Source organism: Eptesicus fuscus, chromosome 3, assembly GCF_027574615.1.
Source record: "Eptesicus fuscus isolate TK198812 chromosome 3, DD_ASM_mEF_20220401, whole genome shotgun sequence".
In the NCBI taxonomy this organism is placed as follows: domain Eukaryota; kingdom Metazoa; phylum Chordata; class Mammalia; order Chiroptera; family Vespertilionidae; genus Eptesicus; species Eptesicus fuscus.
The window spans coordinates 45501387-45645565 of NC_072475.1; the positions used below are offsets into that span (position 1 = coordinate 45501387).

The 144179-nt window shown below is 44.1% G+C and overlaps 2 protein-coding genes across 2 annotated transcripts; one reads left to right on the plus strand and one right to left on the minus strand.

Moving 5' to 3' along the window:
• Positions 1 to 664: 664 nt before the first annotated feature.
• Positions 665 to 3158, plus strand: RTP1 (receptor transporter protein 1). Its single transcript, XM_008151573.3, has 2 exons — positions 665 to 936; positions 2639 to 3158. The coding sequence occupies exons 1-2, from the start codon at positions 665 to 667 to the stop codon at positions 3156 to 3158; spliced, it is 792 nt and encodes a 263-aa protein (XP_008149795.1).
• Positions 3159 to 17568: 14410 nt separating this feature from the next.
• MASP1 (MBL associated serine protease 1) lies at positions 17569 to 69067 on the minus strand. Its single transcript, XM_008151575.3, has 15 exons — positions 68825 to 69067; positions 51602 to 51779; positions 50058 to 50189; positions 47738 to 47934; positions 46292 to 46439; positions 45078 to 45196; positions 43976 to 44054; positions 37724 to 37861; positions 36810 to 36884; positions 27354 to 27491; positions 24132 to 24245; positions 23096 to 23281; positions 21014 to 21081; positions 18217 to 18316; positions 17569 to 17759 (listed from the first exon to the last, which is right to left on the minus strand). Exons 1-15 carry the CDS (start codon positions 69065 to 69067, stop codon positions 17569 to 17571), a joined length of 2106 nt encoding a protein of 701 aa, XP_008149797.2.
• Positions 69068 to 144179: the final 75112 nt, after the last annotated feature.

The window sequence follows — 144179 nt, forward strand, 5'->3', positions numbered from 1 at the left end:
TGCATTCTGGTTAGTGGGTACATACTCAGTTACAGCCACCTGGAAGAGAGCCTGCCACATGGGTATGTTTGAAACGAATAAATTAATAAATTTGTAGGGGCTTAATTACTTGGATTTGGATAGGAGCTCTAACATGTATAAGCTAGGTAAGTCCCAGGCTCCCAATCTGTACAGCAGCAATAAAAACTGTGGGTCAAGATACCTCCACTAGTTTTTGTAAATGTCAAAGTCTTGGTCACAGGATGGGTGGAGGTACAGAGAGAGTTTATTATTATTGCTGCATCTATTAACAGGTTTAATCTTCTCATCCCTTATTTCTCTTAGGCTCCCTAAGGCATCATGGTTACCATAGCAGCCAGATGCTGATGATGTCTCCAGGGACAGCAAGGTGAAGCTGAGCTAGCTCACAGGTCCTCATCTCCGCATGCCCTTTGCAGGCCAGAGTGAGATGCTCTGAAGCTCAGCCTCCTTTCAGGACCCCCATTCTATCTTGGGTGACCTAGACACACAAACCCTGCATTCGCAGCCTCAGGGCCCTGAAACATCCTTCCAGAGACTTCCTTCTCCCCAAGCTCTATCTCTGGGGCCCTGCCGGGTTGCCTTGGAAACAGGTTCCATTGCGGACAAAGGAGGGAGCCAGGTCCTGCTTCCTCTGGTCCTGTAGATGAGGATTTTTAGACCGTGGAGACTGCGCTGCCCTACCCTGCACCTGCCCTCACTCTCCGTGTTCTCACTCAGGTGCAGCTTGCCCTCTCTCACCACTGACGAGACCATGTGTAAAAGCGTGACCACAGGTGAATGGAAGAAAGCCTTCTATGAGAAGATGGAGGTGGCAAAGCCGGCTGACAGCTGGGACCTCATTATAGACCCCAACCTCAAGCACAATGTGCTGGCCCCTGGCTGGAAGCAGTACCTGGAATTGCATGCCTCCGGCAGGTGAGTAGTCTCATAAGGGTCCTGCAGGTAGCCACTGGGGCACCTCCCAGTAGAGACAGAGACATGGAGAAGCCAGGCACTAAGTAAGAGTCAGTCGCACTCTTGGGTCCATGTAGACTGGAGGCAGAGAAAGAGTCCTTAACTGGGAGTTGAGATACCTGAATTTGTTTCCCACTCTTCCACTGAGCACCTGTGTAACCTTTCTCCTCCAAGCCCAAGTTTCCCCTTCTAGAAAAGAGGTGGAATATATTCATTAGTTCTAAACTCTGGGGTCTTGGGACAGTTCCATTTCACTCTCTTTAATTCAGCTTGACTTAATATAAAATACTGAACACAAGAAGTGTGTAGAAACTGGGTCTACTCTTAGCTCTGTGGCCCTTGAGCAACTCAATTTCCATCTTGGACCTCCCTTTCCCATTTGCAAAAGGAGAGGTTAGCCTAGATCCTTGTCTTGTGCTTCCTGGACCAGCAGCATCAAAATCACATGGAACCTGTTAAAGATGAAGAACTTGAACCCCATTCTAGACCTACTGAATCAGAATCTTCATTTTGATAAAGGCCCCTAGGTATGTGCAATAATATCTGAGATCACTTTCCATCACTCTTGTCCATGGGTCTATTATATAAAAACTTATCTTTGGGACATAAAATAGGGAGACTAAGTGGGCAGTCTGAGGGTCAGAAGCAAGGCCTTCCTTCCTGGCCTGGTTCAGTCTATTTAACTCAATTCAAGAAACTTCCACTGGGCACTTGCCATGTGCAGGGTACTGGCTCTGTGTCTAACTAGCTACATGTATGTGGATTGCTTTCTTATTCTCTCTGCCTCAGAATAAAACAAAGAGTTAATTGGATGATTTCTAAGGTTTTAACATTTTCTAATTCAAGTTTTGTAGTCTAGTCTGAGAGAGGGGAAAGAGTCCTCAAAGATATGAGTAAAAGAGAAGAGATGAGAATGAAAATGTGAAGGCTCCTCAATTGGCTGATGGAAGGGGTGCAAACAGCTGGGTATTTGCTGAGGGCACAAGAGGCTGGACACTTCCTGGCAGAGCCCAGGAGCTTCTCCAAAGACTTGGAAGGCTTGTGGGGCTAAATGGAGAGGGCTGTGGCTCCTCCAGACAGTTTGGTGACCTGTGATCCCAGCTGGCCCCAGTGTGCTCATTCTGGGCCTGGATTGCCTGCACTTCCAGGCCTTGGGATGCATTAATCCTGTCTCATGCTGGAGCCTGATAAGTGATAATAGTATTATTTTCTCCTGACTTAGGTCTAGCCTTTTCACAGTCAATGTTGACAGGTAAGAATGTGTGGATAGATCATGTGATTCATATATCATGCAGTGTGCCTCCGATCATCTAGTGCCCTTGCATGTTTTACAGAGGAGGAAAGATGCCAGAGCCAAGGCCCAAGGGCAAGGCCTGAGGGTATTGGGATGGAGGGAGCTGAGGCCTCCACAAAGCACCGCGGAGGTGGGCCTGAGTGACTGGCAGAGCGTTGCTGGATGCCAGGTGCATCCAAGGAGTGTGCTCTGGGCCTAGCAGCACACACAAAGGGGCAGGCTGGGCAGCCACCTGGGGAAAGCTAATGACCCAAAGGATCACAAACACACCGTCTCCATGCTCTGCCTACTGACCCTCATTGACTTCCTGCAGCTGTTTCCCCTGTTTCCATTCCTTTCTTTCCTCCTACCTCTCTCCCATCCTCGCAGGTTCCACTGCTCCTGGTGCTGGCACACCTGGCAGTCGCCCCACGTGGTCATCCTCTTCCACATGTACCTGGACCGGGCCCAGCGCGCGGGCTCGGTGCGCATGCGCGTCTTCAAGCAGCTGTGCTACGAGTGTGGCACGGCTCACCTGGACGAGTCCAGCATGCTGGAGGAGAACATCGAGAGCCTGGTGGACAACCTCATCACCAGCCTGCGCGAGCAGTGCTATGGCGAGCGCGGTGGCCACTACCGCATCCACGTGGCCAGCCGCCAAGACAACAGGAGGCACCGCAGTGAGTTCTGCGAGGCCTGCCAGGAGGGCATCGTGCACTGGAAGCCCAGCCAGAAGCTGCTGGAGGAGGAGGCGGCCATCTACACTTTCAAGCCGGCACCTAGCCCCTCCAAACCGCAAGCTGAGACGGGTTCTGGCTCCAATTTCTGCTCTATCCCCTGGTGCTTGTTTTGGGCCACGGTCCTGCTGCTGATCATCTACCTGCAGTTCTCCTTCCGCAGCTCAGTCTAAGATTCCCTTGGTGGGCCCCAGGGAACTCTAGGGACCCAAGGCTAGGGGGCTAGTGGGAGGGATGCAGAGAGACCTGGGTTGGGAGTGGGCTTAAGATCTAGCACTGGTGCTGCCACGGATTCAGCGGGTTCCCTGGACAGCTCACCCAGCTTTTCCATGTATAATATCATGGGTTTGGACTAGATCGTTGGTTTTTCAAAATGAAACCCACAGGGCCCCAAATTTCGGCATAGGTGACTTTTGGATTTGGAAGGTAGATTGTATGTCTGGGTTATCCTGGTCAAACCATGCATCCTCCTCCTCCTCCTGTTGCTTTAATCAGAACAGTTCCATCTTGGAGTTCCATTAAAAAATTTGTATATAAAAAAGGCCAACTGCTTTAAAAAAAAAGTTTGAAAACTACAGGATTAAGTGATCTCCAAAGGCCTTTCCTCAGTGATAAGTGCATCTCTGTTTTCTTATAACCCTCCCCCCCCCCCATATCTCCCACATCTGGAGCTGCAGCCTTAAATTAGCCTCTGCCTAGTGTCTGAGCCTCAACCATAGCTCTGCCTCCATGCACACAGCAGAGGTTCCTTTAGAAGAGAGTGAGTTGGGCACTGGGTTGTCCTTTTGCTGCTGGGTCCACAGGGTCCCTTGCTTCTCTTCTTCAGGCTCCCAGCTCCCCTCCACTCAGGGCGAATTCTGGGGTCTACCTGGCTCAGAGGTATTGCTTGGGGTGGAGTCCCATAGAGCGGGGCATCTGACCCAGTGTATTTGAACTGGCAGAGAGTTTAGGGGAGGTTTAGAAAGTAGAGTGTTAGAAGCAAGCATAAAATCCCTGAGAAACAAATATAATGAATTTCCATTATAACAAAGGGTCTTCAGAGGGGACCAAGTCTGACTGATTCTCAGAAGTTCTGATGGTTGGAACATAGGAACAGGAGCCTGGTCTCCTTGGGCTCTTTGCTGAAATCTTCGTTGAGAAGTTTCACATTGGCCAAACATGGGCCCTCTCCCCCAAAATCAACTACCTACCTAGAACCACAGGGATGGGGGTCATTAGTAAGAGAGGAAGCATCAAAGATGTGCCCATACACAAGTGCATAGATATGTGGATCTTACATCTCTTTAAAATGGGATGCACTATAGTTTGGAATGAGAGGAGAGAAGACTTCTGATAACAAGGCTATGGAGTGGGGTGGGCGGGAGAGGCAGAAAGGAGAGGTGGGATGCCACCCTGCACTTTTGAGTTTCCTTGTTCAGCTCACCTCTCTTAATAACTTGACTCCATTATCCCCTCCCCCATTGCTCCCCTTTATAATGGAAAATAATCACCATCTATAGTGGTGGAGGGAAGAGGTCCACTTATATAAAGATGGGATACATTAATAAAGATGGGTATCTTCAATCAGGCTTAGTAGTCATTAATGTGTGCTTCAGATTCACTGTACAGTCCCTGATCTGTAATGGGCTGTTGTATATCTTCCATCCACTCTCTCTCTTTTCTGGGGTCTCCACATAAGGCTTTATTTCCCTCCAGCTTCAAGGTTTGGGCCAATTGTGTCCATAGTCAAGAGGGATGCAGGAAGTCCTTGGTCAGGGAACCAGTATAAGGTCAGTCCTATTTCTGCCCTTGCTCTAGTTCTAGTAACTGGCTGGTGACTTTGCTTCAGTCACACAGCATTCATCCCTTTGTTTAGGCCACATATCCTGAGCACCTTCTATCTGGCAAGCCCTGAGTTGGGGGCTGGGATCCAATGGGCACTAAGGGGCAGGCCCTGTCTCTCAGAGATATTTGCTTACTACAAAAGTTCTCAGCCTTGTCTACACTTGAGAACTCCTGGGGAGCTTTTAAAGACATAACAGTGCCCAGCCTCCTCCTCAGACCATTAGAATCAGAATTTCTGGGCATGAGTCCTGAACATTTGGATTAGAATAAGACTCCCAGGTAACTCACCTGTGCTGTCTGGTACAATGCTTTCTGAGGAACAGGCTTTTGTTGGCACCTGGTCTTGTAATAATGAGCCCTGAGATTTCCTTAATGACCTGCCTTGGATTCTCTAGGACTAGGGCTAAGCTTTTTACTCCAACTCCCTATCCTGGGGACTTGATCTTTCCAGCTCCTGCCTTCAACCTTGGCTTTATCTTTCTCTGAAATTCTACATTATTTAACCGACCATCCTTGCCAAATGCTTATCAAATTTTGTTATAATTACTTGTCTATGACTATACTCCCTGCTAGAATGTGACTCCAATGTGGAAGTGATGTCCTTAGATCCCACTGCCAGATAGTGTCAGAGCGAGGATTCCAACCCTGACTTAGTTTTACTTTTAGTCCAAAACTCTTTCCTAAAGCATTAAGTCGTCCTGCTCCATAGGAAGATGTCTACAACCTATGGAGGCCCTTCTGTTTCCCTTATACTTGCTATAGATGGGGGTTCTAGGCTTGTTCACCAGCTTAGCCCTGTCTTGGCAAAGACTTCTCTGGGACAGTTCTTTCTTTGCACACATTGCCACTTGCTGCATAATGAACTTGTTAGAATGTACCCTAGGTGTTACAAATGAACTCCTCAGGGATATTCCAGGATCCCAAACCTCTCCCAGTGGAGTTTCTGTGCACTGGACTTGATGTTTCAGTTGGGAGGAGACCTACAGGCACTGAATTGTGGTTCTGGAGGCTGAAATACTCAGTGTGGGATCAGCAAGAAGTGTTGCCTTGATCTACTTCCCTCAAACTCATAGGGACTGGGGACCAGCCCAGTGGAGGAACTCTTCCTGGGGGTCAGGAACATTGAGAACCAAAAAAATCACTAAATAAGGTCAATCCCCAACAGATTAAGTCCATAGACCATCAGAGCTGTAAGACATATTAGAGATACTTGATATTGGGCCCCAATGTCATGGATAGGGAACTGAAGCCTAGAGAAAGTAAGGAACTTGAATGTCATGGTACAGCATGAAGTAAGGGAAGATCCTGAAATTCGGGGTTAAGAAACACTTGATCCCTGGCTCTCCTGCTTACCAGTGGTATGGCCTTAGGCAAGTTACTTAAGCTCTTCAGCCTCATTTTTTCCCTCATCAAAATGGGAACAATACTATCTGCCTTGGATGGCAATGGTAAGAAATAAATAATGCATTATCTGTGGTATTACCTGATAAAGAGCACATGCTCCTCCTCTCCTTCCCCTTTCCCTTTCAATTGACAGCCCCTCCCCATTTTGAGTCCTGAAAGGCTTTCTCTTTGTGAGTTTAAGCTCTTTTGGTAAATGCTTTAGGAAAAACTGAAAGGCAAGGGTTAATTACCCAGCACAAGGCTGAGACCTGGTCTATTTTAATATATGTAGAATCCCTTATTTTCTTTTCCTCAATACATTTCAAAGCAAATACTTTATTTTCTAGCAGCATTGTAGTCCCTCTTCATTCTTTAAAGATAGATATTTTAAAAATCTCCCCAAACAGAAAACAGCAGTGATTTCTGGGCTTCACTCCACTGGCTGAAATACCCCAGAAGGAATTTAGTTCTTTTCCAAGTTCCATTCTGTTTCTCAGTAGGACTCCCAGCTAAGGAATTTCCTTTGGAGTCATTTTTGGCATTGTGTGGGTACTGCCACATGCAGAAGGGAAATGAAATCCTCCTGTTGTATGGCCATTTGGTCACTGGACCTTCTTGGGAGGGTGAGTATGGCTAGTATAGGAGCTGGGCAACTTGGATTTCAGCCCTGGTTTAGCCATTATGAAGATATCTAGGCTGCTGACCTTGGGTGACTTAGTTCTTTCCCTCCTGAGTCTCAGTTTCCTCATTTGTAAAGCAAAGAGGGAAGGTGATCTGAAGGATCCCTGCTAGCTCTTACCTTGTCACAGATTGCTGCTTATTCCTATTTGTCCTTGAGCATTTAGGGTGGTGCCTTGACCCTGACTCCTCTAGTAGGTCATCTAGTTGTTACCCCAGGATTTTAGTTTGCTTAGGTTGGTTTGGAATTTGACCCTCTTAACTAAATAGCCACAACACCTTTCTTTCCTTTCCATCCTGGAAGCAAACTTTTATAAATCTTACTCTGACTAGACTTCTATAAAGATATTCATATTTTGAAAGGCAGTTACCTCAAGGTAACTGCCTTATACAAGGACTTGGGTAGTAGTGATAGAATTTCAGTCTTAATCTCCTCATTTCTAAAATAAGCCCAACATTTTCACTTCTGTCTTAATAGGGTCATAGTGATATTATGAGGACATAATATATTACCTATTTTCAATATTAACTTATAATAAATGTTTATTGAGTACATATTATGTGTCAGGCATTGTTCTAGACTCTGGGATTATAGTGAAATGCAAAATGACTAAATCACTGACCTGATGGCTGGTAGAGGAGCTAGACAATAAACAATATAAGTAAGATGTGTGGTGTATTAGTGTTAAGTAGTAAGGAGAAAAATAAAGTAGGCAGAGGGGATAGGAAGAGCGGGGAATAGAATTAGAATTTTAGATTGGGAAAGTAGGGAAGGTCTCATCAAGAAAGTGACATTTGAAAGAAGATGAAAGAACTGAGTAAGGGGAATGACATGTGCAAAGACCCTGAAGCAGGAGCAGATAGAATTTTCAACTGTGAGGAGGCCAATGTGGCTGGAGTGCGGTTCAGGCTTAATAGTCATGACTACTGTATGTAGTAATGGGGGTCAGAGTGGTAATGGGGGTTGGAGCATTGGTTTTTAATGAATGAGACAAGAAGCCACAGGAGGGTTTCAACCATGGAATAATGAAAGAAGTGCATTCCAGGGTGGTGGCCTGTACTAGGGTGATAGCAACTAGAATTGAGTCAAGATCTATTTTAAAGATAAGCTGAGAGGATATGCTGATGACTCAGACATGGGGTCTGAGAGATAGAGAAATCAAAGAGGCCCCAAGTTTTTGGCCTGGGCAACTGGAAGAATAAATATAGTTACCACTTCCTGCGATGAGGAAGTCTGTGTAGGAAAATATTTGGGAGCACTATGAGGAGATTGGTTTTGGACATGTGAAGTTTGAGATGTGTTTTAGGCATTCTGTTAGACATTAAAGGTGAGAAATACCAAGGTGGCAGTTGACTATTCACATTTGCAGTTCAGAGGAGAGGCCCAAACTAGAGATAAATTTGGAGTTATCAACATTTAGATGATAGTAAATGTCATGAGATTAGGTAGGGCTATTTATACAGAGCGCTGGGGCTCTCTATGAAGAGAGGTTGGAAAGAGGGAGAAACCCATAGAGAAACTGGAAACTTAGGCACAGAGAGCACGATTCACTTGAGCTTTCAGAGCCATTAGGCAGCTGAGCTTGGACTGGAGCCCAGGTCTTCAAAGTTGAGGTTCTGGGCTCTTTCCACTGGCCCAAAGCACCTTCTCTCTCATGGAACCAACTTACTCTTTGGACTAGAATTCTGTCCATGTCCCTTGCCTGGGACATGTGCTTTCATCAAGTCTGAGCAGGACATGGATTTTTGTCTCTGTTTTTCTCAGTGTGTTTGAAGTATTTAATAATTTTTAAACGCATTAAAATTAAAAGACTTAGTGGGAGGTCTAGACTTCCAACATGGATTTAGGCATTGGACATGCAAACTTAAGACCAAAGGAAGATGTTGTCAGTCTTGTTTAAAGGAAAGATTCTGTTGTCTTGGATCCCGGTGACAGGCCTGGGGCACGTGTGAGTGTTTAATGAGTGGGATTAAATAAGCCAGAAAGTCCCAGGAGATGGGTGAGATGGGCAAGATGGAATAATGTCACAGGATAAACAGCTCAAGGGGAGATGAGAGTCCTCACTTTCAAAGTAGGTCAGCATCTTCTGAGACTTGGGCCTGGACTGCATCGACACATACCCGTCAGGTCTCTGGAGCTTGCTCTGGTTAGTGCTGGCCTGTTGGTATGGACTGGGGATCACAACCTGTGACGTTGTGGAGGCCTCCACTGGGACTGGCAGATGTTGGTGGGGGAGATATGTTCCCACCCACATCGATCTGTTCATTAGTCAACATGCTCGCCTTGGGCACGATCCAGACTTGACATACCTTCTGGTCATAACACAATCTTGTCTTAATGCCCCATTCCTCAGAGGGAACTCCCTTGGAGCCTTGTGATCTGCCTCAGTGTTAAAAGGATCTTGGCTCTTTTTCCTGTGATCAGAAGCTCAATGCTGGGAACTGAGCCTGTGTTTTTGCATTTAAATGACATTTTTCTTATCTTCTTGGAAAAAAGGCCAACACATACCAGATGCAGGAGATGGTTACAAAGGCCTTGTTTGTTTTTTGTCAAGTTCAGAGAACCCAGTTCCTTTCTTTCTGGAGACAAGCATGGATGGCAGCAGCCACAGAAAAGAGCAGGGGCCTGAAAACCATTACCAGCTTTGGGTTTGGGTCCCTGCCCTGTTTCCTCTCTACTTCTCTACTAATTCATCCTGAAGTGTTAGCAGAGGTTGGGAAACTGTTAAAACTGGCTTTTTAAAGATTCAGCCCTAGGTTCTCAGAGCCACAGGAAGCAGATTCCTGTTCTCTTTCCACAGGCCTAACCTAGTTCAGGGCCAGCGGAGTCCCTTGCCTGATGTTCACAGGCCATCTTACATTTCCCTACCTTGCGCCTCTTCTCCTTCAGCTTACTCTGCACTAATGCTTCACTTGATCATGTCTCTCCTTGGTCCCCAAACTTCAAATGTCTCCCCATTTCCAAAACCAAGCTGTGCATCCCAGGCTGAGACTTCAGATCTTCCCCAGGGTGTGCTTTTTCTCTCCCAATTTGTCTGGCTCTCCAGGGACACCAAGTCACTGTTTCCCCCAAACACTATTGTCTTTTTACCTCTCTTCTTTCACAAGTGCAATGCCCCATGCCTGGAATGCCTTCCCCTTCTTCAGGTTACACTGCGGAGTAAAAGCGACTTCTTTCCAGGAAAACAATGCAGACATTTCTGAGCGTGGGTGTAGCTGAGAGTCACATGGAAGTTCTGGATCATGGCTGAGAGCAGCAGGCGCCCACACCGTTGCTGCCTCTTACTAGCTGTGTGACTTAAATCAAAGACCTGAGCTTGGGTAATGGAGGCTGCCAACATTCTTTAGGGGTTACACACCAGCAGGGTCACCTAGAAATGTGGTTCTCAAAATGAATGCAACTTAGAATTATCTGGGGAACTTTAATCCTCCAACCCCAATGCTGACTGATTATATTTGAATCTCTGGGGACGGGACCCAGACATCAGTGTTTTTTGAAACTTCCCAGGTGACTCCTTGTGCAGCCCACTTTGAGAACCCTTGGTGCAGAACCAGTGCAGGAAGAGCTTGGGCTCCAGAGTCCATCAGAACTGGTTTCAAATCCTGGTCCCTCCATCTCCTAACAGCGAGATCTTGGGTCACACCTTTAAAAAAAACACTTTTAATTTTAGAATTGTTTTGATTAACAGAAAAATTGTAAAGATGGTACATAAAGTTCCCATATAACCTGCATCCAGTCTCCCCTATTGTTAACATCTTTCATTAGTTTGGTACATTTATCACAGTTAATAAACCAATCTATAATAATAAAAGGGTAATATGCTAATTATACTGGATGAAACCGGGGCCAGAGGGAAGCCAGATGGGGCTCTGGGTGCCTGCTGGCGGCTGGAGGAGGGAAGCCTGGGTCCCAGGTACCGCAGGGAAGCCGGTGCCGGCAGCCAGGGGAAGGAAGGCCTACTTTGGCATGAATTTTCGTGCATCGGGCCTCTAGTACTCATATCTTGTTCTTAACTGAAGTCCATACTTCCTTCTGATTTTCTTTGTTTTTACCTATGTCCTTTTTCTGTTCCAGGAGGCCATCTAGGGTATCACATCATATTTAGTCATCATGCCTCCTTAGCCTTTGCTTCAGTTTCCTAAGGCCGCCATAACAAAGCACCCCATACTGAATGGCTTAAAACAACAGAAATGCCTTATCTCACAATCTGGAGACTAGAGGTTTGAAATCAAAGTGCTGGCAGAGTCAGGCTCCCTCTGAAACCTGTAGGAAATAATCTTCCTTGCCTGACCCTAGTGTCTGGTGGTTGTCATCAGTTTCTTGGCATTCCTTGGTTTATAGCTACAGGACTTCAATCTCTCCCTCGTTGTCACACAGTGCTCCCTCTTGTGTCTGCTTCTTGTGTCTCCTCTTCTTATGGGGACATTGGTCATATTGGATTAATATGAACCAGATCATACTGCAGTATGATCTTGCCTTAACAAATTATATCTGCAAGGAACCCATTTCCTAATAAGGTCACATTTGGATACATTGAAGATTAGGACTTCAACATATCTTTTGGGGCGATACAATTCAACCCCATTACAGGTTCCTCTTGGTTGTGTCAGCTTCTCCACTTTCCCTATTATTGATGCCCTGAACAATTTTGAGGAACATTGGTCAAGTATTTTTAGAATATCCCTCAAATGGGATTTTTCTGATATGTTTCTCATGACTAGACTGGGGTTATGAGATTTGGAGAGGAAGGAAAAAGCACAAAGATGCAGTGCCACTTTCACCACAGCCTTTCAAGGCCACATACTATCAACAGGACTCATCTCTGTTGATATTAACTGTGGACACCTGGCTAAAGTAGTGTTCAGTCAGGTTTCTCCACTATAAGGTTATTCTTCCCCCTCCCCCATTTGCATATTGGACCCTTTGAAAGGAAGTCACTATATGCAGCCCACACTTAAGGGATGGAAAGTTATTCCAGCTCCTTTAGAGCAAATAATTTACATAAATTATTTGGCATTCTCCATGGGAGAGCCATCTATTCTCCCCATTTATTTATGTATTCAGAATTTATTCATATAAGTATGTACTCATGGATATTTACTTTATATATTGGGTTATATATATATATATATATGTATATATATATATATATATCATGGATATTTACTTTATATATTGGGTTATAATACAATATAATTTTATTTGTTTGGTTGCTCACATTATTCCAGCTTTGGCCATTGGAGCTCTTCCAATAGGCTCCTGCATCCCTTTGTCATCCCTCCATCATTGCACTTCCTTAAGTTCTAATCCAAGATGTTTTAGGCTCATCTTGTACCAGAAAAATACCCATACTAGAGCAGGGAACATTTCTTGCTCTAGTCCTGGATCAGCCATTTCTTCAAGGAGTTTCTTTTATTGGAGAAGAGTATTAGAAACCAAAATTTGAACACTATGTGTGTTTGTTGCTATGGAGTGTTGCTCTTTCTAGGCTGGGCCATATTTTCAGCCTTGCTATGCTCCAGTTTGCTCACCTGTAAAGTGGGGATAATAACAGTACTAGTATATTCATCACAGGTTATTGGGAGGATTAAATTAGGGAATTGTGTAAGAGCTTAATGTAGTCTCTATCAGATAGTAAGTGATCAAAAATGTTAGTGATTATTTCCCATACAATTTTTTACATGTGAGCTAAGTTTAGTTGCCAAAGTTCTTTTCTATCTGCTCATTTTTCTGAACAACTCTCAGAGAAGGTTTTTCTGCTAGTAGTTTATAGATGGAGAAATTAAGTGGATAAGGGAGTCAACTTATGCTGCATTAGAACCTAAGTGTCTTAGTTTCAAGACCTATTCTAGACCCAGATGGGCCACCATCTCTGCCATCTGAGGGGTATGGATTTTACATCCTTGATTCTTGCCTACCTTTGTTTGAAGTACTTCTTGATGGTATTGATTCTTAGATATCTGTCACCAGAAAATATTAACTCATGGCAGAAAGGAAGTACTGTACTCCAATCTATAACAGGCCACTCATAGACACAGTACCATATTTTCTGAACCAAACAATTGAACACATGATCTGGAAATTGTTTTTTTTTCTATTCTGGGTATGGATGAAATCAAGATATGTAATTTGACGCTGAAAAATTGGCATCTTGAGATATACTGATAATTTACAGGAACAGTAGGACAAGGTATTTAATTAGAACTGACCGGCAAAACTTAAGACATGCTACTATATTGATAATACTAGAGGCCCAGTGCATGAAATTCGTGCACGGAGGGGAGTTGTCCCTCAGCCCAGCCTGTACCCTCGCCAATATGGGACCCCTCAATGGATGTCCGACTGCCCGTTTAGGCCCGATCCCGGTCGGACATCCCTCTCACAATCCAGGACTGCTGGCTCCCAACTGCTTGCCTGCCTGCCTTCCTGATTGCCCCTAACCGCTTCTGCCTGCCAGCCTGATCACCCCCTAACCACTCCGCTGCCAGCCTGTTTGCCAACAACTTCCCTCCTGTGCCGGCCTGGTCACCTCCAACTGCCCTCCCTTGCAAGCCTGGTCCCTCTCAACTGCCCTCCCTTGCAGGCCGGGTGCCTCCCAACTGCCCTCTCCTGCTGGCCATCTTGTAGTGGCCATCTTGTGTCCACATGGGGGCAGGATCTTTGACCACATGGGTGCAGCTATATTGTGTGTTGCAGTGATGATCAATCTGTATATTACTCTTTTATTAGATAAGATAGAGGCCTGGTGCATGGGTGGGGGCCAGCTGGTTTGCCCTGAAGGGTGTCCCAGATCAGGGTGGGGTTCCCTTGGGGCGTGGGGCGGCCTGAGAGAGGGGCCTGTGGTGGTTTGCAGGCCGGCCATGCCCCCTGGCAACCCAAGCGGAGGCCCTGGTATTTGGAATTTATTTTCCTTCTACAATTGAAACATTGTAGCCTGGAGTGGAGCCAAGCCTGCTGCTCCCTCCGGGGGTGGAAGCCATTTCTGTGGCAGTTAATTCACCTTCTACAATTGAAACTTTGTAGCCTTAAGCGGGTGAGCCCGGCCAGGGTGTGCGGAAAGCTTTGCTTCCCCTGTTGCCGCTGGCAACCCTGGCCTGCTCTCTCAAGCTCCATTCTGCCGCCATTTGTTTGAATTTGTTTACCTTCTATAATTGAAACTTTGTAGCTTGAATGGAGGGTTAGGCCTGCAACGGCTATGGAAAGCTTGGCTTGCTCTGTTACCTGGGAAACCTTGCTCTCTGTGGCTGTAGCCATCTTGGATGGGGCTAATTTGCATGCTTGCCCTGATTGGCTGGTGGGCGTGGCTTGGCTTGGCTGGTGGGCGTGGCTTATGTAGCAGAGTGGTGGTTAATTTGCATATTACCATTTTATTAGAGAGGATGATCTTATCATAGTCTCTCTTTTCATGGTACAGTGATCCTAATCAGACCCAGACAAATGTTAGATGAAATGTCAGTGCATGACAACATACAAGCCAAATAGGATGCTTTGACTCAAGGCAGATGTTTATTGGAACAAATGTGTAGTCACCTACAAGAACAACAGCTTCTGTTGCTAATGAAATTGGCATGGTGCTTACTGAAAATAACAACCTTCATGGTATGAAATCAGAGCTTTAGCTATAAAAAACTGTCTTCTAGGGAGGTGGGTTTTAGTTGCATAGAAGAGATGTTTGTGTTCATTTTGAAGTTGGAATGGGCTGCATTTGGAGGTAGTGAGTTTCCCATCTCCAGAAATGTTTAAGAAAGGGTCATGAAATTAGACAAGATGGTCCTTACAGACACTTTAATCCTCTGCCTCTGACTCTGTGAGAGATTTCAGGTTCATGGATCTTGGCAGTAGTGCAGGGGCTGATACAGCCTTACGCAGCACAGTCAGACATCTGCTCACAATTAAGGGTGAAGTTGCAATTGGGAGAACAAATGGGATAAACTATGCCCAGCCATAAGTCAGTACAGATATCCCCACTTTTTGAAAGTTTGCTTTACCACACTTCGTTTTCACAAAAGATGTACATTACCACCTGCTTCATAGAGAATTTTCACTTTTAAGAAAAAAGGGTGAAAAGCGAAATTAGCATTCAGCATTTGTTTTGCAGCAGCTGCTATAGAAGTAGCGAGAGTGGTCCCGCTAAGCTTCTTCTGGGAATCACACACAGCACCTCAGCATCTGGGCACCACAGCTCTGCACTGTGTCTGTGAGCATCCGTTACTTTACCTCCATTTATTTTATGCATCTGTTAGCAATATGTGTCCTAAGGCAATGGTTTCTTCACTTTACACTATTTTGACTTCTGAGGGTTTCATAGGAATGCTCTCCTTTTGATTAGTGGAGGGAAACCAGTATTTGTATACAAATCCTAAGGCCAAGTCCCATTGTTGTCTCACTTTAAAGAGAAAGTCTCTTTAATTGTTGGTATGCTTCCAGAATCAGAACATTGGTCTACCAGACATGCCATTTTTGTGAAAGAAGATAGTGTAATCTGAGGAAAGACTGAGGGGACATTTATTCTGTTCTCCTTCCACCTGGAAGGCCTCCCTGTCTCACCTGTGGAAGTGCCCACCTTCCTCCAGGTTCAGCTCCAGCACCATATCCTCTGGGATGCCTTCCTGATGCTTCCCCCTCCAATGTCTCCATGCTGCTCCCACACATCGCAGTGGGTGGGGTTCATTCTGATCATGGTGGTCACCTGTGTATGCCAGTTCCCTCTGTTGGAGCTCCTGGAAGGTAGGAGGCATATTTCCCTCATCTCAGTAGTCTCTGGGGCAGTCAGCACAGTCTGGTACATGGGGACTGCCAGGCAGTACTGCGAGTCAGAGAAGTATGGAGTTTTGGAATGACTTAGGGCAATTCCAAACTTTGCATCGCACTTCTTTTTTGGTGTATGAAATAGAGCTCCAGCTTGCTTGACAAATGTCTGCTGGAGTTGGGTACTACTGTGACCTTCCCTTTATAGAATAAACTACAGGGCACAGGGAGGTAGGAAGACCAGCACACAGAACCAGAAGTAGCTCAGCTGGCATGGTTCAGTGGTCAAGTGTTGACCTATGAACCAGGAGGTCATGGTTCAATTCCTGGTCAGGGCACATGCCCTGGTTGTGTGCTCGATCCCCAGTGTGGGGTGTGCAGAAGGCAGCTGATCAATGATTCTCTCTCATCACTGATCTATCTCTCTTTCCCTCTCCCTTCCTCTCTGAAATCAATAAAAATATATATATTTTTAAAAAAACAGAAGCAGGCTGTGAACTGCTGCTCCTGAGCATTCAGCATAGGACATAGTGTCCATAAGTCTCATTCCTTGTATCTTCTTTCAGCAAGAGACTCTGAATTACTTTAGCAGCTGCAGAGCAGGTCAAGAACTGAAATCTCCCATGAAGACCAAAATTGATAGGACCAAACAGGGACTTGGGGCTTCTGATCCCCTGAAAGGCTTAAATCTCAGGTTCTGGAGGGGATGAGGTCTCTGGGAGCTTCCTGAGAGAGGAGTTGGCTCTCCAAGAGTATTCTGTGTGGGAAACACTTATGACCATGTGGGGCTAGGGTGTACAGGGTAAGGAACAGGGGTGAGGAATCAGAAGAAGGGCTGCATGGGGTAAGCTGTGGACATAGGGAGGGAGGGTTCAGGGGCCTGAGTCTAGTCTCTCAGGGATGACCTTGTGCAGCTCAGGTTCTCAGGAAGGAAAGGAGGTTGGGGCCTAGAGCAGATGCTCTGCTTAGTAATAAGGGAAGATCCCTTGACTAACATTTTGGCTGAGCTATGTCTTTGGGAACCAGGGTTTGGTATTGCTGCAGCAGCAGTATTTTCTATCAAAACTCTATTGAACCTTAAGGTAATTTTGGCCTTTTGCTTACTTTGGCTTTAACTCATCAAGAAAAAAATGGCTCCACTGGATCCTGGATTGTCAGAGCTGGGAGGGTCCTTTGGGATGAGGGGAAGGGAATTCCTTAGAGCCACACAGAGAGCTAAGGGCAGAGCTGGTTCTAGAACCTGGCGTCTGGCTTCTCTGTCAACCATTCCCAGTCGCCCTCCTTGCCCTGCTTCGCACAGGCACTCTCACAATTTGGTGTCTAGCTCATGCATTGCTGTGGGACATGCTATAGGACTAAGAACCTCTCTCTTTTACATTTTTAGTGGGGGACAGGGATTGCGGCTTGGAAAGGTGCATGGTAGCAAGGAAGCATAGGGCATTTGGGGGCAGATGAAAGAGATAGTTAAGATTGAGAGAAAGGGTACACACTAATCAGACCTAAGCCCCAGCCAGGATTTGTAAGAGAATTTTGCCTGCCTGGTAGACATACTCATATTCTGCTAAGTCATATTTACTGAACACTTACTTTATGCCTGCACTGTGCTAAGTGGTATGTATATATTAATTAATTAGATTCTCATCAAACTTTTATGAGGTAGGTAAGGTATGCCATTTCCAGAATATGGACAAAGAAACTGAGGTTAAAAGGGGTGAAGTCACCTGTCCATTGTTGTAAAACTTGTAAGTGATGGAGGCTGGATTCAGCCCTGTGTTCTGATCACTCAGCTACTCTGCTTCTTAAAAGAGAGTGAAAAGGGAGCTGAGATGTCTTCATTATTGGCTAGGAATGGATGGGCTGAATGAGGCAGGTGAAGGGTGAAGGTGTCTTGCGTCAAGAAATTATCCTCTTCCGCTGACTGACCATGGACAGGTGGTGGAAAACTGAATTCAATTCTTCATACTGGTGACTCTCTGGATCCAGTCCTTGTTGCTGTAGACGTAGGAATATACTCCGTAGAAGTCCTTCTTTCCACAGTCCTTGCCCCAGGACACTGTGCCCACCAGGTACCACTGGCCTGTCTCTTTATCCAGGGTCACCATGGGACCTCCTGAGTCACCCGCACAGGCATCCTTCCCCCCTAAATATAAAAAAAGAGACGCAAGTCAAAATAACCTGTCCCCTTCCCTAGCCCCAAATCCAAAGGAGCCTCTTTCTTCCCACCGCTAACTTGTAGTTCAGAGAATTGGACACGAGGGGGTGCAAGCAGATCATTTGACTCAAACATGGGCTCTGAGCAGTTCCAGGTGAGGCCGCCTCAGAGCTCAGAGATTTTAGAAAGTGCCAGTTAAGGATTCTTGTGTTTCATAGGTGAAAAGGTGAACTTGGAGAAGGGAGTAATGGAAATTTCTTAGCATTCTTCTCTCTGACATCATTTCTCTGGCAGAACCCTCCCTCTCATGAACTTCCTCCCCACCACCCCTTTCCTATTTAGCCTACCAGACTCCCAGGTGTTCTGCCCTTCCATTCCTGGGCTCTGCACCACTTCAATGCATGAGCTAGACACCAAATTATTATATACCAGTCTCTTGATTTACCTTCCTTGAACCCAGCACAGATCATGTCTCTGGTCACTTTCTTCTTCAGTGGGGCATAGGCCTCCTGGCAGGTGCGGTGATCAACAATTGGGATTTCAATCTGAAATACAAGGCCATCATTGGTCCCCACTCCTGGCTGAGGAATCCTTGCTATTCTGACACCCCCTACAGCTGGCTGCTCCCCAGCTAGATGAGCTTGGAACTACCTTAGACCTGGTCTCAGAAATTGCCCTATGGTGCAGGTGAAGAAATACTCATTGGAGAATCAGCAGATCCATGATCAGGTATAGTCTCAGTCATAAACTTGCTGTGTGACCTTGGGAAAGTCATTTGTCCTCTTTGAGTTTCAGTTTTCTCATCTATAAACTGGTGATCATACTTGCCCAGCACATGCATTATTTCAAATATGGCACTGTATGCAAAATCTATGGTCAGTCTTCTTTCCCCCATTCCTACCATTACTGGCTGTGGGGCCTAAGGCATGTGGCTTAATCACAGACCTCTGGACTCTGTTTCCTCATCTGAACAATGGAAGTCACAATATTTGACATACTAACCACACAGACTGTGGTGGAAAACTGAATTCAGTTCAAAGAGGAGATGAATGAGCAGATAGATGATGCTCTGAAAACTATGAATGCTGTATAAATATTAGTACTGTAGGGTTACTGATGCTCACCTTGCAGAAAGCATTTACTTACATTCTCCCTCACTACAGTATGAGCTTCTAGACACTAGGTCTGTATCTTGTCCATTTCTATCTTATGTAACTTGGAGCATAGTCAGTGTGTGTGTGTGTGTGTGTGTGTGTGTGTATTTATTTATATATATATTAGAGGGCCGATGCATGAAATTTGTGCAAGAGTAGGCCTTCTTCCCCCTGGCTGCCAGCACCAGCTTCCCTCCGGCACCCGGGATTCAGGCTTTCCTTGGGCCACCGGCAGGTAGCCGGAACTTGGGCTTCCCTCGCAGCCCCAGCTTCGTCTGGAAGGTTGTCCGGTCTAATTAGCATATTATGCTTTTATTATTATAGATTTTGCATTGAGGTGATAAATTGATACCTGAAAGTAAGGTGTTGTTATTATCATTGCCCTTGATTCAGGTTGGAGCTAAATGTTAGCATAGATGTGTGGACTAAAACAAGGAAACCTATGAGTTTAGTTCAGCCAAACCAATAACTGAATGGGTCATATGGCCCCAAAATACAGCTTCTGCTGGCCTTTGCTGGGAAGGGACCAGAGGACATTCAGGTCGCTCTTGGGCCACGGCCTTCCCGGATAAGTGGGGAGAGGAAATCAGGGCAGGGCGGTTGTGAGTACATATCCTCAGAAAACTGTTAAGTGCCTGACTGGCCTTTATTTATTGTTTAGATGTTACTGCCTCTGGGAAGTCCTCCTGAGCCCCTAAGACAAGGTCATATCCCCCATTATACATTCAGGAGCATTCCACATTTCTCCATCATCACATTTATCACATTGGTAACTACTGTCTGTATTTCCCACTTGACTATCAGCCCAAGGAGTCCTGGAACCAGATCTGTCCTTTTATCCCTCAGCATACCTAGTAGCTAGTACAATGTCTAGTATGTGGGAGGCACCAAATGATCACCTGGGATTTAATGAACGAAGAGTGAATGGTTGTTGCAAATTTGAAAATTTAAAGTACTTAAAATAACATGTGTTGAAGTATTTAGAAACTAGCTGTGGCAGTCATTGAACCTGGTAATATCAGAGCCAGGCAGCTTTTGGAGGACATCAAGTGTTGTCCCTGACTTTGCAGCTTGAGATACTAAACTATAGTCTACAGAGGCAAATTACTTGTTTAAGATCACCCAGAAAGTTAGCAGGAGTTAAGACTAGGAGCCATGGTTCCTTACTTGTAGTTCAGTGTTCTTTTATGTAATGACTAGAGGCCCAGTGCATGAAATTTGTGCACAGGGGAGAGGGGGTTCCTCAGCCCAGCCTGCACACTCTCACAATCTGGGACCACTGGCTCCTAACCACTCGCCTGCCTGCCTGCCTGATGACCCTTAACCACTCTGCCTGCCTGCCTCATCGCCCCTAACCACTTACCTGCCTGCCTGCCTGATCACCCCTAGCCACTCTGCCTGCCTGCCTCATCTCCCCTAACCACTCGCCTGCCTGCCTGATCGCCCTTAACCCCTCTGCCTGCCTGCCTGATCACCCCAAACCACTCTGCCTGCCTGCCTGATCACCCCAAACCACTCTGCCTGCCTGCCTGATTGCCCCTAACCACCTCTGCCTTGGCCCCCGCTGCAGTGGCTTCATCCAGAAGGACATCTGGAATGAGCTCTGGAAGGTTTTTCAGCTGTTGGGTCTAATTAGCATATTACACTTTTATTATTATAGATGTGAATGCGAAATTCTAATTGCAACAGTTAAGTTTGTTATTGCAAGGACTGCAACTCTCAAGAGCCTATTCTTTGGCTCATTCTTGTTTAATCTGCTATGTGAGTCTTTATTCTGTACAGATGGACCATCCTTTCGGGTGTCCAAGCCTGCTATTATCTGCAAGAATTTCCATGAGCTGAGCCTTTAATAAGCTACAGAAACAGTCAACAATGTTTAGAGACTAGAGACCCATGACATGCATAACAAACAGATCAAGCTTGAGGGGATTCAAAGTGTCAGTGAGCTTTGACATGTGTGCTCGTCTCTGTTGTCTTTCTCAACCACTCCCTGCTCCAGCCTCCAAGTCTCTAAGGGGAAACATGGAGCAGGAAGGTCTCATGCGGGGCAGGGGTGTCACTCTCTGTAGGGCATAAGTTAAACTTTACCTCCATCAGAGTCTCTGGGAATCTTTGCAAGAACTGCTTCCCCCAGCCACTGACGATGACCATAGTCCCTGGAGGAGAGAATACACAGTGGGAGAAGAGAGGCTGTTTGTGGGCTTTTCAGAAGGTTGCATCTTGTAGTCCATCATCCTCTGCTTGAGGAGGAAGGGTTGAATTTGCCCCCTCAGAGAAAGCCAGCTTGGTGAGGAGGAAGACTGCTGGGTTAGAGGTAACCTGCAACAGAGGTCTAGGCATTTGTTTCTATGAATCATTAGCTGATTTGTTTAGTTATCTATTCTCTCCCACTCCCAACTAGCATGGAACCTAGGCTCCATGACAGCAGTCATCTCATCTATCTTGTTCACTTGCTGTATCCCTATGCCTGCAACAGTACTGGCACATAGTAGGTGCTCAATCAGTAATTGTGGAAAAAATAAAAAGTCCAGCTTAGCCCTAACCAGTTTGGCTCAGTGGATAGAGTGTCGGCCTGCGGATTGAAGGGTCCCAGGTTTGATTCCGGTCAAGGGCATGTACCTTGGTTGCGGGCACATCCCCAGTAGGGAGTGTGCAGGAGGCAGCTGATTGATGTTTCTCTCTCACCAATGTTTCTAACTCTCTATCCGTCTCCCTTCCTCTCTGTAAAAAATCAATAAAATATATATTTTTTAAAAGTCCAGCTTAGTCCACAATATGCACGCTGCTGCCTTTAGCAAGCCCTCACTCCTCCCTCCCATTATGAGCCTCAATTTCTTTATCCATAAAATGAAGAGGCTGGGCTTGATATTCTCTAACTCCTCCCCACCCCCCCGACCCAACTCTGTTATTCTAGAAGTCTATGAAGTCGGCAAATCTCAGAGTGATGTGAAAGTGAGTTAAACACTCATAGAGCACTTTTTCCTTATTTGAAGAAAAGCCTGGATCCTGAATACAGCACTGGGCTTTACATTTAAAAACCTGGATTCTAGGCCCCAGATCTGCTTCTTACAAGCTGGATCTTGAGTAAGTCACTTCACCTGGCTGACCCTCAGTTTTCTCATCTGGAAAATGGGACTATAATACCACCTCACAAGACTTTTATAAGTGGTAAATAAGTTAATGAATGTAAAGCAACTATATATGGTAGGCATGCCTTTCCCATTGGCTTACCCTACCTAATATTTCTCAAATTCCATTCAGCCATTTTTTATAACTTCTTTGAACTGAAGGAGTTTAGCTGTAACATGGCACCCCTGAACTTCTAACAGAATAAAAGGGAAGCTAACTGCCCTGGTGGGACTCTCACTGTGTTGGATACATTTGAATATAGTATTTCATTTAAATATAATGACCACCCCATGGGGTATTATCCTCAGTGTAGAGGCAAGGGACTTGAGGTTCAGCAACTTCCTCAAGGTCAACCAGTTAAGAAATGTAGCATGGGGAGTGAGTCTATGCTGTGATAAATCTATTGTCCCTCAGTTCCAAAATTACCCTTCTATACTCTGTTTTGTAACCCTACAGATGAATTGGCACTTCTGCTTTTTCAGGGGGATCTTGAAAATAGGGGGCACTTTCAGGAAGACTTGCTGTTACTGTTGACATCACCCCCCACCTGGGGTAAGTGGTTTCTTACCCCAGCAGTGGTGCTTGGTCCCAGCTGTTTCCCTAATGGCGCCTCTTCCACAGGAGTCAGAGTTCTTGCTCCACAGGGTCCCTGTCCAGGCTTCTAGGTTCTATAACTCCAACCTCTTCCCTTTGTCCCTCCAGCCCCAGGAGTAGTAGTTTCTTCCTGCAAGTACTATATTATCTCAGCATTTCCACGTTACTTCTCCAGTTCTCCAGCACCTTATGTTAGATTCTCTCTGTAACAATAACTACTCTAGTTTCTGTTTCCCTATCTGGACTCTGGCTGATATAGTACTTCCTATTAACTATGTGCCACCTAGGAATCAGCCTGACAGTTGTTTTAGGGAAGGCAGCTGAGGAATCATGCATACATTGTCAGGTGGCTTCGTTGGCACCAGAGCTTCACCAATGCTGGAGAAGAAGTTTCTTTGGAGGCACCTGCTGTTCTGCAGAGGTGGGGCCAGGGGTGGGGAGAGGTACCTTCCTCCGGGGTACTCTCTGGGAGACAGATAGGCATCACAAAGTCATTCAGCACCGGGCCCTTTGACAGCTCCACCAGAGCCACGTCATTCTCAAATGTGTTGGGGTCATACTGGGGGTGGAGAAAGATGTGTTTGACCCCAAGATGCTGTTCAGTCTCGTCTGACCGGTGTCTCCAATGTTTACCTGGGCAAAAAGAAGGCACATGAGGCATGGAGGCACAAAATATAAGGTCACACTTTACTCCCTGTCAGCCCTCTGTCTCATCCAGTCCACATTTCCAGCCTTAACTCTTTTATTCACCTTTTCCCAGCAATCCTGTCCTACCTGCTCTTCCCCATGTATTCTCATGGGCTTCCACTTCTGTCTTTCTTCATGGGCTGATCTCATTGCTTTATAATACTCATTCCAAAGTTCATCACCACATGTTCAAATCATATAAGCACCCTTCTGGATCATGTGCTGCCTCCTCCATGAAGCCTCTCCAATTCTTGAGTTTGATTTTTTTTTAGTTAGAAGTCTTTTCCCTATGAACTCCCATGACATTTTAACTGTTTTTCTCCTATAGAACTTATAGCTTTTTCTCTTATGCTAGAAGTCTCCATGCTTATATTTTATTCCTTTATTAGACTGTAAGCTCCTTATGGGCAGGAACTAGGTCTTAATTATGCTGTGTCCTTAGATCCTGGTATAGTGTCAGCAGGGAACTAAATTGAATCAGCTGGTGGTATTGGGGATGGAATTGTATGTGTATGACTCACTTGAAAGCATGGATTCATAGAAGCCCGAAGTATCTTTAGAATTTATCTAGATGGGTTCTTTATTTCCCCATTATAAAACTGAAGCCTAGACTTCAATGACTTGCTCATGGTCCCTGCACCTAAAAATCATTGCCTTGAGCTTAGACTCAAGTCCCTGGACTCCAGTCCCAGCTGGTTCTTCATCCCAGGGGTCCTGCCCTGATGAATGATTGAGTGGACACACCCCATTCCCAGAACCACAACTGGCTTCAGGAATCACCTTGCTCCTCACTCACCCATGATGATTTTGAAGTCAGAAGGGCTGAGCAGGTAAAAGTCGTGGAGGATTGGGTCCTCTGGATCGAGCGAATGGTGGAGGCAGTGAGCCGCCGTCAAAATCCAGTTGGAGCCTGACAACAGAATTGTGTACACACACTGCCCTGGACTGCCCCGACCTGTCTCGAGCTGAGGCCTTCAGATTACTCTAGGGCACTCTTTGCCATTGCATTTCAAAGCCTCAAGTCAGACACTAATGTGAAGATGAGGAGTTGAATCTGCAGTTTTATCTGCCTATTCCAATCAAAGCTAAGGCTGAACATCTTTAACAGGGTTTCAGCGCCCCCTTAAACCCATAGGGTTGGTGAGCTCCAGACAGGCCAAAGTGGGTCCACAAAAAACCTTGTGCTCACTGGCTACTCCTCTGACCTTGTGGTCCCTGGCCCAGCATCAACAGCCCCATCTGGAAATGGCTTATAAATGCAGATTCTCAGGCCACCACCTCAGACCTATTGAAGCAGAATCTGCCTTCAGTAGGGAAATCTGGGAATGTTAACAAGATCTTCAAGTAATTCCTAGGCACACTGAGGCACTGAGGTTGTAAAAGCACTGACATATCATGCTGCTCCCCAACTGTGGATGCGCATTAGAACCACCTGGGGAATTAAAAAAAAAAAAAAAAAAAAAAAAAAAAAAGTACCTGGGCCTGAAGCCAGACCAGCTAAATTATGGGAGTGTGGCCCAGGCACAAATATGTTTTAAAGTTCTTCAGATGATTCTACTGCCACCACTGCTCTGATCCTAACCTCTCATTTTATATATATGGATCCTGAGGCTTGGAGGAAAGTAGGGATCTATAGGGTCACTCAGAAAGTTAGTAACAGGCCAGGGTCAGACCTTGGGTCTCCTGACCATCAGCTTAAAGCATGTCTTCTATTTCAGCTGTCTTTTCCCCCTCAGTGGACCGGTTCCTGCCCTTTGTTTAATATAGGGTCAGGCTTTGGCTCATTCTTTAGGTGAAGCAGATGATAAACTCATAAGTAACTAAAACTAGAGGCATAACCAGAATGAGCCAAACAGAAAGAAAAAGCACCAGCATTTTGGGGTGTGGATATCAGGTCAGAGTTCAGAGTTCCAGGCAGAGGTACCTTTTTGGAGCAGGTTCCAGGTTCTGCTTGGCCCTCTCAGGAGCAGCTATGTGCTCTGGCTGCTGGGTTCTAAATAGAGCTCGATGCAGGCCACTCTCTTTGATTGGAGGAATTTTTGAGCTCTGTCCACCTCCAGGGACTGTTGACCAAATTTCCCATGTGGATAAAATGAGATGAGAGAGCCATCTCAGAGCAAGACTCTGGAGAATTTAAACGAACCCAGTGGTGTGCAATGGGAAGTCCAGAGATGTGGCGTTGCCTCCCAGCTCTGCAAATACTCTTGGAGTCCCTGAGCCATCGAAGTGGTGGTGCTTTCCTTCCTTCCTCTGTCCCTCAGCCCCTTTCGTGCATTCCCTCCCACCCTGCACTCCCTCTACAGAACTGAATACCAGGAGGAGGAGAGATATTCTAGATTAGGAGAGCTGTGCAGGGTGGAGCATGGGAGAACTCTAACATCGTGGTTGAGGATAGAGAAGCAGACTTCTAACATCTTCAAAACATAATATGGAATAAACATGCAGTAGATACAAATAAGCATTGGACATAATTGAACTTAAAATCTCCAGGCTCAAGAAAATGAATTTAATTTTTAAAACTGTGGGCACATAACCCATCTCTCACTCACATTCTAACAAAACCAGCAATGTCTGATGAAGTGGTCTCGTGCCTCCAGTCTCCCCACTGCTCCTCACCATTGCTCTGCTTCTTTTTTGACCCTTCCTTTACTTCTTGTTCCTCTCTGCTTTTCTGTCTTTCTTGATTTCTCCTCTCTCTGGGCTATCTCGTGCGCTACCAGCCTCTCTTCCTCTTGTCATATTTGTTTACTTTTATTTTCTCCTTTATCTGTCTCCAGTTCCCGCTCTCTTATTTTCCGGGTCTCTCTCATGTTCTCTATCTTTCTGTCCTCTCTTTGTCCTCTAGCTCTGTCTCTCTGTCCCTCTCCCTCCTTCTATCCCTTGGTCCTCTCCCCTGTCCATTCCTCACAGGGCTGCCCCTGTCACCTGTAGTCACTCTCTGTGCCTCTTTCGGAGGCTTAATAGGGTGAGAACACTCACCTTTGTGTTTGTGGGAATGTAAGGATCAATTTATTGTAGAGGAGGGATAATGCCTGGTTGCCATTTCACATATCCCAGGGTGTCTGACTGCAGCCCTGGTCCAGGCCTGGTACCTGGGGGGATCCCTGGTGGGGAGCTGTCCTCACCTGACTGAACCCTGGAGGAGGTGGGTCAGTAAGAGGTGAGGCCAGCAGCCCCAGGAGCTGTGTAGACAGATGTGAACCCATCCAGACCTTCTTCCTCTGTGATGGGATCAAGCCAGGCATTGGCTGCAGACTCCAGAGTGCTATTACTTTTTCTTAGGATGTCAGAGCTGGAATGGACCTTAGGTCATCTGGACCCAATTGCGGCAGGAAGGTCTATCAGCCTTTCCTGTCCTGCTCTTGCTCCCACTCCCACCACATTTAATCCATTACAAAAGCCTGATGATTCTATTTCCCAATGCTTTTGAATCTGCCTCATTGCCATCCTCCTTCCTCTGCATCCCCTGTCCTCATTCTGAAGCTAATGACTTCCCTCTTGACTACTGCAATAGCTACCTCACTGAACCCTGACCTCCTGAGTCACCCTCCTTTTCAATCCACATAGCCTCTGGAGAACTTTCCAGAACATGCTTATAAGTCTGCAATAGTGTTCAGGATAAAATATAAATTCCTAAGTAGGGCAATCAAGGCCTTCGTAAGAAAGTTCCCTCACTTCTCCAGGGTGAATTTCCTGGTTTTCCCTGCTTCCATAGCCTTGGCACACCCCGCCTTTGAGCCATGTCTTGTAATTCATGTTTGAGGGGCTGACCCTCTGATCCTTCCAAGTGCCAGAGACTGACCAGGACTCAGTAGGTGTTTGCTGACTAAAGGAACCAGTTAGAACAGGAACACATATCTCTTGGCCCCAGCTAAGGGCCCTTTCTACAACACTATAATTTTTGGCCTGGCTGCTGGTGTACACAGTGGTTCTCAATGAAGAAATGTTGATCAATCTACCTTTGCTCCCACACTGGTTCCTAACGCTGGGTTTCCCACCCCTTCCACCTTCTCCTTACCTATAAGGGAGCCTCCACAGAAGGGCTGCCCATTCGGGTGTGACAGCATGGCAATCCAGGGGGTGGTTCCCTTGTCGGCCGGGCGCCCATTGATGATCCTGGCTATCAGATTCCTGGAGAACTTGGGGAGCCCACACACTGCGGCAGCCAGGGGAGAGGGAACATGTCACACTCTTGGCTCCATCCTGCCCTTTGCCAGAGCTACCAGCTCATTACTCTCTGTTAGGAACACCTGTTAATTTTTTTTATCTCCAAGCATCCATGGCCCCATTCAGTGACAGCATGCCAATTTTCCTCTGGGATCCACTCTTCCCCTATTCCCAGTCCACATATCCTGAGTTGGAATGATTTTATCTCTGGTTTTAGAGGTAGGAATGTGACCCAGACCTGACTAATTCATGCCTCTCATTCTCTGGTCACAGCAATTGCTCTGAGGTGGGAATATAACCTTGGCCTGGCCAATGAAAGCCTGACTTGGAGGCTAAGGGGGGAGAGAGAGAAAGAGAGAGAGAGAGAGAGAGAGAGAGAGAGAGAGAGAGAGAGAGAGAGAGAGAGAGATCTTTCTCTGTTGGGGTTGCTAAACTACTGGCTATAAGCCCAGATCTGCCAAAGATCACTTCATGGAGAGTCTGCTGAGAATAATGTTACTAGTAGAGAAAAGTGGAACTAGAAGATGAGAAGTGAAGCAAGGGAGAGATTGTATCCTGATATTTGAAACCCTTGATCTAACCATACCTGAAGCCTTTTGGTATATACTTCAATTATTTGAGTCTATATTTCTCTTTCTCACTAAGCTAACCTCCTCTCCCTATTCCCAGAAGATACTCAAAGCCCACTGGGTGGGAAGTACCCCAACCATCCTTCACTCCATCTGCTTCCTCTGTAAACTTTCTTGTCTCCAGAATTAATTCTGGGCTTTGGATTTCCTCATTTCCAAACTCTTGAGGACCTGGCTTTATGGATTCTTATCCCCTTTCTGTATTTCACAGCTCTCCTTTATCTATGCCTCCAAAACAGGGTCAGGCCTTCTCATCCTAAAATCAAATTTCTACTTTCCCTGCATCCCACTCATTTCAAAGTTTCTCCTATCCCTCCCTTCCATAGCCAAGCTTCTGGGGAGAAGAGGTGACAGTTTCTACATCCTTCCTTCTCCTTTGAGGTGAATTTGGAAGAAGCACCATGTCACAGTGTGCTCTCCACATAACCTTCATGACCCCTCAGTGTCTCAATATGTCACAACACACAGAGTCCAAATATCTAGAGCAGTGGTTCTCAACCTTTCTAATGCCGCGGCCCTTTAATACAGTTCCTCATGTTGCGGTGACCCCCAACCATAAAGTTATTTTCGTTGCTACTTCATAACTAATTTTGCTACTGTTAATGAATTATAATGTAAATATCTGTGTTTTCCGATGGTCTTAGGCGACCCTGCTGGCAGTTCTCAACCTGTGGGTTGCGACCCACAGGTTAAGAACTGCTGCTGTAGAGCCTAAGACCATCGGAAAACAGATATTTAAATTACGATTCATTAACAGTAGCAAAATTACAGTTATGAAGTAGCAACGAAAATAATTTTATGGTTGGGGGTCTCCACCACATGAGAAACTGTATTAAAGTGTCGCGGCATTAGAAAGGTTGAGAACCACTGATCTAGAGGAAAGTAAAAATCTGAAAGGTAATAGAACACATGACATGATAATCCTTGAAACCAGCTACATATAAAGTTTTACACATAGTTTAGGATTGTTTCAGTTTCCAATGGTGTAGAAAGCATGACATTGTCATTATAATACAAATTCCAAATCAAGGCACAGCATGAGTGCATCCCATGGCCAGCCCTCACTAACAGGCTAGCTTGTGCTACCCCCACACCCACATCTGCACTATTTCTATGCCTAGACACCAAGCCCTGCTGAACACACTGCTTAAACGTTTTAAAACTCCCCGCCCACACATCTGTGTTATCATAGCCCTAGGTTTGGTAGCTTTTCACCATTTCCCTCCAGAATGATTGCAGTAGCTTCCCAACCTGTTTCTGTAGCTCAGCAACCCCCTCCCCCTTCACAAGCCACTTTCCACACTATACTGCCCACCTTCAGACTTGCTGATTCAGAATTTCCCAGGGGGGGGGGGACCCAGGAATCTGAATTTCTAACAAGCATCTCAGGTGATCATGATGTACCCCAAAGTACAGAGTCACTAGTTTCAGGACAGAGTACAAACATAGAATGGCTTCCAAGACTCTTTCCACTCTCCCTTAATCCCCACTGCTCTCAATCTATTCATGCACACTTTCCTGCGTGATCTTTGTCCATTCTGTCCATGCTTTCATCTCCCAGAACAACCTCTCTGCAAAGGTCCCCCAGACCCCCTACATCTGTATGGATTTCTTGCTCTTTTTAAGTTCCCATAATACTGCAATCTACACTTCTCTTATGACACGTAACTCCTCTTGCCTGTGTGAGACCTAGAAGCACAGGACCTTGCCCTGCATGCTAGTTTGAGCTCTTTGAAGTCAAGGACTTAAAATAGTAGGCAATGCATTGAAGGAATGTGCAGCCTCTGAGAGGACCCATGTCAATAACCAGCCCCACTCCTCATCACATTTCCTTAGATGATATCTAGGTGATAAACATTGTACCTTTTCTGTAATGGAAGAGATTTTGGCTTTATGAGGGGCAAGTTTCTTTTTAAAGAGTCACAAACAAACAAATAACAATAATCAAACCCCCAAATGAAGGCTATTGATTATCCACAGAGATTTTATTTCCACTTTAGATCCCTGACAGGAGACACAGAGTGCAGAGGCACCTTACAGAGTGGTGATCTTGTGATATAAGATATACAATATATAGTATTCTCTACATGTAGCGTTCATAGGCACAGGAGTGTGGTTTCATGAACCCATTAGAAAAGTGGACACTTCCCAACTGTTCTCTTGGGAGTCCCTCTCAGGGGCTTCGCTGGCCACCTGTCTCTGGTGGAAAAATCCCAGGAGGACTGTCAGTCCTGTGAAGGCCATGGAGAGGCTGCTGTCAATTGGAAGCACTGAGTGCTGGAGCTAGAAGGACCCTGAGGGAGACCCAATGCCTTCCTTTTACAGGTGGGGAAAATGAGCCCAAAAAGGGAAAGTGATTTGTCAAAACTTGTACAGCCAGTGGGGGACAGAGCTGGGGCTGGAGCTTTGGACTCTTGGATCTCCGTCTCATTTCACTGCCTTTCACAGGTAAGTCTCTGCTGCTCTTTACTCTGGCTCCTGGAAACTGGAGGAGTACATGCCTCTGAGCATCCATGCTGGTGGATTCTCTGCAGAGCTCACATCATGGGCATGCTGGGCAACCTGATAGGATGAGGTCACTCCTAATGTCCTTAGCCCACACTTCTTCTGTTTTCCTGCTCAGAAGCACAGCGGGGCACAGCATGGGCCTTCTTTTCTTCCAAGCAATCTAGATGAGTCTCCATGCCTAGGGCTGGGGCTCAGGCAACCTTTTCAGATGATACATTCCAAGGCTGGCAGGTTGCTTCATGCTTGTCTGGAGTACCCCATGTAGTCACCTGGTATTTAAGAGTAGACATGTGGTCCAAAATGGCATGTTCTGAGTTGACAATAGGAATTTAAGAGGATTGGGGAGCCTCCCACTGCTTTTCTCCTCCCCAAGTCATCCAGACATCCCCAGCTTTCTCTTTGTCCCTTGAAGTCCCTTTAACAGATACCATAAAGACTAAGGCTTGGATTACAAGAAGCTTTGGGAGAGAAATCCCGGGATAAGAGTACTGCAGGGATTTCATTAGGAGAGCAGGGCCTTAGGGTATAATATCCATCTCCCCAAACCTGAATGGGTTTCTCCTAGAGGAGGAACTAGACTTGTCTGTGCCCAGAGGATAGAGCTAGGAAATATATGGACTTGGAGTTCAGTTCAATGTAAGGAAACATTTTCTAACAATCAGGTCCAGTTATAGCAACCATGGATTTGATAAGTGAATAGGAGTGAATAAGGCCACTGGGATAAAGCAGTCCTGGAGAGTAGTACTAGGACTGGCCCAGACTTCGAGCTTTTTTGTATTGCTGAGAACAGTGAGGCCTGGAGAGGGGAAGGGACTTGCCCAGGGCCATGGGCCCAGGTCTTTTGTGTAGAGACTCTCCTCTATACCACTCTGCTGCCTCTTAGGGTCCTGGGGTTGTCCCCAGAGGATGGGAGCAGCATGTTCCATTCCATTTGGTCTAGTGAGTAACATGGAGTATGCTGTCAGAAGTGTGGGGTCAGCCTTGCTTGGGCTGAGGCAGGGCAGGCAGGCCCTGAGGAGGCCTGTCAGCTCACCGTTCCACCTGGAGCTCCCCCAGACCTTGAGGAGAGCCCATCTGTTTCCACACCCAGTCCACATAGTTGGAGACCTTTGTGTAGACCCCATAGACCTGCTTGCTGCCACATTCTTCAGGGCCTCCCCAGGACACTAGGCCTTGGGCCACCCAAGTCTGGCTGAAGTCATCAAGGATGACAAAGGCCCCGCCACTATCTCCAAGGCATGTGTCCTTGCCACCCTCATAGTAGCCGGCACAGAACATGTTCTCTGTGACGCTGTAGTTGCCCAAGCGGGACTCATAGCTGGTTTTGCACTCTGCGTGTGGCACCACGGGTAACTTGACATACTGCAAGACATCTGACAAGGTCCGAGTGCCACTGCTGATGATCTCATCCACTGTCACATTAGGATTGGAGATGCCCCAGCCCGCCACCAGGCCTAGCATGTGGGGCGCTGGGCCTTTGGGTTCGGGTCTTGGTAGGCAGATGGGCATGACGTGGGGTCCCAGTGGCACAGGTTCCTGCAGTTGTACCAGAGCTATGTCGTGGTTGTAGTTCTGGATGTTGAAGTCTGGGTGGAGCACCACTCGGGCAGCTGAGCTGTTGACAGCCCCTGATTTGTCCCTCATGTCATGCAGGCCCAGGTAGACAGTGATGTGCTCCTTGGAGACTGGTGTCACTGTGTTGTCTCTGCGTTGGGAGCGCAGCACATGGGCTGCTGTGAGGATCCAGGACTCAGAGAGCAGGGCCCCACTCCCAAACCACTTGTCATTTGGCACTCTCGAGGTGTCCTCCACCACTATCAGGGCCTGCCATGGGAAAAGACCGGGCTCAGCATTCCGGCCCCCGATGATCCGCTTGACCAGGTTTGGCAGGGTGCGGGAGGGCTGACCACACACTGTAAGAAGAAGGAGGGAGTGGGGACAAGAGACACACTGTGAAAAGGTCATCATGTGAAAAGAGCCACTAAGAGAAATTCACATCTCACCCACTGTAGATTTTGCCACCACGGGACCCTACTCTACATCATGGGCCACACTAGCCTAGAAGATCTCTGTGCTGGGTCATGTTTGGCCTAAGTTTTTCTAGCCTGGCTGAGCTATAGTCTGGACCTTTTGTAATCAGGGCCATCTATGGATCAGACCATTTCATGCATGAACCATCATCATCTTGAACCATTTCTAGCCAGGATCACTTTTGGGCTGGACCATCTTGAGCCTGGCCAGTCTCCAAAATGATCACCACTCTCTTTTTTTTTTTTCTCTAGAAAGGCATCTCATATTCCAGAAGTAGTCCATACTGTGGGCACTTATAAAACTTCTGAAAACCACAGGTCATGGGCTTTGAGATATGAAAGAAACTAAAAGATGGAATAGTAAGTCACACGAAACACTGGACTGGGAGCCAAGACACCTGAGGCCTTGACCTGGCTTTTCTCTCCTATGTCCTGTATGACTTTGGCTCAGTAAATTGCCCTCTCTAGATTTTAATTTTTGACCTGCTAAATGAGGCAGTTTAAGATGATCTCCAAGGATCTTTCAAATCCCAAATTCCTTTAATTTTTATTTTATTTGCCCTGGTCACCCCCATTTTATAGGTAAGCAAAACTCTCCAGAGGTTAAGTGACTATCCAAGGTCACATGGCTATTAAGATAAGTAGCAGGGGCTTAACTAGATTCTACAATCAATGTCTTGTCCTGTATTCCACAATGCCTCATTACATGTAAAGATCATGTGATGGGCCCTCTAACCTTTTCTTCTCTAGCATAAAGGACTCAATCTGAGAATGGATGCCCAGGGCATCTAAGGATAGAGAAAGGTGGCATAATCTACAAGCAATGATGCATGGGCCCTGTTCTGAGCCACCCATCATTGCGCCCAGGAACCCTGTATACCTTCAGGGGAAGAAGAAAGGTCTGATCAAACTTCGTTCCTCTGAGTTGTACCCCGAGCATGCACATGCACCACCAGCCTCCTGCAGCCAAACACCTTTGGCTCATGAGCAGAGGGTCTTCAGGATCATGCCCCGCTGGCTAAGAACAAGTTCACATGAACCCTTCCCAGCATGGTTCTTAGGCCTGGGAGGTAAGCCTGGTGGGAGCATGGGCCTCTTCTTGGTTGCAAATGACCAGGCTACACTCCTTGGCCCTAGAAACTAGCAACAAAGACTAAAGAGCATTTGAGTGTTCTTGGCACCTTTGGGAAGTCAGGCATTTAGAAACCTAATGCTTTTCAGATGCGCTTCTTCCTGATGCCAAATGCTCCTTATTTGTTCTTGAGTTACCCTGTTGTTCACCCCAGGCCAGATATGAGCTGGCCTTTGCTAACTCTCTGTGGTCTGGCCTTTCACAGTTGAAGGCCAGATTCTCAATTACAAGCAGCAGCCTACAAGGTGACAGCTCAAGGCAGGTCTGTGATGAGCCCTGCATAATGACTCAACTAGTGCCGAAAGGCCCTCATCTGGTAAAAGACATGCCTGTGGCTTAATCCAGGATCACAACAAAACCAGTGCTGAAATGGCGCTTTTTTCCAACCAAGGTGTCAATGGCATAACTCTAAAATGTCAGAGTTGGGGTAGCTTGGAAAACAGCTAATTTACAGATGGAGAAACCAAGGTTCAGAAAAGGCAAGTGACATACTCAGTCAGTAGTGCCAGAGCCAGAAGTAGAGCCCATTTCTTATGACTCTAACTTCATTTTTTCCACAAAGACTGTTTTTCTTCTTGTTATGTTTTTCTGCTTTTAAGAGCTGGATAATGCAACAAGCCATTGATAAGGCTCATGGAAATAGGGTCATTCTTTCAACTGACACCATTCTATATCTAGTCCTTCCTGGGAGAAAGGAATCTTTTTGAAATATTATAGCCTTGCCTTAGCTGGTTTGGCTCAGGGGATAGAGTGTTGGCCTGTGGACTGAAGGGTTCCAGGTTCTATTCTGGTCAAGGGCACATGCGTAGGTTGTGGACTCAATCCCCAGGAGATATGCAGAAGGCAGCCGATCAATGATTCTCTCTCATCATTGATGATTCTCTCTCCCTTCCTCTCTGAAATCAATAAAAATATATAAAAAAAAGAGAAAAGAAATACTATAGCCTCAGCTATACTGCAGCCAGACTTGAGCCTTAGAAGACTGGAGGAACTAAGGGAGTGCTTTCAAAACAAAAATGTAATATTGGGTTCATGAGGATGGCATAAAATATAATCAGAATCAAGAAGTAGTCAGAATGCTGTGTTGACATCAAAAGTTTTGGGTTCACCTTCCAGCTCTGCCCCTAACTTTCTGTGGGTAGTTTTGTATAAATCATACTGCACTGATTCTTAGTTTTCTCATGTGCAAAATAAGGGGAAAATAATATTTGCTTAGCAGTTTTTGTGAAAAGGTGGATATTATGACACTTGGTGAAATTGTTTTTCTTTATTCTGTCTTGCTTCTGGGTTCAATCTCAGTGTTTTAGGAGGAGAGAATTTATAAATCTCTAGTCTGGTCCAATGATATACCATGATTCTGCCCAACATCAAGTGTTAAAATAATTTTATGACTCATTGTATCCAACGCTTTGTATAAATATAGAGGTTGATGACCATAAAAGTTATAGAATGTCATGGATCACATGGGTTTGCTCCCTCACTTCTGAGGTATGGAATCCTAGTCCCAGGGATGTTACTTACCAAAGATCACAATTAGGAAATGACAATACCAGAACTAGGATTCAAGCCCCTCACTCCCAGCTCAGGGCCTCTTCTCCTTCCAGAGGTCATAACATGGATGCCCAGGATGGAATCCATCTGCAGTGCTGTTTTCTTTGGCCCACATAGTATTTTAGCAAAGTAGAGATTTGAACTTCCAGTTTGTCACAGCTCTACCATTTCCCATCTTCTCTGAGACTTCACCAACAGTGTAAAGTTGTGGGTGTCTTTCTGACTAAGCCTAAGCAAGTTTATGGGGGTTAGTAGAGTGTAAATGGGTTGAACTTTCCCCTTTTTCACTTCCTCAAGAATCCTTTCTAAGCATAAAGCCCTCCTAAGTGAAGTCTTCCTGACCAACCCTCACCCCTCTACTCCCAGACAACCACAGGCACTGACTTCCTCCTTCTCTGGGATCTCATAGCTCCTCAGGGTTGGCCAAAACTGATTCCCAAATGCTGACACTTTCTTCAGTTCTTAAGGCTAATGGTAAACAACTCTGTAGCTTTTCTATTTTAATGTCTATTCTAACATCTAGAAGCCTACTGAGTGATATTGAGGGTTACTAAAGTGTAAATAACACTATCTCCATCAGATAATAACACTACCTCCATCTCCCTAACATTCTGGTTCAGTAAAATACAGATGCTACACAACACTTCACCACACTCTGAAACTCTTACTGCTGGAGGAATGTTCAGACAGAATCAGGACTGCTTCTCAGTGCTGTCTTGAATGGTTTTGTCTTTCAATTACTGCTATTCTTGCCTTTTTTTTTTAAGCATAAATTTCTGTTGTGAATATTAAATATAATTTTGTGGGTTATTTGTTTAACCCTACATTTAGGGCTATAATTTTCTACTAAATTGATTGCAATATACTAGTATACATATGTGCAACATGGTTGTGACGCAAATCATCTATACTTTTAATGCTAACACAAGTATCCACAAAATATACCCTAGATCCATTGCTGCATATTGACTCCCTGCTACTACAGTCTTTTTTCATTTTAAAATGGGTCAGTAGGTGAGTTACAGGGAAGCAGCAGTCAGCAAGACTTGAACACATTGGTCTTTGAAATAACTTACTCTATCCTATAGTTACTTGTCTGATATTGTTTGTTTCCTCTACAGCATAGTGAGTGATTGAGGATGGGGTGTCCACTTTCTTGATTTTCCTGACACATACACACTGCATAGGCTAAAAAACCTGGTGTGAAGGGAGCAAAACAGAGAAAAGAGACAGAAAGGCTCCTGGGCTGATAGAACATGTGAATTTAGAAATATAGAGGCTAGTTAGTTTGAGAAGGTGTGAGGCTGGGTTTATCTGACCTTTGAACCTCTGAAGGTATCTTAAAAAGCAATGAAAGCATCATGCCCTCAACTTCCCCCTCCATTAACAGCCAGAATTCCTGTGGCCATAAGGCCTTGAATAGGAGACCTTGAAGCAAAGGACTTAGGGTGAGGTACCTGGCAGGCAAGTGGGCTGGCTTCTCCCCAGTACTTCATTCATCCAGACTCCTTGGGCAGAACAGGTATATATACCTGGGAGAGTGAGGAAAGATTGAAGAAAGGGGAGAAAATGGTCAATTTAAAGCACATGGAAAATGGATCTTGGTTCTTAATTCCTCTACTGTGGATCATTTTGAGTCTTCCAAATTGTCTTTCTAATGCCATTCTTTTCTGCAACCTGAAGGCTCTTTCTAAAATGAGGATCTCACCATGTCCCTCCTCTGCTCAGTATCACCAATAGCTCCTCATTGCCCTCAAAAACAAATACCACACGCTTCAGCATGGTGTCTAAGGCTCTGTGCAATCTGACTCCTGCCTGCCTGGGGGCTGCTCCCTCCCCGCCCAGCCCTGCCTAGCTCCTGGCAGGCACTTATCATTAGTCACACAGGCCTTGGTTCACACAGTGCTCTTTGGCACACTTCCCCTTCCCTTCCTTCTCCACTTAACAAACCCTTTAATGAATCACACTTATGTCTACCATCTCATCTGCATCTTACAGTAGCTCTGTGAGCTCCATCACTGCTCCCTTTTTAAAGTGAGAACTTGGGAGGCTCTAAGAAATTAGGAGAATTTTCTTAGTGCTAACCCTAACCCTAACCCCAAGTTTGGCAGAGGCAGAAATGATCAGCCCCATGTCCCTGAGGGTTTTTTCTCTGTGGGAGGCTGTGAATGTGGATGTGTGGATTACCATGTGGCCTAACTCTTGGCATGCAGGCCTGAGCCAGGAAGAGGCAAGGCATGTCTCCAAATGTTTTTCATTCCCAATCCTGCCAAACTGTGGCCAACTGATTGACTGTTTCAGCCCCCAACCTAACCCTGAAACCTGAGTGTGTGTGAGGTGGGAGGGGGCTGGTTTAGCAAGCAGGGCTCACCTGTGATATTGTTATACATCTTATAGTAGGGCTGCTGGCAGGAGTATCTGATCTCAGATTTGTATGTGGTCAGGTTGTTCCTTGTGGAGAAGGTAACCAGCCCATGTTCCAGCTCTGCTGGGGCACCACAGTCTGCAACTGAGAAAGAAGAGAGTAATATCCCTCAGTTATCTGTCGCTCTTCTTCTTGGGGCCATCTGGCATGTTGTGCACTGCACATAGCTTCGGTAAGTCATGTTATAGTCTGAGAATGATACCCCAGGAGATTGTGGAGGGCACGACCTATGAAATCACCAGTGGCCTTGCTTTTGGGGTCTCTCCCATCTATTGTGTGGTCAACTCACCTAGCCTAATCTCAATTTCAGGGCAAGGGCAGGTCTGCTAAGATTTAAGCAGACCCATCTCTTTCCTACCAGGGCTCTTTCCTTGACTTCCAGATCTATTGTACAATCCTCTTAGCCTCTCCTGCCCAAGCTTGAAGTCTGTGGCTCAGCAAGAAATCCTGGCTGAGAAGAACCAAAGGCTATTCAATACTTCCAGACCCAACCACACGCTAAGAGCCATTAATGTGCTCATATTGGAGCTCAGCAAATAAATAAATAAATAAATAAATAAATAAATAAATAAATAAATAAGGAAAACAGAAAGAAATGCAATAAAGCCCCACCCTACTGGCACTCTGTAGACACAAAAGTCAGGAGGTGGCGGTCAGGGTAGACCAACTTTTAGTCTTCACCTGCTTATTTTTTCCAATTATTGGTGGCTGGACATTGAGGTTGGCTATAGGATAAGACCAAAGATGCCTGCTCCTCAGGGGAGATTTCCAGTCCAACAAGGTCTCAGGCAAGTTTCCAGCAGGGATAGAGTCCATTATGAGTCTGCCAGGAGCCAGGTCAGAGGCTGAGGACCCAAATTGTCAATGTTTCTTCATGGGCTTCCATTAGGGAATGGTGCTCATTCCTAAGGAAATCCTAATCTTAGGTCTAACAACCTCTACCAGAGTTAAAGAATCATAGAGGAATCACAGACGTTCACAGTTGCAAAGGACTGCTAAGGCAGGTGTCAAGAAGGACAACTTTACAGATGAGCTCAGAGAAGAGACTTAACTGGTCTAAGGTCACACAGCGAGTTATGATCAGGGAACTAGACCTGACCTTAACTCAGTTTTTCTTAACTAAACCAAGCTGACAGTTCTGAAGGATCTGTTTGCTAGTTGAAACTGCCTATAATCAGTATTAGCTGGGTAATGATGGATATTGATTGTCAACCTTCTGATAATTTCAGAGGACTGCATTCCAAGGCCCTGGTAGAATTTCCAGAGTATTTCTCTTTCTGAATTTTACCTGCTCCCCTTGGGAAACAGAAAGGGGACAATTTACCCCTGAGATGTTACTCAGATATTGTGACTTTTAAGTTTAGGACTCCAAATTCATCGGTTTGATTGAACTAACTCCAATACCCTCCGGGATGGAGCAGGGGATGAAGAATGGGAATAAATGTAGGTCCCTTCTACCCACAGGATGGCAAAAACCAGGAGAACTGGTTAGTGTTTTGTTCTGGCATCTGCCCCTCCACCCCCATCACGGACAAATCATTCCCATTTGTCTTGATCACTCAAAGTAGACGTACTCATCTACTCTGTGAGGAGAGCATATGAAGATCAGCACTAGGATGACAAGAGGTGATAATATTTATTATTGAAAGCTATCAACAGTTTTCAATGCATTTTCCTGCTGAGTCTCAAAGCACATCACATTTTTCTTACTTTTTTAGGAAATGCCATTGATTGGTGCCTGGATCTTGGTATGACTCTTGTCTCCCTTAATTTCAATCTAGCAGTTTCTTTTACCTAAGGTATCTTCAAGACCTGATACCTAATTCCAGGTGGAGGAATTCTAGGGTTGGTCTTAGACATGGTGAGATAGTCAAGCTATGTGACATAGCTAGAACTGGTGAGAAGTTGTCTGGGTGGAGGGCCTGCTTTCACATCACTCTAGAGAAGTAACTTTGCCCACTTGCTGAAGATGGTCCTACAACCATATAGAGGAGGTGGTACATAGTGGAAAGTGGAAATCACTTCATCTTGAGTAGAGTGAGCAGGAAAGGGATATGCCTTCTCCCCAAGGCTATGGTGGCCTGGAGACGACTTCCCTTTTTGAGATGCCTTGCCTGGTACCATCAAAGATGCTGTATCTAGACTGTGCTTCCTTAACTAGTCTGTCTTCTTTGCTTTAGGAAGAGTTTCATCCTTTTCTCTAAAGATTCCTCTAGCCACTTCTACACTCTTCTTCATTCCCTTGACCTCCCTTTCTCATTCTCTGGAATGGGATGTACCACCCCATGTCTTTCTTGACATGCCATCTTGAGCATACTTTGCCACAATTTTGGGGCTTCTTAGAGATCTCAGAGTTGGCTCAACCCAGGGATGGCCCCCTCCCACTCAGACTCACCTCCATCCTTCCCCTCCATGGACTTATGCTCCAGCATCACAGACCCCTTCCTGTGCCTCTTTCTCCCCTGCTATTTTCCCCACATGGGAAACCCTGTGTATTCATGCCCTGGCCACCTCAAGGCCTTAAATGTGGCTTTTTCTTGAAAAACTTTTCTTATTCTTCTAACCAGATAGGGCTGATTCCATATTTCTCTTGCAGAGCCTTTATTTATTGACCTCTCTCTGATGTATGTATCTTATGTTGCCTGTTATTACAATTATTTGGGCCCATTTCAAACCTTCTGCCTAAATTATAATTTCCTCTATCACACCAAGTACCATATCTATTATACTTTTTGGGCTTAAAAATATTGATTCAATTGTATTTAGTGACCATTCAATGTCCTGCCTTAGGGGCCCCCCTGCCCTAGGCTGGCACTGAAGCCTCCAGACAGCTCCTTGTCCACCCTTGCAGGATTCTGCCCTCCTCCAGAGGCCATTTCCTCACCACACTGACTAGTAGTCACAATGCAATGCAAAGCTTCTCTGATATGTGTGTCCAGATTTTGTTCAGGCTGAAGCAGAGATTTCCAGTATGCTGGCTGCACTCCACAGCCCTTATCACTACTTACAATTGACCCTGGATTTCCCAGGGCACCCGAGCTGAGGGCTGCTGCTTTCAATGTGATCCCTATCTTTTGCAAAACTCTAATGAGTGAATTTTCAGAAATTCAAAACGTGTAAGCCCCAGAAGAAAGAACTCTGGATGATGGAATCTTAGCCCTGTGTTAGGTATAGGTGGAAGGGAAGCTTTTAGGCATGAAGATATATCTAGATTCCCTAAAAATCCAGGCCATATGAGTTATTCCTAGTTCCACCTACTCATGTTAAGAAAATAGCAACAAGTAAAAATATTAAAGTCATAAAGTCACAGGCATTTTGACCCATTTAAATTTGAAGTGTAGAGTGGTTTGGAAACCAGGGCCCACTTTGACCTGGTCAACCTAAGGCCATGGGATTGTATATTACTAAATCTTGTGTCTCTAGGACCAAAGTCATTTTTCCTTTGAGAAGAATATGGTCCACTTAGAGGTGATAAATCTCCCATTGTCTTTTTTATTATTTTCTAGAGTAATGTTTGAATAATGGGTGAACCCTCAAAATGAAAATTGTTTTCATACAGGCAGGAGTTTCAGTTCTTTGAGACTGTGTTGCCTTGTTTAGCATCTTTTCTGATCCGCAATGAAATGGGGAATGGAGTGTTGGCAGGTTGGGGAGGGGTGGAGTAGCTCTGGGACCCGGGGTCTTGTGAGTGATCCATTCCTGGATGTCTGCAATGTGTGGGGTCCCGTCATTCACTGGGTCACTTGCTCTGACTTGAGTTCACTCTCCACATCCATTTCAGTTTCTGTCACCATGGTGAGGATCAAAGAGGGATCAGTGGGTCCAGAGAAAGGAAGCAGGGAGAGGAACGGAGAGAGAGAAAGAAGAGAAAGAGAAAAATTAGCAAGCAAAGCAGAAGCAGTTCATGCTGGAAATACAGAAATCACTGCACCAGAATTGATTAAGAATGCACAGTTTTGGTACAGTCAGTGTGAAAGACAGTTTGGGATTGTGGAATTTGTACCATTCAGAGAATTTGCACAGTCATAAATGCTGGCTCATGAAGAGTATAATATTCTGCACCGGAGTGAACTTTGCATTCACCTGACCTGGACCCTCATTTGACAGATGGCATTCAGAGTGGAAGAGAACTTGTCAGGGGTTGCTACAGCAAGGTGGTGGCAAGTCCTATAATTTTCACTTCCTGTTCTGGTGCAGGTTTCTTCACTGCACACACACTTCCTGTCAGTTCCCAACCCCTTTCCTCACAATCTCTGGGGACTCTCAACTTCTCAGTCTTGTTCAATTTTGTGTCTCCCCTAGGACCTGGCACATACCTGGGACAGAGAGATGTTCAATAAATACCTACTCATGAATGAGCAGGGATATCCCAAGTGTTTAAACAGGGATTCTAATAGCCCCAAACCAGGCTGTGCTGGGAGAGCCAGGTCACATTAGGGAGACAAAAAATTCCTCTTTTCTGTGGCACAAAACGACAGGCATTCTTTTGTATACCAACAAAAGTCACATAAAAGAGTACCATCAAATATAATAGTGCCTAACTCTACCAACACTTGTGTTACAATAAGAAGTGTGTGTTTCATCAGGGAAGAAAATTATTATCAAATTTTCCTACAAGTGTAAATGAGAGAAACCAAAACTTTTCCTAGTGAGGGAGTTGGGTAGGGGAAGAAATAATCTTTTATTGAGCTTTTTCTTATTCCTGGTGCTCCCCAGGTATGATATGTACATTAACACAGCTAGTCCTCAGAACAATCAAGAATGTAGGAAACTGAGGCAAAAAGAGTCTGAGTAAATTGCTTAGGGACCTGCAACTGCTTGAATCTGGATTTGAATCTAGAACTTTCTGACTCCAAAGCCACATTCCATCCTCTACACCCACATCCTCCTTCTCAACAGCCTTGTGCTTGGGTAGAACTCAGCCACAGCACCACACATGAGCCACATGCGGGAGGAGGCAGCAGCTGTGTCTGCTGGCATTGAAGTTCCTCCATGTCTGGCTCTTGTCTTTTCCATCTGAGTTCCCTGTAGACCTCTGCCCAGGCATCCAGGAAATGTTGGTTGAAGCCATAAAAATCACCCCCTGCCCACACCCCCTCCACCCCCTGCCCCCCCCCCCACATACATACTGGGCTCTGATCCAGCCATATCATCCTATAAAGAAAGGAAAATTTACAACAAGCACACACTGCTCCAAAGTTCTGCCTGGGATTTGCCTCAAGGGAGTCCCAGCCTGACAGTGTCCCGTTGGGGCAGTGGGAATGGATCTGCAAGCCCAATGGATCTGAGCCATTTAGGAGATGGTGGGACAAGGACACCACTCCAAGTTTACATGAAGTCATGAACTAGGGGCAGGTGAGACTAATCCTAATTCTTGACTTCTCACCTCTCTGTTCTAAAGCAAATCCTCCTTCCTTTCCTTCCTGTCTCTTTTTCCTCCCTTTTCTGTCACTATAGATAAATGTCCTAAAATTGTGGTCTTTATAAGTCTTGCATTGAAGTCACATGGGTAAGGCGAGAGGAGGGAGTGGCTGACACTTTGAATTTTTGCAAAGCTTACTAGGTTATTTATATGGAATAAATTATGTTAGAACCACCAGGATATATTCTAGAATATTAAAATAGCTCAAAGTCTCTATTTTACAGTTGAGGAGGATCCTGTCCATGGTCATAGGGTGGGTTAGGAGCAGAGACAAGGCAAGAACTCTGGGTCCCAAGGTCATGCAGAACTGTGTCCCCTGCTTCACACACATCCACTGTGTTGACCCCACAGTCCTAAAGTGTAAGGTGTCCCAGAAGACTTAGTGGATATGGCTGACAGCCACATGGACTGGCAAGGTCACTTGGCTCTGGGCACTGGGGCCAAAATAGTTTCCTGAATTAGCTATTTGAAACAGAGCTAGTTTTGAACCTGGAGACATGCTATTCCTGTAGCAAGTTTGGCAACCTGTCTGCAGGCAGAGGTAAAATCCATATTTAGAAAGCAAAGACCCACAAAAAGTTTCTTTTGGAATCCTATTGTTTTATTGCTAAAAGATACATACTTCTTTTGTGCAACTCTCAGGTGTCTGCTGACTTCCTGCCCCCTTTCTTTTAAAGGGCACCTGCCAAGCGGTCCCCGCTGTGTGGTCTCTGCTCGAATCCCACTAGTGCTGGGGAGCTCATGGTCTTTATAATAAACGGATTTTGTTTTCTTACTTTTACAAATGGGAATTTCGTTACTCCACGAGCCGTCCTTCAGGCACTCTATCTGGAATGTGTCCATCTCCACATTATCCTAGGAAGAAACATGAAGAAGATGTGGGGAGAAGGAAAACAGGTGGGGTTGGTGGTGGTTTTTCAGCACAAGCAGCTCAAACTACAAATCTGGGTGTCCTAACCTGAGGTTTTCCAAACATAAGCCTTCAAGAGCAAGCTTAAAGATGAGGAAAAAGGTCGATGCTGAGTTCATATTCTCCATTCCTGCACTGGAGAGAGTCCTAGCGGTACTTATCTGCCACCTCTAAAAAGGGTGTGAGAAGGGGTTTGGGCAACTATCTCTGAAGGGAGATCTATACTTTTCACTCCTTTTTCAGAGCAGTGGCTTTCAAACCTGAGCAAGCATCAGCATCCTGAAGGCACTTGCACAGATTGCGGGGCCCTGCCCCTGGAGATTCTGATTCAGTGGCTCTGACCTAGGGACCACGCCTTTGCATTTATAACAAGTGAGTTGATGCTGCAGTGGGGACCCCACTTTGAGAACCATTCCTTCAGAGCACTGGTCCACTAGCTTGGCTCACATCAGACTCACCTGGGCAACGTAACAGAAAACCAGTCACTGGGTACTGCCCTAGAGATTCTGCTTTCATTGAGCTCAGGTGGGCCTAGGAGGGGACTTGGTTTTTTAAGTTAAGCAGGTGATTCCTAGGACAATCTTGGTTTCAGAGGGTGGGCGAGTTAGCGATACCTACTTGCCGCCTCTACAATCCCTGTTTTCCATCCCCATTTCCCCCAATAAGCCTCAAATTTGTTAAGGTTGTTTGTCCTGATTATAGGGATGAGTAGAACTAGATTTTTGAAATTCAAACCAGCCCACACTCTGGTAAAAGACTTTTGTGCCACTTCTAGAAGTGAGAGTCTGGGAGACATGCTTTAAATTTTGAGAAGACTGAGACTTCTGGAGTGCTTTGGAGATTTATGGGGAATCTAGAAAATACTATGGTGGGGCCATCACAAGCTCTGGAAGCCCATCTATTCGGGGAAGCTCTCAAGAGAATTTCTCTAGCTTGGTGGTTCCCACTCCCCAGGCAGGACCCTGTACCTTCAGCACTTTGTAGCCTGTGTCACAGCTGATGAGCACCTGGTCTTTGAAGAAATACTTGGCTTGCAAGGGCTCAATTTTCCCTTGGACAGGAGGTTGTAGACCTGCACACTCCTTCCCTGGTGAAGGAATGGAAAAATAGGTGAGAAAACAAGGAAAAGTATGGCAGCCAGAGGCCAGTCCCTAGACTGCCAGGCATGATGGAGGTGGAGAAGACACAGGACTGGGTGTTAGGGGCCTGGACCTAATAAAACCTGAAGAAGACTTACTGGAACCTGAGCAGGTCCTTGGACCTCTCTTTTCTCATTTATAAAATGAAGTGGTTAGCCAGATGATTTAATCAAAACTCAGGATTGGATAGCATATTAAGTGCCATTGAGTGCAAGCCTAGTCTGATGCTTTCTTACTTTTTAATAACATCTTCCATAGTAGACATCAAACATCTATTTACATTTCTACAGTGACAGGGGAGCTCCATACTTCCCAAAGCTTCACCTTTCATACTGAATTCATCTGATTAAAGAAATAGTAGTTTCATACGCAACTGAAATTTATACCATTCTAATATTTACTCATCAGGTGTAGTTTGCCCTCTTGGGGAACTCAGGATGACACCAATGGCTCTTTCTTCCCAAAACCATGCCTCAAAGTATTGGTCTGTGATCATATGCTTCTGAGCTCTCTTTTCAAAAGGCAATATCAGACAGGATTCCCAGGCCTAGGGCTATCCCTGAAAATGTTTCCTGGACAAACTCTCTTTTGTTAACATTTGCTTCACTTTTCTCTGCAGAACCGGGCATTAATTTGATAGTGCAGTCCAGGCCAGGATATTGGAGTCTATGAATTGAATTAGTCATGCCCAGCTGTGGTCTTGTCGCTGATGTCCACCCTCTTCTTTTTCAAGTTATTGCATACACCTTTGGTCAAATGGCTCTATCAATATTTGGGCCGGGACTGGCTGCCTTGGGGTATTGGGAAATGAAACCCGTTGGCTTTGCCAGTCTAGGGGGAACATAAAGAGCCAAACTGCCATAATGGAACATTTTGAGCACCCCATTTTATAGAAGAGAAACTGAGTCAGAAGAGAAAATGTGCCTTGGTGTACTCAGTGGCAGAGCTGGTAATCCCACCACCATCTCTGAGGAGTCCCAGCCTGGAGCCTCCTCATCCCTCAGCCACTGCTCCATGAGGGCTGAGCACAATGACCAAGTTACCTGCTGCCTTGTATGAGAGCTTCCAGCCCCGGTTCTCGCCTGAATTGTCACTGCGGAATCGGATTGAGACATTGTGGGTCTGGGTATTGATAGGTTCTGGGGATTTCTCTCCACAGAAGGGTCCCAAGACTTTTGGCCCAGCTTCAATCTGTGAGGGACAAGACAAAGAAAAAGGAGGTTCACATCAGAATAGCAGTGGCTGCTTCAGGGGCCACCTTTACACTGAGCCTGGGGTTTTCTGGAAACCTTCATGTGAGACCTATTATTCACTCACGTTTCTAGTGGGCGTTACCATTCACCAGATATTTCCATCTCCAGTCCCACAATTTACAATTTATAATAGCCTTGACAGTGGACTAGGCAGGCTAATAATCCTCTGCTCAAAGATGAACATATTATGCCTCAGAGTGGGACAGACCTTGTCCTATGCAAAGCATAGAAAAGGCGTCTGCTCTCAAAAAACTTGCAGTCTAGTTGGGGGAGGATAATAAGTATGTGCTTTTTGTTCCTAACTTATGTAATAAAATCTATGTAACCTATAGAATTCATCATTAATATGATAGATAATAACTCTAAATAGGTGGCCAGGGAAGGCCTCCTTGAGTAGGTGATACTGGATTTGAGACATATAGGATGAATAGGAGCTTTTCATTGGAGGAGGAGGGTAGAATACTTTCCAGGTAGAGAACACAGTATATGTGAAGTTCAAGTCCAACAGAGGGAGTGCCATGGCATGAAATTGAAAAGGCAGGCAAGGGCCACATTGTGCTGAGGAATTTATGTTTACTTCCAAGTGCAACCTTGATCTAATCTGACTTTTATAAAGATCAGCCTGGATGCTATGGGAGAACAGTCTGTGTATGGCAAGGGTGGAAGCTTTGCAGTTGACCAGGAGATAATGGGGTTTGGACTAGGATAGGAGGGTGGGATGGAGGAAAGGGAATAGGTACTATTCACTTTCCTATGCATTTAACTCTCTTCCTTCCATCTCTGAGTATGAGAACTCCTTAAGCCTCATTTAGTGACATCTACAATCCTGGGTGATATCTTCATCTTGTCAGCCTTACTGTGGAGAGGGGGGAAAAGTAAAGCCCCAAGTGATTAAGTACCTGGATAAGGCTCATGGCAGAGCTCCTAGAAGCTATGTGTGGTAGGCAGAATTCTAAGGCGGTCCTCATGACCTTCACTCCAGGTGTTACTTCATGATGATGTTATGCTACATGGCAAAAGGGATTTTGTAGGTAGCCAAGTGGCTAGTTTTGGATCAAGGAAGATCCCTAGACTGGATCTGATTAAACTGGTAGATGTTACTTTAAATAGTTATTTTTCTAGAAGACAGCTGTTTGGCCTCCTATCTTGGGAGAAGGTAGAGGGCAAGATTATCAATTTCCCCAATTCAGCAAGATTTTTCAGCATCACCAGAAGGAAGGTCCATTGCAGGCTTACCTTGATATAGTCATAGGGGCAAGACACCTCTGGATGGTCCTCAATGTCGAAAATGTCTTCAAACTGCAGGCTGATCATGAAACCTTCCTCCAGTCTGATCGCATAGAAGCATTCGGAGCTCTTAGGGTAAGGGTTGGGGAAGTCAGGGCTGGTGATCACGCCAGTCCTCTGGGTGAAGAGGTTGTCACTGCACTCCACTATGGGAAACATATCAGAGCAAAGTGACCCACCACACATGGCCACAGAAACTCCTTTCTTATCTGTTACTGTATGGTTCCACAGTGGTCCCGAGAGGCTAGCGGGAAAGGAATGCTTATCCCCCATCACAGATGGGGAAACTGAATTTCAGTGAGGGGAAAGTGATTTATCCAAGGTCACATACTAGTAATTTGCAGGGTCAAGACTCAAAGTCAATGAGTGTTATAAGCCTTCTCATCAGATTCTGTGGCATTGGGGGGAAGGACGGAAGGACAGGGTTTAAGATGGAAAGGTTTTGAGATGGAATGGTTGAGATGGTGGTGTCTGGACTGCTTTTGTCCTGCTCTCCCCTCAGCCCAGAACTCCATTAGGTCTCTGCTCAAAGCCTGTTTTGATCCCTCATACACCCCCTCACCTCTGGCGCCTGGCTTTGCTTTGTTTCCCTTTATGCTGCTGACCACTACTTGCCACTATGTGATAGATTTGTTTGTGGATTCTCTTGCCCCCACTAGACTGTAAGTACCCTGAACTCAGGGATTCTTTGTCTCCACTTCATCTGCTGCACCAAGGACGCAACACCTGGTTGTGGCTTAGCTCTTCTGAGGTCCTTTTATTTGCTATTGGACCTTTGTCCTTGGATTGACCTATCCTAGATGTAGGATGTCAATTCTTTCTAAGCACTAGCTCATCCTGCTCATTTGCATAAGAGTAAACTGTGTCCCAGAAAAGGGGGCATGACTAACTTGAAAGTCTACAACTCAGAGCTGTAGAGCAAGGTTTAGGTCGAGGTTACTTGAATTCCCATCTGTTTTCATTTTCTGTATCACACATTCTCATGGCAATGATATTGCCCCAAAGGGGGTTAAAATTAGTTCTTGGTTGGGAGAAGTCTTACCCTTTTTATGAATGATACATAGTTAGGCATACAGTACATAAATAATATATACAGTGTATCTGTGGTATTAAAATTTCATGGGTAGGGGCAGATATTAAGAAGATTAGGAAGATAATGTTTTTAAAAAGTTCCTGGAGGCACAGGTAAAAGTGAAAAAGAGATAAAGAAATCTTGCTCATTCTTAGCCTCCACTGAACTCAGGATATAGTAGATATTCAATAAAAACTTACTGAATGGAAACCATAGAAAATATAACCCTCGAGATGAAATGCCTGTATGTGCCTTTTCTCTACTGATGAATCATACAGGGGCTTTATTCAGAAGCAAATAGAAGCTTTTGAAGGATAAAGAAAAAGAATTCTCATTTCCAGATTTGTCGTCCTCCAATGATCTCTCACCCAGCTTCCAAGGGATTTTTCTGAACCTCAGCTCCTTACCCTGCAGTCATACTAATCTATTGGTAATTCCCCAAACCATGCAAATTCTATTGGGCTTAGGCAGGTTTGCAGAAGCTGTTCTCTGCCTTTTCCTTATTCTTCTATGTCTGTCAGGGCCACCATTTCTGGAACATGTTTGCCCACACCCCAGGCAGACTCAGGTCTGATTGTGCTGTGGCCACACTACTTGTACAGCATTTACTACTTTCCACCATTTGCTTTGTGGCTGTTTCCCATTATCCAGATGGTCCTCATGGAAAGTAGCTGACCCTTCTGCTTGTCCACCTCTGCCCAGCCCAGAGACTATGGCAGAATAGGCATGCTGATAAAAGATTAAAACAGAGAGAGCAAGAATGAGATGTTTTCTTGCTGTCTCTGTCTTTGCCTCTCTCCTCCCTCTTCTTTCCTTTGGACCAAGGTTCTCTTTATCACAGAGGAACTTAGGGGCTATGGAAGAGAACAAAAGGAATTTCTGGAGGAGGCCTAGTTCATGGCTCAGAGAGAGGGGACTGGGAAAGTTTTTTTTTTTTTTTTTTTTTAGCAGACCAATTACCTGTAGAGGGAGAGGAGATAAGGAGAAAAGGGTAGATATTCCTGCTGCCCAGGAAGAAAGATGGTCTATAGGCTAGGGCTGCTGGGCATTTCAACAGCATCAAACACATGGTACCTAGAGGCACAGATCTCTGACTTCATTTTTAATTGTTCCTACCATCCTTCTTCTAAGCCTCACTCATCTGATTGGAAAATGTGGCACACAATGGTGATGAATAGTATCATCCCTAGGCCTCACCTCTGCAGGTCCTGTTGTCCGTGTGGAGGATGTAGCCAAAGCGGCAGGAGCAGTAGTAGCCACCAATGTAGTTATGGCAGTAATGGTCGCAGGACAGCTCCTCGTCCTCCTGCTCTGTGCACTCGTCCACATCTGTGGGGGCAGGCACAGCCTCTCAGTCAGTCAATCCATGTGGGATGATGAAGACAACAGCTAACATTTATAGATCACTTAGTGTAGGCCAGGGGTCCTCAAACTTTTTAAACAGGGGGCCAGTTCACTGTCCCTCAGACCGTTGGAGGGCCGGACTATAGTTTAAAAAGAACTATGAACAAATTCCTATGCACACTGCACATATCTTATTTTGAAGTAAAAAAACAAAACGCCAAAAACACCTGCATGTGGCCCGCAGGCCGTAGTTTGAGGACGCCTGGTGTAGGCTATTCACTATGTTGTGAGATGCTTGCATTTCGTCATTTAATCCTCACATGAAGCCCAGAAGTAGCCAATGTTTCTGTTTACAGGAGGAAACTGGAACTCAGAAAGGTAAGAGACTTACCCAAGATTATAGAGAGCCAGGTTCAAACCCAAGCAACCTGACTTGTGGTGGTGCCACTATCTTCTAAGAGTAGTGAAAATAGTAAGCAGGACTGTTACTATTCCTATTCAACAGATGATAAGACTGAGAGACTTAGAGGCATTAAGTAACTGAATCCAAGTCACACAGATAGTAAGTGGTGGGGACAGCATGGGCTCTTAACTTCTACTCCATTCTGCCTGTCTCTATGTTGCTTATAGGGGCCCAGCCTTGTCCTAAGCACTAGAAATATAAAGATAAAGAAGATGTATGTTCTCAATCCAATTTAAAAATTTGGCTCAGCCAGCATGGCTCAGTGGATAAACATAGACTTATGAACCAGAAGGTCACAGTTCGATTCCCAGTCAGGGTACATGTCTGGGTTGTGGGCTCAATCCCCATTGTGGGACATGAGGGAGGCAGCTGATCAATGATTCTCTGTCATCATTTGATGTTTCTATCTCTCTCCCACTCTCCCTTCCTCTCTGAAATCAATAGCAATGTGTTGTTGTTTTTTAAAAAAATTGAACTGCCGAAACCGGTTTGGCTCAGTGGATAGAGCGTTGGTCTGCGGACTGAAAGGTCCCAGGTTCGATTCTGGTCAAGGGCATGTACATTGGTTGTGGACACATCCCTGGTGGAGGGTGTGCAGGAGGCAGCTGGTCGATGTGTCTCTCTCATCGATGTTTCTAGCTCTCTATCCCTCTCCCTTCCTCTCTGTAAAAAATCAATAAAACAAAATAAAAAAAATTGAACATTCATTTCCCCCAAAAGGATATATAAATGGCCAACAAGCATGTGTAAAGATGCTCCAGGTCACCAGTCAGCAGATGGATAGATATGTGATAGAGCAAATGCAGTAAGACATTCATGGTAGAATCTGTGTGGTGAGTACACAGGTGTTCATTGTAAAGAAGAGAGTACAAGACACTTTTAATCTTTAGTGAGAAACGGAGACCTGGGGATGAGCCACCCACTTTTTACTTACCCACAGCCATGTAGTGGGCATCGAAGCCTGTGAATCGCTCCTCATCAGAGAAATCTGACTGGAAAGTGATGGACATGAAGGAACCAGGGGAGAGGATCATTTCCTGGCCAGGGGTATGCTCAGTGTCTGTGTTCTCACTGCCACAGAAGATTGCCAGCAACTGGTCTTCAGTTTCTACCTTTGAGGTCAAAGAGAAAGGGAACAAATGAGCAGCTTCGCAAATTAGCTTCTTCAGTAGAAAAGAGGGAGGGGCTTCCAAGGAGTAGACCAAGCAGCCTGGGAAATCCAAAGGGTAGGGATTAGGGATTATGGAATTTAAGGAAAGACACATTACAGCTTAAGTAAAAGTGGCCATCTGATCACTGTTTCATTCATTTTGTTTAGATCCATCAGAAGTAGCTTGAACTTTTTCATTCCTGTTGACAACCAAATGGCTTTTTTTGTTGAAAATAGCTCAATGTTAAAATTAAAAAAGAGTTAGATCACCTCACAGATGGATTTTATATGCAACAGAAACTTAGCACATTTCCAAAGAAAAAAAAACTTTATATACAATATAAGTCATTCATTGAGCATTCAGTGTGTGCTGACGCTGGGCAAAATAGGTGATTGGGATGATGAGAGAAGAGTAAAACATAGAGCTGTGCATGTTCAGACTGAGGAAAACACACAGAGCTATTATTCAGTGTGACAGGTGGTTTAATGGAAACAAGCACTGGGGATGCACGTAGAAGGAGGTGAAATATCCCCATTAGAATGTAAGCTGCAGGACAACAAGACTTTGTTTTCTTTACAGATGTGTCATCAGTGCATGGAACAGGACCTAGCACATAGCAGTTATTTGTTATCAAGATCTCAAAGAACAAGGCCCATTTGGAGAACAATGAGAAGCCAGGTAATCTGTGGAGATTGTAGGCGATGCACTTAAAAAGATAGGTGATATTTTTTATTTAATTAGATTATGGTTGACCTTGAATGCCATAATAATAAGTGAGTCTTAATTTTGTGAATAAAGGGAAGATATTGAAAACTGTTGAACAGGAAAGACATGTCATCAGAACTACATTTAATAGGTAGTCTTAATAATACCAAAACTACTGGGATCATCCAGAAATAGTATATTTTTGTGTATGTTTGTACTAAGACTCAGATGTAAAAATTGCCTATTTGCTAAAAGAATTAATTACATTGGAAGAGCCAGAGACCCAAGCAGAGATCTCAAACTGGTTGCCTAACAGTGATTGTGTGTGTTGACTTGGGAAGCACTGTATAGCAGCTGTTTGATATTATTTATTTGACCACAAATGCTTGGCCTACCCATGACTCTATTGTTTACACCTTTCCCCATTCTTGTAAGCCTGTATTTGTACTTGCAACTTCTAGACTCATTTTAGTCAAGATGCATAAGAAAATCTCTCACCAAGAATACTTTCTGCTGCCTTTCAAAGTCATTAAAGGAAAGTTCTCAAAGGCTGCCTATCTCTAGTAGATTCTAATGAATTCATTGTTTTGTTCATTTAGTTTAGTATGCCAGAGTATCTTGACATTTGACACTTCTGTTTTGAAACTAATGATTTATTTATTTAAAATAAGTGGGAGTTTTAAAGAAAAACAATTTGCCCTGGCAACAAAACACAAGGACAATTAATCGCTAACTTTGGGAATTGAAGTGTAAACAGAAGATGAGATCATGGCTTTGCTATTTATTTCTTTTCTCTGCAGATACTAGCCAAACTTTACCAGACTTATTACTGTAGAATGTGCCTATATGCATGCAGCTGAAATGTCACTTCCTTGAACATCACAGCGGTTTGTTATCTGAGTTTTAAAGATAGCTGAAGTTTTACTTAATTATAATTAAAAAAAAAGTAAAACATTTTTTGTTGTTGTAATACTTTTTAAAGTGTTTTATACAAAACGCTTCTTTCTTAGGTGAAACATGCTGACCCTTTGTTAGGATCCAGGGATTGTTATGAACATCAACCATCTTAGGGATATTGCATTGTGTAATGTTGCTTACCCTACATAGATCATCCCCAGACTATAATGCCTTTCTAATTCTTATGTCTTATTTATGTACTGTTTTATTTCCTGTATCTTTATGAGTTTATTAGCTGAAATGTTATAAAATACAAACAAGTTAAACTGCTCTTCTTAGAACTCAACAAAAATAAGACTAAATAGGTTTGGAGTGAGGGTCTGGGAAAAGGGTTCTGCTATGAATGAGTAACTGCATGAGCTGGAGTGCCCTGTTTTGGTGGCCACTGCTTTGGAATAACGGAATCTGTAGTTAGAGGTCCTGACCCTTATTCCTGATCTACAATAAACTGTTATATGGTCAACTCCTCATTAGTTCTCGGTTATCCACCTAATAAAATAGGGGTTTGAAATAGTTGAGTTCTATGTTCTCTTCCAACTTTGATATACTAGTATTCTACCAAATATAATATCCATACATACAGACTCATTCATACATACTAGGAAATGGAAGCAGGAGTTTCAACACACACATTGCTTCTTGCTAAAGAACCTGATGGACTTGTTTGTGGTCTGTAACCATATAATACATAAACAATTATCATGAATAGTGATGTCTTGAGCAGTAACACTCCCAGACACAGCAGCCTCCTTCCAGTAATTTGGTACCCCAAGGTCTTTGGGGTCTATAATGCCTATAGCGTGGACACTTCTAAGTGAAACCAATCAGAAATAATTTGTAAGGAAGAGACCTAATGAAGATCTGTGATAAATAGCTTACCTCCTCATATATTCCAGGCTTAGGGACCTTTTTGTGATGGCAGATAAAGTCATCACCTGCAGAGCCACACTATTTTAGAGAATAGGTAAGCATGCCCCAGATGAGACCCATGGGAAATCTGAGCCATATACACCTCTAGAAGCAGGAAAGAAAAGGCCCTGGGACTCTGGGAATTTAGCCTGCAGCTTAGAATAGAATCCTGGTTTATCAGAGGTGGGAGGGAGGGACCTTTCACAGATATTTCAATTGCCCTCCTTCTAGAGGAAACTGATGTCTAGAGAGGGGAAGTGACTTGCTTAAGAGTAGAGAGATAATCACAAGCATTTCCTGAAATCAGTTTTGCTTTTGGAACTTTTCTGACCCTGGAGAAAGAAACCCAACAACCCAGAGTGCCCGTGACAAAAGACATAGACACTTTGACAAACAGCTTTTCTGGCTCAAGGGCCTCTTGAAATCCTATCTTGGGTGCGTGAACTATCTCCCAGAGAGGATGTGGCTCAGTGAAAGTTCCAGCTATAACCTAAACAGAGGGGGTCACTGGCCCTAGTTAAGATTTGCAGCTGCTGCTATGAATTGTAATATTCTATAAAAATCATTTATTTCTGAGTACAGGTGGAAGATTGAGCCCTGGCTTTTGTTTGGACTGTCCCAGTTTAGGGCCATCATATTAACAATATGGAGGGAAATGCCTTATCACATGATGACACAAAATTCATAATAATAGAGAACCAAGAATTATCTGGTTGGGGATCACAGACTCTTCATTTTTCTATATCTTATTATGGGTAACCATATCCTTTCAGGCTATTGTTATTTAAGACACTAGCACATGGATGCATGTCCCCAACTTATTTTCTTTCAACTTAATTCAACAATTATTTGTAATCCAAGTGCTGTCTGGACTGTAATGTGGAGAATGCCAAAAATTACTTATTTGTTGCATGAGGTTCATATGCAAATCCCTTGCTTCTGAGAATGTGAAATTTTGTAGGAGAATAAGTACTCAAATGTATAAGTTTTAGGGCATTGTCAGGCTATAGTTATTGCAGTGAAAGCTAGAAAGTTCTGGGGGTTTAAAAATTGAGAAAAAAAATATATCATCCAGCTGAGGGGAATCAGAAAACGTTTAGGAAGAAGAAGATGTTCTTTGAGCTGGGGACTGAAAGGTGAGCAGGTAGAGAGGTGAGGGGTAGTAGGGAGAGCATCCAGGCAGAAGGAATTGAACTTCCTGTCTTTCACTGCAGTAATTATAGCCTGACAATGCTCTAACGTGTACACATTTGAGTACTTATCTTATTCTGCTACTAAATTTCACATTCCCAGAAGCATGGGATTTGCATATGAAGCTCATGCAACAAATAAATATATTTTGGCATTCTCCACATTACAGTCCAGATAGAATTTGGAGGTATTCAGAGTCTCAACCACCCCTCCTTTTCAACCAACACCTGACATAGGAAAGGGGTTCTATTGGGAAAGAAATCTGGAAAGAGAGATCTAAGGAAGAGAAGCCAGAGTCTGTTTTCTATGAATTTTCTACCTTAGTAGAAACAGCATAAAAACTCCTAGGCAAAACTAGGACAGGACAGCAGAAATTTTGGCCAAATTTCTGTAGAATGACAGATACAGCTGCTTTCCACATGCCCATAAAGTTATCAGAGTTTATAGACAGCTATCCATTGGTTCCTCGGGGCAATAGATGGAGAAGGTAGCTTGGGAGCAATTGTTCTCATTTTATAGATGAGAAACCTAAAACCCAGATGACCCAAATGAATCAGACAAGGTCATTATTTAGCAAGTGGTGGCTCTGGTCCATAATCGCAGCATTCTGATTCCATAGCCAATGACACTCACGCTCCTATGAGGCATGAGACCAACCAACAAGCGCTGTCCTGCAGATCCAATGGCTCGAGGCTTTGCTTGTCATTACTCAAAAGCTACATCGTGGGCACGAGAGAGAAATAGAGAGAGAGAGAGAGAGAGAGAGAGAGAGAGAGAGAGAGAGAGAGAGACAGAGAGAGAGAGAGAGAGAGACAGACAGACAGAGAGAGAGAGACAGAGAGAGAGAGAGACCTATTTTGAAAAGAACTGTGGGTGTTGTTTTGGTCTAGAGTGGACTATATTTAAATATATGATGAGACACCCAATTTTTTTTTAAGAGAGATGTACCAACCAGCTTGGACTAGAAATGACTGAGACAGTTCCAAATAAAAAGAGAACTCTAGACCTCAAGTTTCAACGAACAGGAAGTAGGTGGAAAGGTCTATTCAGCTACAAAATGTGCCATTTCTTATGAAAAAGGAAGACTGTCTCAGAGGGTGAAGTTGAGAAGCCAGAGGGCAGAGCCAAGAGCCACAGAGAGCAGTGGACTGGGGACCCATTCTCAGGGAGCGGCACTGGGCTGTTTGTTAACCAGAACTGGTCTCTGGAGTCAGCAGCATGTGCCTGGCTAGATTTCAGATACTATGGAGCAGTGACTATGATATGCCTCCCATTCCTCCTGTTTTTCAATGGGAATTCTTTGTGGTTATCCTGTGCTGTGTCACCAAGACAAGAAGATATTTGGTTGGTGTAAGTGGATGGATGAGGAGAGACAGAAGAATTCCTTGGTGTGGATGGAGTTCATGAATACTTTGGGGGGTAGGGAGCAGAGATAGATAATCAATGGGAGAGAGATTGAATGTTTGAGATAAGAATATATCTGCCTTATTTGTTTGTTTGTTTGTTTCTCAAGAGAATGAGTTGATTGTGCATTGATTTCAATTTTTTAAGTTTCTTGTTTTTTTGGATGTAACTCCTTATTGAGACTGAATCACGTGGGACCTCATCTTTATGAGTACACCAGTTATTAGATGTTTGGGAAATTACTTCAACTCTGTGTTGTAACTTGAATTGTATTCCCCAAAAAGATATGTTCAAGTCCTAACCCTTGGTCCTGACTTGATCTTATATGGAAATAGATCTTTGCCCGTGTAACTAAAATGACATCATACTGGATTAGGTTGGACCCTAACCCAATAACTGGTGTCCTTATAAGAAGAAGGAAACTTGAACACAGAGGGAAATGCTATAAAGACAGAGGCAGAGACTGGAGATACTCTGCCATACCCAGGGAATGTCAAGGAGTACCGAAGCTAGAAGGGGCAAGGATGATTCTTCCCTGGAGCCTTTAGAGGAAGCACAGCCCTGCCAACACCTTGATTTCAGACTTCTAGCCTCCAGAACTATGAGAGAATAAATTTCTATTGTGACAAGCCACCTTGCTTATGGTAGTTTGTTACGCCAGCCCTAGGAAACTAATGCATTCTGAATATAGGTTTTCTAATCTGTAAATAGTGCAAATGAGAGTATTTATAGCACAGGAATGTTATAAACATAACATGAGTTAATATATGTAAAGCATTTAGAAAAGTGCCTGAAATACAGTCAGCACTCAATAAATCAGTGAGAAGAACAGGAACACTGAGATCCAGCTCACTGAAGTGACAGCTTTTGGACTCCCAGCTAAGTGGAGTATGGGTGATTTCACTCAGTTGAAGAAGAATTAAGAGACTGGAACTGCCCCTGGATATGTTTTTGTTTCCAGGTTCCACTCCATTCCTAATCTCCCTGAAGCCATTGCACAGACTTCCCTTCTTATGAGATCCCTAAGTTCAGGCTGCTAGAGCAGAAAGGGAACCTAGAGATCCCTCACAGCCCAGCATTACCCTTATCTTATGAGAGAGGACCAAAATGAGGGATCTCTAAAAGCTCCCATCCTCAGGAGAATAGTATTAAGTCTAGAATTTCGCCACTGTCCTGTGTTTCAAAGAATTTTGCCAGATATGTGAATTTAGGCCAATGATTCAGTGACAGCCCTGGGCCCAGGAGTCCGGACTCACAGGTGAACGCTCTGTACTCCTGATTCCTGAGGTCACCCCCACCGCAAGCCTGTCACATCAGGGACTGCATCAAGGGTGCAGCCTGATTTTGCTACTTTATCCAGTTGTTCAAATTACAGTTAAAGATGATGAAAAGGAGCAAATTAAAGGTACCAGATGCCAGACAGAAAAAAAAGTGTGCACGTGTGCATGTGTGCACGTGTGCATGTGTGCACGTGTGCATGTGTGTGTGGACTGTATTTCAGAAGCTCTTTTTCTTAATAGCTTCCTTTTTTAAAAAATATATTTTTTATTGATTTCAGAAAGGAAATGAGAGGGAGAGAGATAGAAACATCAAGGATGAGAAAAAAATCACTGATACACTGCCTCCTTCAGGCCTCACACTGGGGATCAAGCCCACACCCAGGCATGTGTCCTTGCTGGGAATTGAACCGTGACCTCCTGGTTCATAGGTCAATGCTCAGTCACTGAGCCACACCGGCTGAGCTGTATTTCAGAAGCTCTCAAAAGCCATGTAAGTAAAAATAGCACAGCTGGTGGGTCTAACATTCAAGACAGCCTCATTTGAGAAGGGCTGGAGGTTGGTGCTTTAGTCCTGGCCTAAGTCATGTGGCCATAAAAACAATAACAATAATAATATCAACAACAGTAATAGCAGTCATAATAGCCCCCTTTGTGTGACGCTTTCCAGTTGGCACGATACTTTCATCTTATTTCATTTGCTTGTGATGGCAGTCTTGTGATGGATGCACCTCAGGTAGACATTGTCATTCTGGGCCCAGAGAGGTGATGTGAGTCCCCAAGGCCACACATCCTGGGAGCAGCAGACCTGAGACAAACTCCAGATGCCCTGTCTTCCTGCCCTGATTCAGTCATTGAAATCAGAGAACCACAGAATATCAGAAATCGAAAGGACATTAAAAAGGCTATCGAGTTTATCTCTTTCCTTTCTTAGATGGGGAAACTGAGACTCAAGGAAGTGAAGCAACTGGTTCAAAGTCACATGGCCCGCTAATGGCAGAGCCAGGATCAGGGCCCAGGTATACTGAGAATCCCAGCACAGTGTTCTTATTTACTTGTTATTCAGAGTGAAAACCTGCTAACAGAGCCGGGGGAGCCCCTAACAAGGTATTGTGTGAATGCACCACGTACTGGCACAGTTAACACTGTGGGGGCCTGAGACACAGCTCCCTTACACTCATAGGTCCTTGGAGTCCAAGCCGCCTCCTGCAGCAATGACTGCCCATTCTCAGGGAGGGCTCTGGACAGAAAAGGGGATGGTCTCCAAGCAGCATGAGCCTGGGAGAAGAAAAGAGCTGGCTGGGGAGGAGTGGCTGGGAGCCTGGGAAGCAGGCATCCTGCAGGTGGGAAACTGGCAGTGCCCACCAGCTCAGTGGGAGTGGATTGGAGGTAGGGGGGATGGGTAGAGGGAGAGTCTGGGAATCCAGGCTGGAAAGGCGGGCCAGGAAGGATTTACACTCTTGTTGGCCTGTGAATGGCTCTGAAGCCCCACCTGACCCCTTCAGTGACTGCAGGCCCATTCACATGCAAATCCCCAGGGAACTAGGAGGCTGCGCCCAGCAGTTGAGGACAGGAAAATTGCTGGAGGACTGCTAAAGACAAAGCCTCGCTGTGTTCTTCCTGTGCTGGGCTGCCTGGCTCAAGGTGAGCCACAGTCTGGACTGGAGTGAAAGTACTGATTAAGTAAGTGCTGAGTGGACAGAGGGGTCTGCCAGGGGCCAGTGTCACCCAGCAGTTCTAGCAATGTGTGAGCTGGTTTTGTCTTCTGCCACTGCCCAGGCCCCTGCCCCACCCTAGCCCAAATGCACTGCCTCAAATTTTCCTGTGCAGAGAGCTGGAAGAGGAACCAAACAGCCTGGGTTCTGGTCACTGACCTGCCACTCACTCATGTGTCATTTTAACCTTCCTGGGCAATGGTGTGCGGGGAGCCAGCTTGTACCAGCTTAATTATATGAGCCAAAGGCCAACTTTTCAATGTTTTTTTGTGACCCTGTTGTTAAATACAGCCATCATGAAAAATCAAGTTTCATAAACTTACATATAAGTTATATATATCAAAACCAAATTATATAAAAACTCATCACCTACTAACTATTTTAGCATTTACTATTATTGATGCTCTTGAGATATTATGTCTAGTATATGAGTGGTGAGTGGTGGGCTATTGTGCATCTCTTCTTCCCTCCCAACCCAGATCCAGCTATTAATAATTTACGAACACACACTATGAGTTTTCACAAACATACAAGGTGGACATTAGTTCTGTCCTCTAAGAGTCAAGAGGTCAAATGAAAAAGTTGGTGTGAAAGCAGCTTGTCAAGTCTGCCACTGCCTGTCAGCATTTAGCAGGGACCCTATTTCCCAGCCCCCTGATGAGCAGGCTCTCCTTCCCTGTCGCCCGCACCTCTCTCTTCATTTCCCATCCCTGTCTCTCTGCTCCAGACACACTGCCATCCCTGCTGTTCTTCAAACGCACCCAGCCTTTGCACTGGCTGTTCTCTCCGATGGGAATGCTTTTCCTCAGAAAGCTGCATGGCTAACTTTCTCAGTTTCTTCAAGTCTTTGCTCAGATGTCACCCCTTCAATGAGGACTAACCTGACCAACATATTTCAATCATAACCCCCACCCTGACTCACAGGGCCCCTCTTTACCCTGCTCTATTTCATTGCCTATCACCTTATGACTCACTATATAATGTACTTATGGATTACATTCAATGTTCATTGTCTGTTTCCTCCAGTGCAATGTCAGTACCCTGCGGGCAGGGATTTTTGTCTGTTTTAATTACTGTTATACCTCAAGCTCTGGTAAATAGTGGGCATTCAAGAAATACATGTGTCAAATAAATGGATACGTCCTGTTCCCTAACTTTTTCCTTTATGAACGAGCACACCAAAGTAAATTCAACTTCACTTTTTACTAAGACGTATCTGAGAGCTCTCGTGTACACAGATTTGCACACCAGGTGTGTCCATACCCCGGGGCACACCCCCTTCAAACTTCCCCACACTTGAGCACATTCTCTGCCCCAGCACTGCGACCTTCCTTCTGCTTTCCATCACCCATAGCCTGTGCTGTTTGCACTTCCTGCATAAAATAAGTTTGTTTTTCACACTTTTCTGAAGCTCATTTTCACCTTTTGATTCTCCTGAATCAGCTAGAATTGGTGTTTGGGAGTTGGTACCTCAGTAGTGAAAAAATCGCACCAGGGAGTACAATTAAAATTCACGAGAGACATTTATCCATTTCTCATTCTCTTTTCTTTCAGGATCCAAGGCCTCCTGTCCACTCCCACAGAATTAGCAGAGCTACTGCAGTGACTGGGGTCAGCCACAGCCTGAAGGTCGAGTAAACACAGAGCTTTGCACAGAAATTAGGGGCGGGGGTCAGAGCAGGGCCACAGAGGGACTCATCTCTCAGTTATGCAGCAGGATGCGGACTGACCAATGAGGCCTGGGGAAGTGGGCGGTGGACTGGGAGGTGCAGACCATCAGGACTGAAAGGGCTTGCAAAGGCCAGCTAGTCCAATTTTCTCACTGGACAGATGGGGAAACTGAGGACCAAAGCAGAGAGGTGACTTGCCCAATGTCTCAGCAGAAGTCAGTGGCTGATTTCTAGACCAGAGTCCTTTCCTTTATGCTCACCATCAAGAGACATATGCCTTTTTTTGTTCTGTCCCAGGACTGTGCTCACTGCTGGGAAAAAACACGGACATGGGCCCTGAACTTATGAGGCTGATAGTCTAGTGGAATGACCTTGAGTTCACCGCTAGAACTTGTGTACCACAAACAGATAAATTGAGCATTTCCCAGCTTTCATAGCTCAGACTCCATTTCCAATTATTATTTTGTAAAGCATTTTTCTCTCAAAATCAGGATAAAAGAGTTCTTTAACAAAATCTAGACAACACAGAATCCTCAAGATCCTTTCATTTTACTAAATTTCCCTGACAGTCAGTGTTGTCTTAGAAAAAAATGCATAGCCAGGAAGCATATCAAGGTCCCTACCAGGATAAAGCTTGTTCTGAGAGGGACCGAGTGAAGGTAAAAATCATGACTTGGAAGTAAGAAGACCAGGAATTGAGACTTGGCTTTCTATGGAGACTTGGACAAATCCATTTAAGTTTTTTTTGTGCTCAGTTTTCTTTTCTTTAAATTAGGTATAATACTCTCTGCTCTTCCTATTCCATCAGAATAAAGTGAGGCAATAGTTTAGAATCTGCCATAAGTTTGTGTTGCTGCAGGTAAACACATATGAGAAATAGCCTCCTGCACTTATACAGGTCTTTCAAAGTACCTTTCTATAAATTGCCTGACAAGAGCAAGGTCATGGATAGCTAACTAGTGGTAGAGATGAGAAAACTGATATTTATTGAGCATCCACTGATACCAGCAGGCATTTTGTTACTCATACTATTGCCATCATTATCACTGTAATAATATTTATTGAGCTAATCACAGAAGTCTAGGACATACATCATTAAAGCATTGATCTCATTTGGCATTCCCAAGAAGCCCATGAGATAGGCATTGTTATTATTATCCACATTTACAATAAGAAGTGGAGGCAGGGCCTTACCCCAGTTCTGACAGATTCTAAAGCCTGATTTTTGAACCCTTGAGCATGACTGCCTTTTACAGTGTTGATTCCACTTACAGCCATTATCTCATTTAAACCTTCCCACAACCTTTGAGAAAAGTACTGCATATCATTATAAACTTCTTTTTCTTTTACTGATGATAAAATCAATTCTTAGATTGAGAAACTTAGGGAAATGCACTATTGAATTCTTATTTACCCTACAAGACTTATCTCAAGCATTAACTATTTCCAAAGCCTTTCCTGAGCACCCAGAAATGACCACTCCCCAACCTATATACTGCCTTATACTACATGTGTTAATTGCCTAGTTTTACTTTATTAATTATGTACTTGTCTCATAAGAATTCCTTGAGGACAGGTAATCATCTTTGTGGACCCTGCCTTTAGTGCAGTGTTCAGTTTATGGGAAGTTTTCAATGCTCAAGTGTGGGGGAGTTGCAATAAGATTCTTGGACTTCATTCCATAGATGGTGGGGAGACATTGAAAGATTTTGAGATGGCACAATCAAAGCAATGCTTTTCCTTTGGACACATATAGAGGGTGGAGTGGATGAGGAGAGACTGACAGCTGGTAGACATCTAGGAGGCTATTGCAATAGGCTAGGTGGGAAGAATAAGAATTGGATAAGTGGCTAACAGTGGAAAGAATGGAAGAAAAGCTGAATACATCAAGGATATAGAGTTAACAGAGAAACAGTGGTGTTACATCACATGAGCATTTAACAGATGCCAATTGAGCTATTTGCACTCAATGAGTAAAAGAGAGAAGGGAATAAAAGCTGCATGCAGGTTTTTATTGTCTACCTTTCCAATGAACAGATGTCATGTAGTGAAATTGAAAATAGGATGTGTGCATATGCTGTCCCCTTGGTGGTTCTGATTTCTAAGTATCTCCTTCAGTAACAATAGCTCCAGGGCTCCTTTCTAAGCACAAGTTGACCACTTCATCTGATGCTCAACCAAAGGAACTGTAATTTGTTGCATTTATGAGAAAAAAAGTCCCTTCTGGATATACTATAAGACAGTGCTCTACTATATTTAAGAGGTTGAGTAAGTTTGACTATGGACAATGTTTGCCTTACATTGTACTTATATTACATTACACTTAAAAAAAAAAAACACAACCCTAAGCATCTGCAATATGGAACTCTACTGCCCTTTATTTATTTATTTATTTTTAAAGAAGAAAGAGACTGAAAATCTTGAGTTATAAATTTTGGTCCCAGTGTGACCTTGGCCAATAAATTACCCTTCCCTAGGCTTTTATCATAATGATGATAGAATTGAACTATGATTTTTGAAGTCTTAGCTACATATATATGAGGGCTACATTGGCCTTAGAGACCATCTTGTTGAAGTTCCTATATTTCAGTGTCCCCCTCTAGAAGTAGTCACTTGCCCACAGTTTACCTAGTTAAAAGAGAAAGGCCACAAGAATCCAGGCCAGCATCTGTGCTCTGACCTCACCTGCATCATTAACCAGCTGTGATTTGTATGCCTCATCTGTGCACTGCAGGAATCCACACATTGCAGACACATTCCAAGGAAGCAGATGCTGTTGTGCAGATGTGTATGCATTTTGAAGACCAAGGACTGCGGGAAATCAGGTCGGAGAGAAGAATTTCCTAAAATGGGAGCATCTGGACTCAGCCTTGTGGTCCTGCTCTTCTGTAAGATACTGATATGCAGTGTCAGCAGTGTGGTCATCATCACCCTGATGGGTCAGGGTGGGAAGGGTGGTCTGTGGGATTGGGCTATGCTGAAAAGGGTTCTTATGAACTGGAGGGTTCTTTAAACCCACTTCAAAGTCTACCAAGGCAATTTAGTCACAGAGTGATAAAGCCTCAAAACAGGGCATATTGTATGAGCATTTAACATCCCTGGATAGAAATCATCAAATGGAAATCAGTGATATTTAAAACTGCTTTAAAAAGGACAGCACTGGCATGATATGTTTACAAGTTTTCTTTAAATGACATGTCACTAAGGCATCCCCAGCAGACTGTAGGCTCTTAATCTTGGCCATGGAATCTTGAGAAATGGCTGTCATAACATACCATTACTGGTTTCTGGCATTATTCTAACCAGGAAATTAAGGGTTTGGTGGAATTATCTGGAAAGTTCTGGCAAGGAGAATTAGGATTAGAATTCTGGAATTTAAGGGACTTTAGTGATCATCTCATCTCACCCCTTGATGGACCAGATGAAAAAAAAACAAAACAGAATTTTGGAGAGGATGTTGACTCATCCAGGGGTGGTGTGGCATGCTCATACTCATGCAGATGGAAAGCAAAGAGCCTCCTTCTCATTAGTAGCCAGGAAAGACACATATTCTGGGGTCGAAGGTTGGAGGGCAATTAGAAAAAGTGAATGAGTTTCAATTATATGTGGAAGGCTTTTGGGTTGGTGAGTTCAGCGGCCAGAGTACTAGTCTTGTCCCTGAATTATGAGCTTCAGTCACCTCTTCTGTCCAACGGAAACATAAGCAACAGTCAATAATTCCCAAAAGGTGTGAACTTCAGGAGAATGTGTGAGCAGAGTGAGCTTCGGAGCCACCTTCACTCTGAGCAGCCCCACTTCTGTTTTCTCTATCAGCTGACTAGAAGATTTCTTAGAAGAAAACGTTCATTGGGACATAATATTTGAGAAACAACAAATACTGCATGGGACTAGATGAGTGTCCAGAGGGCCTCAGCAGCCTGATATTCTGTGAGTTCTTGACTCCAGGAGAGAAACTCTGCAAGGCATGTGTGGCCAAGGGCACAGGACCTGTCTCCATATGAGCACCAATTGTCAGATGACCAGGGCACAGTGTCCTGCAAAGGAAGGCCTGCTCAGGCCTCATGGCTGCTGGAGCCTCTGCAGGGAGGCTAATGCTGGTGCTGGTTGGCATTCTAGAAGGGAGTCAGATGGACAAGTGCAAGTAGAGAAATGCGTCTTGCCCTCTCTGCCCAATGTGTTAATTCCTTCCTCCAAAGATTTAGCAAAATGTGTTTGGGTCAGAGCTTCAAGGACTGCAGGGCACTTCAGGTAGGCAGCTCAGTTTCTGCATTGTCTCAAGCAGACTGATCTTTAGTTACAAGTCTGATTTTGGAGCAAAGAGAGTATTACAAGATTTTCTTGTCTACTCCCAATCATTTGGAAATGAATGGCAGATATGGGACTAGAACAGGCATTTCCTGAAACCCAGGCAAGAACCCAAGTCTATGCTGTCTTTCCAGAAGGTTTAGTTCCATCTCCTTGGGCTTTCAGAAAGGTGTTTAACCTTCCTGGATGGAAACCATTAATCAATTTCCAACATATTCTCCAGCCAGAAAGGTCAAGCTTTGGGTAGAAATATATTCCAGTGTCCTTAATTCATTGTCAGAAAGGTCTTCAGATTTTAATGTTGCCCTTGAACAGTACTTTGTCATATTTTCCCCCCTACAAAGCACAGCTGATGTCAGCTCCTTAATCTGCTTTGCCAGGAGACTGAATTTATTTGGGGCAAAGGAATAAGTTAAATCCTCTATTGTGTGTTTATCATCTTGATAAAGGAGTCCTAACAAGGTCAAACCTGGCATCTGTCTAAATAAGAGGAAAACTTGTGAGAAATGATTGCTCAATGCATATCAACCAAGAGTAAATTCTAGGGGTAGAGAAGGGGGAATAATGAAAATAAGTCATTGTTACACTTAAAGTAAAAAAAATCTGTAATTTTTATGGTTGTGAGGCTTCAGCTACCAATAAAAGCAAGTGTTCTCACTGAGAAAATTTCTAGATGGTTGGCATGTTTGAAAGTAGAGGAAAAAAGCAGTTAGGAAGTTCACATCTAGCTTTGTCTAAATCTATGGAACATACTGTCTTATTTAGCCAATGTTTGGTCACTTTCCTTCTGGTGACATTCACTTTCCAACCCAAATATTCAAGACTATCTTGGTTTTATGACCAGTATTAGTTGGGGAATTGGGCTGGGGGATTCTGCTAACCTAATGCCTCTACCCATAATCTATCTTCTCTTGGGGTTTGGTTCTGGCAGAGGCTAGATTATATCCTAAAGGACACAATTATCCAGTTAGTCAGAAATTTCAATTTAGGATGATGCACTGGGGTCTTGGTGAACAGCCCCTGCCTGAGAGGTTGGCTTCATTTGTCAGCCTCCCATTGTCATTACTCTTTTCCATCTTGTGCAGTGGCTATTTTCTGGGCTCATCTTTCTTTGTAAGGGACCAGATCTTTTGTATCCCTAAATTCTCATGGTCCCTAGCACAAAACATTCAAAGAGGGGCAGCATCCCCTAGAGCAGTGGTTCTCAAATGAGGAGATTTTGCCTCTCTGGGGGTATTGGCAAGATCTGGAGACATTTTTGGTGCTCAAAACTCAAGAGGGAAGTGCTATTGGCATCTAGTGAGTAGAAGCCAGGGATGATGTTAAAAATTGTATAATTCTCAAAACAGCTTTCCTCAACAATGAATGATCTGGCTCAAAATGTCAATATTTAGAAACTTTGCCATGGAGTACCAATTTTGGAAGATTTATAGTCACAAAACCCTTGTTGTAAGTAATATTTTTGATGCAGACCCAATGTAAATGATAAGCAACATTCAGCAATTAAAATGAGTTTAAACAGGGTAGGAGTTCACAGCCCCACTTACCAGGCTCCCCCTGCTTCTAGTGGCCTTGTAACCCCTTGCAGCATCCTGGGGTTCAGTGGATCACAGCTTGTATAGCCAAAAAAGCATAGGATTGACAGTCACAACACATGGGTTTAGATCCTTGTTTTGCCACTTTCTAGCTATACAACTTTGGGTGAGTTGCTTTACCTTCTTGGATTTTTTCTTGGCCTATTAAATGGGATAGTAGTACCTGCCTCATAGGATTGTTTTAAAGGTTGAATAAGATTATAAGTGTAAAAGCACCTTGCAAACTCACTACTTTGTTGTTGATCAAACATCCTGGCTAATACAAAGCTAACTCTTGATGAATTATTGGTTCTGGAAAAATGAGTCTACAATAATCCTAACAATATGCTAAGTCTGCTCTAGAGTGGTTTGATGAGAACCTCTTCCAGGAAGTCAGAGAAAGTTTAGAAAGCAGGTTCTCATCTTTTCAAATCAGATACAACCTTAATAAACTCTAACTCTCAGAAGTACTCCAATCAAATTTTTTCATTTAAATTAAAAAAGAAAGAAAAAATTTTAAATGAAAAAATATGATTGCAGTACTTCTAGAAAGAAAGAAAGAAGTTCTCCAACCTTTCTTAGCCTCACTTTTAAAGAACAGCTTCTCATCCATGGTCTTATTTGTGGGCTCTCTCTAAATTCCAGGGAATATTGTGTTGATTATTTCCTGTCCCTCATCCATGTTTTTTTTTCTTTACATTCCCCTCTAATAGTGACCCCCACCCTTGCCTATACCCTTTGCTGATAAAATACAAACTCCTTAGCATCACATTCAAGGCCCCTCAGAATCTCTTCCCAATCTAACCTTCCACTCTCACCTCCAACTGTCTGCTACTGGATGTCCTCCACTCCCCAAAACACTTGATCATTACTTAGGGAACTAGGCAATGCCTTCTAGTGCCTCAGATTTTGACATACTTACGGATGTGTTTCAGTCTGATTAATGCTTATGCTGGGGTCCCTCCCCTTTTCTGCTCTTGTGAATTAAAAGTGACCTTGGAGTAGAGGTGAGTGAAAACATTAAAGACTTTGAGAACAGAAATAAAAAGATGAAGCTGTGTTTGACTGAGTTACACTTTGCCAACCTCAGTTTTCCTCATGGTCCTTTCTCGGTTTGTGTACTCATCCTGCACCTAGCGTGCCACTCACACCTTCATTCATGTTGTAACCTGTGTGTCTCCCTCACTGGACTGTCAGCATGGGAGTAAGCACAACATCTAATTCACCTAGGCTTCCCTAACTCCCAGCAGATTCCCCAGTAGACATCCTGGCCCAGTTAGGGAATATCAGGGGTCTCACCTTCACATAGTCATATTCACAAAGATAGGAGGATTCCAAGTTGAAGTGCATGAAGTAAAGCTTGATCCGAAATCCTTCTGGGACAGTGATATTCCAAGTCACTCTTGAATCACTCGGGTAGGAGTCTGGATAGCCAGGCGACTGAATCTGGCCAAACATATTGTTAAGCTCCACAGTGTGGGCCAAAGCCTTCCACAAGGAGAAGCACAAAGCATGATAAAGAGGGAGCCACCTAAAAGACATAAATGGGTCACCTTAAATTCATGGACACAGTTGCTCACCATTTAACTAAGTCAGCAGCCCAGAGATCAAGTTCTCAGCATATCTCAGCCACTGACTTCTGCCTTTATTCCTCCCCTGTGGGCCTTGCTTACCCAGTCTAGAATACAGAAAATGGTAACTCAGTGATTTCTAAGGTTTCTGTCAGTTGTGCTCTTTTGAAGATTTGATAATGGTATTAAACTTTCCCAGCAAATACCACATTTGGGACTCTGACACACATCGTTTTTCTGTTGAAAATGTAAATTGCATAATCAGGTAAAAGTTGTTATCATTTCTTCAGCTCAACTTCATTTAAGAATTATAACCTCTTCTGTTTTTCTAAAATGTAATAGTAACATAGTAATCTTGGGATGAGATTTGTACTCAAGGATGGGATCTGCAGTACCTTACACAAATTTAACAAAATTAATCAAGATATGCAAAATTTTGAATTAAGAAAGACTCAGTAAAACATTTTTTTTCCCCTCTTGGTAAGTGTTCTTATAAAATGATCAAAACCCTACAATTTATTTCCAGCTGTAGGAATAAAAAAGGATGACTATTAAAAGAGTTGGATAAAGGGCAAGGAAAACTCAATAAAACTTACAGAACACACCCAATGTGACTGATGCAATAGAGGCAGAATGTTCAAGGCTGGTTAAAACCCTCATGGTCAATCTACACCACACCAAGCATCTAATAGATTGATCCCTCCCCTACCCAAGCAAGACCTAAGGACCTTGAATTCAAACATCCCAAACCTGGCTCATCAACTTCTCCCATAAGTACTATTTATTCTGCTTCCCATGGTCAATTGATGTAAACGTTCTTATATGGAATACTAGAGGCCCAGTGCATGAAATTCGGGCATGGGGGAGGGTTCCTCAGCCCAGCCTGCACCCTCTCGCAATCCAGGACCCCTCAAGGGATGTCTGACTGCCAGTTTAGGCCCAATCCTGTAGGGCCTAAACCACAGTCAGACATCCCTCTCACAATCTGGGACTGCTGGCTCCTAACTGCTGGCCTGCCTGCCTGCCTGCTTGATTGCCCCTAATCACTCTGCCTGCCTGATGCCCCTAACTGCTCACCTGCCTGTCTTATTGCCCCTAACCACCTCTGTCTGCCTGCATGATCGACCCTAACCACTCTGCCTGCATGCCTCATCGCCCCCAACTGCCTGCTTGCCTGATCACCCCTAACCACTCTGCCTGCCTGCCTGATGCCCCTAACTGCCCATCTGCCTGCCTGATTGCCCCTAACCACTCTGCCTGCCTGCCTCATTGCCCCTAACTGCTCGTCTGCCTGCCTGGTCACCCCTAACCACTCTGCCTGCCAGCCTGATTGCCCCTAAATGCTTGCCTGCCTGCTTGATTGCCCCTAACTGCCTCTGCCTCGGCCCCTGCTACTGTGGCTTTGTCTGGAAGGTCATTCAGTTGTCCAGTCTAATTAGCATATCACACTTTTATTATTATAGATTGCTATTGCATCCTAAGTGGTCTCCCTGCCCCCATTTCATACTATTCAGCAATCTTCCTCCAAGGTTGATTTACTAATACACAGATGTTGACCATGCTGTGCCACTGTGCCTGCAGGGTAAAGCATCTGCTCCCGGGTTGGCTGATGATCCCTTTTTGATCTAGTGCTGATTTGCCTGTCCAACTTTATCCCAGTGCCAGCTATACTTTGGCATGCCATGCCCACCCATAACTTGGCCTTCTTCCACATGCCATAATCATTCCCACCTAATTGTCTTGTTTCTCCTCCATCATCCAGTTTAAAGCTTCCAATGCTATAGAGTATCTTTCACTCCATTGAACACATATCACACTGCACTGCTTTAGGGGAACAGCCCCTGAAGTTTGATGTATTGGGGTTCAAATCCCAATTTTTCTGCTTACTGGCCATGAAATCTTGGGTAATTAGTCTCTCTGAGCTCCAGTTTTCTCATATGAAAATGGGGATTATTATCTCTAATTAAAGAACTCACATGAGCATTCAAGGTTATGTATATAAAGGACCTGGTGTAGAGCCTAATATATAATCGATGATGACTGAATGACTGAATGACTGAATGGATGAATGAATGAATGAATGAATGAAATGGGGCCACAGTCTTATACAGCCCCAAAAGTCAATTCTGGGAAATTATACTAGCATTTTAGGATTAATAATTATATCTTTTCTAGTCAGAAAACTGTTTTTCCCAACCCTCTGTCCCACATGTACAGATGCATATATGTGTATATATGCATATGCATGAATTTTTGAATCTATATACATAGCTTTCTCATGATATTTACATAAAAGGTAAATAGGTAAGTGCAAATAGGAGTAGAAGGCTATCAGTAGGGTGCTAGCAGTGGTTATCACTGACGTGGGAATATGAGTGTTTTTAATTTTATTTTTGTGTATACAAAATGTTCAAATTTGTCTTGAAAGACCTATACTATCTTTTTTTCAATAAAAAGAAAACAATAAAATTACTTAAATTTTTTCCAAGGCCCTTACAATAGCAACATGTGAGATACAACTAAGGAAGCAAATTATTTTAATCCAATTGCCAGGGTCAACATTTTTTTAAACCAATCTGTTGGAGGAAGGGCCACAGAGGCAGAGAGAAGGAAGGCATTAGTTCAAGTCTCCATGATTTCATAGGAAAGCTGAGTCCAGAAACTCTCACTCACAGGGCCCAGGCAGCGCTACATTCAAGGGAGGAAATATACCCAAGTCAGTAGGACAGGGAGATCTGCTGCAGTGCTGCTTGGGAAGGGGAGAGTGCTGGTTTTGGGGCAGAAGAACTAGGTTTCAGTTAAGACTTTTACTTCAATTATCTGACCAATCTTGGGAAAGTCATGTTAGGTTTCTGTCTCTTCATCCATTTGGTGATAATAATGACTTCCTACAGGGCTGCTTTCAGAAAAAGGCGGTTGGAAAGTGCTTTGTTAACTGCTCAGCCCTAGGCAAACATTAGTTATGATTACTCCATCATGCTGCTTCCCGAAAAACAGGGGGGTTAGGAGTGAGCGTTGGCTCCCAAATCGGACTTCCCTGCAATAGCCACATCCAGATTGTGCAAGGCTCAAAGGTCAACTTTCTCTATGGCTGCTTTTTCCAGACCACATGGAGGAGACTCAGCCTCCTACTGCGGGGCTGTCAAGGGCCTGCTGCTGACAGCCCAGAAGCCCAGGACCATGTGGGGTAGACAACTGTTTAGTGTGGGAGGAAGGCCTGCGAAGCTTTCTGTTCTATTCTGTTTGCATCTCAAAACAGTCGAACATATGAAACAAATATCTCCTTGCACATAATGGGCTTGAGCATATGCTTGCTTGCTTTAGGGCCTGCAAATCAGAGGATATAAGTGTTGGCTTTCATTCCCCATCACATTCTCTGAGTGTTTTTGGCTTCTTATACACCAGGCACCGGCTGTACAATTCCTGACACCTGCTATCTATATTCTATCTAATCAAAAAAGTTGAGCTACATTTGCTTGAAATGTCAAAAGCAATGTCGAAAACTGGGATTTCAGAGGCTCCAGTGTGGGAGCAGGCCATCAGGAAGGATAAAAATGCCTGTGTAGATCAGTGATTGTGCAATGAGTAGTAATTTCTATCCTCTCCATTCACTCCCCTCACTTCAACCCACACTACATCCAGACTGTCTCTGAGCAGAAGAGTTGAAAGGGACTGCATAGATCCCTTTGACAACACCCTTAGTTGACAGGTGATGAAAAGGATACCCAAAGAGGTGACATGTCATAGCCAATACCATATGGCGAATTAGCTTCAACAGAAGAAGGGAATAACCGAAGCTCACAGAGGAAGCTGGGTCCATGCCCATATGCCCAGGCATCTGGCCAAAGCAATTAATCCTGTGAAAAATAATTCAAAAACCCATGGCTTTATGTGAAAATTTTTGAAAAAGATACTAATACCAAAGCCCCTCCCCCAACAGATTCTAGTTTAATTGGTCTGGAGTGAGGGCCAGTCCTCAGCACTTTGAAGAATTACAGATGATGCTAATGTGCAGGAGGACTGGGAGATGCCAGTGTAGAATGTTACTTGATTGAGAGTCTGGTAGAATAAGGTAGAAAAAAATATCCAAGTCCTGGAGTTGAAGCCCAAAGACCCAAGTTTAAGTCTGAGCCTTCCAAATCATCCATGTGGCTTTGGGTAAATTGTTAACTGCTTTTATGGTCACCTTTTCCATAAATCCTTACCTTATCCAAAAATCTGAAAACCAGAAGAGACAATACCCATAAAAGGGTTTTTTTAAACTCTGAAGTGCCCTTTTATATGAGGCAAGACTTTTGGAAAACTTCTAGTGGAGCACTTTTCTGTAGTATTTGTGCTATTTCACAACTGAATGCAATTCAGCCAATATTTATTGAATGCCTAACAGGAAACAGATATTATGCTAAATACTGGGCATACAAATACAAAAAAGATTCAATAACTTAAGAGACATTCAGTCTTGGAAGAGGAGGTGGGCATTTAAACAAGGAGATGTTACAAAGACAAGAAGAGATATAACCCCAAAGGACAGAGGTTGCTTACTCTGGGGATGTTGGCTAGGGAAGAGGAGGTAATGTTTGAGTTGGCTGGAGCAATCGGGTCCCCTAGGTAGAAAATAAGGGGGAAGGATGTTCTGAGTTAAGAAATGGATAAACACAAAGACACAGAACTGTTCATCAGCCCTGTAGTTTGGTATGACTGGGGCATTGGGGGTAGGGTGAGATTCAAACAGTGACAGATCAATCAAATTGTCATTGCATGTCGACATTCCTTTAGGAAAAAGGAATATGAAGTTAGATGGCAGATCTAAAATTACAATGTATTTAAAAAGAACAAATGTTCTTTTAAAAGAATTAACCTTAAAGACCCGATTACCTCTCTGAACCACAGGTAATCTGAGTTCAAAGAGTTAACAATCTGAAGCCCTTCATTGATCCCAGACCCAGAAAAGTTGCTAGGTGACTGCAAAAGAGAAACAAATAGAACACCCTTTTTTCAATGGAGAAGAAAATTAATGGGAAAAGAGGGGTTTAGGGAAAAACATATGCAGTGTTTTTCTTCCCTTTCTTCTTCTTCCTCCCTTTTTTTTTTTTTTTGTATTCTTAACTGCATTAACACTTATAAGTAGTAAAAATAATTACAGTGATAAGGTTTTGAGACTTGCAGAGGAAAACTTACAAGGAATGTATAGTAGGAAGGATCAACTAACTCAAACTATAGCTGAGGAATAAGAAATGTTGAAGAGCATAAGAAAAATTAGAATTTCAAGTCCTGGGTTCAGAACCAAAGGCTCCTTTAAAAAAAATAAAATTGTGGTATCCTGTAAGAGCCATTTGGTGCTATTGGTATTCTGATTCATGCCACCAGCTGCCTCTGATTTCAGTCAGAAATTTATAGAAAACTGTAAAACGAGGACAGGTTTTCAGTTTTCTAAATTGAGGTTTTAACTGGCCAACTTCTGAGGGTTTAAGAAACCACAGAGCTGAGCTGTGGGAAGCTGGTTTCTTTTCCGGTCAGAACAAATAAACACACAAACACACATCTAACTCACAAAGTGTTGGGAGAGGTAAACCAATGTTCTTTGCAGAGGAGGAAAACAAGAAACTGAGCTGTGGGCAGCAGGAGGAAAGTCTCATTCGCCAGCAGGCAGCACCCTGCGCTGGCAGAGGAGGAATCGGAGCCTCAGCAGCCCTGGGCAGGATTTGCACAAAGTCTCCCGTTTCAAGTTGCATGTCTCCGGAGTCCCAGGAAGGCGCCCATTCCAGTCTCCCTCTCAGAGCTCCAAGGATTGATAAGAAATCCTTTGTACCACCCACAGGACACAAAGGTGAGTCAGCCCAGAGACAAGGTCAGACCCTGCAGGGCTACTTGACACCTGGTCCCTGAAGGGACACCCTTGCTCCATTCCTACCCTGGCACTCACCTCATTTTCCTGCCTTGGGTGCTCCTGGCTGCCTGGCCTTGGTCCCCCCGGCCTGAGTTGTCTGTGAGCTCGTCCCCGATGTGGTGTCAGCGATGCCTTATCTTTGTTCTGAGGTCCCTGTGTGTCTCTGGAATTGGCTGGCATTCTCCATTCAGGTCACGCCTTCCCCTGCCTGCAACAGATCCCCTCTCCCCCTCTTCCCCTCTCTCCCTCTGCCTTTTCCTCTCTCTCTCTCTCTCTCTCTCTCTCTCTCTCTCTCTCTCTCTGTCTCTCCCCCCCCCCCCCCCCCTCCCTCTTACACACACTCAGAGGAACCTGACAGAACAGAATCTGTCTTCCTGAAGTGATCTGCTCCTCCAGTTCCCTCCTTTATCCTGCATGGCTGGCTCCAGTCCCTGAGAGAAAATAACTGAAATAAGTGAGTGGCTCAAATAGGTATTTGTGTCACCGTGTGTGTGTGTGTGTGTGTGTGTGTGTGTGTGTGTGTGTGAGTGTGAGAGAGAGAGAGAGAGAGAGAGAGAGAGAGAGAGTGGGGGGGGGGAGAGAGAGGGAGACTATGTGTGAGTCTGTGTGAGTGTAGAGGGTGGAGGGGGACAAAGTCTAATTTCTCTTCAGTCTCCCTTGCCAGATGGCTATAGTTTTCTGCTCTTTTTCAGGACATTGGCAAAAGGACACCAACTAAACAGAAATAACCAACCAAGAAGGCAATTCTAACATCCACACTGGGAAAGAAAACAGATCCCTGGTCCCCAGGTCTGTGGGCAAACAGCACAGGTTTTCCTGTGAGCAGAGCCGCTGGCCGGGAATGTTTGGGAGCAGAGGCCCTGCAGTTGGCTCGGTGTTCCCACTGAAACACAAAATTTGTGTTGTTTACCAACTCAGAGGGTGTAGAGGTGTAACACAGCCAGAGAGGATGGTCCACAGTCAGAAAGCCCTGCACCCCAGTGTAGGAAGAGGCAGGCCTGTATGCAGGTTTGTGGAGAAATCAGTACCAGATCTAAGCTGAGCTGAACAATAAGAGAGGTAACTCCCTTCACAACAATGACAACCAAATGGGCATAAAACCGAGATTTTTACTGAGAACCTTTTCTGCATTAGGCAGAGAGATGCACAAATGTCATCTTAGTTACTCCCACCAACTTGTGAGGGTCATACCATTATACTCATTTTACCAATGAGAAAACTGAGGCTCAGAGAGGCTGCATGACTTGCCAAGATTGCCAGCCCTTTGTTACTTCTTACTGCTATTATCACTAATAGTGAGGCGTCAGGCCCTGTTCTAATAATGTGTTAATTCCCTCCAATCATCTTTGTACCTCAGCTAGGTGGGTAGTAATAGTGTCACCATTTTACAGGTGTTGACACTGCCCAGAGAGGTTAAGCAACTTACCCAAGGTCACACAGCTAGAAAGCAATGAGGAAAAAAATCTGAGCTCTATCTTATTATATTGTACTGCTTCTCAGTAATGTATTATAATGCATATGACAATACAAGTACACACAACATTCACAGAGAAACTCAATTTGAACTATTTTGAAAACAGTGCTAGACTCCAAACTTCTATCTAAGCCAGCTGTGCACTTTAGGCCCAATACGTAACATCTTTAAGTCTGTTTCCTTACCTAGAAAATGGGGTTGTTGCTATGAAACTTAAGTGGGATTATACTTACTGAGGGATTTTATAACTAGCCAGTGGTGTACCTGAGAAAGGGCTACCACCGTTTCTAACCAGGGGGGCACATGCATGCACTCCCAACTTTGTTTTGGCACATTTTAGGCAATGATGGCTTGAATCTAACTGAAATTCTCCTTGCTCCATTTTCTCTCCAGTTTCTCTATTTTAACACTTTCAAATGCCAGCTTTGCCAAGTCCGGCCATATTAAGAGGCTGTGGTTAATAATGTGGGTGCAAGTACATGGGATGAGAGACTAGGTTTGTCCTCAGTCACTGTTTCAATGAAGTGTTGCTTTGTGTTTCAAGGCATAATAGAAACAACCCCTTAAAAGTCCCATTAAGAAGACTCACAGGGTCCTTGGACATCAAATAACTCTCACAAAACATTTAAATGATTTAAGTGTAAATGAAGCAGAAACACATGGACTACATTTCTCTTGGAATACACAAGGGTTTTAAAACTGAAGGAGAAAGAATTTGGCACAAGGCACACTGTGCTGTGCAGAGGGTCCTGCCCATTAAAGACATTCCCTCCATTCATGCTGCAGCTGAGCCGGCCCTCTCCTAATTTAGGGTACATACAGGGAAATGCAGTCATTTGTCCTGGGCGTGAAGGGGAGAGCTTGGGAGGGAAAGCCATAGCTTCTCCTCGTAAAGTGTCATAGAACAATTGAGCCTCCTGGAATGGTTTCCTGGCCATGATTTTTCAAGGCTGCCAGTGTTCAATGGGAGGCATTTGAAGCAAGTTCTAAGCCAAAGTTCTGCCAATATGCAGCAGATCTGATGTGTGCCTTCCTGGGAGTGAGCCGAGGCTCTGATGGAGTCTGCATGAAAACAAGAATGTTGTGGCTCAGGAGTGATCTGGGTGGGCTTCAGGGAAGCTTCTCATTGGGTTGGACTACATTGGTGATATTGTCCTGTGTTTTCAATAAAAACTCCCTGTGGTGTCATGAATAGATGGGGGAGTGGGAGCAATGGAAGGAAGTGGTCTGGAAGTAGTCTCAATATGGGTAGTCTAACTTGTATGTGACCTTGGGCAGGTCACCTAGGTTGTTGACTAGGGGAGGGGGAGGGAGGCATCAGTTTGCTCCACTGTGAAATCAGGGAGTTGGACTCTGCTGAGATCATGAACACATATGCATGTGGGCTGGAGGACTATGGGATGCTATTGCAGCTAAGAATATCTAAGAAACTGATAAATAGCCCCAAAGATCACAGCTAAGGATTAAAATTTGGGTTATTCAACACATTGACTTATAGAAGGTCAAGTGGATTGCTAATGACCTATAAAGTGAGTCAAAGAGTCCAAAGTGGTCCTCTAATCTTGACACTGGCTTTATCTGTTGCCATAATAGCATCCCATTAATCAGGGTTCAGAACAATAATTTTTAAGAAGCTTCAACTAGCTTTTTTTTTTTTTTTAAGTTTCACTAAGAAGTTTAAAATATGCATACAAGGAACTAATAGTGTGTTATTTAGGATCATGAAAGAATAGAAAGGCAGCTGTGGACTCAATACCCCCAGGTTATAGTCAGGGTAAAGGAGCAGAAAACTACTACAAAGAGGGTAAGTGGCACAGCATTCCTACCACTAGAAAGGACTTAGTTTACATGTTCTACTGAAGTATTTATTATATGCAACTCCTGAGGATGGAACCTTCTGGAATTCCATGAATGTGTTAGAAAATGTAAGGAATTTGGGCAATGGGTTTTTGTTGGCAAAGTCTTAAATCCAAGCTTCTTAAGAATATCTAAGAAACTGATAAATAGCCCCAAAGATCACAGCTTAGAATTAAAATTTGGGTTATTCAACAAAATGACTTACAGTATGCTGAACGCCATCACTTCAGAGCCTACCAGACTATCAGAATCATCTGGGGAATTAAAAAAAAAACCCAATACATTATTACATGTAATATTCCTATCTTTTTACAGATGATGACACAGCTTCTGAGAGAGACTAAGTGTGTCAGCAAGAGGACAACCAATATTTACAGCCCAGGCCTCCTGACCCCAAATTTAGGACACTTTCCCCTCATCTGAGAACTCCTGATCCTGCCTGTGGACTTTGAACACCCATGAGCCTTGTTGTCACGTAACAGGAAGAATTCAGGGAAGGAAAAATAGTTTCTACTAAATAAATAAACTGTTAAGCTCTTTTATAGGCTGAATTGTGTCCTCCAAAATGCATGTGTTGAAGCAAGCCCTAACCCCCAGTATCTCAGAACATGACTATTTAGAAATAGGGTCTTTAAAGAGGTGATTAAGTTAAAATGAGGTGTTAGGGTGGGACCAAATCTAATGTAGTTGGTGTCCTTATAAGAAGAGAAGATTAGGACAGACAGAAAAACAAACAAACAAACAAAAACATGTGAGGAGACAGCAAAAAGGTGGCCATCTGTGAGCCAAGAAAAGATGGCTCAATAGAACACCTTAATCTTGAACTTCTTTAAAACATCTACCAACATCTTGAACTTCTAGTCTCCAAAACTGTGAGAAAATAAATTTCTGCTGTTTGAGCTGCCCAATCTGCAGTATTTTGTTATGGCATCTTTAGCAAACTAATACAGGTTCTCTTACAGAAGGTTGCCCTAAAGCAAGAAAGACATACTACCATTGGTGTCAAGCTGGTTGCAGGTGCCAAAAACATGGAATTAATCAACACTGGGTCAGTTAAAATTCTGTTTGGTAAGGTAAAAAGAGAAACCTTGACTAATGCTGAAATATAGAGAATTTATTTTCTTTATATAGTAAAAAGTGAGGAGGTAGGTAGTTCTGGAGCAGCTACTCAGCATTGTTTTCTTTCTTTGTGCTCTGCCAGCTGTAGGAATTGGGCTTTTATTGTCATGCTTGTTACCTCATGGTTACAAAATGGCTGCAGTGACTCTAGATGTCATACCACTATCTAAGCAGAAAAGAAGAATGAAGAGGAAAAGGTAGCATTGGGGGACTTTTCTTAATGTCTCACAGGCCAGAGCTGGTTCCTACAGCCACCACTAACTTCGAGGGTTTTACAGCTTATACAGAGGAAGCAGGCATTAAAGAGGATAGGGGTTGGAAGTGGGGATTGTATGAGTTGACTCTCAATGTCTGTCACCATCATATGCCAAAAAGAGTCCTGCCTTTTAAGTTTCTCCTTCACTCCTGATATTATAAAAAGAAAGTCTCAAGGTGCTATCATTATACCATGAATGCTATTTTCCCTTTTAACAATGAAAGGCAGGTCTCAGGTTGAGTCTTGAGGATGCAATGGTATTTTGCTAGAATTTAACAATTTTTTATTCATTGTCTTTATTTTTATATTTATGGCAGAACCATGTTTCCAAATATATGGATTCCAGTTAAAAAAATAAATCTAGAGTTTATTTAAATAAAAGTTTTTTAAAGATAATAATTAGTTGGTATCTATGCATCTGAAAAAAAATTGTAAAGGTAAATGGCTACATGTTGGGAGCATGAGTCTAGAGGGTGGAGTTATGGTGGAAGAGGACTGGCCTGTGAGTCAAGATGCCAGGAATGGAGGCCACATTTTGCCCAAACCCAATGTGAAGCCTTGAGCTTTCTGTCTGTCCTCCTGGGTTTGGAGTTTCTCATTTCAATGGTAATGTTGGACTAGGTATTTTGATTTATCTTTTGAAAGCACATTCCTACTCAAACACTTCATGGCATCTCTGTTTCAGTGAGTAGAACAATATCTGTCACACTACTATTGAGATGAGATTAAAATTTATAAGATCTCAAAGTAGTTTTAAAAAGAGGGTACCATGGGAGCATGCTGGAAGAGGTTAATCTGGGTGGGGGGGGGGGAGGAGGACCTATGAAATACTTTCAACAATGAAGATTTTTTTTTTTTTAATAAAAGAGGGTGATCTCTAAGATAAAACAGAAAAAGCTACACCCAAGAAGAATGCTTCTCTGTTATGACTCATTTTATCCAAAAAATAGCCAGTAAAGGCCATATATTATCATCTCTATTTTACATACTTGATTAATAATATTGCGATGAGGTAATTTAGTTCCAGAGGTGATATATGCATTGCCCAGGGTTGCATAGAAATTAGATGGTGGGGCGGAGACAATGAACTCAGATTTCCATACTCCCCTGCTCTTTTATATAAAGTTGCAGGCCACTCTATTTGAGACTAAGTGTTTTAAAAAGAAACTTACTTTTTAAGACACTTGTCTGGCCAACACAGCTTGGCTCCCTACCACAGAGTATTGTCAGGTAAAGAGGTATGCTGAGGTGTTTTGACCTCTGCTGGGGAGAAAATTCTTCATGCATTCTCAGCTGCCATTAGGCTTGTGGATTATAGAACCTCCTTTTGTCTCTATAAGAGGAGATACCTCACTCCTTTTCCCATCTCTCAGCCTAAATTGATTCCTATCCTCTTTTTTACTCTTCTCCAGGCCAGAATCTAAGTTTACCAGTGGGCAGTGAAAATAAGTCAACCACACAACAACTTCTGCTTTCTGCCTTATTTCATTCAGTGAGAAACAACTTGGAAGTGGCTTCTTTAAGACAATTCTGGCTCTCTTTGACCGTCTTTCTCATGCACCTGGACAAAGGGTGGGAGGAGAGGAGATTAAGATTTATCCTAGCAGGAGGTGGGGATGTTCCACTTAAATGTCTGACCAAAGGCAGCCTTGTCATTTAACCAAGCTCTATTGAAAAGCTTGATTCTGTGAACCTGGTACTAGTCTAGCTGGTAACACAGGGTATCTGGTTTCCTGTTTGGTTGTTTCTCCTCATGGTAATCGTGGGGGAAGATGATGTATAAGAGGGAATTTTGGGGTCCTTAAGACCTTGAGATATACACCATTTGTTATGGGCTGAATTGTGCCCCCCTACCCCCATTCATATGATGAAGTCCTAAACCCTAGTATCTCAGATTATGACTATATTTGAATATAGGGTCTTTAAAAGGGGACTCTTATAGTGGGCCCTAATACAATATGACTGGTGTCTGCATAGGAGGAGGAGATTAGGACACAGACAATACAGAGGGATGACCATGTGAGGATACTTCAAGAAAGCAGCCATCTGTGAGCCCAGGAGAGAGGTCTCAAGAAAAACCAAACCTGTCAACACTTTTATCTTAGACTTTTAGCCTCCAGAACGGTGAGAAAATAATTCCTGCAATTTAAACGACCTAGTGTATAGTATTTTGTTATGGACACCCTAAGAAATTAATATACCATACACACCTCTGTTGGATTTGCTCACCTAAAACCATTTTATGTCAATATAGCTATCCACTCCTATTTGGTCTCCTCTCTCCCAGAGGTTACTCAGATGCAAAGGCCACATAGATTAAGTAGATCTTAGTCAACCATGGATAGGGTTGACTAAGCCATAAGAAGCAAATGGAGAACTGTGGTAAGACAGTGTGGAGGACAGGACTCAGATCATAAAGAAGTCAGGTTCTCACTTCCCTAACTCCCTATGGCTGTTTCATGACCACTACTTTTCCATCCTCCTTCCAAGTTCCCCTACTCTTCTATCACTCTGGCATACCTTACTCATCTCTGTTAATGACCTTCCAACCTCTTGGTCCTATCTTTCATTCCCTTCATTAAAAGTTTAGGCACAGGGCACCATTGCTTACCTTTCCTTTCCAATTCCTCCTGACACCTTGAGTAATGTCATTCCTTGACCTCCTCATCTTCAATGATGACATCTTCCATTTCACCTTAGCCATATACTATACCCATAGGCACATCCATCTGTGAAATTTTAAAAAAATAAATCTTTATTGTTCAGATTATTACAGTTGTTCCTCTTCCCACCCCCATAGCTCTCAAACACCCAATTCTCCCCATGCCCTTCCCCCCCACTGTCCTCTTCCATAGGTGTACAATTTTTGTCCAGTCTCTTCCCATACCCCCACACTCCATTCCCCTGAGAATTGTCAGTCCACTCCCTTTCTATGCCCCTGATTCTATTATGCTCACAAGTTTATTCTGTTCATCATATTTTTTATTCACTTGATTTTTAGATTCACTTGTTGATAGATATGTAGTTGTTGTCACTTTGTTGTTCATAATTTTTATCTTTACCTTTTCTTCTTCCTCTTCTTAAAGAATACCCTTCAGCATTTCATATAATACTGGTTTGGCGGTGATAAACTCCTTTAGCTTGTTCTTATCTGTGAAGCTCTTTTTCTGACCTTCAATTCTAAATGATAGCTTTGCTGGGTAGAGTAATCTTGGTTGTAGGTTCTTGCTATTCATCACTTTGAATATTTCTTGCCACTCCCATCTGGCCTGCATAGTTTCTGATGAGAAATCAGCTGACAGTCGTATGGGTGCTCCCTTGTAGGTAACTAACTATTTTTCTCTTGCTGCTTTTAATATTCTCTCTTTGTCTTTTGCTCTTGGCATTTTAATTATGATGTGTCTTGGTGTGGTCCTCTGGATTCTTTTTGTTTGGGGTTCTGTGCACTTCCTGGACTTGTAAGTCTATTTCTTTCACCAGGTAAGGGAAGTTTTCTGACATTATTTCTTCAAATAGGTTTTCAATATCTTGATCTCTCTCTTCTTCTGGCACCCCTTTAATTCGGATGTTGGTAGGTTGAAGTTGTCCCAGAGGCTTCTTGCACTATCTTTTTTTTTTTTTTGCATTTTAATTTCTTTATTGATTAAGGTATTACATATTTGTCCTCATCCCCCCATTACCTTCCCAATCCCGCCCCCCACTCATGCCCTCATCCCCCCTGCTGTCTGTGTCCACTGGTTAGGCATATATACGTGCATACAAGTCCTTTGGTTGATCTCTCCCCTTTACCTCCACTCTCCCCTACCTTTTTTCTGAGGTTTGACAGTCTGATAGATGCTTCCCTGTCTCTGGATCTGTTTTTGTTCATCAGTTTATGTTGTTCATTATTTTCCATAGATGAGTGAGATCATGTGATATTTATCTTTCTCTGACTGACTTATTTCACTTAGCATAATGCTCTCCAGTTCCATCTACGTTGTTGCAAATGGTAGGAATTCCTTCTTTTTTAGCGCAGCATAGTATTTCATTGTGTAGATGTACCACAGTTTTTAATCCACTCATCTGCTGATAAGCACTTAAGCTGTTGCCAAATCTTAGCTATGGTAAATTGTGCTGCTATGAACATAGGGGTGCATATATCCTTTCTGATTGATGTTTCTAGCTTCTTGGGATATATTCCTAGAAGTGGGATCACTGGGTCAAATGGGAGTTCCATTTTTAGTTTTTTGAGGAAACTCCATACTGTTTCCTTTGCTGTGCAAAAGCTTTTTATTTTGATGTAGTCCCATTTGTTTATTTTCTCTTTAGTTTCCATTGCCCTAGGAGCAGTATCAGTGAAGAAGTTCCTTTGGCAAAAGTCTGAGATTTTGCTGCTTGTGGATTCCTCTAGTATTTTTATAGTTTCCCATCTTATGTTTAAGTCTTTATCCATTTTGAGTTTATTTTTGTGTATGGTGCAAGTTGCTGGTCTAGTTTCATTTTTTTTTGCATGTATCTGTCCAATTTTCCCAGCACCATTTATTGAAGAGACTATCTTGACTCCATTGTATGTTCATGCCTCCTTTATTGAATATTAATTGGGCATAGTGGTTTGGGTCGATTTCTGGGTTCTCTATTCTATTCCATTGATCTATATGTCTGTACTTGTGCCAGTACCAGGCTGTTTTGAGAACAGTGGCTTTGTAATACAGCTTGATAGCTGGTATTGAGAACCCACCTACTTTGTTCTTCTTTCTCAGGATTGATGCAGCTGTTCGGGGTCTTTTTTTATTCCCAATGAATTTTTGGAGAGTTCGTTCTAGGTCTGTGAAATATGCTCTTGGTATTTTAATGGGGATTGCATTGAATCTATAGATTGTTTTGGGTAGTATGGACATTTTGATGATGTTGATTCTACCAATCCATGAACATGGTATGTTCTTCCATCTGTTTATGTCTTCTTCTATCTCTTTTTTCAGTGTCCTGTAGTTTTCCGCATATAGGTCTTTTACCTCCTTAGTTAAGTTTATTCCTAGGTATCTTAATTTTTTTGGGTGTGATGGTAAATGGGATTGCTTTTTTAGTCCCTCTTTCTGTAAGTTCATTATTGGTGTATAGAAATGCCATAGATTTCTCGGCGTTAATTTTGTATCCTGATACATTGCCAAATTAATTTATGAAGTCTAATATTTTTTTTGATGGAGTCTTTAAGTTTTTCTATGTACAGTATCATGTCATCTGCAAATAAGTACAATTTTACTTCTTCTTTTCCAATTTGGATGCCTTTTATTTCTTCTTCTTGTCTAATTGCAACAGTTAGTACTTCCAGTACTATGTCAAACAGGAGTGGTGAGAGTGGGCATCCCTGTCTTGTTCCTGTTCTTAGGGCAAATGGTTTTAGTTTTTGTCCATTGAGTGTGATGTTGGCTGTGAGTTTATCATATATGGCTTTTATGATGTTGAGGTATGATCCTTCTATTCCCACCTTGATAAGAGTTTTTATCAAGAAAGGGTATTGGATTTTGCCAAATGCTTTTTCTGTATCAATTGATATGACTGTGTGATTTTTCTCCCTCAATTTGTTTATTTGATATATCACGTTTATTGATTTGTGGATATTGTACCATGCTTGCATCCCCAGGATAAATCCTGCTTGGACATGGTGTATGATCTTTGTGATGTACTGTTGGATCAGATTTGCTAGAATTTTGTTGAGGATTTTGGCATCTATGTTCATGAGGGATATTGGCCTGTAATTCTCTTTCATTGTGTTGTCTTTATCTGGTTTTGGTATTAGGGTGATGCTGGCTTCATAGAATGAGCTTGGAAGTGTTCCTTCCTCTTGAATTTTTTGGAATAGTATGAGGAGGATAGGTTTTAGTTCTTCCTTAAATGTTTGGTGTAATTCTCCTGTGAAGCTGTCTGGCCCTGGGCTTTTGTTTGCTGGAAGCTTTTTGATGACTGCTTCAATTTCTTTCATAGTTATCAGCCTATTGAGATTTTTAGAATCTTCCTGATTGAGTTTTGGAAGGTTGTATTTTTCTAGGAATATGTCCATTTTCTCCAGGTTGTCTAGTTTGTTGGAATAGAGTTGTTCATAGTATTTTTTAACAATCCTTTGTATTTCTGTGTGGTCTGTTGTTATTTCGCCTCTATCATTTCTGATTTCATTTATTTGGGTCCTCTCTCTTTCCTTTTTGGTGAGCCTGGCTAGAAGTACATCAATCTTGTTTATCCTTTTAAAGAACCAGCTCTTGGTTTCATTGATCTTTTGTATTGTTTTTTGTTTTGTTTTTTGTCTCTATGTCATTTATTTCTGCTCTGATCTATATTATTTCCTTCCTTCTGCTCACTCTGGGCTTTTCTTGTTTCTCTCTTTCTAATTCTTTGAGTTGTAGAGTTAAATGATTTACTACCATTTTTTCTTATTTTTTGAGGTAGGCCTGTAGAGCTATAAACTTCCCCCTCAGGACTGCTTTCATTGTGTCCCATAGGTTTTAGATTGTTGTGTTTTTATTGTCATTAGTTTCCAGGATGTTTTTAATTTCTTCTTTGATCTCATTGGTAACCCAATCTATATTTAATAACATGCTATTCAGCTTCCAAGTGTTTGAGTGTTTTGGATTGTTTTTATTGTAGTTTATTTCTTTTTTTTTAAATGAATCTTTATTGTTCAGATTACAATTGTTTCTCCTTTTTCCCCACATATCTCCCCACCACCTAGTTCCCACCCCCCCTCTGCCCTTACCCCCCCCCACGCTGTCCTTATCCATAGGTGTATGATTTTTGTCCAGTCTCTTCCCATACTCCCCACACAGACACCCCTTTCCCCCTGAGAATTATCAATCCACTCCCATTCTATGCCTGATTCTATTAAGTTCACCAGTTTATTCTGTTCCTCAGATTTTTAATTCACTTGACTTTTAGATTCACTTGTTGATAGATATGTATTTGTTGTTCATAATTTTTATCTTTTTTCTTCTTTTTCCTCTTTTTAAAGAATACCTTTCAGCATTTCATATAATGCTGGTTTGGTGTTGATGAACTCCTTTAGCTTTTTCTTATCTGTGAAGCTCTTTATCTGCCCTTCAATTCTGAATGATAACTTTGCTGGGTAGAGTAGTCTTGGTTGTAGGTTCCTGCTATTCACCACTTTGAATATTTCTTGCCACTCCCGTCTGGCCTGCATGGTTTCTGTTGAGAAATTAGCTGATAATCGTATGGGAGCTCCCTTGTAGGTAACTAATTGTTTTTCTCTTGCTGCTTTTAAGATTCTCTCTTTGTCTTTTGCTCTTGGCATTTTAATTATGATGTGTCTTGGTGTGGTCCTCTTTGGATTCCTTTTGTTTGGGGTTCTGTGCGCTTCCTGGACTTGTAAGTCTATTTCTTTCATCAGGTGGGGGAAGTTTTCGTTTATTATTTCTTCAATAGGTTTTCAGCATCTTGCTCTCTCTCTTCTTCTGGTACCCCCATAATTCTGATGTTGGTTCGCTTGAAGTTGTCCCAGAGGCTTCTTACACTATCTTCAACTTTCTGAATTCTCTTCTCTTCATGCTTTTCTGGAGGAGTGTCCTTGGCCTCTTTGTATTTCAAATCTTTGAGTTGATTCTTGCAATCCTCTAGACTGCTTTTGGGTCTCTGTATAATATTTTTTATCTCAGTCAGTGTATGTTTAATTTCTAGTTGGTCCTCATGGAATTTATCGGCCTTTTCCATGAAATTCTTGAAAAACCTTATAACCGTGGTTTTGAACTCTATGTCCAGTCGCTTGTTCTCCTCCATTTCTTTGGTTTGTGATCTGTTTCCTTGCCTTCTCATATTCTCTGCTTCCCTAAGTTGGTAGAGTAGTTTTGTGTACTAGGTGTCCTATTGGTTCAACGGGTCAGCCTCCCAGTTACCTGAGGTGGACACTCTTGGTGTACCCTTGTGTACTGTGTGTCCCCCAGCAGGAGCTACAGCAAGGGCTAGTTTTCTCCTCCTTTGCTTGGGCGGTTTTGGAGCAGTCTGACTGGAGCTGCAGTTAGTTTGGTTGGGATGCTCCAGAACAGGCCATTTATATGCAAAAGCTGCTGTGTGGAGCCTGGGCGGGTTTGTAGAATGTGCGGGGCGGGTCTCAGGGCTGGGCGGGGTCTCAGGGCATCACTAGGCTGGGGCGTGGCCAACGGCGATGGCTGCCGTCAGCCGTCTCTGCCTTTCCACGTTTCCAAGTCCCTGCGCCCCGCGCTCCAGCGCAGTAAACAATGATTGCTGGGCGCACCTCTGCAAAAAAGTCACTCTCACTTTCCGACTCGATGGCCGAGAGTCCAGCTTCTCCCCGTAGGTGCCTGGGTCCCCCGAGTGTCCCCAGAAACTGGCTTTCAGAGTGATCGGGAGCTTGTCTCCCTGCGGGTTGAAGAAAAGCCGCACACCCAGCCGCCCGCCGCCAGCCCGATTCGTGTGCCTCCGTACCTCAGCTTTTCAGCGATTGTGTTCCTTTCTCTTCTTAGTTGTCAGTCTTCCACTCAGCCAGCTTTCCCGTGGTTCTGGGTGGTAGACGTTTTTGTCTTTTAGTTGTATTTTTGAAATTGTTGTGTGAGGCAGCAGATTAGTTGTTTAACTATGCCACCATCTTGGTTCCTCCTACTGCTTTTTTTTTGTAGTTTATTTCTAATATTATGCCATTGTGGTCTGAGAAGATGCTTGGTATGATTTCAATCTTCTTGAATTTGGGAAGACTTTGCTTATTACCCAATATGTGGTCTATTTTTGAAAATGTCCCATGTGCACTTGAGAAGAACGTATATTCCACAGCTTTGGGGTGACATGTTCTGAAGATGTCAATTAAGTCCATCTGTTTTAGTGAGTCATTTAGGATTGCTGTTTCTTTGCTGATTTTTTTGTTTAGAGGATTTATCGAGTGATGTCAGTCGTGTATTAAAGTCCCCTACTATGATTGTATTGTTGTTGATCTCTCCCTTGATATCTTCCAGGAGTTTTTTTTATGTATTTGGGTGCTCCTGCATTGGGTGCATACATGTTTATCAGGATTATATACTCTTGTTGTATCAATCCCTTTAGTATTATGAAGTAGCCTTCCTTATCTCTTGTTATAGCCTTCACTTTGAGGTCTATTTTGTCAGATATAAGTATTGCTACTCCAGCTTTTTTTTTTTTTTTCATTTCCATTTGCCTGTAAGATATTTTTCCATCCCTTCACTTTCAGTGTGTGTGAGTCCCTTGTTCTGAGGTGGGTCTCTTGTAGACAGCATATATGGGTCATGTTTTTTATCCATTCAGCCACTCAATGTCTTTTGATTGGAGCATTTAGTCCGTTTACATTTAAAGTTATTATTGAAAGGTACTTGTAGCCATTTTTATTTTTTGAGCCTGTGTTCCTTCTTACATTTTTTATTTCTTCTTTTTACAGCATTCCCTTTAGTGTTTCTTGCATTGCTGGCTTGGTAGTGATAAACTCCCTTAGCCTTTTTTTTTTTTTTTGTCTGCGAAGCTCCTGATTTCCCCTTCAATTTTGATTGATAGTCTTGCTGGATAGAGTATTCTTGGATTCAGTCCCTTGCTTTGCATCACTTTGTATATCTCCTTCCATTCCCTTCTAGCTTGATGTGTTTCTGTTGAGAAATCATTTGCTAATCTGATGGGGGATCCTTTGTAGGTAACTCTCTGTCTCTCTCTTGCAGCCTTTAAGATTCTCTATTTTTCATTAACATTTGCCATTGTAATTATGGCATGTCTTGGTGTGGGTCTTTTGGGATTCATCTTGCTTGGGACTCTCTGTGCTTGTGTAACTTTTTTCTTCCCCATATCAAGGAAGTTTTCTGTCATTATTTTTTTCAAATAAAGTTTCTAATCCTTGCTGATCTTCTTGTCCTTCTTGCAGCCCTATTATATGTATGTTATTTCATTTTGCATTGTCTTAAAGCTCCCTTAGGCTCTCCTCCTGCTTTTCAATTTTTTCTCTAGTTGTTCAGATTGGGCTTGTTTCTCTACTTTATCTTCTAACTCACTAATTCTGTCCTCTGCTTCTTCTAGTCTACTGTTGAAGCCTTCCATGGTGTTTTTTATTGTAGCTATATCATTTTTCATTTCTTCCTGATTTTTGCATAGGTTGTTGATTTTCTCGTCCATCTAGTATATGAACTATATGACCATTACTCTGAATTCTTTTTCTGTCATGTTGTATGCTTCTATTTCACTTATTTCCTTTCTTGGCGATTCCTCCTTTTCTTTCCTCTGGGGATTGTTTCATTGTCTCCCCATTCTTACTATCACCAGAAGATTCAAATGTCAAGTTGCAGGGGCTTGGCTGTGTGCAGTGGGAGTTTTGCACCCCCCAAGTGTCACTGAAGAGCTCTGACCAAGACATGTGGCTGCTATGTGTTGGTGGGAGCCATGCTCGCCCCGGGTCAGAGTCACAGGCACTTAGTGTGGCCTCATGTGCGCACCTAGAATCAGGGACCCTGCCTGCGCCATGCTGAAACAGAGATCCCCCTGGTGTGTGCCAAAAATCAAAGTCCCCTAGTGCGTGTCAGGAGTCAGAGGCTCCCTGTGTCCACACCAAGAATCAAGTATCAGAGTCTCTGTTGCTTGGTGCAGCCTCGCACCAAGAATCAGGGTCCCTGTGTGCTCATGCCCCAAGAATTGGAGTCGCTGGCTCTTAGTGTGAATGTACTGGGAATCAGGGATCCCAGGCGCATGCAATGAGAAACAGAGTCTAGTCACTGGTGCTCATTGCTGCCTCTTGCATGGAGATTCAGGGTCCCCGATCTGCTTGGGAGACCGGGTTGCACAGTCGCATTGTGTCAGCAGGAGGTCCACTCCTGCACTGCGGAAAACAGCCTTCTGTGTGCGCTTGCCCTGAATCAAAGTCAGGTGGCACTGCTGCTCAGTGTGGGTGTGGGTTCTGGTCACGCAGGTGTGCACTGTGGAAAACAAACTCCCCATGTCAATGCACCCAGGCTCAAATTCAGTGCTGCCCCTCTGTGTGGGCATGGAGTCTGATCGTGGGAAATAAACTCCCTGGGTTTGTGCCTTCAGGCTCAAATTCAGCGCTGTCTCCCTATGTGGGCACGGGATCTGATCGTGGAAAAACAATCTCCCCAAGGTTGCGTACTTAGGCTCAAATTCAGCTCTGTCTCCCTGCCCTGTGTGGGTGTGGGATCTGGTCGCAGAAAACAACCAGATGTTGCCAAGGATGCACACCTATGCTCAAATTCAGCACAGTCTCCCTGCCTGGGCGTGGAATCTGGTCGCGGGAAACAAACTTCTCATGTCGGACACCAAGGCTCAAAGTCAAGTAGAGCTGCCACGGCTGTGTGTGTTCAGAAAGCTTGATTGTGCGGCCGGGGTCTGGTAGTTCCTATGCTGCTGCTGTAGGGCCGGCAGGGAGGGGGATTGGCTTTGTAACTCAGAAATCTGCAGCCAGGGTGCCTGGAGTCTTGGTGTCCCTGGGTCTGCAGGTGTGGTCGCAGGTCATTTACCAGAGTGGCTGTAGGGTCCCGGTTTGCTACTGAGAGCAGACTGGGTGGTGGCAAGGCTAGAATCCTAGTCTCAAGCAGTTCTGTTCTTCAAGATGGCGTGGTCTCTGTGCTGCTGGTGTCCTCCCTGAAGTGTTTGCGGTGGCAGCGGGGTTTTGCCATCTAAGACTGCCCGGATTGGCTGCCCCTTGGAAGACCTGCAGGATCTAACTGTCCCTATTTCATTCACACACACCCACCCACACACATCCACACACTCCTCTATCACTCCCGCACTCTCTCACACACTCTCCCTCCCTACTTTCTTGCTGATCGCCATCTTTTCGAGTCTCTCTTTGGTTTTCTCCCTTGCACTATCTTCATATTTTTGGATTCTTTTCTCTTTTTGCTTTTCCAGTTGGGTGTTTTGTGCTTCTTTGTATCTCAAATCTTTGACTTGATTCTTGGGATCCTCTAGTCTGCTGTTGGATCTCTTATATTATTCTTTATTTCAGTCAGTGTATGGTTAATTTCTAATTGGGCCTTTCTCATATCCTTGAGGGTCTCACTATATTTCTCAGAGGTTTCTAGAAGATTCTTGAGTAACCTTACAACCATGGTTTTGAACTCTATATTCAGTAGTTTGCTTCCCTTCATTTCTTTCATTTGTGACCTGTTTTTTTGTCTCTGCATTTTGGCTGCTTCCCTATGTTGATAGAGTGACTTTGTGTGCTAGGTGTCCTATAGGGCCCAGTGGCTCAGCCTCCCTAATTACCTCTTGGTGCACCCTTTGTGGGCTATGTGCACAGTCTTGTAGTTAAGCCTTGATTGCTGTTGGTATCCCTGGGAGGAATTGACCTCCAGGCCAATTGGCTGTGAGGACTAGTTGTGTCCACAATGGGAGAACTTCTGTGCTGGAGACACCCTTATGGGGCAGGACTTGCTTCAGTGGGGCTTTGGCGCTCACTGAGTCTGCCCCCTGAGTGTGTCTCTTATGAATGTGATGAGTTGTAATCTGGATGGTCTCACTCTGACCACTGGGTACACTGGCTCTTGGATCTCCAAGTAGGTGCAAAGTCAGCCACTGCCTGAGGCCACCCAGCAGGAGCTACAGAGATATCTGCAGATTCCTCTTCTTTGTTTGGGGTTTGGAAGTGCCCAGATGAGGCCCAGCTGTGAAGCAATGCAAGCTTCTGTGGAGCCTTGGGCCTTCTTTTGGAAGCCCTGGGGCTCTCTGAACCAGCTACAGTTTGTTTGGTTTTAGTTTGCAAAAGGCCAGGCCATTCATATGCAAAAGCCCCTGCGCACAGCTTGGGTGGGGTTGTAAATTGGGTGGGGCAGGGTCTCTGGGAATCACCAGGGCAGAGCAAACATCAATGGCTGCCCATCAGCCCTGCCCTGAAGAGGACCCCAGGTCTCTGTATCCCTCAGCACCATGCAGGAACAATGATCGCTGCATGCACCTCTGAGAGAAAGCCACCCTCGCGTTCTGGCCCGATGCCAGAGAGTACAGGTTCTCTCCATATGAGTCTGGGTTCCCAGAGTCTCACCCAGAACTGGAGTTCAGAGCAGTTGGGAGCTTATATCTCCCTCCTGATTGAAAAAGACAACAGCGTACCCAGTTGCCAGCTCCTTTCACGAGCACCTCGGTATCTCCAAACTTCCACACCTCCGCACCTCCTACCAGACTCAATGTGCTTTTCTCTTTCCTTCTAGTTGTAGAATGTCCACTCAGCCAGCCTTCCCATGATTCTGGATGATATTAGTTTTGTCTTTTAGTTGTAGATTTGATGCAGTTGTGTGTGGCAGCAAGTTCAGGTGTTCACCTATGCTGCCATCTTGGTTGTCCCATCTATGAAATTTTAAGCTCATATTACCCCATTCTCTGACCACCTAGGTTTTCTGCTCCTTCACTAATCCTACATCTAGACTTCAACCTCACCAAGACATCCAGTCATTTGACATCACTCCATTTTCTTCCAGTTGACCAGATCCTTTTGGCTTTACATATTTTCTGAATCCCACAACCAACCACCAGCACTCCTTAGTAGATTTTTCTTTCTTTACCTGTTTCTCAGCTCTCTTCAGAGGAATGGTACTTTATCTTTCTGGTGAATCATTGAGAATCTAATGAAAGCTAGATTTTCTTGGTCTGGAATACCCCCAATAAAGCTTCATAGTTGGGAGAACCAAGATGGCGCCATAGGTTAAACACCTAACCTGCAGCCGGGCACAACATTTTCAAAAATACAACTAGAGGTCAGAACGGACATCGTCCAGAATCACAGGAAAGTTGGTGGACTGAAATGCCCACAGCTGGGGGGAAGGAGAAGGCCACGGGGACAGTCGGGGAAGCCGTAAAAGCCTGAGGTATGGAGAAACGGGCGGAGACACGAGCACACGCGCCTGCGGGGAGGATGGAACCGGAGAGGAAGGGGCTGCTGAGGACCTGGCCGGCGTTCACTGGCAGGAAGGAGATAAAGGCTCCCGAGTGCGCTGAGCGTCGGCTCCAATTGCACTGAACCCCATTCCGGGCGAAACTCTGGGAAACTCACTCACTTTCGCAACTCCGCCGCCCCAGCAGGCCGCCCAGCCCGGGACGCTGGGGACGCCGCCGCAGTGGCGGCGCCCGGAGCCGGGCGGCCTCCCAGCACCCGTCCCCGCCGCGCAGCCCTCGCGCACCTGGTTCCGCGGGACGCGCGCACCGCGCACCGGACAGAGGCCCGGGCGCCCTCTCCGTGCACCTCCCGGCAGCACTAGACTTCAGTAGAGTTGACTGAATTCAAGGGATTAAGAAGTACAATTTGGGGGGACGCCGCGGCGGCGACGCCCGGAACGCGGCGATGGCGGTGCCTGGAGCTCGGCGGCCGCCCAGCGCCCGACCCCGCCGCGCAGCCCTCGCGCGCCTGGTTCCGCGGGACGCGCGCACCGCGCTCCGGACGGAGGCCCGGGCGCCCTCTCCGTGCACCTCCCGGCGGCGCTAGACTTCAGTAGAGTTGACTGAATTCAAGGGATTAAGAAGTACAATTTGGGGGGACGCCGCGGCGGCGACGCCCGGAACGCGGCGATGGCGGTGCCTAGGGCTTGGCGGCCGCCCAGCGCCCGACCCCGCCGCGCAGCCCTCGCGCGCCTGGTTCCGTGGGACGCGCGCACCGCGCACCGGACGGAGGCCCGGGCGCCCTCTCCGTGCACCTCCCGGCGGCGCTAGACTTCAGTAGAGTTGACTGAATTCAAGGGATTAAGAGGTACAATTTGGGGGGACGCCGCGGCGGCGACGCCCGGAACGCGGCGATGGCGGTGCCTGGAGCTCGGTGGCCGCCCAGCACCTGTGCCCGCCGCGCAGCCCTCGCGCGCCTGGTTCCGCGGGACGCGCGCACCGCGCACCGCGCACCGGACGGAGGCCCGGGCGCCCTTTCCGTGCACCTCCCGGCGGTGCTAGACTTCAGTAGAGTTGACTGAAATGAAGGGATTAAGAAGTACAAATTGGGAAGTTTGAAAAAGATGGCGGCGGAGGTTAAAGGCTGTTCTGTTGCCTCGCACCCAGCGAAATCGGAGGGGATGAGGTGTGGAGGCGCGTGGGTCTGGCTGGTGGCGGGGGAAAGGGGCTTTTGTTCCAAACCTAGGGGAGATTAGCTCTCCATCACCCTGAAATCCATCTTCTGGCGAACCGCGGGAGACCCAGATGCCTGCGGGGAGAGGCGGGACTCTTGCGAAGGTGCGCCCAGCAATCAGTGTTTGCTGCGCTGGAGTGCGGAACGAGGGGACTTAGATACGTGGAAGGCAGAAGGACCAGACTCACAGCCATCGCGGCTCGCCGCACCATGGCCTGTTGGCGCCCTGAGACCCCGCCCCGCCCTGGGACCCGCCCCGCACGTTTTGAAGACCTGCCCTGCAAGTCTTGCAGGCACACCTGCGCCCCAAGCAACGGCTTATGCATGTGGGTGGCCTGCTCTCTGGCAGCGGACCAGATGAACTGCTGTTCTAGTCGGACTGCTCCAGGGCCACTCAGACAGGAGGAAGAAACTACAGTTTTTGCTGTAATCCTTGCTGAGTGCCTAAGGCAGTAGCTGATCTACACCCCATTGGAGACCCAGAAACGAGGGCATCTAGTGGTCTGTGGGAGATGACACCAGATTTCAACCACGTGCATAAGGGACACATTCAACAGGAATATTCAGTGAGCGCCAAAGCTTTGCTGCACCAAGACCCGGCCCATAAACGAATCTCCTGCACAGCAACTCTTCCTTTATAGACAAAGAGAGCCCCCCAGTGACACCAACAACAATCAAGACTTAACTATACAAAGGAGGACCAAGATGGAGGCATAGGGCGGAAGCCTGATTGTTGCCTACCACAACAACTTTGAGACTACGACAAGAGAGCAGAGCAGACACCATCCAAGACCACCATAGGGCTGGCTGAGTAGATGCTCTACAACTAGAATAAAAGAGGGGTATGTGGGATGATGCTGATGCCGGTGACCCAAAGACCACACTTTAAGAACTACGGCTCAGGCGACACAAAAGAACTATGGCTCAGGCGATACAACAGCGGCCTGGAACGTGCTCGGCGCAGTTCCCCCGGCGGTCTCCGGCTGAGGGGACGGCTCCACTGGCAGCCAAGCACGGACAGACGAGCCCCTATGAGACATGGGGTGGGAGACTCCGCGCTTGCTGACCTCCGAGTCCGTCAAGAATCTCAACGCCCCGGAAGCGGCCAGGTGCGCATGCTCGGCGACTGGCCACCGATGCAGACCCAAGGGCCGACGCAGCGACGCCAGACCAGCCCACCGCCATGCACCAGGCGCACCGGAGCTTCGCCGAGCCGCCGCCCGACGAGTTCTGCAGCAGCCATACTGGAGCTCTGGAAGGATGGCCAGGGGAATTGCTGAGGGGGGATTGACCGGCAGGAATTGGGATCGGGAAGACGGGGCCCCGCTGAGACCCGGGTGCGGGCGGGGTTGCACGCCTCTGGGCTAGGGTGTGGTCACACGCCTCTGGGTATAAGTGAGGCCTCACGTCCCTGGGTCTAGGTGAGGCCACATGCCCCTGGGTCCAGGTGAGGCCGGACTCCGGGTCCGGGTGAGGCCATGTGACCCTGGACCCGTATGACACTGGATCCCGTGCCCGGCGAGGCCAAGCGCCCCTGGCTCTGGGAGAGACCACACACCCCTGGGTCCAGGCGAGACCATGTGTCCCTGGATCCGGGTGAGACCTTGTGCACCTAGGCCTGGGTGAGGTCACGTGCCCCGGGGTCTGAGAGGCCAAGCGTCCCTGGGTCCAGGTGAGACCATGTGTCCCTGGATCCGGGTGAGGCTGCGTGCACCTAGGCCCGGGTGAGCCCAAGTGGCCCTGGGTCTGGGAGAGGCCAAGCGTCCCTGGGTCCGGGTGAGACCATGTGTCCCAGGATCCGGGTGAGGCCTCGTGCACCTAGGCCCGGGTGAGCCCAAGTGGCCCTGGGTCTGGGAGAGGCCAAGCGTCCCTGGGTCCGGGTGAGACCATGTGTCCCTGGATCCGGGTGAGGCCTCGTGCACCTAGGCCCGGGTGAGCCCAAGTGGCCCTGGGTCTGGGAGAGGCCAAGCGTCCCTGGGTCCGGGTGAGACCATGTGTCCCAGGATCCGGGTGAGGCCTCGTGCACCTAGGCCCGGGTGAGCCCAAGTGGCCCTGGGTCTGGGAGAGGCCAAGCGTCCCTGGGTCCGGGTGAGACCATGTGTCCCTGGATCCGGGTGAGGCCTCGTGCACCTAGGCCCGGGTGAGCCCAAGTGGCCCTGGGTCTGGGAAAGGCCAAGCGTCCCTGGGTCCGGGTGAGACCATGTGTCCCAGGATCCGGGTGAGGCCTCGTGCACCTAGGCCCGGGTGAGGCCACGAGCCCCTGGGTCTGGGAGAGGCCAAGCGTCCCTGGGTCCGGGTGAGACCATGTGTCCCTGGATCCGGGTGAGGCCTCGTGCACCTAGGCCCGGGTGAGCCCAAGTGGCCCTGGGTCTGGAAAAGACCAAGTGTCCCTGGGTCCGGGTGAGACCATGTGTCCCTGGAGCCGGGTGAGGCCTCGTGCACCTAGGCCCGGGTGAGGCCACGTGCCCCTGGGTCTGGGAGAGGCCAAGCGTCCCTGGGTCCGGGTGAGACCATGCGTCCCTGGATCCGGATGAGGCCTCATGCACCAAGGCCCGGGTGAGCACAAGTGGCCCTGGGTCTGGGAGAGGCCAAGCGTCCCTGGGTCCAGGTGAGACCATGTGTCCCTGGATCCGGGTGAGGCCTCGTGCACCTAGGCCCGGGTGAGCCCAAGTGGCCCTGGGTCTGGGAGAGGCCAAGCGTCCCTGGGTCCGGGTGAGACCATGTGTCCCAGGATCCGGGTGAGGCCTCGTGCACCTAGGCCCGGGTGAGCCCAAGTGGCCCTGGGTCTGGGAGAGGCCAAGCGTCCCTGGATCCGGGTGAGACCATGTGTCCCTGGATCCGGGTGAGGCTGCGTGCACCTAGGCCCGGGTGAGCCCACGTGGCCCTGGGTCTGGGAGAGGCCAAGCGTCCCTGTGTCCGGGTGAGACCATGTGTCCCTGGATCCTGGTGAGGCCTCGTGCACCTAGGCCCGGGTGAGGCCACGTGGCCCTGGGTCTGGGAGAGGCCAAGCGTCCCTGGGTCCGGGTGAGACCATGCGTCCCTTGATCCGGATGAGGCCTCGTGCACCTAGGCCCGGGTGAGGCCACGCGTCCCTGTGTCCGGGTGAGACCATGTGTCCCTGGGTCCGGGTGAGACCATGTGTGAGACCATGTGTCCCAGGATCCGGGTGAGGCCTCGTGCACCTAGGCCCGGGTGAGCCCAAGTCGCCCTGGGTCTGGGAGAGGCCAAACGTTCCTGGGTCTGGGTGAGACCATGTGTCCCTGGATCCGGGTGAGGCCTCGTGCACCTAGGCCCGGGAGAGCCCAAGTGGCCCTGGGTCTGGGAGAGGCCAAGCGTCCCTGGGTACGGGTGTAGCCAGATCCTTGGTCCGGGTGAGGCCATGCGCCCCTGGATCCATCCGGGTGAGGCTGGGTCCCAGGCCCGGGTGAGACCACGCGCCCCTTGGGTATGGGTGAGGCCACGTGCCCCTTAATCCGGGTGACGCCGTGCCCCTGGGTTCGGCCGAGACCAAGCCAGAGGGAGTCGGACCTCCATTACCACCATTTGTCCACCATCCAGAGCTGAGGGGTCAGGGCTGACATGTACACATAATGAACTACTGGACATTGAAATTGGGTCTCAAAAGAACTGTTGGTCCAGGGGGAAGCTCGCTACAGATTGATTCATTTGCCTGTCAGCATAACTATTATTGCTCGTCTCACATTTAGTTCTTGTTAGTATATATCTAGTGACATATGATCTCGCTCATCTAGGGGAAATGATGAACAACATAGACTGAGGAACAAGAACAGAACCAGAAGCAAGGAGGCATCGATCGGACTATCGGGCCTCAGAGGGAGGATATGGGAAGGTAGGGGGAGGGTAGAGGGAGGGGGAGAGTTCAACCAAGGGACCTGTGTGCATGCATATGAGCCTATCCAACGGTTGAGTTCAACAGGGGATTGGGGCATGCGTGGGGAGAGGGGTGGGATGGGAATGGGGGGATGAGGACAAATATGTGACACCTTAATCAATAAAGAAATATAAAGTAAAAAAAAAAAAAGGAAAAAAAAAAAAAAAAAAAAAAAAAAAAAAAAAAAAAAAGCTTCATAGTTTACTCCCTTCAGTTCTTTCTAAATGTCACATTTTCAGTAAAGTCCTACCTGACCACTCTGTTCTATTAATTCTATTCCCACCCACAGTTGCTATAGTCATATCCTGTTTTATTTTTCTTCATCACATTCATTACTGCCTAAAATACTATTTATTTTAATTATTTACTCATTTGTTGCTTCCTTTCCAAACCTCAGAATAACTCAATCTCCAAGTTAACAAGGATTTTGGTGTTTTTTTTGCTTACTTTGTATTCCTTGTACCATGAATAGTGTGTTTCACTTGCAAATAGTAAGACCTTAATAAACATTTGTGAAATGGACCTTCTTCCAAGAAAAATGTAAATATGCACATATTCTTAAAACTTGGCATATAATTTCAGGGGCTTGATGACCCTCCTGAGGCCAGAAAGCTCAGAAGCTCAGCTTTAACCATTCTTTCTGAGTATTTCTCATACACTCTATCAGTATAGTTTTAAATACTGTTATATACTGATCACTTACAAATCTATTTCTTTAACCTAAAATCTCCCCATAATTCCTCACCCACAAATCAAATGTCTATTCCCACCTCCATCCGAAGGTTATAATAAACAGAGGTCGTTATCTTTTCATTCCCAAGTTGCTCATTCTCCTGTACCAACCCTGTCTATGAATCACCATCAAGTCAGAAACTAAAGCCAGATTATTTGACTGTCATCCTGATTTATGTTTTCTCTTTCTTCTCATATGCCATCAATCAATGTCCTCTTGTTTACATATAAGTATCAATCAAATCCATTGTCATGCATATCTTCCATTCCCCATGCCCTTGCATTAGTGGAGGACTTCACTAGTTCTCACTGGATTATTTCAACAACCTCTTAGTTAGTTTCCATACCTTTAGTCCCACTCTAATAACAATACAAGTCTTATTAGTTCTTTCCCTTTGCCAAACTTTCCAGAGTGCTCCTTTGCTTACAGAATAAAATAGAAATGTCTCAGAATAGTATTTGAACCCTGACTCATGTTGACATGAGACTGAAGTAGCCTGCAGTGCTGAGCCAACATATGGAGAACAGCTGTCCTGAAGAGTTGCCTGGTGCCATGGCCAACTTTGTATTAATTTAAAAAAATAAAACACAAAACTATTGTGAAGCCACTGAGCTTTTGGTATTGTTTGTTACTGCAGATAACGTAGCCTATCCTGACCAACACCCTACTGTGATATGAGACTGCTCTTTTACCTCCATATTCTCCCCCACAACTGGCACACTTTGACATACTCACACTTCAGTGTGTAGAGCTATTACCAAACTTGTTGTGTATTCCAGATTCCATCATGTTCCCTCATACCTGCATGCACTTACATACTTGGTCCTCTTGGTCTTTAATGGTATCCTCTTCCTCATATGTCAGTAAAACTTCCTCTTATTTATTCTTTGAAACCTTGCTTAAGTGTCAATTTCCCTGGGAAATCTTCCCTGGTTACCCAACATAGAAGTAAATGCTACCTCTTTTCTTACACATACTTTAAATTATTGCCTGTGTGAAATTATACAGCAAATTTTTGTCTACTTGTGTTATTTTTTCACTACAATACTTCAAGGACCTGAACAATATTTTTTTTACTTTGGAATCAATAAATGCTTTTGACCCAGACATTTAAATAATTTATAAAAAGTTGTGTCATCATCAAGACAGATAAATACACATCTGAATCAATAATTACAAGTTGTGATGAGTGCTGGGTAGGAAGAGGACAAAGTCCTATGAGAGAGACTAATAGAAGGGCCTAATTTATACAAAGTGGTCAGCAAAGTCATAGTGGTTGGTATTTAAGTTGAGTAGAATAAGTACAAGTAAGCTAGTGAAGAGTTGGTGTTTTCAAATGGTGGGCTATATTTCCTGGATTTCAACACATGTGGAAATTCCCCATTTCTATATCCAATTCATAGAAATAACAAAAAAGATATTCAAATGAAATTAATAAAAGAAGAGCTGCACTCAGAATCAGGAAAAGGAATTATCTGTGGATGAGAAAATAGGCAGGTCTGTAAAAGGACAGTAGATGACCCATCCTGACCATGTAGGAAGCCTTCAGGGTCCCACTGGGAAGCTGGAAGCTGATGAGGCTATAGTATAAAGTTTCTTGGGAAGGAGGAAGAACCACCCATAGAAAGGTTTTCAAACTAGAATTAACAAATATATATTTTAAAGCCTATATATGGAGAAGGGGTAATAAGCTCAATAAAAGAAGAATTTCATGAAAAAAAATAGAGTTAGTAGAACCATAGGAACAGGAATTTAAAGTAAGCTATCTCAGAAAGCTAAAGGAGAAATATCAACTCTATAAGAAGAAGAGGAGAAAGATTGAAAACAAGAACAAGTTAAAATGCAAAAGGGAGCAATTAAACAATTAGTGAAATTGAAACAACAAATTTTCTCTTATAAATTATAATTTATTAAACATGATTATATTAAATGTAATTATTGACATTAAAAATAAAATGCAGACATAAGCATGAATAATTAAATGGCCCCTATGAAGAATTAATTAATGTTTGGAAAATTAAGCTGAGGAATTTCCTCAGATAAAGAGATCAGAAGTATAAAAAAATAAAAGAAGTATAGATTCAGAAGGTACTTCATATATCTAATAACGTTTTAATTAAAAACTAAATAAAGAGAAGGGAAATGAAGTGATATTTGAAAAAAATTTATCTCAGTTTTTCAATAATTGAGAAAAGAGATGAATTCTCAGACTGAAAGGATATACCAAGCCCCAAGTGGGATGCATACATAAAATTATACCTAGATTCCTCTTAGTGAGATTTCAGCATATTAAGGATAAAATTAAAATCTTAAAAATTGCCAAAGAGAAAGAATGAAAATTAGGTTAACATTTAGATTTCTCACCAGCCTCTGGAAAGAAGAGGGGAATGGAATAGAGAATATCTCATGTGCAAAAGGAAAATACCTTTAAACCTATCATTCTGCATGCAAATGATTGCATAAGTGAAGTTGAAATAAAGACACATTCAGACTCTAAAAGCTTATTCAGAAGGAGTTACTGGAGGATGTTAGAGATGGTTAGTGTTGGTGAAATTGTGAAGGAATGGGCAAACTCATGCAATGCATGTGGGGGTATAAAGTGGCATGAACACTTGAATGGCAAACTGGGGGTATTAATAAATTAAAAATGCACACATCTGACAAATCAGGAAATTTACTTCAAGATATCTATCTTAGAGAAACACCTGCGTAAGCATGTTCACTGTAGTATTCTTTGTCAAGGTGAAAAAACGGGCCTCAGTAAAGTAATGGCTAAATATAACATAGAGAACCAGGTAGAAGGAATGAGAAAGATCTATAAGCATCAACATGGACTTACCTCCAAGACTTATTATTGAGTGAAATGGGCAGGTTAAAGAATGATATTTACCTTAGGATATCATTTATTTAATAAAAAAAAAAAAACCCACTAGGTTTACCCAACAGTACATATTTAATACATATTCTATATAATAAAGAGGTAATATGCAAATTGACCATCATGCCCTTGCACAAGATGGCCACCCCCATGTGGTCACAAGATGGCTGCCACAAGATGGCCAGCAGGGGAGGGCAGTTGGGGGCTACTAGGCCAGTAGTGGAGGATAGTTGGGGGCAACTGGGCCTGCAGGGAAGGGAGGGCAGCTGAGGGGGACCAGGCCAGCATGGGAGGGCAGTTGGGGACAACCAGGCCAGCAGGGCAGGGCAGTTGGGGGAAATCAGGCCAGCAGGGGAGCAGTTAGGCGTCAATCAGGCTGGCAGGGGAGTGGTTAGGGGGTGATCAGGCTGGCAGGCAGAAGTGGTTAGGGGCAATCAGGCAGTCAGGAAGGTGAGTGGTTGGAAGCCAGCAGTCCCAGATTATAAGAAGGATGTCCAACTGCCAGTTTAGGCCCAATACCTGTAGGATTGGACCTAAACCAGCAGTCAGACATATTATGAGGGGTCTCAGATTGGAGAGGGTTCAGGCTGGGCTGAGGGACACCCCTCCTCAGTGCACGAATTTCGTGCACCGGGCCTCTAGTCATAAATATTTTGTATGTATTTTCCACATGTCATAGAAGAAAGAGTGGAAAGGGATATATCAAACATAACCAGTTACTTTCCTGGAGGGTGTCATTGAGAGAAGCTTTATTTGTATCTATAACAAGGTGAAGTCTTTAATGCCTGCCCTTGTAGACCATGGTCAGGGGTATTTAATCTTAGGAGCAGCACAATCCAATTTACAATTATAAAAGATCTCTCTGGGTGTTGTGAGGAGAATGGATTTGAAGAAGGGGAGGCAGGGAGGCCAGTTGGGAGGCTGTTGCAGTAGTTAGGAGCAGGGTCCCTTCATCCATCAGGCATAGTGGATACAGTGAAAATGTTTAATTTTAATTTCTTTTAAACTCAGAATAAAACCCATAAAATAATAATAAATATATAACAACGAATCCAGCCTGGATCATATTTGCCTCTATACCAATGCAGCACTAAAATATAATTTTTATTTTATTTTTTATGGGTGAAGGGATCCATAAAGGCAAAAGTGCCTGGAGCCCATGAAAGTCATAGAACAGCCCTGATTAGGAAGGAGAAGCTCGGATGGATTGAAGTGGTGACAGTGGGTATGGAGCCAAGTGGACAGAGGCAAAATAAAATTTATAAGAAGAAAAGCCTGAACCTGGGCATAAATTCAGAGTGAGGAATGAGGGAGATGGAGGAAGTAAAGATAACTTCCAGAATCCTGACTTAAGATGGTGTTGACATCACTTACTGAAAAGGGGAACAGGGTTGGAAGGTAAGCAGCAATTATGCTAAGTGAAATAAGCCAGTCAGAGAAAGACAAGTATCACATGATCTCACTCATATGTGGAATCTAAAGGACAAAATAAAACTGATGAACAGAGTGGATTCAGAGACATAGAAGCATGGAACAGAGTGCAGAATCTCAGAGGGATGGCGGGGGATGGTGGGTGGATGGGAGCTAGTCAACCAAAGACCTTGTATGAATACTAATATATGCATAACCCATGGACACAAACAATAGTGTGCTGAAGGAGGGGGGTAATGGGGAAAAAAGGAGTACATCTGTATTACTTTCAATAATAAAATAAATTAAGAAAAAAGAATGTAAGGAGACTGCATGCCAGGCTAGATGTGGAAAATTTATCACTGATCCAGAACCTTGAAAGGATTGAGGACCGTTGCATTTTTAGGCAATGGGGAGACAGAAAAGATTTTTAAGTGGAGATTAGCATGATCAGATAGTGTTTTTAAAAATTCATGTGTGATAGTAGTGTGGGCAATGGAACTGAGTTGGTGGGAAGCTGGAGAATAACCAGGGAGCTAACAATACCTAAGTCCCAGGCCTCCTGATTCTCATGCCACTCTCAGGCACAGGAAAAATGTAATGAAACTGAAGCAGTTTGGAAAAGAGCAGGGAAGACCTCCTGCCTAGACCCAGTCCAGAGCGGGTCTTGGCTGAAGCTTGGGGCATGTGGAGCACATGGGCCTCGTGGCTGGCAACGTTCTTGGGCCAAACCACAGGGGAAATTTAAACACTTCAGTTGTCACAACACAGCAACCCTGAATGACAATGACTTTTTTTAAAAAAAAAACAGACTTTTAAAAATAAAAATACTTCACATACACAAAAAACTCTCAGGAAAGCTGGCTACCCCTCAGACAAATTTATTTATTTAAAATTTTATTTTCCAGTTACAGTTATTATTACTTTGTATTAATTTTAGGTGTATAGCATAGTGGTTAGACATTTATATAACTTATATAACATATGAAGTGATCCCTTAATTAAGTCTAGTACCCATCTGACACCATAGTTATTACAATACTATTGACTATATTTCTTATGCTGTACTTAATCTCTTTCCTTTTTCACCCAGTCCCCCAGTCCAACTCTCATCTGGCAACCATCAGTTTGTTCTCTGTATCTAGGAGTCTGTTTCTGTTTTGTTTGTTCATTTATTTTGCTTTTGAGATTCCACATATAAGTGAAATCATATGGTATTTGTCTTTCTCTGTCTGACTTATTTCACTTAGCATATTATCCTCTAGGTCCAACCACATTGTCACAAAAATGGTAAGATTACATTCTCTTATATGGCTGAGTAATATTCCATTGTATGTACCACTTCTTCTTTATCCATTCATCTCTTGATGGAAACTTGGGTTGCGTCCATATCTTGACTACTATAAATAATACTGCAATGAACATAGGGGTACATATATTTTTTCTAATTAGTGTTTTGGGTATTTCCAATAAATACCCAAAAGGGGAATTGCTGGATCATAAGGTAGTTCTATTTTTAATTTTTTGAGAACTTCCATACTGTTTTTCACAGTGGCTGCACCAGGAAATTATTCTTATTCATAATTTAAGAAATACTTTCTTTCACTTGTTCATACACCTACTATCTCAATATTTCATGTTATTTTGTTTTTCAGACTTGCTTTTTTGAGGCATAATTGACATCAAATAAACTACACATGTTTAAAGTGTACCATTTGATAACATTTGAAAATACCGACATAGCTATGAAACCATCACTACAACCAAAATAATGAGCATATCCACCACCCCTCAAAGTTTCCTGTGCCTCTCTATAATCTCTTCTCACTCCACTCTGCCCTGCTTTCCTAGAGATGAACTGATCTGCTTTCTGTCAGTATATATGAGTTTGCATTTTCTGGAATTTTATGCAAATAGAATCATACAATATGTGCTCATTTTTGTCTGGCTTCTTTCACTCAGCATAATTACTGTGAGGTTCACTCACATTGTTGTATGTATCATTAGTTCATATGTCATAATTTATTTTTCCATTTATCTGTTAGTAAGCATAGAGTTGTTTCCAGGTTCCAGCTATTGCAAACAGAGCTGCTGTGGACATTCATGCACATGTCTTTGTTTGGACCTATGTTTTTATTATTCTTGGGTCCATCTCTAGGAGTGGAATGGCTGGATCATATGGAAGGTATATGTCTAATGTTTTAAGACACTCTCAGACAATTTACCAAAGTGGTTGTGTCATTTTACAGTCATCAGAGTGAACGAAAGTTGTGCCATATCCTTGGCAATACTTAATCAGGTTAGTTCTACATTTTTTTTTTAGCCATACTCATGTGTATGTAGAAGTATCTTTTTTTTGGGGGGTGGGGGTAGGATAGAGTGTCCATTCAAATCTTTTGCCTATTTTTTAAATTGTGTTATTTGTTTTTTAATTGAGTTCTCTATGTCTACTGAATCCATTATATACACAAGTCTATCATCAGATGTATGATTTGCAAATATTTTACCCTAGTCTGTGGTTTGTCTTTTTATCTTAGTGGTTTTTGCAGAGAAAACATTTTTTTTTATTTTGATGAAGTACAATTTATCAAATTTTCTTCTGTAGATCATGTCTTGGTGATATATCAAGAAAATCTTCAGATAGGAGAAACCAAGATGGCGGCATAGGTAAACACCTAAACTGCTGCCTCACACAACAATTTCAAAACTACAACTAAAAGACAAAATGGACATCATCCAGAACCACAGGAAGGCTGGCTGAGTGGAAATTCTACAACTAGAAGGAAAGAGAAAAGCACACAGAGACTCACAGGAGCTGTGGAAGGCAGGGTACGGAGGCGCGCAGAGAGGGCTGGCAACTGAGTATGTGGCTGGCTTTCTCAATCGGGAGGGAGACAAAAGCTCCCAAGTGCTCTGAACTTCAGTTCCGGGCGAGACTCTGGGAACTCAAACTCATACGGGGAGAAACTGGACTGTCTGGCAGCAGGCAAAACTTGAGAGTGGCTTTCTCTCAGAGTTGCTTGCAGCAATTACTGACGGACACTGCAACCCAGGGGTCTCTTAGGGCAGGGCTGAGAGGAAGCCATTGCTGTTTGCTCCACCCTGAGATCCCACCCCATCTAAGTTGAGTGCAGAGGCTTTTGCATATGAATGGCCTGGTCCTTTGAATTCTAAACTTACCTAACAAACTGCAGCTGAGTCAGTGAGATTCAGAACATCCAAAAGAAGGCCCAAGGCCCCACAGCAGCTTGTATTGCTTCACAGCTGGACCTCATCTGGGCACCTCCAAAACCCAAACAAAGAAGAGGAATCTGCAGATCTCTCCATAGCTTCTTCTGGGTGGCCTCAGGCAGAGGCTAAATTAGCACCTCCTTGGAGATTCAAGAACCAGTGTACCCAGAGGTCAGAGTAGGATCATCCAGATTACAACTCCTCAGATCCATAAGGGACACACTCAGGGGGCAGACTCAGTGAGCACCAATGCCCCACTGAAGCAAGTCTTGTCTCATAAGGTTGTCTCCAGCACAGAAGTTCTCCCATTGTAGACATAGCTGATCTTCACAGCCAATTGGCCTGGAGGTCCATTCCTCCCAGTGCTACCAACAGCAATCAAGGCTTAACTACAACAAGACTGTGCACACAGCCCACAAAGGGGTGCACCAAGAGTGTCCACCTCAGGTAACTGGGGAGGCTGAGCCACTTGGCCCTATAGGACACCTAGCACACAAAGCCACTCAATCAACTTATGGAAGCAGCCAAAATGCGAAGACAAAGAAACAGGTCACAAATGAAAGAAATGGAGGAAAGCAAATGACTGGATATAGAGTTTGAAATCACAGTAATAAGGTTTTTCAAGAATTTTCTAGAAAAGGCCCATAAATTTAGGGAGACCCTTGAGGATATGAAAAAGAACCAACTAGATATTAAGCATACACTGAATGAAATAAAAAATAATATACAGAGATCCAACAGCAGACTAGAGGATCGCAAGAATCAAGTAAAAAATTTGAAATACAAAGAAGCAAAAAACATCCAACTGGAAAAGCAAAAAGAAAAAAGAATCCAAAAATATGAAGATAGTGTAAGGAGCCTCTGGGACAACTTCAAGCGTACCAACATCTGAATTATGGGGGTGCCAGAAGAAGAGAGAGAGCAAGGTATTGAAAACCTATTTGAAGAAATAATGACAGAAAACTTCCCCCACCTGGTGAAAGAAATAGACTTACAAGTCCAGGAAGTGCACAGAACCCCAAACAAAAAGAATCCAGAGGACCACACCAAGACACATCATAATTAAAATGCCAAGAGCAAAAGACAAAGAGAGAATATTAAAAGCAGCAAGAGAAAAACAGTTAGTTACCTACAAGGGAGCACCCATAGATTGTCAGCTGATTTCTCAACAGAAACTATGCAGGCCAGATGGGAGTGGCAAGAAATATTCAAAGTGATGACCAGCAAGAACCTACAACCAAGATTCCTCTACCCAGCAAAGCTATCATTCAGAACTGAAGGTCAGGAAAAGAGCTTCACAGATAAGAAAAAGCTAAAGGAGTTCATCACTGCCAAACCAGTATTATATGAAATGCTGAAAGGTATTCTTTAAGAAGAAGAAGAAGAAGAAGAAGAAGAAGAAGAAGAAGAAGAAGAAGAAGAAGAAGAAGAAGAAGAAAAAGGTAAAGATAAAAATTATAAACAACAAATACATATCTATCAACAGGTGAATCTAAAAATCAAGTGAATAAAAAATCTGATGAATAGAATAAACTGGTGAATATAATAGAATCAGGGGCATAGAAAGGGAGTAGACTGACAATTTTCGGGGGGAAAAGGGTGTAGGGGGTGTGGGAAGAGACTGGACAAAAATCGTACACCTATGGATGAGGACAGTGGGGGGGGGATAAGGGCAGAGGGTGGGGTGGCAACCAGGTGGAGGGAAGCTATGGGGGGAAAAAATAGGAACAATTATAATAATCTGAACAATAAAGATTTATTAAAAACAAAACAAAACAAAATCTTCACCTAACCCAAGTGTCTGCCATACTAAATTACCAACTACTGAGAAAAAAAAAAAAATAAGTCATTTGAGAGTCATTCTGGACTCTTCCTAGGACAATGGTCTTAACAGGAAACTCTTGGAGGCTGTGAATCCATAGGACTCCCCAGAGACATGCTTATAGAGAATTCAATCAACAAAACTCCACAATACAGCTAGTTGGTCAAGGCCAGCCCAAAGTCATTCCCAGAGCCTAAGATAAGGTCTATAAAATCAGCCACTGGGTGTTGGGATGGGAACTTATCATATAAAATAGTCTTTCCCACATATCCTCAGGGATATGGCTAAACCAGCAGTGGGATGGAGAACAAAAGATCTGGGTTTTAGTCCTGCCTTTACCACTCTTTCTGGTGAAGTGAACCTTAACAAATATGCTTTCCTCTCTGAGTACCAGTTTTATTCTCTTATAATACAATTATAATATAATACCATTCCAGTCCACCCCTTTGGATTTTCCTGGAAAATCAGGGAGATATGGAGCAAACATCTTTTAAAACTCTCTAAATCTCTCATTTGTCACTTCTCCCAGGGAGTCTCCCAGCACCCTCTCCTATCAGGAGTGCTGGGGCTGGTTGGATAAACGCCTCCTCTTCACAATCCTATGTACTGAAGATGGTGGGATGATGCTCCCAGTCTCTCTGGCAGTGTGATCTTAGGCTGTTCTCTTGATTTCTTAGATCACGTATACCTCATATTACTCTTTAGACAATCTCATAGGCCCCTTCCAACTCTGATGTAGTCTTGGTTCTAAGGGGGCATTTCCCAGTATATGGCTAGTACACACTCATATGAAAAGAGAGCTGGTTGATTTGGAGTGGGGCTGGGTTGATGGTATTGGGTGGGCTGGCATGCTCTTTCCTCAAGTATTCTATGTAAGCATATGATACAAAACAAAGAGCACTGTGTCTGCACCCAGGCTGCCTGCATGCTCTAAGATGTCCAGCATCCCTTATAACTTTCCTGGGCCCATTTCCTCATCTATAATGAAGAGACACTGGCTACTTACTGTTCAGCCTACCATTTGGCACTGTAAAACTGGAAAGGATTATTATTACTGTCATTTTTCTGCATATTTAAGGCCTCTATACAGAGACACAATGAAGACACTGTATATCACACACTGAAAAATGAAATATACCAAAAACCATTTTGCACCAAGTTAAAGTTTGAAACAAAAATTATTTATCAGACAAGCATTGCTACTGGGCATGTTTTGGTTTTAAATTAAAGTCTTTTTTAAACTCTGGCTCCATGGTGTAATGGTTTTGGAATTATTAATATTAAAACATTAGTTACACTGGTGAGTTTTATTTAAGACAGGATGAAAATGTTAACCCAGTGGTGCCCAGAACTGAATGTAAGACCTCTAAGTGGCTACCCTGTGGTCATTACTATTAACCTTCAGGTGCATAGTTGAGACACACACAGAAACTCCATTTCACCTAGAAGTTGCACTTCATTGTTTTATCTGTGCCTTAAAGCTTTTTGGGGAGTATTTACCATCAACTTTTGTTACTGGCAGAGAAACTACAGCTCCAAAAAATTGATTTGGTCAAAGTCACACAGCTTGTCGGGAGCAACAGAACCCAGGAGGTCATGAGGTAGTTCCAACCAGTGGAGAAAACAGGGTTGGAGGTCAGGAGTCAGCAGGTGTGGTCACCTGTATAACTTGGGAACAGTTACTGTGTGTGAACAGGGATAATGCCTACTTCATGGAGGTAAAATGTGTACAGTGCTTAGTCCAGGGCTGGGCACTAACTTAACAAAAGTTAGCTCTTCTGCATCTTCCACCTCACTGTCCACTGGAGACATGGGTGTTGACAAACACAGCCACAGGTAACCTCCTATTTACATAGATTCCCCAAACCACCCAGGAGCATTTGCCAACCAGTCTGGAACTGACTAAATTTCCAGTTCCCTCTCAGCTTGTGTGTTCAGGGCTTTGGAGATTTTTCTCTACTCCCATCTTTCTCTCCCTTAGCCCTCACAGCCAGCACCGCAGCCTGAGCCAGGACCTCACCTGGCTCTGGAGCCTTTAGAGGGGTGGGAGGAAGGGCATGCAGGGCAGGGGGAATGCTTCATTTCTGCTGGGAAGGGAGGAAAAAAGAGGAAAAGCTGGAGCAACAACTCTTTCCTCTACCCTTCCCTGGAGGGGTCCCTGCTCTGATCTCCCAGACTCTCTTCCAGCGATCACCCTCCCCCAGGCCTTTGTGTCCTTCTCCTCCTGGGCTCCAGCCCTTAGAGCTCAGCTCCCTGGCAAGTCAGCTTTTTCTCTGGCACATGGAGCAAGCAGTTGTGCCCGAGGCCTACAGAGAACCTGGGAACCTGCTAGAGAGGTGCAACTCTGAAGTCCTGTACCAGAGCAACCCAATGAGAACTCTGGGGATGGGGCCCAGCAATCCTTTTTAACCAGCTCCCAGGTGATTTGGATGCATCCAGAGTGTGAAAACCACTGTCTTGGGACACAACTGAAGACAAGAGCATTCCATTTAGATTCTTGCCAAGCTCAGTTAGAACCTCCCAAGTTGCTGGCGAGAGCTGTGCTTGCTCAGGGGTCAGGAGGTGGGGGGAGGAACTCAGACTTAGCTCTGCTCTGTGGGAAAGGCAGGGGCAAAGAGGCAGGGATCCAACTTTTACTGAGCATCTAGTATGGGGCAGGCACTTGGCATCCACTGGATCCTTTCATAATTAATTTAACAAATTTTTAAAGTTAATTTTGTTTCCCCCTACATTAAAGATGGAGAATCTAAGATTTGGGCTGGGGAAAGGGTAAAGTGAAGAAGAGGAGAGTTACACAGATATAGGACCACGGACTGGACCGTAGATGGGGTAGGACTTTATCCATGAAGATTGTCTTGTCCAACATGTTTAATTTACAGATAGGGAAACTGAGGGCCAGAAGGGCAATGGAATTGCCCAAGGTCACATAGAAAGTCAATGTCTATTAATTCCTCATCCAGCACTCAGTCCCTGCTTTTAAACATTCTGTTTTGAAATAATTTCAGATTTATTGAAAAGTTGGGAAAAATAGTTAAAGTTCCCTCACATTCCTCATTCTGCTTCCCCTAGAAGTAACATCTTACACATTCATAGTCTAGTTATCAAGGACTTTCAGGGAGTTTAATTATTTTTTTTATTTTGAGGTAATTGTAGATTTGTATTCAGTCATAAGAGATAATACAACACACACCCAGCACCACCAAAAGGATAGAATTGCGAATAGTATTTCTTTTCTTTTTATGCTTTTTTGTACTCTGCACATTTGTACAAGAATATAATGTTTACAACATGAAAAAGAGAGAAACATTACAGAGGGTTTGTGTGTATCCTTTATGCAGTTTTCCCAATGGGAACATGTGATCCAGAACCTTAATGTTTGTTTATGTGTTTTTGTTTTATTCTTCTGGTTCATCCTACTCAGGAGAAAGTTTTCAGATCTCTTCTGAGGGGATGAAGACAAAAACCAAAAATAATTGAGAATGAGAATGGTTTTCTCAGCAGGAAAGATGGGCATCTGCTTTTTCTGGATCCACTGTTGCTTCTCCAGGGACCACCCGGGCCTCCAACAGAAGCCTCTGGCTCTGAGCTCCTGCAGGTGTCTTCCAAAGAGATGGTGCCAGCAGGAGGCAGTGTTCCAGGGACCTAAAATTTCAGGAAACCTTGTACTTGGGAGGGCTCTGGGAGGTCAGCCACCCATTCTTCACTGGCTGGAGTCTCTGTCAACCTCTGCTGGAGCACTGCCAGTGCTGGGAACTCGCCCGTCTTTAAAAGCTTTCAGAACTGGGAGTGCGAGAAAGTTCTCTCACCAGACAGGAGAGCAGGACCGTGCTTTCTTGTCCCCGTTACATTCCTACCCCGTCCCCCACTGTGCTAATAAACACGGGTTGAATGAGTGGAAGAATGAATGAAGTAATGAGCAGACATTCTGCCCAGTCTGTGAGGTTGGAGGCAGTGTTTCTCTGCAGGAAGGCGGTGGCGGGAGCTGACTGGGACGCCGCCATCCCCACGGGCCAGGCCTGCTGGGGAGAGAGCCCGCATGCCTGCGCCTTGCGGAGGGTGGGAGCCCTTGAAACTTGAGAGGGACAAGGGAGAGCTGCAGGGTAAGAAGTCCCTGCGGGGGTTGTGGGGGCGATGACTCTTTCAAGTGTTCTGAGCGCTGTGGCTGAGTGGCAGCCTTCCTCCATGGCCCTGACTTATTACATTCCTGGGTAAGTTGAGGGAAATTCAATCCATATGTTCCCGAGTTCTTTACACGATTCTCGGCCGTTGTGTAAGAGCCAGTTGACGTCGATGGCGCTGCTCTCTTTTTTCCATTCTGAGAAGAGTCCCTGAAGAAAAGCCAAGTCCAGCAAGAGGGAGGGGCAGGCACACAGAGAACAGTCATCTGGGAGCAGCAGGGCCTGAGGAACTGTGTTCCGGGAGTATCCAAGGGTGGCTGGCGGGGGAGGGGGTGGGGGGGGGCGGGGGCAGGCTCACCTGAGGCCCCTGCCCAGCCCTGTGCCCACCTGGACTCCACCAGCTGCTGCCAGCAGGACCTTTGTGGGGGGGAGGAGTGGTGAAAACAGCTTAAGGAGTTGCCCAAGAGCAGGAAGGGACAGCTGGCACAGTGAGGAGATGGGGCTTCCAGGAAGGGCAACTGGTTTGCATTCTGGGGCAACTGGTTTGCATTGCATTCTGGCACAACCTTAGATAATTTACTTCCTCTCCATGGGTCTCATTTTTCCCCTTCTGCAAAGTGTGAGGCTGCATTCTGCTCCACAGCCTTTGTGGGTCCTAATAGCCTATTCCAGAGCCTGGCTTTGGTCTCTTATTGTGAATATAGTGACCTGGCACGCAAAACCATGCAGGACCTGGGACCCCGGGGTTCCTCCATGGATTGCCCAAAAGAGGTAGGACAGTGCCGGGGGTCCCGCCTCCACGGCGCACACAACTGCGGGATCCCTAGGCCTCGTTGTGCCGAGTGGCCGCTGGCCTTGCCTCCGCACCATGTACACAACATCAAGTCCCTGACCACCCACATGCACCTCGTCGTGCACACAGCCCCACCCACCCATGCACACCTGCTGCACATGCAGCCTCTTTGTGATGGCGTGAGGGTATGACAACCACCTAGGCCAGTGGTTCTCAACCTTTCTAATCCTGCAACCCTTTAATATAGTTCCTCATGTTGTGGTGACCCCCAACCATAAAATTATTTTTGTTGCTACTTCATAACTGTAATTTTGCTACTGTTATAAATTGTAATGTAAATATCTGTGTTTTCCGATGGTCTTAGGAGACCCTGCTAACGGTTGAGAACCGCTGCCGTAGAGCCTAAGACCATCGGAAAACACAGATACTTACATTAAGATTCATTAACAGTAGCAAAATTACTACTATTACTATTTTGCTACTGTTAATGAATCTTAATGTAAGTTTCTGTGTTTTCCGATGGTCTTAGGTGACCCTGCTAGTGGTTCTCAACCTGTGGGTCGCGACCCACAGGTTGAGAACTGCTGCTGTAGCACCTAAGACCATCGGAAAACACAGAAACTTACATTAAGATTCATTAACAGTAGCAAAATTACAGTTATGAAGTAGCAACAAAAATGATTTTATGGTTGGGGGTCACCACAACATGAGGAACTGTATTAAAGGTTCACAGCATTAGAAAGGTTGAGAACCACTGACCTAGGCTATTATTAGTATAGATTATGGGGTACTGCCTAGCCAAATATTTTTCAAGAAAATACTTTTACCATTATTCTCAGTAAGAAATACATTTTATACACTGTATAGAACTGAAACAAAGGTTTCACAAATCAACATGTACTCTTCCTACAAAGATAGACATGTGGATCAATGGAACAGAAGAGAGTGCAAAAAAAAAAAACCCTACACATTTATGGTCAATTGATTTCCAACAAAAGTGCTAAGGCAATTCAATGGGGGAAAGATAATCTTTTAAAATTGTGGAGGCATAATTGGGTATTTATATGCAGGATTGAGCCTGCAACCCGGGAATGTGCCCTGACCAGGAATCGAACCATGACCTCCTGGTTCATAGGTAAATGCTCAACAATTGCAACACATGGGGCTATTGGTTGATTCTTGTATGTGCCCTGACCAGAGATCAAACCCACAACCTTGACATAGTGGAATGATGCTCTAACTGAGCTACCCTGCCAGGACTGTATAAATACATAAACTCAGACACTTAGTTTACACAATACATAAAAATGAATTAAAAATGGGTTATAGACTGAAATGTAAGAGCTAAAAAAAGGAGTGAATTCCATGTTCATGTAACATAAAGGATAATCTTCACAAACATTATCCTAAGTGAAAGAAGACAAACATGAAAGACTAAATACTCTGTTTCCATTCACATGAAATTTCTAAAAAAGGCAAACCATTAGAAATAAAAAGCAGATTGGAGGTTTACTTGTGCTGCAGGGTTATTAACAGGCATGAGGGGACTGTGGGATGATGCCAGTGTTTTGAAACTGGTTATGATTGCACAGCTTTAGAAATTGGCTAAAAATAAACTGTATACTTATAATGGATAAATTTTATGGTACATAAATCATAACTCAGACATAACAACTAACAAACTTAAACCTAAAAAAGAAAGATGATACATGGTTTGTTCATTTGTGTTATGTTCCTTAGACATGATGAGTTAATTCCAAACCACTTCTTACTACTTTAGTAATCTCTCTTCATAACATCCAAGCACATATCTTTGCTCATAAATGACTAGTCATTTGAAAAGATTAGAAAAGGATAAATATATACTGACTGACTTATATTGAAAACTAAACTTTTTTAAGAAAAGGATTTTATAATTCTAAGGAAGTCGTTTCACATTTTCATGTGCAATACCAACCAATGCCATCAGTAGACCATAATTAGCCACAGTTTCAAGCAGGTAAGTGTGTCATCCTCACTAAGAACACAATCTAGTGGATCTCAATGCTTATGGAGCATAAGGAAGAATGTTTTGTTTCTCTTTACATTGGGAATCAGAATCCTCCAAAGATTTCCTAACCAGTTTAGTGGCTTCCAAAGCTAACTGGTTATTAGAATGACTCATTGACAGTCTCTCCTCCCAAGACCTACACAGTTAGGAATATGAGGTGGGGCGGTCTTAGGATGTTTTATTCTCACATAGATTTCCCTAGTGGTCAGAGAGACCTGTGAATTTTGTTTGGTGAAACCAGTGCAATCAGTTTTGAGAGAAACCTCAAAAACCTGGTTTCTATCAGAGTGAAATATCAAGGTTTACAAATGAGTAGCTTAAAAAAAAAAAGTATAGCTGGTTGGCATCACTCAGTGATTGAGCATCCATCAACCTATGAACCAGGAGGTCATGGTTCAATTTCTGGTCAGGGCACATGCCCAGGTTGTGGGCTCAATCCCCAGTGTGGGGAGTGCAGGAGGCAACCAATCAATGATTCTCTCTCATCATTGATGTTTCTATCTCTCCCTTCCTCTCTGAAATCAATAAAATATATTTAAAAAATTAAAAAGTAGAGAGCAAAGTATGGACCAAGTTGTCTCAACAATCATGCCACCCACCCCTTCTTGCCTTCATACCTCTAGAAGGGGTGGAGTAACAGTAGGCTAGAATTCTGCAAACCCCTGGGATGGATCCCTCATTGACCATTTCAGATTCTTAGCTTTTAAAAGCCTCCTAACCCTTTTTCGTCAAGTGGAGAACATCATCAATTAATATTTTAAATTGCTGGCTGCTATTAGGTCAAGTTGCCCTCCTGTGTTTGTGGAAGCTTATTTTTAAACGGAGTGAAGAGTTTACGTTTGCAGTATTGCAGCCAGTACTTAGCTCTTCCCTCTAGACTCTTAATGACTTTTTGACTCTTTATCCAGTTATTTAAAGAACTATTTCTCCCAGATTTATATGAACTCTAATTTAGACAGAGTGAATCTATATGGTATTTGCTTTCTTTGTCTCTTATTTTAATCATTCTGCAAGCCTATTTTCACCCACACTTTCCCCCTTTCTCTCTCCACCTGCCTCAGAAAAGGAGGGTCCCTTCTCCTGCTGTTGGGAAGGGGGTGCTCAGGACATGTCCCTAACTCCTGATTGCTCCCCAGGAGCTTCCCTTCCTCAGCCACCTCTGTCATGGACCCTCTGCTTGTGACCCCATCCTCTCCTCCTCCATAGCAGGAAAGATAGTCAAGTATTTCCCATCTAAAGACCAAAGTCTTCTCCAGCGCAACAGCCCCCTTCCCATCCAGCCTCCATTCCCTTCTCATTTCATTCCCAGCCAAGCTTCTGGAGGGAAGAATATCTCCTGAGTGCAAGTGTTTTTCTTCTCCACTTGCTGCCCACCCCTCTGTTTCTGGCTTCGCTCCCCACTGTTCCAGTAAAACCACCGCTGGGTAGTGTCATTAAGGACCAAGTCATTGCTCAAATCTAATAACCCATTTTCAGTCCACACTTAATTTAACCTTCCTGTTGAGTTTGCTTTTGGGAACCATTCTCTTTCTTCAAACAATCTTCCTTTGGTTTTTCTGGCGCCACTTCTTCCCATTTCCCTTCCCACCCCTCCAGCTATTCCCCTGGGCAACCACTGTGAGCATCTCTTTCACTTCCTATGCCTCCCTTGTGGGCCTTCTGTTCTTGGTTCTCCCTCTTAGTCTCTAATGGTTTTCCAAGTGAGGCCCTTGAGCCGTTTTTATCAGAAGCACCCAATGAGCTTGTTTCTGGATGAAAATACAAATTCCTGGGGCCCTAGCCCAGACCTACTAAACCAGAATATGGGGAGGGGACCTGGGAATCTGCATTCTAAGCTACTCTTCCTGGAGATTCTAAAGCACACTAAAGTTTGAGGAAAATGACTCTAAAGACTTCTGTTTCTCAATTGTCCGCACTATTGCCTAGACCCTGCCTCATTATTTTCCTTAAAATTTTCATAGAGATATCACTCCTAGATATGGAGGCTGAGCTCCCATATCCTGGCATTAAAGGCCTTTGTCATCTATCCCTTGTGCAGCAGCTACTGAGTTTGACTCCCCCCTTCCGCCACCTCTCTAGTGCTTTCTGTACTCCAGGTATATCCTTAACACACCTGCTCACTCACACCTCTGGCATGGCTTTTCCTATTGCCTCAATGCCCTCCACCAAGGTTCATCTGAATTCACCTTCAAGTCTCGGAAACTACCTTGAATGTTCTGTTCTGAAACTACCTTGAGCTTCACAGCCTCATACCAGTGTTTTCTTTGTCCAGCCTCATAACAGTGTTTTCTCTTTGTCCTTAGGGCTCCCCATGGGTAAGACTCTCTGCACAGTATTGTGACCAATGACTGACCTTCCGGGCCTTCAACCTGACTGGAGCTCCGCAATAGGGACCATGTCTATTTCCTCCAGGACCCCAGAAGCACAGGGCTCCATAGCACAGAACAGGAAGACAGTGCATGGTGATAGGCGAGGCAAGGGTGCTCCTGGCCCAGAAACGTGTTGGGCCACTCATCAGGGTGATGGCTGACTTCACTCATCTGTTAATATGTCCCAGGCTCCAGGATGGGCCCTGGGGTGCAAAATATAAGCAGTCTGTGCTCTCAAGGGTCTCCTGCTGAGTGACAGGTACAGAAAGGCTAGTCAGGATAACTTGGGAAGAAGATACTGTTACAGAGAGAAATGCAGGGAACTGTGGGAGCATAGAGAAGGATGGAAAAGTCCTGTCCATGGAAGGAGCAAAGTGGTAGGAAAGCTTTAACATGTCAGCATTGCACAGGGTGAGAAAGCCTGGAAGGTGAGTGTGAAAGCCTGAGCCTCCATCTTGCTCTGCCGCAGGTAAACGGGTGACACATTGTTTATACAATCTCTGAGTCGCAATTTACATATAAGTAAAGGGAGGAGTTTGAACTGAGTTTAGTTTCCAAAGCCTTGAAGAGATAAAAAATATATATACCTGGCCAATGTGGCCCAGTTGGTTGAGCATCGTCCTATGCACCGAGAGGTCCTGGTTGGATTCCTGGTCAGGGTGCATGCTCGATACCCAGTAGGAGGCATGTAGGAGGCAGCCAATTGATGTTTCTCTCTCTCTCTCTCCTTCTCCTTTTCCTCTCTCTCTAAAATAAACAAAAACATTATATACTGTATATGTGCACTTGGTACAATACTGTTGCGAATGGCGCACTAATAAGTATTAGCCACCAGGTGGCACTAGAGGATCTCTTTCCACAGAAACTTGGGCTTTATTATTGAAGCCTATCCTGGGGGTGGTCCACTAGAATTTGGAGCTAATGGGTGCCACCAGCTTCAGGTCTGGCCTCTATGCAAGGGTCTTCTGAGTCATATGAGCATAAGTTCCTATTAAAAATCTCACTTTGGGGAACTACTTATTAGTTGCCTTTGAAAACAAAAAATTTAAAAAGCAGCTCCTTCAATGCCAGCTAATGCCTTTTGGAGGCTATCTTAGCATTTCTATGCTACAGCTCTGGTTCTGACCACCTGTGCTGGACTTGTGGAAAGAGACCAGGTCCTAGTGGGACAACCTGCCCCTCCTCCCGCTGAGGGCAGACATTGATCACAGGAAATGGCATGAATTGCCTTGCAAAGGAACAATGTCCCACCTCTGGGGCTTTGAGCAAAGCTGGGCAGTTGGGGAGCTGAAGTGATCATTCTAGTAGTTCCTCATGTGGCTGAATTTGAAGGATTTGAATCAGAGACCCCTGTGAGAACCTGATGAAAGGCATGGAGCCTATCTTCCAGAAGATTTGTAATATGTATGTTATTTCAGCAACTTTTCAGACCTTCTCTCTAGGGACCCAGGCGCTAGACCACTCAAAGTTCCTCTCAGCCTTAAGAACCTAATATCATGTGGTCACTCTCATGGCCAGCTACACACATTAGCTCTTCAATTTGTAGAAGACTAAACTCTTCGTTATTTTCTCTGGAGAAGGAATAGTGGGGATGATGAGTCCTCATGGCTAATACCTAAATAGCAAACCATGTAGGGATAAGTTAGACATAACTAGGATGTGTTTGGATCTGGGCTTTCCATGAGCTTTCCAGCCACTCAGAGAGGCTGCATTCTGAAGCTCTGCTGCAGGGGAGGCTGCAGAGCTGCACATTCCCAGCCAGTGCCTACCTGCGAGCGCTGGGAATGCACCTTTGCTGCACAGAAGGATTCACGCCCACATTTCTGTCCTGCGTTTTCTTGGGAAATCTTTCTTTGTGCTGGAACACTCCAAAGATTCTGCCTGCTTTTCTGTGCAAGGTACAGCTGCTTCCTGCACTCATGCCCTGGGCTTCTTTGTGAGGCTAGTGACCTGGAAACATAACTGGACAAAATGAGTAGCCATGATCTTGGGATTGGGAATCTCGTTCTGGCCCTGGCTCTGCCATTTATTAACTGGGAGGCTGTTGGCCCCAATTATAAAATGGGAATAATGACCCCTCACAGAGTTCATTTGTTCAACAAATATGCATGGAGTGCCTGGTAGCTGCCCATCTCTGCTCCAAGCACTGTGGATACATGAATGAGACAGACACAGTTTCTCTGCCCTGATGAAGCTGACATACACTTGGCCTACTGTTTTTGTTTGAATAGGTTTGCAGCCCATTTTAGCAGGAAACAGCCCCAGGATTACAAACATTACAAGGCAGGAAGTTTCCTCCAAGCAGAGTTGATGACCTTATCCCTGGTGGGAGGGAAATTGTAATGGGGCTGGCTCCTCCTGTCCTGGGTTTCTCATTGTAGTCTGTCTTCCCAGAAGATAAACTACTTAGGCTGGGACCTGCACTATTCAAACAAAGCACAAAATTCTCCATGGAGGTTTGGGCTGACAGGCATGATCTTGCAGAGAATTTAGGCAGGACAGTGTACCCTCAGGCATCCTCCAAGTCTCATGTCCCTCAAGGGTTTTTCTCTGACCCACTTCCCTCACCATATCTAGTGCTGGGTGCCCAGCTTCATGCCCTCCCCCATTCTGAGCCCTCATGTTTTTGTTTTGTTTTTAAATTTAATTTTAGTACAATTAATTCAGTATGGCATTGGGAAAGAACCTTTAAAAATGAGGGGAAATGAAGAAAATGATTAGCAGTACAAAAGGAGACGTGTTTTTAGAGAACAGGGTTTTGAACTGAAGAATCTGCAGCAGGGAGCTCAGAATTCCTTCTCCAGGACCATCTACTTACATCCCAGCACCCACCTCCGCCTGTGGACTCCCAGCTGGCCTAGCAGCCTCCACATGAGTCTCCTTAGTGACACTGTGCAAGGCAGTTTCCAGGTCCCATTGTTTCCTGGTCACTCACACTTGGGGTAAGTTGGCCCTATTCAAGGACAAACTCCCAAATGGCCTGAAATTAAGCCTTTTCTGCCCTCAAAAACTTCTCACCCAGTTCAAGTTATTGAGAAATGTTGAGGTCACAGCTGATTTCAAACTTTCTTCTGCCTTTCTCACCATTAGTTCTTATATCTCTCCTCACTCCTAGTCTGCCTCTATACAGGGTCGATTTCTATGCCTCCCTCTATCTGTGACGCCCTGGTTGTGTCTCTCATGTTTCAGCTTGGTTAAGACACTTGTTTTAAAAAACGGGACAGTAGCCACTCAATGATTAAGCAAAGGTTTTAAAAAGTGCTTGATTTCTCTCTTGAACTGTGAGAATACTAGTATGTTTGGGCTGGGCTGCTGGAGAGATGTGATGGTCATATGTGATGGCCCCCAGCCATCCTGTTAGCTGACCAACTACTGACACACAAGTTAGCCCAGTTGGGACTGGCTGAGTGAGCCCAGTTCAGCAGAAGCACCCAGGTGACCTGTAGAGTTATGAAAAGTAATGGATGGTAAGTTTTAGGGCGACTTGTTTACTCAGTAGTACTTAGCTGATGCAAATGTGTTGCTCAGGCCATTAGCACGTCTTTCTTAGGCAGCAGTAACAGTAATTCATTGGTAATTTAATGGTAACTCATCTCCTGGCCTCTAGACGACATTCACTCTGATATCAGAGCAATCTACTCCTGTTACCATCGGACTGAACTGAATGATTACCTGAAGAGGCCATGAGGGTCACCTTGTCCATTTCACAGATGAGGAAACTGAGGCCTAGAGCTGGAAAGTGACTTGTTCACGTCACAAACACTCAGAGGCAGTCCCAGTCAGCCTCAAGACTAGAATCAAAATCACCAGACTTTTTGAGGCTCTTCCCCCGCCTGGAAGTCTGCTACTTTCTGTATATGTTGTTGTGGACCTTTCCAGGGTTACAAACATTCCCAGCCTGAAGCTTTAATTCTGCTTTTTTGGCTCCTTTAAGAAGGTAAATAGGAAGGGGGTGAGGGTGATATTATTAAAGGAACAACCTTGATGGCACCTTGATTTAGAAAGCTGGGAATCGCCGGAAAACTCTTTGTAATGCAGTTCCCTCTGAGCATGGCCACTGTACTGCTCTTGAGACCCATGGCTATGTGCAGGCTGCCTCGAGGGTCTCAGGGTAGAGCCAAGGCTCTCTCCTGGCCATAACCAAACCATTTTGGGTGTCCTGGGCACTGGCAACAGCCATGTTTCTATGTTATGTGCATTCTTCACCATAGCCCTGAGCCTCCCAGGCAAATTGATTCCTACAAACAACCTGTACAGGGTTTCCATTTGATCTTACAGCTTCAGCTGGTCCTAGATTCTCACAACTATCCTATCTAATAAAGAGGGAATATGCTAATTGACCTTCATGCCGTCGCAAAGATGGCGGCACCCAAAGCCAATAAAGAAGGAATATGCTCATTGACTACCCCACCCTCAAAGATGGCAGTGCCCATAGCCACAGGATGGTGTTGCCCAGTCCCCTCAGCCCCACCACATGCCTGCCTCCCAGGGCTGCCTGAGGCTCAGGTAACCAGGGCCAGCTGAGGCTTGCGCTATCAGCAGTGGCAGCAGCAGAGGTGTGATCACCGGGTCGCCTCATGTGATTACCGGGTCGCCTCCTGCCCCGAGGGCTACTGGACTGTGATAGGGGGCAGGCAAGGCTGAGGGACACCCTCTCCAGTGCATGAATTTTCATGCACAGGGCCTCTAGTTAGTTATAAGTAAATTAATAGTATAACGGGGAGCTGGGAGACCCTGGGTCCCCATTTCCTACTCTATCCCCTTTTCATCTCCAACAGACAGTTTGGGCGAGGAACTGTCTTTGGGCAGGCTAATGCTGAGCAGCTGTGGAAGTCCACAGCCCAGAGGACTCTGGACCAGAAAACAGGGCTCCTCCTCACCCTAAGTGTTAAGAAATCTTAAATATATCCTTTCTGATTGGTGTTTCTAGATTCTTGGGATATATTCCTAGAAGTGGGATCACTGGGTCAAGTGGGAGTTCCATTTTTATTTTTTTGAGGAAACTCCATACTGTTATCCACAGTGGCTGCACCAGTCTGCATTCCCACTAGCAGTGCATGAGGATTTCTTTTTCTCCACATCCTCACCAGCACTTGTCATTTGTTGATTTGTTGATGATAGCCGTTCTACAGGTGTGAGATGGTACTGCATTGTCGTTTTGATTTGCATCTCTCGGGTGATTAGTGACTTTGAGCATGTTTTCATATGTCTCTTGGCCTTCTTTATGTCCTCTTTCAAAAGGTATTTTATAGTATTTAGGTCCATTGCCCATTTTTTGATTGGCTTGTTTATCTTCCTCCTGTTAAGTTGTATGAGTTCCCTGTAAATGTTGGAGATTAAACCCTTAACAGTGATAACATTGGCAAATATGTTCTCCCATGAAGTGGGCTTTCTTGTTGTTTTGTTAATAGTTTCTTTTGCTGTACAGAAGCTTTTTATTTTGATGTAGTACCATTTGTTTATTTTCTCTTTAGTTTCCATTGCCCTAGGAGCGGTATCGGTGAAGAAATTGCTTCAGCATATGTCTGAGGTTTTGCTGCCTGTGTATTTCTCTAATATTTTTATGGTTTCTCGTCTTACATTTAAGTCCTTATCCATTTTGAGTTTATTTTTGTGTATGGTGTAAGTTGGTGGTCCAGTTTCATTTTTTTTTGCATGTATCTGTCCAATTTTCCCAACACCATTTATTGAAGAGACTGTCTTGACTCCATTGTATGCCCTTGCCTCCTTTGTCAAATATTAATTGAGCATAGTGGTTTGGGTTGATTTCTGGGTTCTCGTATCTATTCCATTGGTCTATATGTCTGTTCTTGTGCTAGTACCAGGCAGTTTTGAGAACAATGGCTTTGTAATACAGCTTGATATCTGGTATTGAGATCCCTCCTACTTTGTTCTTCTTTCTCAGGATTGCTGCAGCTGTTTGGGGTCTTTTTAAATTCCAGATGAATTTTTGGAGAGTTCGTTCTAGGTCTGTGAAATATGCCATTGGTATTTTAATGGGGAGTACATTGAATCTATAAATTGCTTTGGGTAGTATGGACATTTTAATGATGTTGATTTTACCAATTCATGAACACAGTATGTTCTTCCATCTGTTTATGTCTTCCTCTATCTCTTTTTTCAGTGTCCCATAGTTTTCTGGGTACAGGTCTTTTACTCCTTAGTTAAGTTTATTCCTAGGTATCTTATATGCACCCCTATGTTCATAGCAGCACAAGTTACTATAGCTAAGATTTGGAAACAGTCTAAGTGCCCATCAGCAGATGAGTGGATTAGAAAACTGTGGTACATCTACACAATAGAATACTATGCTGTGGTACAAAAGAAGGAATTCTTACCATTTACAACAGCATGGATGGAGCTGGAGAGCATTATGCTAAGCAAAATAAGCCAGTCAGAGAAAGATAAATATCACATGATCTCACTCATTTGTGGAATATAATGAACAACATAAACTGATGAACAAAAACAGATCCAGTGACAGAGAAGCATTCATCAGACCATCAAACCTCAGTTGGAAGGTAGGGAAGAGTGGGGGTAATGGAGAGAAATAAACCAAAGGACGTGTATGCATATAAGCATAACCAATGGACACAGACACAAGGGGGGTGAGGGCATGAGTAGGGGGCTGGGGGGCAATGGGGGGATAAGGACACATATATAATACCTTAATCAATAAAAATAAAAATAAATAAAACATTGGTCCCACAAATAACAAAAAACTAAATGTAAAATTTAACTTGTCTGCCTGTCAGAAACTGGAATACCCACTCCTCTTGATTGGACTTTAAATCAACACCAGGGCTTTCAGATAAGACCTGCTAGTTCAGGTTCCGAGTCCACTCAGGAGGGTGTGGACCAGTGGATGTCACTAAAACCTGTGCTTTTATTGAAGACTATGTTAGATTTGAGCTATTTTGTTCTGTGAAAATTATTCAGAAAACTAATATTCCTAGTAAGAGTGAAAAAACAGGAAAAAGAGGAATTTATGGTTAGGAATTCTGAAAATGATCCCTTTCTGTTGTTTCTGAGAAAATTGAAAAGAAATGGTCTTTTCTGTTTTAAAGTAGTCATATGTGCTACATTTGTGCATAAAACAATTTATTTAATGCAGCCAGCCCTTCCTCCATCCCACCTCATGTTCTCTGAATATGTGCATCTTTCGAGGTGCCCCCATCCTTCTAGGTGCTTGGTCCTAAAACCGTGCTGTCGTCTTTGACCCATTTTTTTTTTCTCATGCCACAGATCCAAACAGTCAGTCAGGAAATTATGGACTCTACTTTCAAAATATATCTGGAACCCAGCCATTTTTTTCATGTCTCTACTGCTATTGCTGTGACCTGAGCTATCAGCACTTCTCACCAGGATTATTACAATTGCTTCCTATGTGGTCTTCCTCCTCTATTTTCAAAATTATAGTCAGATTGGTTCGTAAAACAGAAGTCACATTAAGTCAGTTCCCTTGAAAACCATTGAATTAAAAAACTTAAAAATAATTTTCATGCTTGACTTATTATCAAAATATCCTGACAGGTTATGCACAATCTACCTGTGCTTTGTTTAATTGTATTAACTACAGCATCTCTTGTGTTTGGGCCTAATTGTTTTGTTTCCTCTTAAAGACTGAAAACTCCTGGAAATGAAGTAGCAGCAGAAATAGGCTGAGATTTCTTTGAGGTTATTAATTTTTAGTTTCCACTAGCTAAATTGGACCTGAGGTACTCCTGAGGAGTGCAGAGCAGTGATTTTTAGCAGTAACCTGCCAGGCTAGGTCCAAAGGATCCATCCAAGACTAGTACAGGGAGCAGTTATAGGAAAACAGAAAAAGCCCATGAAATTCAACTGGAAATAAATGAGCCTTGGATATGCTGCATTAATCTACGAGTTCCCCCCACTTACCCAATGTCTTTCCTTCAAGAGGCACTATGCCAGCCAAGTTCCTGGATCTTCATGCTGCAAAATGATCTGAATAATGGGAGGTAATATAGATGATGGCTAATAATTATTAAGCACTTACTTTGTGCCAAATATTGTTCTAAACTTTTTATATTCATCATTCAACAAATACAGGGTGGGGCAAAAGTAGGTCTATAGTTGTTTGTGTGGAAAATAATACAAGCCTATCTAATAAAAGAGCAATATGCAAATTGACCGCACCTCTGCCACACCACAAGCCACACCCACCATCCAATCAGGAGCAAATATGCAAATTAACCCAACCAAGATGGCTACGGCTACGGAGGGAGCAGGAGGCTTGGGTTTCCCCGGTAATGGAGGAAGCCAAGCTTTCCACACACCCTGGCCGGCCTAGGCCTCCACTCAAGGCTACAAAGTTTCAATTATAGAAGATAGATAAATCCCAACAAAATTGGCAGCAGCCATGGAGCTGGAGAGAGCAGGAGGCTTCAGTTGCCCCCGGTGATGGAGGAAGCCAAGCTTTCCACACATCCTGGCCAGCCTAGGCCTCCACTCAAGGCTACAAAATTTCAATTATAAAAGATAAATAAATCCCAACAAAAATGGCTGTGGCCACAGAGCAAGCAGGAGGCTTGACTCTGCTCAAGGCTAAAAAGTTTCAATTATAGAAGATAAATAAATACCAGATAACAGGGCCTCTGCTTGGGTTGTTGGGGAGTGTGGCCGGCCTGCAAACCACCATAGGCCCCTTGCCCAGGCTGCCCCACACCCCAAGGGAACCCCCACCCTGATCCGGGACACCCTTCAGGGCAAACCAGCTGGCCCCCACCTGTGCACCAGGCCTCTATCCTATCTAATAAAAGGGTAATATGCAAATTGACCATCACTCCAACACACAAGATTGCTACCCCCATGTGGTCAAAGGTGGCTGCCCCCATGTGGACACAAGATGGCCACCACAAGATGGCGGGCAGGGTAGGGCAGTTGGGAGGGACCAGGCCTGCAGAGGAGGGCAGTTGTGGGTGATCAGGCCAGCAAGGGGAGGGCAGTTGGGAGGGACCAGGCCTGCAAGGGAGGGCAGTTAGGGGTAAACAGGCTGGCAGGGGAGCAGTTAGGCATCAATCAGGCTGGCAGGGGAGTGGTTAGGGGGTGATCAGGCTGGCAGGCAGTTAGGGGCAATGAGGAAGGCAGGCAGGCGAGCAGTTGGAAGCCAGCAGTCCTGGATTGTGAGAGGGATGTCCGACTGCCCGTTTAGGCCCGATCCCTAACGGGCAGTCGGATATCCCTCGAGGGGTCCCAGATTGGAAAGGGTGCAGGCTGGGCTGAGGGACACACACCCCCGTGCACGAATTTTTTTGCACCAGGCCTCTAGTAATTAATAAACAGTAATACAAGAATAAACTGTTTCATGTACTCACAACTGTAAACCTACTTTTCCCCCATCCTGTCTTTATTGGGCACTTATTATACATGTAAGTAGGTAAAACAGAAAAATAAATTCCTGCCCACCATAACTTACATTCTGGTGCGGGAAAACAGAAAATTAAGCATAATGAATAAGTAAAATTATATTGCATATCAGGAAGTGATGGAGTAGGGAAAGAAAGTATTTGAGAACAGATAAATGGTCGCCTGCAGGAAGTGACATCTGAGCAGAGATGGAGATGAGAAGGAAGTTATCAGTGTGATTACCTAGGGACCAGTATTCCAGGTAGAGGGACCAGCAATCTGGATACTCTAGGACTAGCAAGAAGCCCATGGTTAGAGTGGAGGGTGAGGGAGGATAGAAGTGATGAGAACAGAGATATAAGGGTGGACAGAGGCCATAAAGGGCTTAGGGGGCCACTGTAAGGGATCAGCTTTCTCTCTAATCAAGGAGGGAGCCACTGGAGGGCTTGACTTAATGTGATTTACATTTTACAGAATTTCTCTGACTACTGTGCTGAGGATAGAGCATAAGGTGCAATGGAAGAGGTAGGGAGAGTGATATTGACCTCAGGTTCAGCTGGATGCTGCTTTAAAAGCCAGTACTCAAGAGACAGGTGCTGATTTAAGAAAATATGCTTTATTCAAGTGCTGGCAGCCTAAGAAGATGGCAGATTCCCATCCTAAAGACCATCTTCACATCTCAGTGCAGGCAGAGGTTTTTATTAGGAGGGAGAGGGAAAGCAGAACAAAGAAATCAAGGGGTTGAGGATTGAAGGTTCTCTACATGTAAGTCAGCACAGTTTATTCTGATGGTTATCTGGAAACTGGTCAAGTGGAGGTCTGGTTTTTATGGTTGAAAGTCAGCAAGTCTCCTGGAGTCAGAATGTCTGGTTGCTGGAGTCAGCTTCCTTTGAAGTTAGATCCTGGAACTCTTACACAAATATGTTGTTTATATACAGATTACCTATTAGTTAACTATTCACCTTTTACAAAAACACTTTTACTAGAAACAATATTAAAAAAATAGAGGGGTGGGTTACAAGACCAGTGAGGCTGCTATTGTTATAATCCTGGAGAGAAATGTTCATCAGAGAAGGCGAGGAATGTTTAGATTCCAGATACAATTTAAATGTAGAGTCAATGGGACTTTTTGGTTCAGTGGCATGAAAGAAGGGGTGGAAAATAAATACCATGTTTTGGCCTGAGCACTTGGAAAGGTGGAGTTGCCTTTAGCCAAAAGGAGGAAGAATGTTGATGAGCAGGCTTTGGAAGGAAGATCAAGAGTTCAATTTGGGTCATGTTAAGCTTGTGGGATCTATTATAGTGGACAGTTGCTTGTGAGTCTGGAGCTCAGGGCAGAGGCTGGGCTGGAGGTATCAATTTATGAGTCTTTAACACATACATGGCTATTAAAACCTTGAAGTTGGATGAGCTAACCCACGGAATGTGTGTAGATAGAGAGAAGGATCAAAGACAGGGCTCTTGGGTCTCTGAAGAAAGACAAAGCCAGGAGTGTGTAACCAAGGGAAGGAAGTGCCTTGAGAAGGCAGGAATGATCTGCTGCTTCAAACATCACTGGTAACTTAGAAGAGAGAAAGACTGAGAATTGACCATTGGGTTTAGCAATGTGGACACTGCTGTTGACTTTATGTAGAGTAATGGGCATGCAAGCCTATCTTGAGTGTGTTTAAGAAAAATAAGGGGATGAGGTGGAGGGTGGGGGTGGGCTAGAAGAGGTCAATGGGAGGGGGGAAGGGAAAAATGTAATACTTTCAACAATAAAGATTTTAAAAAATAGGGGGAAATGAAATGGAGACAGTGAGTACATCAACCCAAGAATTTTTGCTGCAAATGTTGCAGAAGAAAAGAGGTGGTAACGTCAGGAAAAGCAGAACCAAGGGAAATTAAAATATACTTATTTTAAGATGGGACAAATAATAGTTTATGAGACTGCTGATGAGAATGGTTACAGTAGAGAGAGAAAAACTAATGCTATTGGAGAAAAAGGCCAGGACCGCTTGAACAGTGTCTTTGGGTAGTCTAAATGGGGCAGAATCTAATAGTCACTTTAGGTAATCTAGGATTGGTTTTTGTTGTAGTTTTCTGGGGCTGCCATAACAAAGTGCCACAAAATTGGGTGGGTTAAACAATGAAGATTCATTGTTGCACAATCTTGGAGGCTAGAAGTCCAAGGTCAAGGTATCAGGGTTGATTTCTTCTGAGGTCTGAGAGGGAGAATCTGTCCCCAGACTCTTCCTTAGCTTCTGGTGATTTATTGGGAATATTGGTCACTTCTTGGCTTTTCAGCACATCACCCTGGTCTTGCCTTCTTGTTCACATGACATTCTTCCTATGTGCCTGTCTGTGAACAAATTTCCCTTTTGTATAAGGACACCATTTGTATTGAATTAGGGGCCAAACCTACTCCACTATGACCTCATCTTAACTAATTACATCTGTAATGACCTTGTTTCTAAGTCAGGTCACATTCTGAGGTTAAGATTTCAACACATACATTTTTGGAGGGCACAGTTCAACCCATAATAGCTTTAGATAGAAGATGAACAATTTATATTTAGCAACAGGAGGGGAAATAGAGCACATATTTGAAAAATTTGTCAGATTTCTAGATATATTTGTGGAAGTTCATGGAAATGCTTTACTGATTGCTTCACAGATGTGGAAAGCAAAGTCATTAGGTAAGAGTTTGAGTGAAGGCAGAATGAGGAGAGGAGAAGTTGTGAAGTTGTTTCCATCAGGGTGGGAGAGTAAGCTAAGAAAACACAATATGGTAGCTAAGTAGTCTTAAGGACACACCAGTGGGCCTTGGTCTGGTATCTAAAGCAGGGCATAGGTATCACTCTGAGTTTTTCTCAAGCTCCACTCAGCTGCATGGGGGCAGGCAGAGAGTATGGGGAGAGTTGTGATTCACTAGGGTTGTGGTTTTGCAAAGCGAGTACAGTGTACAGAGGAGTAGGATAGGCAAGGGAGTTGAGAGTGAATGCAAGGAAATTATAATGATAGACAGTAGAAATAAAATTCAATAAGAGGGAAGAGAGGACCCTACATGGAGATAATATGATTACTCTGATTTTGAGAATGAGAAAAGTGATGGATAGAGAAATGAAGTACTTTTGGAGATTCAATCAGTGGCAGAATCAGAATTCAAACCCAGGCTGTGCAGCTCAGAGCCCATGTGCTTAGACATAGGACCAGAACAATGGACAGAAAGAGGGAGAAAAGATGAAGTGTCAGATTAGTTATGAGGCTGTTCTGTCCATTGACTCGCCTTGAAATGATAAGCAAGGCATTCCTGTTCCCGTAACACAATGTTCTATGATTCCAATTATTTCCTTGTCTGTGGAGGAGGATGTTTTCTGTTTTATTTTGACAGATACTTATTTTATTTAGGACAGTGGTCTATTTCTCTACTAATCTCCCATCCTTCTTTCCTTTTCTCCCTTAAATATATATACAATGTGTGTTTTTTTTGTTGTTGTTCACAAAATACTTTAATATTCATTTTTACATTTTGTATCCATGGCCAACCTGCTATCACAATTATTATTTCTATTTTCAAGATAAGATTATAAGGCTTAGAACAATAAAACGATAAACCCCACAGCCACTTAATAGCAGAGTTGGGATTCAAAACTAAACCTTTAATTTTAAATTCAATTCTCTTTCAAACTCCTAAGATACTTTCTTTTTAAAATATTGTTCTTCTGAATTCGAAATAAGGTGAATTAGAGAGTGGATATATCCCTGACACTGGAGAAGTAAAGGAACCTAGATTAGCACACTTTGGGGATTCTATAGAATGAATTCAAGCAATAATTGTGGTGTTAGAATAAATGACCCCACCCATGCCTTCCACTCTTGACTCTAGGGTAAGTCAGGAGTAAATGTCTAAATTAATAGAAGAAAGGCTAGTTAAATGATAGTCATGGAGTACACTGTTTATATAATGTTTCATATGTTAGGTGAAGGTGTCATATTTTTTCTTGGGACAGGCATTCTCTCTCTATCAACAAAAAATATTCATCAAACATCCAGTCATTCATTCATCATACTTTTATTGAGCCCTTGTTATGTGCCTGGATAATGCTAGGTGTTGGATCCTTGCCTTTAGGAAGTTCATAATCCTACAAATAATACAGACCTGTAAACCAACAGAGCTGTGACTGAGCAAATGCCTGGCAAAGGAGGGAGCACTTCAAGTTGGAGGTGATATTTAAGTTTCTTAGAGGAGTTTTACAGGCAGTGCAGGGGCATATTTGCACAGTCCCCAGAGCTCTCTCCATTTTTCTTCCCAAGACTGGTCTTAGCATGTCCTCCACACCTGTAATAATGAAACACATGCCACACTAACACTTTAAGACAAGTGAAAAGCAGAATGACTTCTTCAGATGGGACAGGACATGGAATCCAAGAGATAGACATTGCTGTGACCAACATGATTATGGGCAAGAAAGAGCACCTGAGCAGGCAGAACTGAGAATCCATCTGGGCTTCCTATATGAGAGAGTAACTCTGCCTAGGCTATGTTCCTCTGGCCAATAGGAAAAAATTCAAAGTAACTTTCTGATTCAGAGAGAAGTAGAGGATTGGTATGGAGAAGACCTGGCTAATGGCCTACTGAAAATTTCTCCTCCTTGGGCCACAGTTCATAAATTATAAAGCTGATATCGCTAATTGTGATGAGACTATGGATGAAAATTTTTATTTATGCTATTTTACTTTCTCTGTACTTTCCATATTTTTTACAATGAAAATGTTTTAATTAACTTTTAAAAAGGTAAAATGAAGGGCCTGAAGTAAATGTGACCATTTGAGACCATTCCAACTCAAAATCTGATTTTAAGGAAAGAGTAGAGACAAAGAGAATGAGCTGACCTTTTTATGACTCCTGGTGACAGTAATACATGTTGTTAACAATGTTTTTCATAGTAGCTCCCATTTATTGAGTACCAAGTCTTATGTAAGACACTTCATATATTTAAATACATATTATCTATAGTATAAATATTTAGATATAGAGAGATAGATAGTATAGCTAAAGATAGCTATAGATATATCCCTAGAATACAGGGAAGCAATATAGTAAAGTGTTTAAAGTCCTTTGACTCTAAATTAAGTTCTAGTTGGGTCTATTTATCCCCATCTATCTCTGAGCCCAGTGCTAATGCCATTCAAAGAGAGGCACACTTCCTTTCTATGTGAGCATTAACCCAGGTTCAGGGGTCTCAACACCTAGTGTTAGTACTATATGTCCTCACCACCTCCCTTCACTGAGCCAAACAGCAAGCTGCATGGGTGAGTACCCTAAGAACAGGATGGTGCCTCTGAATTCTGGGGCTGCAAGGCAGGACAGTACCTGTGATATCCTAGAGTTAACTGGGAGTCCCCACATTCAGAAGTCTGGCCCAGGCACAACTCATTGCTTTGGGCATATGCCACTCCCCCATCACATGGCTAGAGTCAGATTTTGTTAAGGAAAACACATTCTCAAGAAGCCTCAAAATCAATCTCTAATATAAAGTTGAGCATTTTGCCAAGAATTGCTGAAGATTTAAGGAAAACAAACATTATATAAGAAAAGAACAAAATTCAAACACACAGAAAAATTAGCACCCTAGGAAAGAGACAATGGAATTAAAAAAATGGAAAAATTAATTAATTTTAGATTTATAAGACAGAAATAGGGTGTAAGAAAAAGTATCAATTAGAGATGTTATAAGTAAAAAATATTTGTTAAAAAGAAAAGTCAATCAATGAACAGAGCAGAAGAGAACATGAGTGTGTTATAAGACAGAGCTGAGTAATTCTGCCAGTTCTTAAAACAGAAGGACCAAGAGATAAAACATAGAGAAAGTTAAGATACTTGGAGGACGAGGATAGAGTCAAAAGTATAAAATGTATATAATAAGAGTTCAAGATAAAGAGAGTATAGACAAAATGGATGAGAGACCAAAGGTATAATGGAAAAAATATTACATCGCAGTGCTGAAGAAAGATGTTTTAAATTGAAAGGGCATACCAGGCTCTTGAACAGAATAAGTTTAAAATAAAATTAACCCTAGACAAATCCCTGTGAAATGTTGGAAAATGAAAAAGAGGAAAAAAAAACCCACAACAAACAAACACACACACACACACACACACACACACACACACACACACACAGATTATCCACAAAGAAAGAATCAGATAAACAACCAACTTCTGATTATCAATAATGGCTACAAAGAGACAATGGAATAATGTCTTCAATGTTAGGAGAAGAAATAATTTTGAGCCCAGAATTCTATAATGACCCAAATGATTATTAAAATGTAAGGTCAAAATAAAAGCATTTTAGACATTTACAGTTTGTGCAATAATTCTCACTATAAGAATTTCTGTAAGGTCTAGTTCAGCAAAATGAAAAAAGGAATGCAAGAGAAAATTATTACAGAGATAAGCATTCTTGAGTAAAGAAGCAGAGATACTTTTAAAATTAAATCTTAATAAATGTTGACTTTAAAAAATAAATCAATGTTATGTTAGAGCCCAAATTAAAAATGATACCTATGTTTAATGTGGGGAAGGAGGAGGTTAACATTTTAAGCTTAGATTGTAGAAAAATATTGATTGTGTTGTTTGGACTGCAGTAAAAGTGCAACTTGAACTTCAAGAGTTGGTACGGAGGAGATTTATGGGCCCTGCCAGAGCTGAGGAACTGTGATTCTATAAGGTCAGCTTCAGAAAAAAGATAATTTATTTATTCTTTTCTAAAATGTAGCACATGGGACCAGGATGTGTGCAGAGTTCACTCCCTCCTGGTTGTCAGAGCTGGGACCCACACTGTTTGCACTGCTGTAGCCAAACATGACCCCCTTCTCATTAGGAGCTTGGAAGGTGACTGTCATAGGTAAAAAACAAACAAACAAACAAACAAACAAACAAAAAAACATGTTGAGACCTTCTTGGCCTATGATAATGAATAGAAGCTTTGCTGAGCACTACTGCTGGGCCCAGTGCCAAGCCTTGCCAAGCCTAAAATAACTTCTATTCTCCCCACTGATCCAGGATGCACTGCCTTCTCTAGGAAGATAGTATGTCTTTCTCTTAACTCTTGGTAAATACTGTTTTGGCTCCTAAGTAGATGTCAACCTCCCGCATTTCTTTTTAAAATCCAAATCCTTGTTTGATCCTAAATCTGGTATGATGAAGAGGTATTTAAACCTGCAGTCACTGTATGCATTTCCACTATAAGTTTTTCTCTCTTGGGCCATGGCCAGCACACCTAGAGAGTGGACGAGTCCTGAGTGGGGGCAGCTGGGGATTGAGAAAAGGGAAAAAAAAGAGACAGACACAAAGACTTTAAGTAAAGCTGGGGCCTGGTGGGATGCTGCCCTCGGATGGAGAGAAAGTGACCCAGAGCTAGTGCAGTGCACTTATTATATACAGCATGATACCAGGAAGTTTTAAGAAACTAGGAAATTATGTGAAATCATGGTTAAAGATCAAGCTGCAATTTTTCATTCTTGTGGCTTCTTTGTAATTGTCACTCCTGACTGAGCCCGGATAATTGCCTTCGTTCCTGGCACCTGGCTGAACTTAGATAATGAAACCCACCCTCTGGCACCTGAACAAAAGGTCAGGCTGAAAATATACCTGCCTCTGGCAAGGTATGTTTCCAGGACGTGGCTCTGCCGACGCCACTGGACTCGGCCAACAATCAGCTCATGGACCTTCCCAGGTGCTCTCTACACCCACCATAACCCACCAATGTGTAGGTTAGTCTCTTGAATCTCTTTTCCTCTTTGACATGATGAAATCCATGCACCTTTGTGTGGCATTTATACTCTTCACAATGAAGTACTCATCAGCCTAACAAAGCACTACTCCCTCTGCTTTCCAGGAAATTCACTCTCCAGCTGTGTCTCCAAGGCTCCACACCTTCACTGCTGGGAGATCGTGTTACTCATATGAGTTCTCCATTAATCTGCTCTGTAAAGTGCTCCTGGACGCCCCATTCACAGCTGAGTTCACCTGCTTCTGTATTCCCATAATATTGTTTTCCTCACTTCGTGATGACAATAATCTCTGTATATTATAAGTGCATTGGTTTCTCTTGCTAGACCAGAAGGAACCAGAAAACAGACTACCAGTCTCGGTATTCACTTATGACTAGCACAGTGCCTGATGATTAATATTTATCAGACAAATGAATGAATCCATGAATGACATGGTCTAAGACCCTAAATGACCTTGCAAAACAAAAATCTTGAGCTTGGCTAGAAAATATAATTTACACAAGAGTTTGTTAAAATTCTTATTCCCATGCTTCAGTTAAAAAACTTTTTATTTAGTAGGACCAGGGAGAGGCCCGGAAATCTGCATTTCCAAAAACCTCTGATTTATCAGAGCTGGGGATCTGCTGTGGCCTTGGGGTTTGTTTCTTCCTTGGGAAGTAATATGCTTTTGCCATTCATCCAGAGCTACACGGCTGAGTCTGGGTCTGTTTGCCCTCTCTCCCTCTTTAGGAGGGCAAAGTGAGGCCAGTTGCCCCTCCAGCATGCTGACCTTGCATTAAGAACTCTGCAAAGCTTCAAACTTTCTGAGAGCTGTGCCCTGAGCAAGGCAGAGATGTGCACAGTCATGGAGCCCAACCTGACAGCAGATTTGCATTTTGACTAATTTCTATACCCAAGAGGTTTTGAGGAAAATAGAGCAACATTTTGCTGTTGGGGTCCTATCATCCTCTTATTTTTCTGATGTAATTGACAACTCTGGTATGAACAGTCTGTTTTTAAGCCTCCATCTTCCTCTAAATGAATATTGATGTTGTGTTTACCTTTAATTAATATTCATTGCGATAAAGGAATTATACTCATTCAATTTTAATTATACCCTTCTTGCATAAACAGGCTTTCAATAACAGATTTTCTAAGATGGAAAAAACAAGCTCTCTGCCCCCAGCCTAGTCTAATGCCAGGAAAGCCGCCTCCGCGATAGATAAAAGGTATTTCAATTTGATAACTTGATGCAGTGGGAAGAGCTGTGGGTGGAAAGTTAGTTCTTCTAAGCTATGGGTTCTTAGGCTAATTTCTTTCCCTCCTTCATATCTGAAAAATGGTGACTGGACCAGATCAATTATCTTCATCTATGGCTGCATATTGAGATCACCAGGAGGAATTATTGAACAATACCAAAGGCCAGGCCCCATTCCAGATGAATGAAAAAAAAGTCTCTGTGGGGTGGATGGCACTGGTATTTTTTAATAGATCGTCAGGTGGGATGCTTTTAATGTTGAGAATTTCAAGGTTGACAACTGCTGATAGGGGCATCATTTTTTATCAGACTTCAGGTGGATTTGGCTCCTGCTAAAGTGATAAATTGCACAGGACCTGGAAGGAAAGCCATCATGGACCTCAAGAACCAGTTCAGCCCTTCCCTGGTGCTCCCCTATGCTGGGACTCACATCCTGGGACAGGCTCAGTGGTACTCTCTAGGAGCAAAGGGGAAGGAATATAGTAATAGTCACTGAGCACCTGCTATATGCCAGACACATCCAACATCTCATCTGTTGGTCATCAGAAACATATCTCACATCTACCATGTTGTAGGCATGGGGGACTTAATGCTGGTGAGCAAGGCAGTTTCTGCCCTCATGGGCTTTATGGTCACTAGGGGAGATAATAATTCTGATAATTCACAATTAATTCATGAGTTTAAAGAGTTGCGAAGAAAAAGTTCACGTTGCTATCAAAGCACATAGCAGTGGTGGGAGAATGTTGGTAAGGAAACCATGAAGCCATGTCTAAGACCCAAGGCCAGCGAACAAGTAGGCGAGTTCAGTTAATAGATGAGCTACACGTCTGAGTCTGGGTCTGTTTGCCCTCTCTCCATCTCTAGGAGGGCAAAGTGAGGCCAGTTGCCCCTCCAGCATGCTGACCTTGCATTAAGAAGTCTGCAAAGCTTCAAACTTTCTGAGAACTGTGCCCTGAGCAAGGCAGAGATGTGCACAGTCATGGAGCCCAACTTGACAGCAGATTTGCATTTTTACTAATTTCTATATCCAAGAGGTTTTGAGGAAAATAGAGCAACATAAGAAATAATGCTTTTACAAGGCAGATATTGGCACTGCTATTTTATGAATGAGCAAACTGAGTCCCAGAGAGACCCAGTGCTTTTCCTGAGGCCCAAAGCAACCAGCCTCATTCTGACTTTTCAGATGGGAGGAGTTTTAGAAACTACTAAAATTGGACAGTGGGGCAGAACTGGTCAAAACTACCTTAGCTGTGGCTGGACAGAGTAGCAGTTGAGTTGGAGTAGGGAAGGAACAAAGCCATAGGCTGAAGGCCCACTGCAGGCAGGAAATGCCACCTGCTTAGGCAGGCAACAGGCCATATGTAGTCCTAGGAAGGAAGGTGGATCACAATGTTCAAGAGGAATGTTGGATGGGAGTGGGGCTCTGTGAGGCAGACAGAGACATGTGACACGACAAAAGGAGGGATCCAACAGCAGGGGGTATTTTGATGATCCCAGCAAGTGGCCCAGAGCAAGGCAATCTTTTATTCAGTAGCAGGTCTCTTCCCATTGGTCTTGAGTTCAAGGGTGAAACCCCAGACTCTGTGAAAAGCAAGGCAATGCCCTACTGGACATTAATCAGGGCTGGATAAGCCCAGTAATGCAGCTTTTCCAGAGGACAAAGTGAATTCACATCTTAGTGGCTGGCCAGGGCTCAGAGGCCAAACTAAAACAGGAGGTCAGAGCCAGCTTAGCACCAGGGAGACTTGATGCTGAGCTCCACAGCTTTCGCCCGAGGACAGGATCAGTGCTGGAGGCTGTGGGTAGGCTTACCCAAAGGCTGGGGATCAAATAGTTCCAGGCACTGGGGCTGGGGGTGGGGTGCGGAGCAGGTATACAGAAGTGGGGAGCAGGTGCTGCCTGACTGTCCATTCCAGTGGTTTTCAATGAGTATGAGATTCTAATAACCCCTGAGAATCCACTTCATTCAGTATAGGATCTGGACTGGAGTGTGGGCACCTACATTTTTAAGATGCTCCATAGGCAATTCTAGTGTACATTTCTGATTAAGAATAACGGATCTAGACCAATTCCTTCAGTTTTCAGGTGAATAAATAAGTTTAGAGAGAAATGACTTGCCCAACGTCATACAATATGTGAGCAAAAAATAACCAAGACCCTGGTTTCTTCATTCCCAGTCCTGTGTACCCAAATGTTCAGGCTAGCAGTTAACATCAACAGCAGTAATACTAGCTCCAAAAATAAAAATAAAAATAAAATAAAATACTAGCTCCATAGATGCATACTCCTGTGCCTCTGATATCATCTGATCTTCCCAGTCAGGGGTCATTTATGCTCACATAACTGATAAGCAAAAGAAGGCTGTGTAAAGTACAACAGTTTGCTTGCTCAAGGCCATATGGTTGATCTGGTACAAGAACATATTCCTTCTTCCTAGTCCTGAGATATTTCTCCTGCTTCAAACACCAGAGTATAAAGCTACAGTTTAGGCTTTTCTCCCAGGAGGCAAGACCTGACCTTCCTCAACCTGGACAGTCTAATAGCTTCCAAACCATTTCCTGCACATGTCACCAACAAGCCCCTAATGGAGAGTAGCAATAAGGCTAACGGGGGCAGTAATTATTGGCCTGGAGGCATAAGTGATGTTTGGACAACTGGCCGGCTGGCTGCAGTGCATTTGGCACCCTAAGGACTCCAGAAACTGGATCCAAAGTGCCAAGCACATTAAATTCAAGTGTCATCAAGGTCTGTGCTCAGCTGCTCCCTTAGCATTTGCAAAATGTCCTGCCCATACCTTCCCCTCATACCTCCCTTGGCCATTTTCAGGAGCAGATGAGCTGGGGTTACATGCAGCTGATCCCAGACCTGCAGGTTAATTATCTTGGCCTGTAATTAGTGTTTTCTATTCCTTGTTCCTTGCCAACTCCCCCAGTTAATGTATCATTTCTTTCTCTGCAGAAACTCCATTGGGAGGGCTCCGAGGCTGCAGAATAAAAATCTCTGATAGTGGCAGCCTTTTGGAGATGTTTAATCTGCTCACTGTCCCATCATCCCCTGGTGTCTTCCCTGGTCTTTCTCTGCACCTCAAAAGTTTACATAAGTCACCAAGTCTCCTGAACATTTAAAAAAATCATCACCTGAGGACATGCTTAGAGAGAGGAAAAGAGAAATATCAGTGTAAGAGAGAAACATTGACCAGTTGCCTCCTGTACATTCCCCAACTGGGAATTGAACCTGCCACCTTACCGTGCACGGGATGTTGCTCAACCAACTGAGCTACTCCAGCTGGGTTCTCCTGAACATGCATTTGTCTCTTCGTCTTTGCACCTTCTGATTTGCTAAGGCCTCATCCTTGCTCATTTGGACTTCTATAGTGTTTTTTTAAATGGGTCTTCCTGACCTGGTGCTACAAATGTCTCCTCTACATATAGGCAGAAAAATCTTTATAAACTGCCAATCAGGCTGTGTTACTCTCCCACCTAAAGCCCAATCTTTTCATACAATGCCCTGTGTAGTATGGCCTGCTTAGTTTCCAACCCCCTCTTTCTACAAGGTTTTTACACTCCACTAATTCAGAACTGCTGTAATTCTCTCCTCTCCCTTCCTTACACATCTCAACATGTATGTACATGTGTGTGCACACACATGCACACCATCCAACCATGCTGCTTCATGATGAGGAAAACAGAAGCTGGGGCAGGAAGGGATCTGACTGACTTGGAGAAGCATGCTAAGAACCATCATGAGGAAAGAGACAAGAGACTCATTCTATGTGACTTTGGGAGATAGGACTAGAAGCTATTAAGTTCATTCTAACATGCAGAATAAATATTCAAGATTTGAAGCTGCTTGAGCACAAGATGGGCTCCCCCAGAAAATAGTGAGTGTGCCACCTGGAATCAGGCAGAGGCCGTCTGTCTGCGATGCTGCAGTGTATGTCCTGCACTGGGCACCATCTGGAGGCCTTTGGCCCTCAAACAGCATTCTAATTCCAGGATTCTGTAAATCTCTAATACAAAACCCACAGTGAGTTTTGCTATTTCCACAAAGGCTTTTCTGTTTTGGAAAATATCTCACCTCTCTGCTCCTTTGTGCCTGAATCCCCACATAATACACACTCGGCACACACCTGACACAGACAATCTCTAGAAGGCACAGAGAACTTTACACACTGTCTCAAATTGCTTCAAATATCTGTGCAGGCACATCTTACACCCACTCAGCTAGATGAGCTTCAGGGGGAAGAAGAGCCAGAAGATCATTTGAATAATATGGAGAGGCCACCTGGCCTTCCATCTTTAAGTAGAGGCCCAGGACAAGCTGAGCCTGAAATGGAAGGTAAGAGCCTGCTATGTCCTCAATGTGTCTCATTTCCTACATGCCATTCAGAGTTTGAAGGCATCTTGAATTATACAGCTGCTAAACACACCCAGCTACTTCATGTGAGGCATCACCAACAAGCAGATACCTGTCCAGCCCTGAAGGGCCTACTGGTGGAGTTGGATTCAATGTGAGACATTGACAGTTTCTGCTGTGGGGCCTCCTTGAGGAAGTTAAAAGGGAAACTTTGGAGCTGTTTGATTTTCCCTCATTTGCCCTCTTTAGAGGGTATTAAGATACAACTCCATTGCAGAAGGTCTATCACTACTTTTAGTGTAGACCACACAATGGGAAGGTGCTGGGTCTCCACTGCTCTCATCCCCCACAGCATCCTGAGAAAGCATGGTGCAGGGCTCACAGTGTTTCAGGAATTAGTTACTGAGTCGTTGTGTAGAAAACAAGTTACTTTCGTCTTTCAGAATTAGTATGGCAGAAGGAACATGAGTCTAATGATTTGTGACCCCAATTATGCTCCCCTACCATTTTTGTGAGTTTAGGTAAACTTTCTCTCTCTGGAGCCTCTGTGTGTGTGTGTGTGTGTGTGTGTGTGTGTGTGTGGCTGGGGGTTGGGGATGGGAAGAGAGAGGGTAGAGGGGAGGGGAGAAGAAAATGGATTAAATGATCTCCATTCTTCCAATGGTAATGTGCTAGAATTCTTTTATTTTTCTCTTTCAGAGGTCGGCAGACTTTTTCTGCAAAGGCCCAGATATTCTAGGATCTGCACACCTCACAATCTGTAACCATTGCTCAGCATTGCCATCATTGCAGGAGGGCAGAAATAAATGAATGAATCAGTGTGGCTTTCTTCCAATAAAACATTGTTTACAATAATAGATGGTAAGCTGAATTTGGTTTGCTGACCCCGGGTTTGTTGACTCGTGTTTTAGTCTATTCTATGTATACTCCACATAATAAATAGGCCTTTCTCATTCAGTCTGAAGTGAGTGATAGGACTCATTCCATAGCAGCCTACCTCATGAAGAGACTTTCCCAAGGCTCCTGACACCTCCGCTCCAGAATCAAGTGGCTCCAATTTACAGTAAGCTTTTCCTTAGATCATCTCAGAGTTCTCATGCAGAGCTAAGAACAGAGCTGAGGTAAGTAACAGCAGTTGATCATTTTCAGCTCTGTCAAAGAAGTCTAGATTTTCAAAATTTCCCAAACCGCTATGATAAATGGAAATTTAGTCAATGACAGATTGGTTGAATATTTTCAATAATAAGATCTAGAGAGAATATCTCAACAGCTGGAACACTGATCTCCTAAGCTTGACATCCAATGCCTCTTGATCTAGCATCAGGGGGTTTTTGCACAGCCTCCCATAACCACCACCAGACACTGAGTTAATTCTATACTTCTAGGCTGTGTGACTTTAAAGAAGCAACTCAAGCTCTCTATGCCTCAGTTTTCTCAATCCAATGAAATAATTTGTTTAAGAGCTTTGCACATCTCACCTGGCATACAGTAAGCACTTGATAAATGCCATGTATTAGCTCCTTGTCCCATGAGTATTCCTGCCTCTCGGACTTGGCTCACCTTTATCTTGGCACACTGTATACTTTCCATTCCTTCAGATTGAGCTCAAATACTGACTGGCCTGATTCTCTTAGTCAGAAATAATATTTTTATGTCCCATTCATCCCTTAACTGAACCGCCTATGTCTACTTGTCATGGTCATTTTCTCTTTTGTCATATCACCATATATATCTGGGACAGAACGTGTCACCAATTCTCTCCTGGAACCCTCCGTGATGCTGAGCCAAGTGCCTGAGCACATAAAGGATTCTTGGTAAGTGTTAGTTGAATTAATAAATCAAGTAAAGCAAGCAAAGCCTTTACAGGCAGGCAGATTTTCCCTTTTATTTTGCATTCTGATGCTTTGGTTTTCTGAAGATAAGGTTCTGCTGTCAGTTTCCAATGAAAGTGCAGAAGGGCTCATTAGTTTTCCAAATATATTGGTTAGAAAAAATGACAGAAATGTAGTCTTTGCTCGGTTTTCTCTTGAGCATAGGTGGATGGTTTTTCGTGATAATTTGTAGCCTATGAAGTCATCCATTTATATCGTATCAAGGCATAGACTGGAGACTTGGAATTTGGGGCCTAGGAGGAAGCAGGAGCAGGTGGTCTTGGAGCCCAGGGCTCGAGCGAGAGACACTATCAATTTTGCTAATTAAGTCTGGGGTCCCTCTCTCCCTCAGCCTGCCAAGATGATGTCAACGGGCTACAGCTAGATATTTTACTAGAGAATTCCCACTGTAGTTTGTTTTTTTGTTATTAGTGAAAGAGAAATCTGTGCATAAGGCACACTTTACCCCAATTTAGAAAATAAATTTATTCCTTCTTGATTTAAATTCATGGAGTTGAGTTTAACTTCAGGGAAATTGTGGTTCCCAGGCCTATGACACTTACAAGTGCTGGATGAATCACAGACTTGTAGAAAATTAAAAAGGGAATCAGAGATTAGTAACTGTAATGTCCAATGCATTCATCTCCCTAAGCATCGCTAAGAGAGGGATTTGCAACTTTCTTATGAATGCTTCCAGTGACAGGTGGTTCTATTGCTACATGAGGCAGCTCGTTTTTTAAAATCATAACTCTAATTCTTATTGATATTAATGATAACATCATCTTGAATTCTTATGATTTACTTCCAAGAAAGTATCTTCACATTCGTAACGTTTGAATTTACAACGTTGCTGGGAAGAGGCCTGGGCCCACTCCATCACCTATGTCACTGATGAGGACCATAGGCCTGGCTGGTTCAAAGCTATGAACCTTGTGCAGGGTCTCTGACTCCATACATGAGATGGTTTCCACTGTGCCCTGGGTTCCCTTTTTAAAACAATAGTTATTTATACCTTCCGTTTTTAAAATAATGGATTATATTTTCTGAACATGTAGAGGGAAATTGAAATACTCTGTTTTGAACTCACCCCCTATCTCAGTACTCCTTGGAGGTAGATTACCAAAGTCCAGAGAAGAAAGGAAGTGTGGAAGAGGTCTTACCTGCCTGGCTGCAGCCTCAGTTTTCACTTGGAGGTGATGCAGGAAACTTCCTGGAATCTGTGTTCAGTGGGTGATGGCTTGCCTCTAGAGGACAAGAAGCAAGGCCTGGGAGGAGCCAGCTGCCGGTTAGTTGTCCTTGGGTCCAGGAGGAGCTCTGTTCTGATGGCATGAGCTATCCCTGTGGCCTAAAGGGCACTATTCTTTCCACCTTTTTTTTCTGTTCCTGTGCAAGTTCATGACCTAATGGCCTTTTTCCTTCCTCAGTTCAGTAATCCAAGCCTGTCTATCTGTTGCTGTTGATCTACCTGGAAAAGAATCAATGGCTGGAAGTCCCCAAGAGCCTAGGGTTAATAGTGTTGAGGGAACTTACACTGGATGGT

Excerpts from the sequence above, each read along its gene's own strand:
- RTP1 (XM_008151573.3), top strand. The coding sequence starts at position 665 with ATGAGGATTTTTAGACCGTGGAGACTGCGCTGCCCTACCCTGCACCTG. Across the intron at positions 937-2,638 it reads GAATTGCATGCCTCCGGCAG|GTTCCACTGCTCCTGGTGCT; the intron begins GTGAGTAGTCTC and ends CCATCCTCGCAG.
- MASP1 (XM_008151575.3), bottom strand. The coding sequence starts at position 69,067 with ATGTCTTTTAGGTGGCTCCCTCTTTATCATGCTTTGTGCTTCTCCTTG. Across the intron at positions 36,885-37,723 it reads GATGTATAACAATATCACAG|GTATATATACCTGTTCTGCC; the intron begins GTGAGCCCTGCT and ends TCACTCTCCCAG. Across the intron at positions 21,082-23,095 it reads AGAGAGTACCCCGGAGGAAG|GGACTATGGTCATCGTCAGT; the intron begins GTACCTCTCCCC and ends TCTCTCCTCCAG.